The sequence below is a fragment of the Aethalodelphis obliquidens genome, unplaced genomic scaffold (assembly GCF_003676395.1).
Source record: "Aethalodelphis obliquidens isolate GAN/ISIS:26980383/991018 unplaced genomic scaffold, ASM367639v1 scaffold6, whole genome shotgun sequence".
Taxonomy (NCBI): Eukaryota; Metazoa; Chordata; class Mammalia; order Artiodactyla; family Delphinidae; genus Aethalodelphis; species Aethalodelphis obliquidens.
The window spans coordinates 61,739,560-61,863,241 of record NW_020837950.1 but is presented as its reverse complement, the minus strand read 5'-3'; the positions used below and the strand labels follow the sequence as shown (position 1 = coordinate 61,863,241).

Here is a 123,682-nt window from a genome sequence, read left to right as displayed (position 1 = left end):
ACAAATACACCTATGAGGCTGTTTTTATTATTAAATAATGTGAGCATAGCCACAATGCCTGGAACCAAAAAAGCCAATACATGGTAGGTATGCCCAGCTGCTGCTACAACATAGGGATTACGTTGATTTATATATATTGATCAATGTATCCATCAATCCTGCTGTATTCTCAAAAATTCTAATATTTGTAGAGTTTCTTGGATTTTCTGTATATAGAACCATATGGCCTGGGAAATAACCAAATCTTTTCTTCATTTTTAATACTACTTCTTTTTTCTTAATTATGTTGCCTAAGCTCTTCAGTACAATGGTGAATATAAGCTATAGCGGTGAGCATCCTTGTCTTGTGCTTAACGTTAAAGAAAATACTTCTGCGTTGATATAAAAAAGCTAAAATTATCCTCTTTTCCTTGCTAAGAGTTTTTTCTCGTAAGTGGATACTGAAACTTAACAAACGCTATTCATCATCTATCGAAATGATCTTTTTTTCTCCCTAAATCAGTTAATGCAGTGAGTAATACTAATAGATTTTTTAACATCCCTGTATTCCTCAGATAAACCTGTTAGGCCACCCATGATGGTTCTGTTTTTAGATATATTGGATTTAGCTTGTGATTATTTTATTTAGAATGTTTGTATCTATAAGGTTTAATTTTCCTTTCTTTACTCTTCTTGCTAATATCAAGATTATACTAGCTTCATAGAAGAAGTTGAGGAGGTTTCCCCTTTTTCTTTTCTTTGGCAAAGTTTTGGTAAAACAAGCCTGAAAACCATCTTGGCCTGGAGCTTACAAGTAGATTTATGATCATGGGTTAAGTTTCTTTAGGGGATACAGTCTTTGTTTTCTATTATTTCTTGTATCAATATTGATTTACATTTTTATTAAAAATTGACCATTTCATGTAAGCCTTCACGTTTGTTGGCATAAAGCTGATTATTCATTTATTTAAAAAATCTTTTCTATATGTCCAATATTCTCATTCTTAATATTATTTGAATCTCTTTTCTTGGCTCCTATCACTAGTGGTTTCTTAAAGTGCTTCTGGGTTTCTTGCCTGTTTATTATGTCTTTGTTTTCTATTTCATCTGCTCTTTATTATCTCCTTCTATATTTGTTTACTTTGTCCTTTTTCTAACACCCAGCTCATTAATTTTGTCTTTCTTGTTTTCTAATACATATATTTGCAGCCATAAATTTCCTTCTACATACCATTTTAGCTGAATCTCTACCTGAATTTTCAAACAGTTGAGCTAGAAGAGTGGGCAGTGTAGAAAAAAAATCAGCTTTACTGATATCACAGAAATGTGTCTATGGGCTTATAATTATTGCACTCCAGAATTAAGCAGACTTACCTGCTTAGTTATAGTAATATACCTAGTTTTACATTGGGGCCTGCCCCTGAAAAAATGCAAGAAGAGACCAAAATGTGTGTAGGCTCCCAAGAAAACTGAGAAAGAGTCTAAATTATCCCCCAATTCACCAAGTTACTTCTCCCACCAAAAAGTCTTTTACAGCCAGTGTTTATCTTGGTTTACCAATATGTTTACCAATTTGTTTACTTCATTGCTTCTTGCATACCTCTTTCCTTCTGGGTTTTCTTTCAGTAAAGGTCTCTGAATGGTGAATTTTTTGTTTCTGTCTAAAAATCTTTACCTTTTGAATAATAATTTGGTTGACAATTCTTGATTGACAGTAACTGTCCCTTATCTTTTGGCATCCATTATTATTGATGAGTCTAAATAGTGTTCCTTTGCAAGTCATGAGTTTTATTTCTTTGATATTTTGTAGTTTCATTAGGATGTGTCTAATGTGGATTTTAAAAAATATATGTATAGCTGATTCATGTTGCTGTACAGCAGAAACTAACACAACACTGTAAAGCAACTATACTCCAATAAAAATGAAAAAAAAATGATTTCCCAAAGTTATACAGCCAATAAGAGCTGAGTAGGGATTTGATTCCAGAGCAGGTATACCCAACCTTTACCTGACCCTGTTTCCTGAAAAGAGGACTACTGCAAGAACCAGATGCTGACCTGATTCCAATGATGGAATCAACAACAACTACCTGTGCCTCTCTGGGCAAGCCACACAATCTCTGGGGTGTAGTTCCTTCTTCTGTAAAATGAAGATGGTGGATTTTGCATTCTACAAGGCCAACTGTGAGCTCTCAGGTTATATTATCCTAAAATATACTAGTTGTATAGTATTAGTAAAACAAATTTAAATTAGATATAGGGAGTCCAAGATTTGCCACTAACTTTTGTGATTCATTTAACCTCCCCAGTTATCATCTACCTTTATTATCTACCTCACTTCAAGGGTTATTTCTAATATGTATGTCAGTGCTTTAGAAATGTGTTTGTGTAATACAGCACAAATATAAAGTACTATCCCAACATCTTCAATAAAATTTATAGCATTATAAATTTTTTAAATTTACCGGGAATTTTTTATTAACCTGAGGATGGATGGATTTTTTAGGTTCTGGAGAAGTCTCAGACATTGTCCTTTGATTACTGCCTCTCACCCCTTCTTTTCAGTTTCTTCTAGATCTCCTATTAGAATGTGTAGGGTCCCTTTATTCTAACTTCTATGACTCTTAGCCTCTTTTTGTCATGTTTTTAATTTCAAGCACTCTACCATTTCTAGATGTTCTTTCAAACTTGTCTGTTCTTTCATACTGTACTATTTGTATTATTTTGCTTCCTTTAAAAAATCTATTAAATCATTTTAAACATTCTAACTTTATAGCCTTTTAGAGTATTTTATCACATTTTTAGTTCTTAGAATTAGGGTGCTAATTGCTAATTCTGATTGTATCTACCAACTCTGCTACACAGTGCTTGTTTCCTCATATGATTTATGTTTTCACCATGGATTCATCCTCAGTAAGGCTGCTTTTTCTGTGGGATTTTTGTGTGCCCTGGGTCATAGAAGTGTCCCAGAGAGGTTTTGTATTTGTTTCTTTCAGAGCCCTTAGGAAGTCTCACTGGTCCTAGAACAGTTTTACTTATTCAGTTTGGAGTTCCTGTATCACAGATAGTACTTATGTATATATTCTATACTTTGTTGTGATACAAGCCTGGGGGTTATGATTTCTCACAGATGACTTTCCTTTTTCCTACTCACTGTTTTGAGATGGTTGGCAATCCTCCTTGTCTATTATGGTTTGGTGCCTATCTTCCTAGTTTTTCCTCTTAAATAAAACTCCTTCCAACCTTTCAAAACTTTATTGGACAGTTTGTGTGGTTGGTAGGCACAGCATGTTCAGTTTCAGTCCCCTAGGTTAACATTTTATTTTCTTTTGTCCTAACTATATACATGTTGCAGGATTCAAAGAACAGGCTTTTGGTCTAGCAATTTAGTAATTAAATTGTTTGCTCTCTATGGATGCCATTTTTAAAGACTTTTTGCCTCTAAGCATGTCCCTAAACAAATTAAAAACTTTTATCTTTTCTTAGTTTATCTTTTTACGGGACACTATTCCTAATTTTTATTACTTTAACTGATTTTCTTTGGGCCATCTTAAATCTTCCTTTTGTTGTGGTAAACAGAACTAATGATAGTATAGAAGCGTCATCTATCTTGTTATATAACTTTCTGCGTTATGTTGACCACTGCAAGAAATCATGTTAAGAGTTTTCAAAAGAGTTAACTTTTTTCCTTAAGTGATAACACCAAGTATATTAAAAAGTATAGTTTGTATTATTTTCCATGAAATATACTTTGCCCTGTGCACCAGTAAGTTCACTCACCCTATTTTGGTTTTGCCCACTCACAGCCTCACAAAATCCTTCTATAGTTTATCCCCACTAGCTTAACATTCCTTTACCCACTAAAACTTTTAAGTCTTGGGGATTTCAAATGTACTATCTTCTACAACATTTCTGAAAAACAAGACAGACTCCTGTACAAAACCTTGAAAACCCTGCTTTCTGTCTTTAAGCCAGTTCCCAATTCTAACAAAAATTTGGTTACTCTCTGCTTATTAATAAGTTAGAATCAAGGAAAATAAAGCTCAGGAATAAGTTTTAAACTTCCTTTATTATCATCAATACAAAGTACACAAAGTAATTTTCAAGGGGATATTTTTTGTTCAAAGATATATTCACATTAGCAAGAGTTTATTTATTTTATAGATAAAAGTTAGCAGATATGCCATTTTTATATCTTTTACTTTCCAACGACAGTTTGCAGTGTCATTAAAGTCATTATCAATTTTTTTATGATCAGATCTAGAATCTGTGCTTATCAAAAGCTATATGATACCATAAACACAATACATGGTAATAACCTGAACTGCTTTAGTAGAGATGTTGTAGAATAAAGCTTACTTATGCCCACAGATATCATGATGACATCTCCTAATGAGCTCTGAAGAAATATTTGTCATATCATATGATTTTAAAAGATGGGGAGACAGTTACATTAAAAGAATATCATTTTAAAAGAAGATACTTTCATTTCTTAGATTTTAGCATTATAAAATTTATTTTAATCACAAAAGAAAAAGATTTTAAACTAATAAAAATAACATGTACCACTTAAGTAAAATTCTTCATTAAAGTGAGTTTGAGTCTAAGTAGGAAAGAAACCACATTTATTTGATCTTTTAGTATTTAAATCCTTGAAAAAAGCCTATGCTTTGGGCTTCCCTGGTGGCGCAGTGGTTGAGAGTCCGCCTGCCGATGCAGGGGACACAGGTTCGTGCCTCGGTCTGGGAAGATCCCAGATGCTGCAGAGCGGCTGGGCCCGTGAGCCATGGCCGCTAAGCCTGCATGTCTGGAGCCTGTGCTCCACAATGGGAGAGGCCACAACAGTGAGAGGCCCGTGTACCGCAAAAAAAAAAAAAAAAAAAAAAGCCTATGCTTCACTGCAGAATTAGCACTTTAAGAAAATACTGACAGTAATAACACACTATTCAAAATGTATACAAATGGCAGCTACGTAATTTGTATGTTTAATAAGTTAACTATATCCATTTTTCAATTTAATCTCCCGATGAACTACCTCCAATATCAATATTAAGGAGGTCTTTAATTTTATCATATAATACCAACACCAAAGCACCCCCTGTACCACGAAGGATATTGGAGAAGGCACCACGAAAAAATGCGCCAATTCCCTCATGTTGGTATATCTTCACAAAGCAGTCTAAAGTTCCTTTATATTGCCGTTCAGCCTCACCACTCTATACAAAGAAAGACAAAGAGTTTGCCATTATCTTAACATCTTTTATCATAAGACAGATTTAATTTAGCAACAGGGATAGATTAAAATTAACACTGTGTTGAGTAAGTATGTTGAGTTAATGGTCATATATTGAGTATTATTCCCACTGACTGCAAAATACTCATGCTTTTCAGGCACACTTGAAAAATGGCCACATATTACACTTAACAAATTTTAAAAGATTGGCATCACATACCATGATTTATCCTCTCACCACATTGCAATTAAGAGAGAAATCAAGAACAAAAAAGATAACCAGAAAAATATCACGTTTGGGTATTAAGAAAAACACATCTTAGAAAATATTTAAAACCTAACTAACAACCACAAAACTCCTCAACTAAATTTGTAAGATGCAGCTTGAGTGGTAACTTTAACCACCAGAAATAAAGGAAATAATAAATGCAAGAGAAAGCATAAAAAGTCAAAAGTTAGTTATCTGAAATACTTTGACAAATTCCTAGAAACACTGTTTCAGGAAAAACAAGAAAAGGCGCCCAAATTATTAAAAGTGGCAAAGGTAACATCATTGCAGATGACCCAGAGATTAAGAAAGAGCAAGATGATATTATGAACAACTTTATGACAATTATTTTGAAAACACAGAGGAAATAAATTCCTAAAAAGTATAATTTACCAACAGAATATCAAAAAACTTTAGAATATACTAAATTTGTTAAAGAAATTCAATCAGTTGTTATAAATCTTCTCATAAATTAGAAAACCACGTGTCCAGATGGCTTTATATGTGAGTTCTACTAAAAATTCAATGGAAATTTAATTCCAATCTCACAGAAATTATTCCAAAGAAGAGAAAAAGTGGGGAGACTCCCTAACATATTTTATGAGGCTTGCATAGATAGGCCTGATACCAAAATTAGACTAGGATAACGCAAGAAGGAAAAACATGACAAGCTTATGTCACAGAAACCATGGATACAAAAATCCTGAACAAAACCCAGCAAATCAAACTCAGCAAGGGGTATAAAATACAATACATCATGACCAAGCTGGATTGACCCCAGGCATATAAGAAAAATATGATCATCTCGATATAGAAAAAAACATGACCACCATTCATGATTAAGAATTACTGGAATCCATGGGCTTCCCTGGTGGGGCGCAGTGGTTGAGAGTATGCCTGCTGATGCAGGGGACACGGGTTTGTGCCCCGATCTGGGAAGATCCCACATGCCGTGGAGCGGCTGGGCCCGTGAGCCATGGCCGCTGAGCCTGCGCGTCCGGAGCCTGTGCTCCACAGCAGGAGAGGCCACAGCAGTGAGAGGCCTGCGTACCACACACACACACACAAAAATTACTGGAATCCAAAACAGAAAGGACCAGTCATAATATAATAAAGGATAACTACGAAAACCCCACAGCGAACATTAAACTTTGTAATCTGTAACATTGAAGGCATTCCTGGTAAGACTAGGACCAAAACAAGGTTGCCAGTTATTACTTCTTTAATGTAACACTGAATCAGAGGTCTCAACCAGTGCAGAAAGGCAAGAAAAGGAATAAAAGGCATAAGAACTGATAAGGAAGGGAAAAAAGCCTGCTATTATTTGCAGATTATATCACTCTGTGTGTAAAAACAAAAAAAAAACTTCAAAGGGTGTACATATAGATTAGTGTTTGTAATATGGCTTAATAAAGTTGTGGGATATAAAATCAAAATGCAAAAATTAAAGAATACTGTTATGAATTGTGTCCCCACAAAATTCATATATTGAAGAGCTAACCCCAGAACCTCAGACTGTGACTAAATTTGGAGACCGGGTCTTTATAAAAATAATTATGGTTAAATGAGCTCATTAGAGCGGGCCCTAATCCATTATGATAAGCCTTATAAGAAAAGAAACAGAAAAAGGACCATGAGAAGACGTAGAGAGAAGAAGGCCATCTACAAGCCAAGGAGAGAGGCCCTCAGAAGACACCAACCCTGCTGGACACCTTGACTGACTTTTAACCTCCCAAAGTGTTAGAAAATAAATTTCTGTTGTTTAAGCCACCCAGTCTTTGGTACTATGTTATGGCAGTGGTACGGTTTTATACATATAGCAATGCACACATATATATAAAAATCCACACCCACAATTTTTTTTCTGAATTATTTTGACAGTAAGTTACAGGTATCATTGCCCCTTATTTTTAAACATTTCAGTGTGCATTTTCTAAGAATATTTTCTTACATACCCGAAGTACAGTTATCAAAATCAGACAATTTAACATTGATACAGTACCATTTACTTAATCCACAGTCTATTCGCAAATTAATTTTCAAAAGTGTTTCAGTTTAGTAAACTAGAGCTAGACATAGATCAAGAGGAAACACAGATATAAAAGGAACAACTTTAAGGATAGTCCATAGATGAAGCAATAGGTTAGATATGCTTTACCCTTTCAGGTGGCCCACTGGGTTCTTCCAGGACCATTTTGTAGAGGATAATGAGGATAACTACACCTCACAGCATTGTTCTGAGAATTAAATGAGTTAAAATGCTTAGGACAGTTCTGACACATAATAAACACAGCTTTCTGGCCTCATTATTTTCACTTGCCCTCATGAAACCTATCATATGGGTATACTGAAATTCTTCTCAAGCCATACCTCTAGGTATGTTTTTTACCCCTATGCTGAGAATGTATTCTTCACTGTCTGGAGAAAAAGCCTATTTACTGAGATTTAGCTTTCTAAGAGGCCATATCTGATCACTTTAAGCACTTGGGTACCCCTCCCCTTTTGCATTCCTGGAACCTATGCACATTTCTACTTAAACCATTAACAGTATGCCTTCAATACTATGCTATGAATTTGGGTGCAGGTTCTGCCTTATTTTATTTGTGTCACCAGAGCTTGGTGAATAGGCACTCAATTATTTGTTGAATGAATGAATGTAACAAGTAACAGCAATGGAGATTGACTTTATCAAAATTTTGGTTTGGGTATTTACATTTAGAACATACATCATTATAAACAAGTCTTCATCCTTGGAGTTAAAATTTATTTACTTTTATTAAAATATACTACAACAAATGATTACATATGTCAGTGGCCTATGACTGGGCTTATTCTACTTAATCTAATAATATTCAGTTAAGATAGACACATGCTCATCTAATCCTTGCCATGCCCCTCCACTCTCCAAACAACAATACATGCTACAGGAGTAAAAGACATTTCTGTTCTGATAGGAGACATGGAAGAAACTCTGCTGGATGATGGCTGCTTTGGGATAGGAAAGAATACAAGACAGAACACATTATGTATTTATTTTAGTAAGTAAAACAAATGGCCTATGCCTTTCAGCCAAAATGTCTCTAAAATTTTAATAAATTACATCTGAATATCAAATACTGGAAAACTCAATTAGGCTTACAAATAATATAAAATACCTGCATCATCATACGTCTTCTAACTGTGTCAAAGGGATAGGAGAGTATTCCAGAGCATGTAGTCACAACTTGAGCAATGAAAAAGGAGACAAGAAAAGGAGTTTCCTTTGGTTTTGGTAATAAGTCCTAGAAAAGAAAAATTATCAAGTAACCATCGAAATTTCCAAAATATCTTAAATCATTAAGTCAAAGGATAATTCTTATAAATATATGAAAGAGGGCTCAGTTATACTTAAAATGCAGTAAAAAAAAACAGTTGGATTTAATGTGGTAAGATTAAAATAATAGCGGGAGATCAATAAGAAATGAGAATCCCACACATGGCTATATTTTAAAAGCGTATTTGAAAAAGAATAGCATATCTGCTATTACAGGAGATTTGTTATTAATAACACTGAAAACTAGAGATGGCAGCCAGTGACCAAAAAAGTTCCTTCCTGGTTCTTCCTCATAGAGTTGGAAAAGATGAAAGAATGCCTGTTATTATTAACAGATGATGTTTGATAAGCAGCTTTAAAGCTCTAAGCTAGTGAAGAAACATTCCTAAATTTTACAACTACTACAGGTGATAACACAGGAAAGCAGAGGGCGATTAAACATAAATTTTTCTGTGATTAAACAAACATATATAAGATCCTGTAATTTCAATTAATCTATTTATCTGTCTAAAAAAATACACTACAAACTAAAAGTATTATGTCCAGACCACAATAAAAATAACATTCAACTATTGATACATTTATACTAATGAGGGAGGGCAGAGATAATGTATAAAACTATTATAAAATTTCCCTCAAGTTTTAAGCTTATTTAGTAAATAATACTGGGATTAATTTCATTGCTTCTTTTTAGAAGCATTATGATGTAGTGATTAAGAGCACGGGACCTGTGCTTGCCACATAAATAAATGACTTAGCCATTCCTAGGTTATTTATCTTTAAAATGGGATATATTAAAAGCTATCCTAGAACACTGTGAGGATATAAAGTCCTTAATAAGGTTCTCAAAACTATGTAATAGCTCAAAAAATGGTAGCCATTATTACAATCTTTCTCTTTCCTACCTTATGAAGTGCTATTTACATCTGAACTGAAAAGGCAAATTGCAGAACAACCTGGAAAATACAATACAAAATCTAACAGTATCCAATAGATCACTGAGCTATAGTAGCATTTATCATATTTAACTAATTAATTATGCCTTGCCTGCTTTCCATTGATGATAGTAAACTGATAATATGCATGTAAAAAAGTGATAATAAGGGCTTCCCAGGTGGCGCAGTTGTTGAGAGTCCGCCTGCCAATGAGAGGGATGCGGATTCATGCCGCGGAGCGGCTGGGCCCATGAGCCATGGCTGCTGAGCCTGCACGTCCGGAGCCTGTGCTCCGCAACGGGAGAGGCCACAACAGTGAGAGGCCCGCGTACTGCAAAAAAAAAACAAACAAAAAACGGATAATAAAGTGAATGTAAAATCAGAAAAACTCTGTTAGAAGATGCCTTCCTATATACCAAAGATCTAATTATGATATAATCTAATCAGCATGTTTTCTATTTGAGTCTTTCGGTGCAAACAGCACAAAAACCTAACGTTTATATTTATGCTTTATATCCAAAGTCAGATCCATAATACAGTTGTAATTTAATTAGGTTATGGCAAAGTCATGATTAAACAGAATGCTATAATATCTCTTATGTCATCATTTATTTTGATTTCTATAATTAAAAGTAAACATACCTGCTGAACATATTACTAATTAGAATAAAAAGAAACAAACAATTTATTTAATATATACTAGTTAAAGTACCAAATTACCTTAACTGTGTCGTAAGCTCCAAAATAAGAGGCTCGGTACACAATGATGCCCTGAACTGAAACACCAAACCCTCGGTATAAACCAACAATTCCATCTGATTTTGCTATTTTCATAATACAGTCACCTAAACCCTTGAATTGTCTCTCTTCAGGACCTAAAATAAAGCCATTTAAAATTTATTAGCAACATTATATCAGATATTGGGCTAACTGAGTGACCTCCACAATTACTGAAAATGACTCACACAAAGATACATCATTGTGAATGTCAGATCATCAGAGATATAAGGTAATTAAGAAGAAAAAAGGCCACATAAAAAGGATCAACAGTAAGAGAATGATTTCTTAAGAGCAGTATTAGAAACTAGAATCCAGATTAATGCTTTCAAAATTGTGAAAGAAAATAATTTTAAATCCAGAATTTTACATATGGCAAAATATTAAAAGGATGAAACATAGACATTTTCAGATATGCAAGATCTCAATTTATCTCCTATCCACCCTTCTCAGAAAGCTATCAAAGAACATATCTACCAAAACAAGGGTGTAACAAAAACACAGAAAGATGTGATAAATAAGTAAGGACAGAGGAAAAGAGAATCTCTAGGATGAGAGTTATACACCTAATGTAGAGAGAAGCCACAGTCAAGACAGGAAAGTAAGTGCATGAAGGGATCTAGGGATCTCTCTAAACAAACAAACAAACAAACTGGAAATAAGTTATAAGCAGTCTCTGTGCTTACTCTTTTTGTTACTACAGTATTGGCCTTCCCCTTCCCTCTTTTAAGAGAAAAGAAAAAAGTAGTACTCTTTAGGCTCTATAACTTTATCATTTGGTTGAGAATAAAATTTTTAGATGGAATACAACACTGTTGTTATAAGCATAACTAAAATAGATAATACAGTGTTCAAAAACACAAAGAAGAAAGAGTATTTCTAAAAATCCCATACCTTTTCCAATATCAACACCTAATCGGGTTCGGGCAAAATCTAGCGGATATACTACACATAAGGATGTTGCCCCAGCGGCTCCACCAGAAGCCAGGTTTGCCAAAAACCACCTCCAGAACTGAAACATATTAATTAAAACATGGTTATTAAACTATAGAATCTGATTTTTAAATACCCTTGTTTTTATAAGGTTAAAAAGCCAGATTTACAAACTGCTTTTATAAAGTGAACACCTATAATAACGCATATGTTATCATGCAAAATACTTCCCTTCATGTCCATGCAGCCTTTATTTCTTACCAGGCGGTCTGGGAGATACAGCTTAGATGCTGACATACTAAAATTCCAAGATATTTTAATGTCCTCCAGCAAAAGTAGCCCAAGTTAGCAAAAGAGGCCACATAAGATATTCTGCTCTTTAGACTGTATAAAGTTATTCGTTAATAATATATTTTAGTTATGACTAAAATGTTAGGCATCTGTGGAGGCTTTAGTGGTTCCCCTTCTTGGCGGCAGTGGAGAGGGACAGTAATACATCATAAGGCCACAATTTCACTTTGTATTTTAGTAGAAATAAATGTAAGTAGCTCAAAAATATAATTATGTTCAAATGCCAACATGTAAATTGGCAGAAATCAATTATAATGTGGTTGAGTGGCATGTAAGACCTTATTGATCTACTAGTTCACGTGGGCTGTTGAAGTTCTTTTTGATAAACCTTTGAAATGTGCCCTGCTTAAGTCCATAAACCGCTTTTCAACATCTAGAGCTCACTGGAGAAGAAAGGAATATTTGAATTGGAACTGTCATAGAAAATCTAGGGTACAAGGCCACAGTAACCATTCTAGCTAGTCAAGCTCAGTTTCTTGCTTCTCTAGCTCTTATTTCTAACAATTTTAAGTCTCAGATGCTTTGGAACTCTCAATTTTCTCTTGGCCTGGAATGCCCTTCTTATTTTAATATTTTCTTCCTATCTTCTTAAAACAAAAAGTTATCAAGTTATGCTCTAACTCAAATTCTATTTCTTCCACAAATTCTCTGATCCCCAACCCACCCAAAACTGTATGTAATCATACCCTCTTCCCATAAGTACTTCATCTCTCAGAGAATTAAAGGTGAATCATGTGATCAATATGTAAAATGTGTCAACATGTTCCAGATTCTCATTTTTTTAAAATAGTATTTACAATAACTTTCTACTTTCAATTTATAATTATTTGTGTACCTGTCTTGTCTTCTACGGACTATAAATTTCTTCAGGCCAGAATTATTATTTTTATTTTTACTTGTTGAGATATATTTACACACCATACAGCTCATCCACGTCAAGAATTCAGTTCAATGGACTGTTGGCATATTCACAGAGCCGTGCAACCATTACCAGCTGCAGAACATTTTCTTCACCCCGAAAGGAACCCTGTACCCACCAGCAGTCACTTCTCATCTTCCCAATTCCCCTGAGCCCTACATAACCATTAGGCTACTTTCTGTCTCTACAGATTTGCCTATTCCGGACATTTCCTATACATGAAATAACACAATATGCGGTCTTTTGTGACTGCCTTCTTTCATATAACATGTTTACAAGGTTCATCCGTGTTGTAGCATGTGTTAGCACTTCATTCCGTTTCACTGGCAAATAATATTTCACAACCACATTTTATTTATCCATTCATCAGTTCATGGACATTTAGGTTGTCTACATTCTTATGAGGCCTAGATTCTTAATTCATTTGCTTATTTCAGAAAGCAAGTCATGGGGCCTTGCCCACAGTAAGAGTAATGCATTCAATAAATATTTGTTTAATGAAGGGTACTCAGACTCCCATCATGCCTTTTAAGTGAAACTCATAAGTTCTACTTTAGGTAGCCACGGTTCCTAATCACAAAGAGATTAGACCAAAAGGTTGAATCTCACCCCAGGGTAGCTAATCCATAGTCTAGAATAACCTGGTAGAAAAAGTAGAACTGGGCCATAGCTTAAGTCTTAGGAATTTGACTCCAGAAGTTCTATGCCGGTTATCAGTAAGACAGAAATGGAAAAGATATTAAATAATTTTTTTTCAGGTTTCAGTCTACTTTGAGACTGTTGAAACCTATAGATACTCTTCCAATAAAAATCACATATATATAAACATATACTTTTAGTGTAAGTTATTCCTCAAGCATGCATGGATCTCTGGTAAAGAACGTCTCACCATCTGAAAGGTTAGAAGGAATCACTATGATAATAACACTGAACTTAAAAGAAACAAAGAAAATATAGGTAAGTAAAAAAAGGGCAATAATGAGAAAACACAGAGCAAACACACACAAAAAGCAGATCATTAGAGACAGAGATAGACTAAGTGACCTGGGAGACAAAGATAAAGAATACAGTTTGATCCCTAGAGCTGTCTTTGGTTCAAATTCCAATGCCAGTGTATCATTGCAAGAAATACCCATTTTTCTTGAAGTAATTTAAGTCTCTGTTTCTTACAAGCAAATAAGCCAAACCAAATATGATATGCAGCACAAAGATTTATAAAGTACATCTTAAATTCTATTTAACCTTTTTCTTTCCTTCCTAGATAAAAGAAAACAGATCCATGACTTTCTGGGTGAATGATCATATAATTTATTATTCAAATGAGGACCCCTCTGATAGTGAAAGTGGGGCCTATGAAAAAGCAGGCAGGCACAACATGTATAAACAGTATGGCCAAACTACTAATGGAAGGAAGGAAGGAAGGGAGGAAGGGGGAGGGTGGAAGGGAGGAAGGAGAGGGAGATAAGAAATAAGAATCTATGCTGAATGATAATCCTGCAAGTGTTTGTGTAACAAGTCTGTCCCTCCACAATTAAGCCTGAAAATAAAACAGACCCAGGAGAGGTTGTATATCAGCATAAATGAGTTTTTAATTATAAGTTAGTAATTTCAGATATTACTATACTATAAAAGGAGAGGGCATGAAAAAGAATCAGGCAAGGAGAGGAGAACAAAAGAGTCTAGGGGGTTTGGAGGTAAATAATCCTGTTTATTTGCAACTGCTGACAAATAGATGATAAACAGACTTGATGCCTCCAAGAACAAACACCCTGAGACCAAAGTTCTTTCTAACAGTTTGTCTGGGCATGGAAGAGTGTTGGAAGTTCTAGTCTTCTCTGCTGAGGGTTGTGCTGGTAGCTGCTAAGGAGTGGCAGAGGCATATTTTATGCCCAGTTCAGCTAAGACTCATCTAGTCTAGTCACCTCAGCTGAGAGAGGAATAGAGTGCAGTAGAAAGAACTAAATTTGGGAGTTAGAAAGACATGAACACATGACTAGGGTAAGTGCTTTAAGCTCTGTCTTGCTTTCCTTATCTGTACATTTGGGATAAAAATAAGGATGAGGTAAAAATTCAGTGAAACAGTATATAGTAGGCACACACCTCCCTACCATGGTTATTTTTTTTAAACTTTTTACTTTGAGATAATTGCAGATTCACATGCATCCTAATACATATGGAGTTTATGAACTTTTCAACCAACTTCCCCCAATGGTAATATCTAGCATAACTATAGCAGAGGAAATTAACACTGATAAAAATCTACCTTATTCATATTTCACCAGTTACACACACTTATTTGTGTGTATATTTAGTTCTATGCCATTTTATCACGTGTGCAGATTCATGTAACCACCAATCACCATGGTGAACAGTTCCATGATAAAGACCCCTCACTGCTACCCTTTTATGGCCACCTCCCTCTCTCCTAGCAACCACTATTATAATTTCCATCTCTATAATCTCCTCACCTTAATAATGCTATATACATGAAATCAGAAAGCAAATATAATTTTTGAGATTGGCTTCTTTTCACTTAGCATTCAAAGTTGCTGTAGGTATCAAAAGTCTGTTCTTTTTTAAAACTGTGGTAAAATATACGTAAAATTTACTGTTTTAGCCATGTTTAAGTATATAATTCAGCAGCACTAAGTACAATACTGTATAAGCATCATTACTATCTATTTCCAGAACTTTTCATCATGCTAAATATAAACTATGTACCTATTAAATAATCTCCCTCCCCCCCAGCTCCTGGTAACCTCTATTCTACTTTCTGTCTCTATGAATTTGCCTTTTCTAGGTCCCTAAGGGGATTATACAGTATTTGTTTTATCAAAGAGTTGTTCCTCTTTATTGCTGAGTAATCTTCCATGGTGTGATGTACCATAGTTTGTTTAAGCATTCACCTGTTGAAGGAAATCTGGGTTATTCCCAAATTTTTGTCTATAATGAAACAATCTTCTATGAACATTGTATACATTGCTTTTTTTGTGAACAGAAGTTTTTATTCTCTGGGATAAATGCCCTAGAGTTGGACTGTATGATAAGCATATGTTCAGTTTGTAAGAAGCTGTCATACTCTTTTCTAGAGTGGCAATATCATTTTACATTCCCACCAGCAATGTAAGAATGATTCAGCTCCTCTGTGTCCGTGCCAACATCTGGTATTGTCACCATTTTAGCCATTCTGGTAAGTGTGCAGAGATCTCACTGTGGTAGATCAACCACTTTTAAATCACATACACTGTACTTGTTTTTTCTACCTTCTCTGCTTCTTTTAAGACCAGGTAAGAAACCAAAAATATTGACTTTTCTTTTTCAGTTCTTTTTTTTTTTCCCCCACTTTTCTTGGTAGGGGGATGGGAGCAGAGATAGGATACAATTTTGATGTCTAAGGGGAGAAATAAAATGGTCATTAGTATCCAGATTTAGTAAATAATATATATTTAAACATTACACTATTACTTGTGACTGAATACCTTTACATTCTAAATAAGATAGCATGCTCTTTATAGGTATACTAAAAATGTTTTTACCTCAGGCTCTACTAATTTGAAATTTATTACAGAATTTTAGCACGGATCAAAGCTAACTTCAAAAATTTTAGAGCCATGTTATTTACACTGTTAGGGATAGATGTTAGTAACATAAATTTTCTGGTTAATTCTGGAGTTAATTGCTCCATTTGGCTTAGTCTTATAGGAATTATCTTTTGGGGGAGATGGGGTGGAAAATGTTCAATAAAGAGTTAACTCAGCTGGCCTGTGTTGCCCAAACCCTACACACACTGAAAAGATCTTCAGGACCACCCTTGCTCAAACTCAAAGGTTCCTTTGAGATAACCGTCTGAGCCCTTGGAATATCCTACCTAATTAGAGTGTCTTTATATACCTGAAGCTTTGGGTAACACCAGATAGTTTATACTAACCTTGATTTATGGTGAACACCCCTTTGTATGCTTTGGGCTAAACTATATCAGTTTGACCTCTTGAGTGGGTGGGGGCAGCGGCTGGAGACTGAGTAGGCAAGGTCAGTCACATTACACATGCCTATGAAACTGACTCCCCAAAAAGCCTGGCCACCATGGCTCAAATGAGCAACCCTATTTGGCAGCACATTATATGTGTTGTCATACATTATTGCTGGGAGAATTAAGTGCTGTCCAGGTGACTCTACAGGAGAGGACAGCTAGAAGCTTGCACCTAGTTTCTCCTGGATTTTGTCCTATGTGCCTTTTCCCTTTGTTGATTTTAATCTATATCCTTTTGTTGTAATAAACCATTAGTATAACAGCTTTTCTGAGTTCTCTGAGGCCTAGTGAATCGCTGAACATGAAAATGGTCTTGAGGACCCTCTGACATAGGTCCTTAGTCAAGAGAAGTTCCAACTATTAGAGTTGTTACCTAAAGATGACAAACATTTTTCTGAGTGCCTACCATAAAAGCACAGCACTGGGACTTCCCTGGTGGTGCAGTGGTTAAGAATCCGCCTGCCAATGCAGGGGACACAGATTCGAGCCCTGGTCCGGGAAGATCCCACATGCCATGGAGCAACTAAGCCTGTGCACCACAACTACTAAGCCTGCGCTCTAGAGCCCGTGTGCCACAACTACTGAAGCCCACGCACCTAGAGCCCATGCTCCGCAACGAGAAGCCACCGCAATGAGAAGCCTACGCACCGCAATGAAGAGTAGCCCCCACTCACCGCAACTAGAGAAAGCCCACATGCAGCAACAAAGACCCAACACATCCAAAAATAAATAAATAATATTTTTAAAAAAATACCAATTACTTAAAAAAAAAAAAGCACAGCGCTACAGTAAGCACTTTATGTGTCTTTACATGTTTAGTCTCATCTAAACCTTACTCATCTAAACCTCGTGAGGTAGGTATTCTTATGTCCAATTTTCAGATGAGGAAACTAAAGATCAGAGAGGCGATATTCAAAAATTCACACAGCTAAATAAGCTGAGTGCCAGGACCTAAATCCAGATCTTCTGAATCTAAGCGTAAAGAATTTTCTTTGTTACCTTTATACCTCCAACTACATAATAGCACAAAGCACTCAATAAAGGAAATAAAGGGTCTAAAAGGAAATTAATGGAAATAGCAACAAAGAAATGTTCCATAAATAGTTGCTTTTAAAGAATCTGCTAGGACAGCTTGGTTGGTTGGCTGGGGGAAGAGAAAAAGACAAAGGATGAAGGGGTAGAGAGACTTTATAAGGGCGGGTGAGGGGAAGATCTTGACAGTAATGTAGGTGGTCTAGTGTATACGGAGGTAACAAAACAAATGGAGACCAGGACAAATGACACATAGTTCATACAAATAGGAAATTTTGAAAATGAGATTTTATAACCAAGGGAGTGATTACCCTGAAAAGTAAAAGCACCTTTGTAATAAAAAAAAAGAGAATTCTCTAACTTTTTTGAAATTAATTTTTATTGGACTATAGTTGCTTTACAAGAGAATTCTCTAAGTTAAATTTATCATTTTCCTGTATTTGACTTGATCTTCCTACACACTTTAATCTCAGCCAAATAGAGCCTCAGTCATAAAGAAGAAACAATTTGCTTCTTTAGGAAATAAATTACTTCAGAATTAGGAAATACACATTTGTTGACTGCTTTTTTTGCTTATCAAAACCAGATTAAATGCTGAATTTTTCTAGCGCAGAATAGGGATTATAAAATGTAAATTGTATTAAAATTAATATTTATTCAGAGAAATATTGTGTTGAGACAAAACATCTCTTAGTTATTAAAACTGTGTTAAGAGGTTTAGAGAAACTGGTAAAAGTTAATACAATTCTATGTTTTCCATATGTCATTTCTATAACTTAATACATATTATAGTACGCTAACAGTTACTATGTTTTTTCTCAGGTATTATTAATCTTTTTTTTTAAGGTATTTATTTATTTATTATTTTTATTTATTTATTTTGGTGTGCTGGGTCTTCGTTGCGGTGCATGGGCTCTCTGTTGCAGCATGCGGGCTTCTCTAGTTGTGGTGCATGGGCTCTAGAGCACATGAGCTCAGTAGATGCAGCCCGTGGGCTTCTCTAGTTTTGGTGCACGGGCTCCAGAGTGCGCGGGCTCAGCAGCTGCAGTGCGTGGTCTCTTTAGTTGTGGTGCGTGGGCTCCAGAGCAGGTAGGCTCAGTAGTTGTGGTGTACAGGCTTCTCTCTAGTTGTGTTGCACGGGCTCAGTTGCCCTGCGGCATGTGGGATCTTAGTTCTCCAACCAGGGATTGAACCCATGTCTCCCACATTGGAAGGCAGATTCTTAACCACTGCCACCATCAGGGAAGTCCCTAACAGTTACTATGTTTTAACTATTATTTTTTTCCACCATTTGAGCACCTCCTCTCCAAATAAAACCCCACAGGTAATGAATGGATAAAGAAGATGTGGTACATATATACAGTGGAATACTATTCAGTCATAAAAAAGAATGAAATAATGCCATTTGCAGAAAGATGGACTAGAGATCATCATTCTAAGTGAAGTAACTCAGAAAGAGAAAGACAAATACCATATGATATCACTTATATGTGGAATCCAAAATATGACAGAAATGGACCTATCTATGAAACGGAAACAGACTCACAAACAGAGAGAACAGACTTGTGGTTGCCAAGGGGGATGGGGGTGGGGGAGGAAGGAGGGAGAGGCTGGGGTTAGCAGATGTAAGTTGTTTTATAGAAAACAAACAACAAGGTCCTACTGTATAGCACAGGGAACCACATTCAATATCCTGGAATAACCATAATGGAAAAGTATATAAAAAAAGAATATATATATATACATATATGTATAACTGAATTGCTTTGTCGTACAGCAGAAATTAACCAACACTGTATTGATAAATCAACTATACTTCAACTGAAAAAAACCCTCAAGTAAGACAAATCCAACTACTTCTTAAAAAATTTTAGAGATATTAAAATATAATTACCTGTTTTTCCTAAAAATAAAACTACCATATGACCCAGCAATTCTACTCCTGGGTGTATATCCAAAAAAATACAAAAACACTAACTCGAAAAGATACATGTGCCCCAATGTTCAAAGCAGCATTATTTACAATTGCCAAGGTATGGAAGCAATCTAAGTGTCCATCAACAGATGAATGGATAAACAAGATGTGGTATACATAAACAATGGAATACTATTGTGCTATAAAAAAGAATGAAATTTTGCCATTTGCAGTAACATGGATGGACTTTGAGGGCATTATGCTAAGTGAAATAAGTCAGAGAAAGACAAATACTGTATGATATCACTTATATGTGGAATCTATAAAATATAACAAACTAATGAATAAAACAAAAGAGAAGCAACTCACAGATATAGAGAACAAACTAGTGGTTACCAGTGGGGAGAGGGAAGGGGGAGGGGCAGACAGGGATGGCAGAAAAAAGGGGTTACTATGAGACAATATGAAATCATGTGTGTAAAACTTTTGAAAATTGCAAAGTATTATATAATTTAAAGACTCTTTCATTCAATTAAAAAATAACAAAATAAAATAAACAATAATTACCTGTTTTTCTTTATTAACTCCAGACATGAACAGTTGTTTGTATTTGTCTTTGAAAGCAAAGTTTAGAGCTTGTGTTGGAAAATACCGGATAACATTTGCCAAATTGCCACGCCAATAACTGAAGAAACCTACAAAAGAAAATATACTAAATATAAACTTATATTGTATTATTATTAAATAATTTGCATAGTTTTAACAAACTTAGCTGTTCAAACTATCTAAAACATCTTTTCTCATGAGAAAAAAAATAAAGTTTACATGTGTCTCCAACTGAAGAAAAAAGGCAGTGTTAACTCCACGTACCCCATTTCAATTTTGTTAATTTCCAATAGGAAGCCTTGAATGCCTAAAAACCTATGGAAAGCATTACCAGTTGAATATAGGGCTCTTTAGTAGTAGAAAAACAGAGCTTACTAGTATTTGTCAGAGAAGCTAGTAATCCTTAGCCTCATTTCCAAATCATAAAATACAATTCCTATGGTGACAAGGCTGTTGGAACAAAACTGTTTTGTATCTACACTCCTGAGAATGAGAAAGGGATAAAAGAGTCTTATCTTTATATTTTAAAACCTAGCCAAAAAAGAATCAATTTACAATTCAAGGCAGTCTCCAGAGGCTAGATGGAGAGATAGTAGGAAACTTTCAAGGTCAATAATCTTCCCACTTCAAATCTCCATGGAATGACCAAACTTTATAATTCAGTCACTGTGTTACCCTGATAATTCAAAATTCAACACTGCCTTTATAATCCATAGCTGCCCTGGAATACAACAGCCTAGCCCTTCAGGACCCATAGTTGTTTTTACAGATGGTTTGACTCTGCTACTCTGAATAGGATACCTCTAGTCCCAGCTGGGAGAATAGGATACCCAGAATCAGTCTTCTAAAGATAAAAATACAAATGAAGATAATCTCAGTTGACTGGGCCTGGTGCTCAGAAACTGAAAGTTAGATTAGATAAACACACAAAGGAAAAGATATTTATTTGTTAAATAACTATACTTTGTGGGAAAAAACACTGAATATTGGTGATCCCAAGCTAAATATAAAGCAGTTGCACAGAGGCAATTAAGAAGTATATTAATAGCAAGAAATCTTCTCAGTCCTCACAGCTGATTCAGTTACAAGGCATTCAGTTGTAGGCATAAATTACTAGGGCATTTAACACATAATGGTAATAGCTACAACTTCTTGAGCAATTAATATGTGCCAGGCACTGGCAAACGCTTTATATATTTCATTTCATCACCACACTATGCTTATGACATACGTTCTCCTATAATACCCATTTTATACATGCATAAATTGAAACTTTTATAAGTTTAGAAACTATAACCAGGATTTTGAATCAAGGCTTCTGTCTGTCTCCAAAGCTCTACTTCAGCTTTGGGTTTCTGGAGAAACAAACCTTAGAGAACTCCTAAAATTATTAAAGTATGGTAAATAAAGCTCTATTTTTTAAAAAATGGAAAATGATTACTGTAAAAATTTTTGAGGCAATATTAACAAAACAATAATACTAATTTCTAGGAACTGCTTTTTATTCATTTAATTCTCATGATCACCCATGATGTAGGTACTATTAGTCTCTCCATTTTAAATATGAAGAACTGAGTTAAAAAAACTTCTACGGCAGAGAGAAGTTAGTTAAGTAACTTGCCCAGTGTCACTTAGTCAGAAAACTGTAGACTTGGATTCAAACTCAAGCAATCTGGCTCAATAATTCAGTCCCTTAACTATAATACTTTTCCATAAATAATTTAATCATACAAATATTTTCTGTACTAAGAAAGGTTAACAATTTTTCTTTAATGGAAGCAAAATAAAAATCTTAAAACATGAGAAATATGAGCAAATTATAAAGGAATATTTCTTGCTAGTTATGGCCACATTGAATTACTGAGGGAAGTTGGTGAATCTAACTTTTGGAGGTATTTTTAGAGATTTTTAAGTTCTTCATAGTTAATAAAAAACATTTGGGCTTCCCTGGTGGCGCAGTGGTTGAGAGTCTGCCTGCCAATGCAGGGGACACGGGTTCGAGCCCTGGTCTGGGAAGATCCCACATGCCATGGAGCAACTGGCCCCGTGAGCCATAATTACTGAGCCTTTGCGTCTGGAGCCTGTGCTCCGCAACAAGAGAGGCCGCGATAGTGAGAGGCCCGCGCACCGCGATGAGGAGTGGCCCCCACTTGCCGCAACTGGAGAAAGCCTCGCACAGAAACGAAGACCAACACAGCCATAAATAAATAAATTAAATTTAAAAAAAAAAACATTTAATAACATAGTTAAGCATTTTTATTTTCTGAGGTCAGACCTGTGGAAGAGAAATGTTGAAAGTAAAATGTGACAGTGTAAATGATACTGAATAAGGTTTGATTTTCTAGACCATGTTTTATAGTAACACAACAACAGACTACTTGCAGAGGATCTTAAAAGGATAAAGAAGAACATACTGCCTGAAGAACTACGATCTGATCAAATGGGATTTAAGTTGAAATCATCATTTGTTTAAAAAAAAACAAAGTAATAAACTGAGTTTAAAAAAGTGTCATGGGGCTTCCCTGGTGGAGCAGTGGTTGAGAGTCCGCCTGCCGATGCAGGGGACACGGGTTTCTGCCCCGGTCCGGGAGGATCCCACATGCCACGGAGCAGCTAGGCCCATGAGCCATGGCCGCTTGGCCTGTGAGTCCGGAGCCTGTGCTCCACAATGGGAGAGGCCACAAAGTGAGAGGCCCGCGTACCGCCAAAAAAAAAAAAAAAAAAAAAGTCATGTATCAAAAATGTATTAGAATTCCCATTTTATACATGGCTCTTATTTATTAATAGTCATTCTGGAAATGGTTGATTCAGCTAGATGGTATTGAGATATTATAGGTTTCAGATTATGAGTTATTAGTTATAATTAATTATGATTACAGTACTGAATTAATATTTATTTCACAAAAAGTATCATATAAATATAAGAATAGTATAAAGGTTTGTAACTTTGGCTAATGTACTGAATATAAATGGAAGATTCTGATGACAAAGACATCTGCAAATTAACGACACCATGACAGAGTGACAGATTTATGACTAAAGGGGTTTGCTAGCATTGACAGAAGAACGTATTCCTTTTAGCAAAATTGTATTTGCATGAAAAAACCTAGAGGATTCATCAAAACAACTGTCAATGTCTCAATGAAAAATCTAGAAATAAAAAAATCCCTAGAAGTATAACAGTGGCAGCTCTTAATGAGCTATATATGAAAAAGTATCTCACACACATAAAATACTTTTGCATGTATTTCTCAGGATTCATGGATTCCCTGGAGCTACAGATATCAGGTTAAAAACCCCTGCTTTAGACTCTTTTTCCACAGATCATACTTAAAAAACTTATTCCCTTCTTTGCATCTCTGCTGTACCATGCTTTTAGGAGCTCCAATGTCCTTAGTAGGAGTGCAAAGAGGAGGAACCTCAAAGTGGAACTCTGAATGCATCTTCTATAGAAATATTATTTCTGGGGACCAGGTTTCAAGGTTTTATCCACATGTACACTAAGTACACTGTGTACTATGTAGGTTCTTTAGATAGATTACAAAAATCTACTCTACATGTAATGCAAATTTATCCCAAATACATTCATTTACAAATGAACATGAGGAATACATGTTTCTAAATTTAGGAATGTATTCAAAATGATTAAAGAGTTAAAATTTATTGAGCACTAACTATGCAACAGATACGTGGCTGAGTATTTTACAGGCATTATCTTGTTTAACCGTCGCAACTACCATATGAGGTAGGTAATATTTTTACACCCTGTATAGAACTGAGAAAATTGAGGTTGAGAGAGGTTAAATAAAAATTGTTCAAGGGGCTTCCCTGGTGGCGCAGTGGTTGAGACTCCGCCTGCCGATGCAGGGGACACGGGTTCGTGCCCGGGTCGGGGAAGATCCCACATGCCGCGGAGCGGCTGGGCCCGTGAGCTATGGCCGCTGAGCCTGCGCGTCCGGAGCCTGTGCTCCGCAAAGGGAGAGGCCACAACAGTGAGAGGCCCACGTAACGGGGGAAAAAAAAAAAAAATTGTTCAAGGTTACAAGGTAAGGGAAAGGTTGGGACTTAACTCCAGAATTTTCTAGATCTATCTGACTCCAGACCTAGAGCTATTAAATCTCTATTGCCTCTAGGTAAAAATCCATTTTGGATAAAAACAGTAGTACTTTGTGGTCAGAATAAAACAAGGGAAAAGCAAGTGTGATGCAAATGTATCAGTATTTGACTCTCTAGTTACACAGAACAAAAGGACAGTTTCCTAATATATAATCACAAAACTCACAGAGACAAACATAGGGGTTGTGGTATATTTCTCTGCTAATAGCAGAACATCTAAGTTTTTTTTTTTACTTAATTGCTAAGTAAAAATAATCTCTTCAAAATTTAAGGGTGAGAAAAACCTACTCTGAACTTAATTCTGAGAAAATAATTAAGAATACAGAACTGATGGGAAAATGGGAAAAAGTTACTGGGCCATTTACTTGTCCACTTACTAGCCAAGAATGGAAATGCTAGGCATGTTTGGGTATACAGTTGACCCTTGAACAACGTAAGGGTTAGGGTGCTGATTATCCTTGCAGTCAAAAATCCAAGTAATAACTTGTAGTCAGCCCTCCCTATATGTGGTTCTTCCATAACCACGGTTCTGCAACCATGGATTCAACCAACCAGGGATCAAGTACTGTAGTATTTGCTACTGGAGAAAAAAAAAATCCATGTGTAAGTGGACCCACACAGTTCAAACCCGTGTTGTTCAAGGGTCAACTGTATATTCTAGACTAGCAGGCTCCAACATGCTTTGACAGTCTGCCTATCAGTTAAAAAAATGTAATCATGACTCTCAAATATGTACATACTTAAAAAAGTAAATAATATACCTTTGCTACTATACTACCCTGTTATGTGCATTTGTAAAACTATTCCAAAAGAGAAATGAAAGAATGAGTTAAAGATTCTTCATATACACAGCACTGTAAATCAACTATACTCCAATAAAAATTTTAAAAAAAAGATTCTTCATTTAAACATCTTTTATTTGGTACCAAGTGCATAGGAACAAAGTTCTTGGTCTTATGGAGCTTACATTTTGAGAAAGACAGACAATGAACAAATAAATATGTTCAAGAAAAAAATAGTATATGTAGTTGGAGAATGAGGAAGGGCTATTTAGATAGGATGGTCGGGAAAAACTTTTAGATATTAGGGCACAACTGAGCATTTGTTTTAATAGTTAAAAAATAGTATTTTCAGATATCTTGCTAATCATGATGTTTTCATACTATCATCTGCTATTATCTCAAGGCACCCTTAGGATGAGGTCCATTCTTAAAAATAGTGTATGTGAATCTATATTTCAAATAGTATTCTTGACAATTTCAAATATTCAAATAGTCTTCTTATCTCTATAAATCCATTTATCTGAGCCAACATAAACTATAATATGTTCATTATACAATAATTGAGTAAGGGTACCTGTTATCCCCTTTACCGTGTGTAACTCCTACTCTTTTTTTCAGGATACCTTAGCATCCTGTGATATATAACTGACATTTGGCCAACCATAGGTGCCAGTGCCAATTCATTTACTAAATATCAGTAAAGTTTATGTTCCCATTTTATTTAGATAACACATATACCTAACATTTTCTTTCCATACCCCAAAATATCATCTTCAAGATATAAAAACCTCCCTGCTTTAGCCTTCAGGAAAATATGTTTGGAAAAGTTCAGATTAAAGACAGCTGATGAATTCATGGCCAGGAATACCTAAAAGAGAAAAGAGTTCTGGTAGGCTCTTAAACATGAGATTTAGAGATAACATCTTTAAAAGCCTATGTTACAATATATTAAATAAAACAATTATAATAATTAAAATATATTTACCGATGCATAGCTTGCTCAGTGAAAAAAATCACAGCACAGACACCAAAATGTTAACTGTGGTGATGTTAGCAGTGCTTTTTAAAAACTTTTTGTTTCTCTATATTTTTCAATTTTCTATAGTAAACATGCATTATTTGTGTAATACAGGTTTAAAAAGTACTAAATAAAAGTACACATACAAAGTTGGAAGGTCATAATACCAACTAAAGAATAGAATAAATTTTTAAAAAAGCATTAGTCAGGATAAATCCAGAAGCTTTCATAAGCCAAGGAAAGCTTATAAGAAGTATCAAAGACACCCAAGGAGGTGTTTAAAGCTATGTTCAGAGGAAGAATGAAGAGCTCTCTCCTTGAGGTGTAAAGAAAGAGATAAGGTAAGAAGATAGTGAGAGAGCATCTAGTTGTGCCTTCTGAATTCATTGTCTCTTATGCTTATTCCATATTGCCTAAAGAAAGGAAAAGTTATCAGTAAAACTTGAGCAAACAGGAAAAACAAGAGAAACTTCAGAACACTGAGAATGTAATGTATCTTGACTTTCACAAAAGAGACAGAAGGTAAATTCCAGAAAATAACAAGCCTCAGAATATGATTGCCTAGTAAAGTTCCATAATGATTTAGCACAGTGATTCTCAGCGCTACCAGGTTCAAGTCTTCTATACATAATAAATATTTTACAATGTTTCCTTTACTATCTAGAAGTAGAATTCAAAGACAATGACCTCTTCACTAGTTCAAAAAAAATCAATATAATGCCCTTTCTGCTATATACAAAGAGAAAATAAGAGTTTATAATAAAATATATATATTACTTAGTAAATTGGTGAGGCGTGATCACATCATAGACATAACAGTCCAATGCTTGCCTCTATTTATAATGAATCAGTTGTGCTTAAGACACACGTTGACATTTGGAAAAAAGGGCTTAATAAATATATCTATACAATCATCATGAATTCAATAGTTAAAAATGCAGATGATATAAGTAGTGACTAAATATCACACACAGAATTGCTAACATGAGTTTTCACAATGATGAACAACTCTCAGTAAAATTCTGAATAAAACAAAATATAATCTTTCCTCTACTTACAAGATAGCTGCATTACTAGATCACTGTGTGATTCTGCCCCAGACAGTTTGTGTTTATAGGTAAATAGGAGTTCGTTTCTAGGCTTAGATAATCATAAACAGGTTTTACTGCTACGTGAATGTCCAGTGGGAGATCTGAGTCATGAGGTTGCAGGGCAAGTCTTTGTTGTGTAGGACTGGCCATGTACAGCAGCAGCAGGATGTTTAGCAGCCCTGGATTTTGCCTTTCATATCATTGCAATTAAGGATTACTCCCCTCTATCTTTGTGTTAAACAAAAAATTCCTCACAAGTTTCCCAGAATGCCCCTAGATGGCAATATTATCCCTGTTTTGAATTACTAATCTTTTAGCATAGCATATACCATGGTGTACTCATAACAAGGCCTTGTATACACTAGAAAACATTTTCTTAAAATTCTGCTTAAAGGAAGCTGGAACCAGAATACTATTCATAATAGTCTCAATTTACAAGAGCCATACGGAATAAATTTAGGTTTAAATACTACAAAAAACATTTAAAATATCAAACGATTTAGCACTGGTCAGCACAATCTATCCAGAATATTTAACTTTACCTGACTGTATATTTAAAGCAGATTAGCAAATAATAAAGAGGCTCCTACTTCTCCGAAGAGGAATGGGAAGCTTGCTCTGATAAAATGGGAGTGAGAAGATGTGAACCACTCACTTACCATTAAAGATCTAAACTCAGCTCCCAGATGGGCACTTTAAATCCACAGTTGAGATGATGCCTTAACAGTCTACCCTCAACCTGAAATACTCTGCTTGTGCGATCCTAGCTCCCTGACCAGGGACTGAACCCGTGCCCCCTGCAGTGGAAGTGAGGAGTCTTAACCAATGGACCACCAGGGAGTTCCCAGGAATCCTTTTTTATGGGAAGAAGAGTAATCTGCCCTAGACTTAGGAGTGAAAGAAAGGACTGCACTGGAGTTGAAGCCACTACACTTCTTGTTCAGAATACACAATAAATAGACCTCTTTCCTTTTTAGAGTTCATATAGAGGTTTCAATTGAATCCAACTATATCAGAAAATTTCTGATCAATTTATCCTCTTATCCACTTAGCTAACTTAAGGAGCCATTCAGTAAGAAGAGGGCATTGAATGATTAATAAAGCATTTTCATTATCTAGTCCTTGAAATCATTTCAATATTAATGGAAAAAAACTCCACAAAGAACCAAAATATCAAAACTTTAAGTAAAAACAGAGCCTGACGCAAAAAAAATACTGATCCCGCCTTTACTTAAGATTTTTATATCTTGCTCATCATGGGTTTTTCGCATTAATTTCGATTTTTAAAAATACTGCATTAAAATATTATTTGTTTCTACTACTGAGTTTTTTTTTTTGGCGTCCCCCTAAAATTTGGGCATACGTGAGTGCCTCCTTGGTCTCAACCCTGGTCTTTAGTAGTTCTTGAGAATAAACAGAACCTCTTTTCACTGAATACGTACTAGATACTGAGAGGCCCCAATGCTTCCATATTTGGAATACTTCTCTTAATATTTCAACAAATATTTAAGCAACTTAAAGCACCTATTAACATACAGCCAAGGGCCTGATGGCATCTACCCCAATACGGGGACGTCAACCATTTTCCTCCTGAGCCAGACACAGGTGCATGGAGGTGCAGAGCCTCCTGCGAAGGAGAAATTTAGAGAAAGAGAAGGTGGTGGTCTCCCCTGTCCCAGGACTGGTCACGTGTAGGCCTTCTTGGCCCTGGGAAACCAGAGCCTCTTAGACTGGTTAAGAAATTGAATTATCGAAGTCAAAGAAAACAAACTCATCACCGACACACACGGCCGTGGCGACCGCAAGCGTTGTCCCCGCCCGGGCCACCCACCCGCTTTTCTGGAAAGCTGAACCGGCGCGGGGAGAGGCTAGCGCGGCGGCCTCGCGTACACACCCTGTTCACGGGGAATCCGCACCAGGCAGTCCACGAGGCCTTTGTACTGGGCCTCGGGGCTGATCTGCTTGGACGACGCCTGCACCTGCAGCAGCAGCTTTACCCGCTCGACGGGCGCCACCGTCGTCTTGGACACGGCCGCCGCCACCCCGCCCGCCAGCAGGTCCTTCCCAAAGGACGCGGCGTCAAAGAGCTGCTTCTCCGCTTTCTTCTCCAGCTTCTTCTTCGGAGGTACACTCTGCATGGTGGGACAATGGACGTAAAATCGGGCAGCAGAAGCTCAAAACGAGAGCGGGGGAGACGGACGAAGGGAAGCCAAAAACCGCTTCAGCGTCGTCCCGGCTGGAAAACGGCGCTCAGCACGCCGGGAAACCAGCGCGCCGGGGGTGCGGAGCTGCGCAGGCGCCTCCAACCGCCTTCCGCCACCCGGCGCCGGCCACGTGACTCCCGACACGTGGCTACTCCGCGTGGTGCAAGTCTCTTAAAGTGTCTTGGCAAGTGTTGGTGCGGGGCTGTCCTTGCGGCAGGCAGGGCTAGGAGGCCAGTGGGTTCTGACCCAGGAAGGTGCGGGAACGGTCGCGGGAAAACCAGTTCTGTATAAGGAAATTTAGTAGCCCACACCAGGACAGAGCAATAAACCAACTGTGTGGGATTAACCGAGTTTAGTTTTAGTTCCCAGGGTAACCCTTAGGCCAGGTACTGGGACGCCGCCTGTTAAGAACCCTGCGGCAGAGCAGGGGGTGAGCAGCGGGCTATCCAGCGAAGCTTCATCTGCCGCTCCCCATCGCTGGAAGTACCGCCTGAACCATCGCTGACCTTACTGCCTGAACCATCCCCAGCTTCCCTGTCCTCGGAAAAATTGTCTTGCATGAAACTGGGCCTTGGTGCCAAAAAGGTTGAGGACCACTGCCTTACACCTTCTGTTAGAAATTGCTTTAATTTCTGCTCGTCTAATTTAGCAGGGGTCATTTGTCTAGTCACTGTCTGGTTTTACTGACTGCACCCCATAACACAAGATGTTCCTCTTTCTCCTGTATTTTATTTAAATTGGTAATTCTGTATAGAGCAGTGGTGCTCAAGCCAGACTGCACACTCAAAGGTGGGGAGTGGGGGAGTGTTTAGTCTAACTGATGATTGGCTTAGGTCCTGTTAAATCAGGATATCTAGAAGTGAACCCTGGTGTCTGTATTTGAATTTGAATTCCCCAGGTAATTCTTTTTTTTTTTTAGATTTTTTTTTTTTAAGCCTTGTATTTTCTTTTCTTCCTTTTTTAGGAATAATTAAATTTTGGCTGCATTGGGTCTTCGTTGCTGCCCATGGGCTTCCTATTGTTGCGGAGCATGGGCTCTAGGCACCTGGGCTTCAGTAGTTGTGGCACTCGGGCTCAGTAGTTATGGCTCATGGGCTCTCGAGCACAGGCTCAGTAGTTGTGGTACACAGGCTTAGTTGCTCCACGGCACGTGGGATCTTCCCAGACCAAGGCTCGAACCTGTGTCGCCTGCATTGGCAGGCGGATTCTTAACCATTGCGCCACCAGGGAAGTCCTCCCCAGGTAATTCTAATGTGCAGGGCTGAGAATCAATGACCTGTTCGAGAACAGTGGTCCACAAACTTTGATTTTAGGATAGCTTTTCACTCTTAACATTGAAGACCACAAAGAAGCTTCTGTTTTGGTGATACGTGTTGACATTAACCATTTCAGAAATTGAAATAGAAAAGTTTAAAAATCAACTCATTTAAAGTAACAATAGTAAACCCCTACATAAGAAACATTTTAAAATAAAAAATAACTATTTTCAAACAAAAAAACGTAGTGGGAACAGCCTTGTTTTATATTTTTGAAAGTCTTTTTAAATGTCTGGCTTAATAAAAGACAGCTGGATTTACATAGCTGCTTTTGCATTCCATTTGCTGCAATATCACACAACATGTAGCTGGTGGAGAACTCCACTGTACGCTAATGAGTGAAACAGGCAAATAATGTCTTAGTATTATTAATAAAAGAATATATTCCTGATTCATCTTTACAGCTTGTTTGATGGTTTCTAATAAAGGAAGATTCCATCTTATCATCTCTTACTCTGTAGGACTTGCAGTCTTGAAACACATCTATAAAATGTGAGATGAGTTACTGGCTTTTTTGAACTTGAGGTTACATTTCTTTATTATCTTAAGTGTGTCCGAACTCTTTTAATAGTACCTGTCACTAATTAAAAAACAAATATTTAGGCCAGAAGGATTCCAGAGCAGGAATTCTGTTAATATTTTGATTACCTCACGTAAAGCTAGTTGGCAAGTCCTACTGGTACCATGTTTGGTGCTACCTTCCTTTCCATAGTGGCTTATTTGACTCAGCTGGTTTTTCAGCCTGAGTCTCTACATTTTACATGCTGCTGCCAGATTAATCTTTCTGAAGCAATTGCATTAATTATTCCTAGCTTGAAAAATTTAAAGTTTTCTCATTGTGTTGACTTCAAAATCCTTTGTGAAACCCATTGCAAATTCAAGAAATGATGGGCATTTTATCTGCAAAAATCTGAAAAATGAAATGTTTCATTCTCTTTTAAGGTAATTCGGAGGACTTAGGGAGAAATTTAAAGGGTGAATTGCCTGAACCACACTCCAAGCCAGACCGTCTTTTTAAGGTGCTAAGAGAGGTCAACAGAACCATCTCTGGTCACAGGGAACGTAGTATCTCGGAGGCCGCAAAAGCAAGTCTTCTGCCAGGGCAATTTTCTGTCCCTTCCTTTCTTGCCTCCCTTGCCCCTCTCCCCTGACATTTGACCCCGTAGTTGACATGTTCATAGCATATTCCTTTATGATATCCTCTAGCTTACTTTTGACATGTATTCTTTGTTAGGAGACAGCAAAAGTGAAAGTACTTAGAAGTGTAGCTTTTTTTTTTAACCCTATTAAGAGCTCTGAATCAGCTCTTTTCAATAGATATAACTGAAAATGTTTATTTTAATTTGCTGCATTGTATTTTATTTACTGATTTAGGGAATGAAAAAAGTTCTGGTGATTTATATGTTGATATTAAAAGTATAGAGTCTCAGGGCCTTTGCACTGTTCACTCTTCTTTCCTTGGCAATCAGCTTGGTTAGTTTCCTCACTTACTTGAGATGTGGGATCACCTCAGCACCACTTTCCCTGGCCACCCTGTCTCCCACACCTCATATCTTATTTTTCTTGCTTCACTTTTTTTTTTCTCTTAGCTTTTGTCAACATAGTTACTTATTTGTGTTACTTGTGGTCTACCTCCCCCATGGGAACATAAGCTCTATGGGGGTAGGGATTTTTAGCTGTTTTGTTCACTGCTGTATCTCTGGCATCCAGAACAGTGCTTGGTACAGAGCAGAAATGTAATAAATGTTTGTAGGGTAGGATGAATGGACAAAAAGGCAACACAACTGCAAACAAACCTCTAAACCATCTTTATTAAAAACTATCAATATAGTATAAAAATATCTTCAATTATATAGAATACAGAAGTATAACTCTACAAAATTAAATTATTTCCACACAGTTTAGTATACAGATTAAAGTTTTAGTAACATTCAATAATATATTTTAAAATATCCAAAGTATAAGTCATCGTTTTAAAAGTGTTTAGTGCAGAATACTTTTTCTTAGCTTTCCAAAATTTTGTACAGTAGAAGGTATGATTTAGCTGACTCCATGGTTTTCAACCAATGGATATTTAATAATAATAATAATAAATGGTGGTGGTAGTAGTAGTAGTAGTAGCAGCTAACACTTTTATAGCACATAGCATATGCCAGGCACTATTTAGAGGGAAATCACACAGACAACACATGATTATTCACAATATTATTTTCAAGAATGTTCAAAGTGGACAAACCTAGTAAATTGATTTCATAGCCTTTCCCATTTGTATTAGAAATATAAAAAAGCAGGCACTGCAAATTTACTATCTTGCCAGCATGCATCACCATCAAGGGTCCCTTGGCACAAATAAGAAACATTCTCTTCTCTAACCTGACCAAAAGAAACAAAGAGTGATAAAGAAAGAGAAAGGGGTTAGAAGCTAAAATGTAATTTTGTGGGGCTAAAAAATATGTGATGGTGGTAAGACAGCACTTGACTTTTTTTTTTTTTTTAAATGCTGGTTATATAGGCTTTTGCATTACAGTCTTTGGTAAAAAAGAACTTTTGCAGGATGCTAATAAACTCCAACTTAAGAATGCTTCTATATCTGCTAAAATATTCTTTGTCCCTCTTTATTTAATAAAATGGCAGATAGGCACTTCTTGTCTAATAATCAGACTGATCTGATTATGTGTGTTCAGATGTGAGTCTGAATACATATGGAAAAATGGGCAGCTAAGTTAACTTATAATGCTTATTTTGATATCCATTTAGAGATAAAAGCCAAGATAATGTTTAGTTTTATTTCTTAAAAATGTAATGTCTCTGCAACATGGTCATTACAGAGCATATCTACAATGTTGCAAATGACTTTGCCCTTATTACCATCAGTAGTCTGCTTTGTCTTTTTATTTCAGTTATTAAATGGTGGTCTCATGATTCTTTGACACCAGGAAAGCAGTTCAACAAACCAAAATTTCATTAAATGAAACAAAAAGTTCCTGATGGTAAAATCCCAAGTCTTAGTTCAGTCTGTTTGAAAATCTGAGGTGATCAATAGCTGCATTTATAAATAATTCCCAGTATTAAAAATAGCTCATGCTGTTTTGGAGGACATATCAAGAAATTTAAGACATTTACTAAATACTTTTAAATAATACCTCAGTACCTATATATGTACACAAGCAGTCCTAAGACAGTAGTAAAGAGTCTATCTACCATTTGACCAATATTATAATCTTAAGGGGGAGGATATTGCAAGCCATTTTCTACATTTCAAGAACCAAAGTTTCTTTCCCTGTTTTGAATGCCAAAATTAAGGCCCACAAGTCACTAATGGGACAAGTATAGTGGTTTGCATCTTAAATGACTGGGTGAAAATCTCTTAAACTCATGACAGAGGAATAATAGTGTTTCTTCTAAGACCAAATGTTTCAAATGGTGCATTCACTACATTTTGCAGTTAATTCAGAGTAAGCTGGAGGTCTCACGTTTGAGGTAGGGGAAAGGCAAGGGACTGGCTTTAGATGTGCCGACATAATTTGCCTTCCAAAGTTAAGTTCTGAAGGATAAAGAACCCAGTATTTTAAAGTCTTGGGGGCATCTGAGACTTCAATAGAATCCATTGGGTAAATGTCAATTAAGAATTGTCATGTTCTTCCTTTCTTTCAATCCACCAAATTCTGACAGCCAATGAAAATTCTCATCTTAGTACTTTTCTTTCTCTACTCAAAGTCGAGTAAACTATTGTTCATTAAAATGTCCCCCTTTGGGAAAACCCAATACATAATGATCCATACTTGTAAGGCAAAAATTTGTATTGAACAAAAAAAGTCGCCATAGAATTTCTTTAGTCAGCTTTTTCAGTGTTTTCAACATGATTAGGTTTTTAAAAAAGGTTTACATACAACTTTCCCAAAATTCATGAACTTGCATAAAATGTGTGTGTATACCTGAATATATTTCAACAAAGAGAAAAACAATGAAAGTTTATGGACAAATAGTTTAAAAAAATATATCCTAGTCAAAATAGAATTGACCTGGAAGAGTAAAGAAAATCAAATAAATAAAGTTTAATTTTCAATCCTCTCTTCCCCCACTGTGAGGTATCTACTAAAACACCTAAACTAAAGAAAAGTATCTGATCTAAGAAGGAATCAGTACTTGGACATTACAAATTTAGGTACCAAACAATAGGCAAGAGGGAAAAAATTGCACATTTTATACTTAAGAGGGTCTTTAGACACCTCAAAGCAATCATTTCATTTGTACATGAAAACTCTGAGCTCACAGAGGTACAACAACTTGCTCATGGTCACAGCACTAATCAGTTACAGAACCTGGTCACCTCCTCCCAATTTCATGATTGTTTCGCCAGATATCAATATTAGTCTTAAGAAAAATATACAACGAATTGGGTATTTTTCCCAGATAAACATTCCTATGTTAATTTTACATAAAACACATCACAGTATTTCAAACTAGTAAATAAATTAATGGTATATACCAAAATGGAAATAAGTTAACAATCCCTTCTTCATATTTTGATCAAGTATCTTCTTCAAAAGTCTCACAAAAAGATTTAGTGCATCAAATCCAGCAGCATATCATCTCAGTCTTTAACAATCTTATGTTCAGTATTGAACAGAGGAAAGAAGTTAAACCTTATCTCTTTGTGAATGGATTTCAGCAGTTCTAACACTACTTTATGGTCTGTGCAGTGCTGCTGTACAACAAGAAAACACAGCTACAAGGTTAATCCAAAGAACAATTTAAAAGCCATTTCAATGGCAATTTCTGTGACTGAGTCATGAAAACAGACGTAAAGTTCTTGAAGTCTGGGATGAAGAAAGAGCCTCCTGTAGAGGAAAAGAACACACTCATTTCAGAAATTCCAAAAACAAAAAACAAAGGAAAAAGACTCCAACTCTTCAATTTATTTTACTTAATTTTTTTGTTTCTGAAAGAATAAGTAGTAAATTCAAAACCACTAATCTAAATCTACAGTAGGGGGAAATGCAGCTAGATTTATTATAAAATAAATAATATATGCCTTAGGTCAATTATGTTTATTTTTCCAGAGTGTAAAAAGCCTATTTTATCAATATGTATAATCATGTCCCTCAGTTTTAAAGTATTAAATGTAGTCATTATTATTACAATACAGCCAATGGTGTACCATCATTCTAAGTACAATAGTTATTAGACATTGAATTGGGATTAACATTGAAACTTTGATTGTCTTAAAGAGTTAAAATTTTAGTCTATTTAATCAATACTAATGTATACAAATCAAGCCATTTAAATCAGGTGTAGTTCTGCGTGACTGCCTTAAATTTCTCTATTCTACATAGATCAGCAACGTCATAATTCAACACCTATTGATTTTTTTCAATTCCAATTGTGAATGTAGTTAAGGCTCCACTGTACACCTGCATGTGTGCCTAACTGGTCTTCTTATCTCTGTTCTCTCCTGTGTCCACACTGTTTTCATACGCTGTTTCCAGCTTGATCTTCCAATAGCACAGCTCTGATCACACTACACTGAGTTTTGATCATGCTGATGCTCCCAAGCTTGGTTGGTTACACATCAGAATCTCAAGTGAGCTTACTAAACATACAGAGTCCCACTCCCATAGATTATGGTTCAGTAGGTCTGGGGTGGGGTGCAGGCATCTCTGATTTTAATAAGTGACTCAGGTGATTATAAATCCCGTGGACCAGCACATGGGAATTACTGCTTTGGATAACCTTTGTAAAGCGTTTGTCATACAGCTTAGTACTATATGATAGGTGTCCAGTAACATTAGTCCCACCTTACTCTGTGCTCATTCCTCCACCAATTCTCTACCGCAACTCAAAGAACTGTCAGTGGCTCAATATTTCCCTCAAAATTCAATTCCTTAGTCAGGAATTGAAAGCTCTCTGCAGTGGTCCTAACTTAGCTTTCCAGCTTGATCTTTCACTTCATCTTTGCATATGCTATTCCCCTACCATTCTAGCAAACCAGTCTACTCACTGCCATGCCTTATGATTTCCCTTGTTTGGATCTTTATTCATCCCATCCTTTTCCTAGGATGCTCTATCCAAATCCAATTCATTTTCTAAAGCAGATCAATGGAACCTCTAAGCCTTTCTTTATAATCTCAGCTTAGATTTGCCCCCTTCCTCGGAATTCCCAGAGTGTTTGGTTGTATTACCTCATTTATTATACATAGCCAGTATCTTTCTCTCTATCTCCATAGAATATGCATCCATATATACATAGGTATTTAAGCATGTTTCATATTTCTTCTGCTAGATGTAAGACCATCAGATGCAATGACTGTGTTTAGCTTTGCGTTTGCCAGTCCACCTACCCACCACCACATTTTGCCAAGCACAGCTCCATTTACTAAATCCTTACATATTTATCAAGTGACTGTGTGCCAGGTGCTGTTGCAGGTGCCAGTGGTGGACAAGACAGATCAATTCCTGACCTCATAAAGCTGACATTCTAGTGAGGGGGAGAAAGATCATAAACAAACAAGAAAATTAAGAATAAAGCGGCGATAGAGAATAACCAAGTAGCCACTTTAATGTGGGCAAGAGATCATGGCTTGTCTCTTTAACAGGGGATGGCATGCTAGCACTGGTCTGAATACCCAGGAGCCAGATATGCAAAGGTGAAGAAGTAGACCATCCCCCATCCAATGTAACTGTGCACAGTGGACGGAGGAAGAGAGTGACAGGAGGTGGAAACAGACAGGTGGGCAGGGGCCAGGGAGGGCAGGGTCTTGTAGTTAGTTGGGGGTAGGAGAAGGAGAGGGGAAGAGAAGAGGGAAAGAAAGGAGGAGAGAGGGAAGAAAGGAAGTAGGGACAGGGGCTTCTCTGGTGGCGCAGTGGTTGGGAGTCCACCTGCCGATGCAGGGGACATGGGTTCATGCCCCGATCCGGGAAGATCCCACATGCCGTGGAGCGGCTGGGCCCATGAGCCATGGCTGCTGAGCCTGTGAGTCCAGAGCCTGTGCTCCGCAACGGGAGAGGCCACAACAGTGAGAGGCCCGCGTATCGCAAAAAAAAAAAAAAAAAAAAGAAGTAGGGACAGAGAGAAGGAAATAGCAGTGAAAGTGTGAACTCATTACCTTTTAGTGTATGACTAATACAATTTTGTAAGATAACTGAATACGTTTTCTTCTTTTTTTTGGTAACAGAAAAAGAGTTGGGAGCAATTTAAAGGAGATACTTAGGAAATAAAGTAAAATTCTAAAATACATTAAAATATTATAGTTAGATTAATAATTCCATGCCTATATCTGAACATGTTTATCTCCATTACCACTTTCCTGTCACTTTTTAATATTTTTTTCCACTTACCCTACTACCCAGTAAGCCATAACTGGTGGTGTTTTTCTCTGATCAGTCCAGTTTTCAGGTGAGCATTCAAACAATACACCATGTTCTTTCACAGGGTTGAGAGAAGACACTGAATTTGTAGAACCTGAATGATCTCCACCATTTAGTGCTTTCTTCTTCTGTAAATTAATAGGTATTATTAATATTAACTGGTTACTTTAAAACGTTTTATATATAGATTTGAATTGGTTGATCGTAATACTTTAAGTGCCTGCAATGACATTCTTCTCTTTACCTGCAGGAAAATTTCTATTCTTCCTCATACTTACTTTATTATTATTTTTTATACATTTATTTATTTGTTTATTTATTTATTTTTGGCTGCGTTGGGTCTTCATTGCTGCACGCGGCGAGCGGGGGCTACTCTTTGTTGCGGTGCGTGGGTTTCTCATTGCTGTGGCTTCTCTTGTTGCAGAGCACGGGCTCCAGGCGCACGGGCTTCAGTAGTTGTGGTGCACAGGCTCAGCAGTTATGGCTCGCAGGCTCCAGAGCACAGGCTCAGTAGTTGTGGCGCACGGGCTTAGCTGCTCCGCGGCATATGGGATCTTCTGGGACCAGGGCTCGAACCTGTGTTCCCTGCACTGGCAGGCTGATTCTTAACCACTGTGCCACCAGGGAAGTCCCCTCATACTTACTTGAAACACCATCTCCTAAAAGAGACTTCACGGATAAAGTCTCTCTTGACTCTCCAAGGGAACATTTTGTTCATAGTCCTACCTTATTAGTAGTTACACTATATTATATCAGCAGTTTATAGGTTTGTTTTTCCCAGTACATTAAAATCTCTTTTCCAGGGCAGACAAAATATGCTATTCATCTTTGTATTCTTTGAAAGCAGCTGTGCTTGGTACACAGTAGGTGCTTAATGAACAGATTACTAATGAGTTACTAAATGAATAGATGATTTTGTAATATACTTAAAACACATATACTTAAAGCAGTATTGTCTCTTCCTCTAAAGCATACTCTAAATTTCCCACTGATCAAATCATTAGCAAACCAGTGACTCATTTGGAATATAAAGACTTTTTGTAAAGCTCAGGCCAAAACAGTGGAGTGATCCTTGATTCTGCTCTTTCTCTCAAAATACTTATTTAAGACATCAGCAAATCCTTTTGGCTCATCCTCCAAAATATATTCAAGATCCAGAGGCCACTGACTTCTTGCTTTGAGAGTTTCCACAGCTCCTAACTGGTCCCTGCCTCCACCTTCTCTACCCTACAAGCTCGTTCACAGTAGCATGAGTGATCCTTTCAAAACTAAGGATCATGTCATGTCCCTGCTCTGCTCAGAACTGCCCAAGAACCTCCCATCTTCTTCTAAACAAAGCCCAGACTCCCTAATCTATTGGGCCATGCATGACCTGGCCCTGCTACCTTTGCCATCTCAACTCCTACCAGTCTTCTCCCTACTCAGCCCATTACAGGGCTGTCTCAGCCACCCTACCTCTGTGGCTTTGTACTTGCTGTTCCTTCTGCCTGGAAGCTGTGCCTCCACATCTGCCACATGGCTTGGTCCCTCACTTTATTCAGGTCTCTGTTCAAATATTACTTGACATGATCAGAGGCATCTTCCAAAATAGTTACCCCCACCTCTCAACCTTACTCTGTTTTATTACTCCTCTTGAAACTTACCCTACCTGATATATTACACTGCTTGCTAATTCATTAGCCTCCCCTGTTAGAATACAGGCTTCATGAGGAAAGAGACTTTGTTTTGTTCACTGCTGTATCCCCAGCATCTTGAGTAGTATCTGGTGTGTAGTAGGTACCTCAATATTTAAATAATATGGGGAAGCCTAATTTATATTACCAAATATTACTAAATAAGTTAATGAAATAAACCTTATAGAATCTATCAATATGTTAAACAGGAAAGGAGGAGCCTAAGAATGCAAAGCACATAGAGATATATAGTCAAATATAACATTTTGTTGAATACCAATTTCTGATAGCTCGAAGAAGAAATCCTGTAAGACAAAGAATTTTACTGCTGAATGAGTCCTAAGAGATGATATAATTCAGCTCACTCACTTTATAGCTGAGAAAATAGGAAGAGTTAATAAGGCTCAGTCCAGGATTCCTTACTCCCAGCCCAATGTTCTTCTACCTTTAAGCCTAAATTCTTCACAAATTTAGCATCCTTAGTACACGTATTGCTATGTGCATTACAATCATTCTTCAGGGAGGTTTTTTTTTTTTTTTTTTTTGGCAGTATGATGTTTGACCAGTCACAAATAAACTTCTGCATGTTTATCCTTTTCAAGAAATCAATACTTATCTTTCCCTGCTATTAAAACTATCTAATTGATATTTTAATTGTATACAACATTACTACTTATCCAGAGGTACAATATTAAATGAAACTTCATCCTGGATTGAAAAGCAAGCAAGCAAGCAAGCAAGCAACCAAGTGGCTGAAACATAACAGTATTGCACCTACTGCTACACTTTATTCCATTTTGTTCCAAAATACCTTATCCTGCTGGTTGAATACTTAAAGAATTATCAGTTACCAAGTGGTAGAGATAACTGTCTGAGAAATGGTTGGGTCAAATATGGGAGGCAAGTTTACATTACAAACTATGTTCTACTTTGCTACAGAAAACACACAGGTCCACCGTTTCCTGAAATAGTAATCTGGGACGTCAAACTCAGAATTATGAAACAAAGTTTTAAAGTTAAGTACAGTGAATATAATCCTTTGGCATTCAAGGTAGATGGAATGACTGTTAAAAAAAAATAAATGAAAATAGTCATTGCTGGACATATTGATTAAAGAGTTTTAGAGAGAATATTTAGAGGTCTGGAAATAAACTGGCAGAAAATTATATTTATAGCAGTGCCCTACCTCTTCAACCAGTGTCTGTTGGAAAACTGCACGAATGGAGAGACAACACTGATGGAAATTTTTTATCAGCTGAGGATGGATAGAGCCACTTAGCTGTGCCACCTCTTCATGGGTAGGAGTAATAAAGATCCCTTGCACTGTTTCTAAAGCGACATAGTGGAAAAGTGTGTTCTCAGGACCAGATGTCAATCTTGAAAAGAAAAAAAAAAGATATTAGAAGTAAACTTAAAAATGTTGCTTCATTTTGAATGCTGTAGACATCTAATAAACTTTTAACTACAATAGAATATTAGGAGTGTAATTAGGGAAGGGAAACTAGGCCAAACATTGAATTCCTTCTTCCTCCTTATCTGGAATACAGGCTAGGGTTATTATCAATTCCCTTAATGGAGGCAAACACTACATGTTATGCAAGGATAAATAAACACCAATTCGTTTGCAGGTAACTTAATCATCCCTTTGCTAAACAACCCAAACTGGCTAAACTCCTCTTTTTCCATGGTTGGTAATGAATAACTCAGCCCATGTCTGGGCCAGATATCTACAAGCCATAAACAAGGTATGTCTAGCGTGGACCACAAATAAAAATACCTTCCAATAAACTAAGCTTTTCAGTTAGTAGCATTAAAGTCTCTTACCACGATAGTCAAACTGATGGTCCTGAAGAAAAATAAAATTATTATTACCAACTGCAAAGCTGAGTTAATATTCTAGAATACCATGGCAATTGCTAGAAGTATTCTACTACTTCTTATCATTACAGTCTTCCTTCTCTTCTATGTTCTCTTACTATTTTCACTTCTCCATTCTTCTTCTCCATCCTTTCTTCCCCTACTGAGATCTCAGACAGGCCAGCAGAACCTATAAATACTGCTTATTTCTACCAGCGGTAAGAAGAGCTAAAGAGCAACAATAACGGCAACAGTGAAATAATGGCAATAGTTATCATATACTGAATGTCTTCTATGTTCCAGGGTAGATGCTTTAAAATACCTTAGACTTAATTCTCATAATGACCCTGTAAGATATTAAACATTACTATCTTCATTGCAACCGTGAGGAAATCAATGTTCAGAGGACTTGGATTAACTTGTTTGAGGTCACATAGCTAAGTGTCAGAGCTTAACTGACTCTGCTCCACTATACCTTGCTTTTTCCTGATTGGCAATCTTTAAATATATGGACAGCAATTCCCCAGCTGCATCTCGCTCAGGCTGAACAATGTATTCTCATTCTAATGTCTATTAAAAAAATTCATTTAGTTGATTTTTCTTCCAGCCATAGCACAGAGGCAAAGCAAAGGCATATTTCAGCTCTTAGCCTAAATACTGCCTCAATCATCCATGATAACCAAATTCCTGTTAAACTGTTAATTAGGCAGCAAGATCAGAATAACTTTTGATCACTAACTAATGCTCTTGGTTCTCTTTAGAGACCAGGGATAGGCAGGGAAGGAGGTCATCTACAAATTTTTCTCATACTTTTCCATAGGGTGTTTGGCTCATTAATACTGGTGGCGGATATTTTTTCAATCAAGTAAAAAATAATCAAAATGAAAAAAATTATAATTATTCAAAAGGGAAAATGATTTAAAACATACATTTTAATCCTGAGGTCACCAAATTCAAGAAAAGGTATAGAACAGAAATGATTCTTAATAAGAATCATTAATTCTTAATAGGAATCATTAATTAATAAGATTCCTATTTAGGGAAGTTTAGAATTAACATTTGTGTTAACTTCTTTAATTTTCTCTGAAAACAACCCCATGACAAAATGAGTAGGTCTAGTGCTTGAAAACCATAAATCAACTCAGTGTATATTATCTCACTCAGTGTATAAACCAAAAGTTTAAAAATCATCAAACAAGCAATTACTCACTGGGAAGACAAATATTTGTTCAAAAAAATGTAGATTAAATCAGAGTAGTTCTTCAGAAAGGTCACTCGTACACAGAGAATGGATTCAGGGTAGGCTGGGAGTTGGGAGCCCATTGCAATAAACCAGGTGAGAGAATAGGAGCTTGATCTAGGGTAGGATCATTAGGGGTTGAATCCATGCAGAATGGATAGGATTTGGTTACTGAATGAAATGTTTTCTGTATATTATTGTTTTTAGTATGTTATATATTTTTATTTTACAAAAACAAGTACAAATTAGGATAATATATTACACACTGGTTTATATCACACTTTTAAAATTAACTACATAGTTTGAAGATCTTTCCATGTTAATAGAGAGAATATGCATCTGTAGCATCCTTTTAAATAGGAGAGCCTATGATTTACATCACATATTACTTTATGCTTAATTTAACATAATTACACATTTATGTTAAGTTATAATATAAACTTAAGTTATAAAGTTGGAAAAAGAGTTTCTTTTTACTAGAGATAAAGCCCAAATAACACACATATATATTTAAAAAATAAGATATGGAGGTAATAAAAATTCAGAGCAGTAGTTTTTGTTAAATGGAAGACTAGGGTTTGTGGAAGGTATTTCAGGCTTCCAACAAAGGTTTGATTTAGATTTCCTTGATTAAAAAACATTTTTAACTATTAAAAAATTAAACATCATATTGGAAGGCATTAAATTCCAAATTTTAACACATTATATCAATATTTCCAGTGTATTATTTTATGTAGACAAATTACCTTGATTTTGCCCTGACTTCAGGAAAAAGGCTTTTCCTGACAACTCTGTGAGATATGTATTTGAACTTATTATAAAATGTTTCAACGATCAAGAAGGCGGTAGCTCTGAACTTCTTTTTTTTAATGGGAATTCTATTTGTATATGTCTACTTGTTCAAATAAAAGTGTGCAATTGAGGGAATGCCCTGGTGGTCCAGTGGTTAGGACTCTGCGCTTCACTGCTGAGGGTGCGGGTTCAATCCCTGGTTAAGGAACTAAGATCCCACAAGCTGCGTGGTACGGCCAAAAAAAAAAAAAAAAGTGTGCAATTGACTTTTCTACACAAGTTGATACCATGCATGACATCGTAATTAAATAGCAGATGAAGCTCAGGAAGACCAGCTTGTCACCACATAACAGTGCTCTTGTTCTTGCCCAACAAGAAGTAAATATGTAACATTTCATATTTTAATAGTTAAGCTGTTAAACATGCTCCTCTCACTTAGTTCCTTTTACACCAGAATTCCCTACTTACTGTAAATTTGAGGTTTTACCTATTTTCTAAAGAGGGTGTCACAGGCTCAGTTCTCTGGCCCCAGACTCTGATCAGGAGATATGCAGGGAGGAAGTTTATCAGGGAGGATGCTTGGAAACAACACCTGTGGGGGTAAGACTGAAGGACTGAGCAATGGGAGAAGTTGAACCACGCCGCAGTTGAGACAGACGTCTCAACAGATACCACTGGGAACGCTGAAGCTTGGATGGCCTTTTAGAGTTGTCCTGAATTTAAGTAGGGGCCGAGCCTTTGTACTTACTTATCTATTAGTCATTAGATGTAGGCTACTCCTAGAGAGAGGTTGTAACCTTGGCGGAGTCAGTAAACTTCCAAATAGGACAAGGCCAGGGGAGGGACTCAGCCATGCATGAGCCATTAGCAGCCATCACTCTCAAGCACTGGGAATGAGTATCCGGGGCTAAGGACTATCTGCAAAAACACAGCATCCACCAGAGTCTAAAAATAGTAAACTCTAATGTAAAAACTAGACACACAAAAGGGAGGTTACCTGTGGAAGAGACATAAGTGGGAACTTTCATATTTTGAAGTATTACTTTGTATGCTTTTTATTTCTTATGAGTATGTTTCCTATATGTATAATGAAAGATATTAAAGAAATAGCAAAGCTATTACCTTTCATATGTAAGAGATATCATAATTGCATTTGTTGAATAAAATCTCTATATATTATGGAATAGCACTTTTTCATTGCAACATTTCCTCGAAGACATAGAGTTAAGTGAAAAAGAATAAAACAAGGAAGTTTCTTACTTCATTGTGTTATATATATCCAATTCTTTTTCTGAAAGGTCCTTTTTCAGGTTCCCCGAATGAAATGGATTTGGAAGAGTAGACTTCTTTTTAGTGACCTAAAAAGTATTATTAAGTAGATCTGTTTATATCTAAGAATGGAATCAAACAGGAGAAATGACGTAAAACTAAAAATCCTTCTAAGAGAACTACTTACTATTTCGCAATGTTTCTTTTAAATATTTTTGATGCCAACTTGTACTTCTTGGGTTATCCTATGCTAACAGTGACCCGAGAGCCATGTCATGGGAAGACATGACAGTTCTCCCTGTAAACCTTCTACTGGAGCCATAATGGAGCTATCACCAAATTTTGTTACAATTTATATGTATGCACACTTGTCCCCCTCTCTAGACTCTGCACTCCTCAAAGGCAAGAGCTGCGTCTTACTCATCTTTTTATCTCCTTTGTGTAGCATAGCCCTTGGCACATAGTAGATGCTCCATCAATATTTGTTAAATGGCTGAACCTTAGAGATTAATTCAGTTTCTTTTAGGAGTTGTTCAGGGCTCTTTAAGTCTATCCAAATCCTATCTTATCCTCCTCCTGTATTTCCTACCAATTTCACAGACTTGGATAATGAGTACCACCAATGTGAGTACTTCCTAAATATACCCGCTTAGGGCTCCAAGAGTGCTCTATTGTTTGGAATTAGGAGATCGAATCTATCTATCTACCTATCTATCTATCTAATTTTTTAAAGTTTCTGATTCTTTTGTTTCTACTGAACACTTTCTAGCTATTTAATTAGATCAGCCACCAAATGCCCCACAAGTAGGATGTTTTCTATTACCACTGTGAATAGAAAAGAAAGAGTTGAACATGGAAAGCGGGATTAAAGAGTTTCCCTACTTGTAATTACTGTCAAGTAGATGTCCTAGCTGTCAAGGGGCTAATGTTTTATTACTTGACATTTTCTTCTTTCTTTGGTCCTAAATCGTTGGTTTGCCAACAGTGACTAAAACCACTAGTACAAACGAAGAAGTATCTGCCATTAAAAATTCTCTTGCCATTATAAGTAAGGACTGGAGAGACAGCTTAGCTCCCAGAACGTACACACTTGAATGAACACACACCTTAAGCAAGGCCCCACTTTCTTCTGAACCATCAGAACCCTGAGATGCTGTAGTGTGGGGACTCAGGCCAACACCTTCTCCACCTTCACAACCACTGTCAGATCCTCCACTTCTGGATGGACTGGGCTTACGTGTCTTTAGGGAATAGTCACCAAAAAGAGCTCTTCTGCAGGTTGGAGAGGTTGCTACTTTGGAAGTACCTTGTAGCCTACTGAGGATAGGTGAGGTTGTTAAATTATCTAATTTTTCATGCGATCCAGCAAGAAACCAGTCAGCACAAGACAAACAGGGGGTTGCAGAAGAGGCTAGCCGTTCATTTATGCGGGAATCTACCCCTTCCAGCTGGTGAAGAGTTGTTTTGACCTGATCCACATATATACAGTCCGGTCCAGGATTTCCAACAGCTTTGGATGCACAGCCTCCAGCTTCTAATAGTACACACAACATATAATGTCTCTATAAGAAAACAAATTAATATAGGTTTAGCTACATGAAAATATTTGTATGTAACATGCGTGTATATATTTATGAATACTAAACAGATATGGGCATGTGGCATAATCGTGTGATGATTATTGAAAAATCCTCCCTCCCCTTCTTAGTTATCCTCAATGCTTCTTGATCACCCGTGAAAACAAATCTCACATTGCCTTATCCTGATATACCATCAACTGCCACTTTTGGCACATGGAATTCCCTAAGGTAGCTTTCAAAGAGGCTCAATTATTGGTAGTCCTTTCATTTACAATCACGTATTTATTCTGTTTCTGGTTCTATATTCTTTTCATGTCTCTCTCTATTTCCCAAAACAAACTAGAAGATAAAACCTCTGTTTTTATAGAAATGGGAACAAAAGATCTTAAGAACCTGCTAAAATCTTATCTTGAGTTTCATTAATATTTCTCTATGAATATTAAATGGATACAAAAGAGAAGAAATAAGGGCACATAACATTTTGTTTGAATACTACTATTTGACATGCTTATAATTTTAAACTATCATTTTTGTTTGTGTATTTATTTAGTCTGTAAATGGCAAAAAAAAAAAAAAAAAAAAAAACCCGAAGAAAAACTAAGGTAAACTCACCAAGCCAACAATTAGCAAAAAATACCTCCCTTCAGGTTCCTGAAAGACTTCAGTGTTTGAGTCTGCAGAAGGTTGGAGGTGATGTCGAGGAAATACTTCTCTCCATATTACCAACTGACCAATTCTTTGTTTTGCTGCTAAAGGCAGTAGGCAATAGTGGCGACAGTATACAGCAATATCAATAAGATCATCCTTAGGCAAATGACTGCATATCAAATAACCCTTGAATTTAACCACAGAGAATAAAAGTCAACTAGTGACATAAAGCAATAATCCTATAATACAGTTCTAAGAGTTTTATAGGTATTTCTTCAGTTGGCTTAAAATATTCCAGTTTCAAATGGAATAAATGAAGACATAGTAAAAATAGATGTTTTTTTCAACTAGACATCAAGTATTTGGGATAACTTAAGTCTATAATAGGTACACTTTAGCATAAAGCAAGATCACCTCTAAGTAGCACTAGCCTGAGAATTTGGCAAAATTACCAAAGCACTGAATTCTGAAGATGAAAAGTGGAGAAGCAGAAGTCAAGGTGGGGAGAGACTTACTTTTCACTGCTTACAGTTCTGTATTGTTTGATTCTTCTTTAGATATGTTTTATATTGTGCTTAAAAATCTTTTTTAAAAATTAAAATACTTAAATTCATTTGATGTTTAACTTGCTTTACATGCAAGTCAACTACTTAATGTTAGAAAATTTACCAGAAAGATGCATAGTTACTTTCTGAAGATAAGGAAGAAAAACACGATTGCAAAAGGAAATCAACAAAGCAGTATTGCTCTTCTCTCATATACACTTGGTTCTTTGAGTACTGTTTCTCTCTTACACGTTTGTAAATGCTTTAAAATATAATGAAACCAGAAATATTTATTGTATTTGTAAATATGTAGGTACAAGTCTTATTTTAAGATCGAATTTTATGGTACCTACATTCACAGAAAAAGAGATAACTGTATTTTTCATGTTTGTAACAATTTGAGAAAATTTACTTTCGGTCTGTTCATATAGCAGTATGACATATATAAAAATTTCAAGCTTCAACTTACCTTGTAAAATAGAGAAGAGCCCAAAATTGTATATAGCCGTCTCATGTCATAGTAATCCTCAGACTGGGGGAAAAACCACAGTGGATTTATATATATATAAAATTTTATATATATGTAAATATATGTATTTATATATTTTTTATGATTTTTAAAAATCCTAGTTAAGCTACAACAGTTAAAATGGAAATTACATTCTTAAGTAACTTATCTCTTCTTCTTTTGGTATTTATTTATTTATTATGGAAGTATATTTGATTTACAGTGTTTCAGTTGTACAGCAAGGTGATTCAGTTATACAAACACAAACACAGACACACACACACACCTTCTTTTTCAGATTCTTTTCCTTTATAGGTTATTACAAGATATTGAATATAGTTCCCTGAACAGCAGGTCCTTGTAGTAACTGAAGTTTTCATAGTGCCTTCTTTAGAAATCAATATATTAGGCTATTGGGGTGAGACATAAGGTGCCTATATATTTATTTTTGACTGAGAACAATCTTATTTTTGATTCTTGTAAGATAATGTTGATTAGAGACATCTAAGAGTAGAACATAAGATTTGTTACCCCAAGAGGGATTGAAAGAAATCTACCAAGACAAAATACTTCTACTGGACATCACCTAAAATATCCAATACTACCATACACTATTTTTGAAAGTACAAATTGGTACAACCTATTTGGGAGCAACTGAGTAGTACGTAAAGAAAAAAAATTAAATACACATACTCTTTGAGTAATTCCTCTTTTAGAAATCTACAGAAATACTTGAATAAGAGATTCAAGATGTTTATATAAAAAGAGTAGAATTTTTAATATGCAAAAACTGGAGAGAAAGTTCAACAATGGAAAATGGTTAAGGAAATAAGGTTATGTTCACATCACAGAATATCATACATCTGTTTAAAAAAATAAGGTTGATCTACATGAGCAAGCACAAAAGGTTTTAGAATACATTGTTCAGCAAAGAATGCAAGCTGTGGAACAAAGTATTCATTATGATCTAAGTCTTGTTAAAAACAGCACCCTCAATCATATACATGTATGTATATACATATGTGTTGGTTTGTATGGCGGTATGTATGTGTATAGAGAAGGGTCTGGAAGAATATATTCCAGACTGTAAGAACAGTTGTAACTGGGGATGGAACTGGGGGAGAGGGATGACGAGGGAGGACATATGTTTTTAATAGTCATGCTTGCATTTATTTTTAACCAACATGCATGCATTACTTTTGTAAGTTGAAAAAAAAAACCCCAAACACAACGAAACCTAAGGAAAACTGAAAACTGGAAAAAAATCTAAATATCCCTCAGTTGGGGAATGGATAAACACTGTGATATCATCATACAATGGAATACTATCAGCAATAAAAAGCACTGAACTACTGACATAGACAACATGAATGAATCTCAAATGCATTATGCTAAGTGAAAGAAATCAGGCCCACCGTTTTTCATTTGTTTTGACTGCCTTTTTGTCCTCATATTTAAGAACAAGGTATTAAGTTCACTGGAAGCTTTTTGAGGGTCTGGAAGCTCTGACTGGCTTCACCATAGGTAAGCTTTTAAAAACTTTTATTTTATGCATGCAGTCCAAGAGGATTTCAGGTGAGATACATTCCCTTAAGCAATCAACTGGATGTTCTTGGGTCATGGTAGTAAATGTGATTGGAGAAACAGCTGTGAATACCATTCTTTCTGTGCCCCAGAAATGTCACCCTTCTCTGGAATGCGATTAACTGGGTGTTCAGTAATATTAAAAAGGCATGAAATAGAAATTAATTAATTAAAAATTGTTTTATTTTAATTAAAATTTTGATCATGGTAAAATACACATAATATAAAATTTACCATTTTTTTTTTTTTTTTTTGCGGTACGCGGCCCTCTCACTGTTGTGGCCTCTCCCGTTGCAGAGCACAGGCTCTGGACGCGCAGGCTCAGCGGCCATGGCTCAGCCGCTCCGCAGCATGTGGGATCTTCCCAGACCGGGACACGAACCCGTGTCCCCTGCATCGGCAGGCGTTCTCTCAACCACCGCACCACCAGGGAAGCCCATCTTAATCATTTTTAAGTGTACAGCCCAGTAGTGTTATGTACATTCACACTGTTGGGCAGCCAAATCTCCAGAACTCTTCCTCTTGCAAAACTGAAACACCGTATCCATTAAACAACTCTCCATCCACCCCCTCCGACCCCCCCACCCCGCCCCGCCGCCTTCCTGCAGCCCTTGGCATCCACTCTTTTACTTTCTGTCTTTATGAGTTTGACTACTTTAGGCATCTCCTGTGGGTGGAATTGTGCACTACTTTGTCTTTTTTTTTTTTAAGATTTATTTATTATTTATTTTTGGCTGCATCGGGTCTTACTTGTGGCACACGGAATCTCTTGAGGTATGCGGGATCTTTCATTGCAGCGCGCGGGCTCTTCATTGTGGTGTGCGGGCTTCTCTCTAGCTGTGGCTCTTCTCTAGCTGTGGTGCACAGGCTCCAGGACACGTGGGCTCTATAGTCTGAGGCACACAGGCTCTCTAGTTGAGGCGCGTGAGCTCAGTAGTTGTGGCACGTGGGCTTAGTTGCCCCGTGGCATGTGGGATCTTAGTTCCCTGCCCAGGGATCGAACCTGTGTCTCCTGAATTGCAAGGCAGATTCTTTACCACTGGACCACCAAGGAAGTCCCTACTTTGTCTTTTCATGATGGGCTTGGTTCACCTAGTGTGGTATCTGTCCTCTGGGTTCATCCACGTTGAGGCCTATGTCAGAATTTACTTCCTTTTTGGGGCCGAGTCATGTTCCATTGTATGTATTTTCCATGGATTTGTCTATTTGTTTGTTCATTCATCTGTTGGTGGACACAGGTTGCTTTCTCCTTTTGGCTGTTGCGAATGATGCTGCTGTAAATGTGGGTGTGCAACTATCTCTTCAAGATTGTGCTTTTAATTCTTTTGAGTATACGAAATTGCTGGGTCATGTGGCAGTTCTGGTTTTGATTTTTTGGGGGGCCACCATGCTGTTTTCTATAGCATTTGCACTGTTTTGCGTTCCCACCAACAGTGCATGGGGGTTCCAATTTTTCTACATCCTCGCCAATACTTCGTGTTTCTGGGGTGTTTGTTTGCTTGTTTTTAATGGTAGCCATCCCAATGGGTGTGGGCAAGCTGTTTTATGTGTATAGTTTTGGACCCTGCTTTTTCCTTAGAAAATGATCTTGAACATTTTTTCATGTCAACAGACAGTTTTCTAAACATGATTTTAATGGATGTATTATTTAACAGATTCCATAATGTGGTATTTTAATTTGTTTCCAGTAATTTTTCAGGGTATAAATAGTGTTGTGCAGATAATTCCTATGAAGAAATTTTTTGTATATCCCTGATATCTTCCTTAGATAAGGTCCTGGAGGTTGAATTCCGAGATCAGAGGATATATATATATTTTATTTTGTTTATTTATTTATTTTTTTACTGGTACGTGGGCCTCTCACTGTTGTGGCCTCTCCCGTTGCAGAGCACAGGCTCCGGATGCGCAGGCTCAGCGGCCATGGCTCACGGGCCCAGCCGCTCCGCGGCATGTGGGATCTTCCCGGACCGGGGCACGAACCCGCGTCCCCTGCATCGGCAGGTGGACTCTCAACCACTGCGCCACCAGGGAAGCCCGAGGATATATATTTTTAACGTATTTTGCCAGATTGCTTTCCTGAAAGGTTGCATCAGTTTATATGCCTACTAGCAGTGTGAAAGCATCATCTATACTGAACATTATCAGACAAAATTACTTCAGTGTATGATCATAAATACAAGGTTACCAAGAATATATATCAACTGATAACAATGGTTAACTCTAAGAATCAGTCTGCTTTTGATGTATGAGCGGTCAAGCAAAATGCTAGATTTATGTTTGTTGTTTGTACTTTTCCCTAAAAATGTACTCATGTAATATTTGTATAAAAATACATATTTTAACTTCCTACTTAAAAAAAAGTCAGACCCAAAACATTATCTACCATATGATTCAACTTATATGACATTCCAGAAAAGGTGAAACCATGTGGACAGAAAACAGATCAGTGGTTGCCAGAGGCTGGGGCTAGGGAGAGGGACTGACTATAAAAGGGCACAGAAGAATGTATTGAATATAAATTATACCTTAATAATAATTTAAAACAACTAAAAAGAAAAGAACACAGAATTAAAATATAAGATTAAATCTTAAATCTAATTTCACAAAAAGTTTAGAATAATCCTTCTTTTTCTTTAAATTAAGGTAAAACTCACTGTGAATTATTCTGCAAATTCTGACAAATGTGTACAGCTGTGAGCCACCAAAATCAAGATATAGAACAGTTCCATCAATACCCCCTGCCAATTTTCTTGCTGAATATTATTCCATTGCATGAATATACCACAATTTGTTTTGTCTATTCACCTGTTGATGGACACCTGAGTTATTTGAATAGTCTCTGGCTATTAAAAATGAAGCTGTTATGAACATTTGTTTACAGGTCTTTGTACTGACATAGCTTTCATTTCTCTTGGGTAATTAGATAGGAATAGAAAGGCAGAATTATATGGTAGGTGTATGTTTAGGTTATTAAGAAACTGCCAAACTGTTTTCCAAAGTAAATGTATCATTTTACATTCTCAATTTATCAACTTTTTTCTTTTATGTACTGTGTCTTGACGTTGTATGCAAGGAATCCCAATAGATCGTTTTCTAGCCATAGTTAGTTCCACTGCTCATTAAAACGATGTTCCATAAAGGCAGGAATTAGAGTTTTAATTAAATCTATTGGATATAGGTTCCTAAAAACCCAGATATTTGCATATTTTAGATCTAAACTGCTCCTAATGATTAGTATTTAGCTAATTCTTTTTCCATTAGTGAAAAAATTTATGACCTATGAAGAGTTCACCTTGCTTAAATTTCCACTATTTTTACAAACAAAATACCCTTCCATTTGCTCAGGATCTTAGCTAAGACTAAGCCACCCCTTAAGCTAATATTCTCTCCCTACATTTACCAGCAATCTGCTGAAGAATGATCCAGCCTCACTGTTTCTACTTCCTAACTTCCCGTTTACTTTTTAAAGACTTTTATTACTGAAAATTTTAGCATATACAAAAAAAGAATAGTAGAATTAGTTCCTGTGTGCCCATCATCACCCAGCTTAAACAGTGACCAGTACATAGCTAATTTTGTTTCATCTCTATCTCTCTCTCCTTCCCTCTCCCTGGTGAATTATTTCAAAATCAATCCCAGATGTTATATCGTTTCATCTGTGAATACTTTAGAATGCATCTCTAAAACAGAAGGACTTGAAAAAAATACATAACCATAATATCATTACCACATCTAGAGAATTATTCCCACCTAATATCCAGTTAACACTGTTTTCATTTCCTTGACTGTCTCATAGATGTTTTAAAAATTTTTGCTTGCTTGAATCAGGATCCAAGTAAGGTCCATATACTGAAATCGGTTGATATGTTTCTTGAGTCTCTTATGACTGATAGGTCTCTCTCAGCTTCTCCTAACCCCACACCCACCCCCCCACCTTCTTCAACAAAGTTATTTGTTGAAGAAACCGTCCTGTTGTGTCTAGTCTGAATTTTGCTAACTGCAATCCCCCTCCCCCAAATGGGGTCATTTAACATGTCCCTCTTCCCCTGTATTTCCTGTAAACTGGTAGTTAGACCTGGAGGCGTGATCAGGTATATTTCATAGGTGGTTTGTGTGCTTCCGTCAGGAACCACATACTATCTGGCTGACTTTCTTTTTGTGATAACAGCTACTGATGATCATTGCTTAGATCCTTTAACTTACTGAGGGGAATTGAAAAATGATGGTATTCCAATTCTGTCATTCTTTCTTGATATGTTAGGTAGACCACTTCCATAAAGAGAAACTCCCCCCCCATCTCTATTTGGTAACCCTGAGGTATGGTTCAGATAGGAAAGACAGATAAATGTTTGATTCTTTCTCCTTAATTACCAGTTTTCACAATAATGAATTAGTTCCTTAGCATCTTCAAAGTTGACCAAGAACTTTCTTTTTTTCTTTAGTACCATTATGAACTCATGGATTTAGACATATCTGATGTGCTTCAATCCAATGCAGTTATTGTCCTTATAGATGCTCAAGAGGGAGCCTCTTCAAGGTCTCTCCTGATTACTTGAACCCTAAATTAACCCTAGTACTTTTTGAAAGCTTCCTGGATGTCTGATATAACAAGATGTTGCCAGGTTTATCTTGTACACTGTCAGCCCTAAATCTGGAATCAGTCATTTCTCATAGGAGTCTTGGTTCCCTTTAGCGAGAAATATTATTTATACACCATGGCCTGGGTGATAGTGGTGCTCTAGTGGACAGAGCTAGGAAATATATCAATAGTTTTTTAAAAAGATTAAAAACCATACTGCCAGCCAATGTTACATGTGTATCCTTTCTCTCAAAGCCCGGTTCCAAACGGTAGTAATGTAATTAATCATTATGTATACATGACGTAACAAATATTTTTAACTGAACAGAAAATCTTAAGGCAAGCAAAATAGATTTTGTCCATTTCAATATAGAAACCTAATGTTATGTATTCCAAGATTATTACATGCCCCCTTGGAAAATACTTAGAATAATGATTGATTCACAAAACAAGAAATCAACAATGAACCTTTCCTAAAATCCACTGCTTCTCTTACCAGTTCTGCAAAATCTGCAGCCTCCAAGTCACTCAATGCTGTGTCTAATTCCACCTATGTGAGAAAAGAAAAAGAGTAACACAAACATTTAACTCATATTACTTACTTTTTAGTAATGACCATATAAAATTGCTTAATAATTACTTGAAAAATTGAATAAATATATCTCTCTCCTTTGTGTTATTTAAGAAATGTCCCCAAATGGAACATCTTGCTTTTAAGCTTTGCGATTACAAAAAAGAAAAATTAATGTATTTTAACCTATCGGCATTTTTCAGTTAAATCTCAATTATTGCAAAATGGGCTTCACTCTGTACTCAATGCAAACTAATTTATGATGTTAAAAAGCTGCTTTACAGTTCTGTTAGAAAAATTTTTAACATTTTAAAAATCTTAAGAGGAAAAACAATCAATCTGAATGTAGCCAGTCTATTATGAATTGTTTAAATTTTTCTATTTCCTATGTATTTTTCAACAGTTGGATTCTTGGAAAATCCAAGAATCTGACATTCTTCCCTGTCTCCCTCCTATGTTCTGTATAAAAAGGCTGTTCATCTTTATTCACGGATTAAATCATGAAGGCAAGCGTTCCCCTGGAATCTGGCACAGTTTAACCACCCTACAGAGTTATTAGAAAAATCTCTTACTTAGGATTTAGCTTTCGTTTCTATGGAATTTGCCTGAACTCTTTCATGTATTTGTCCCTCCCTGAAGCATTCAAAATTTAAAAACAGAATAAATTTAATCTGCAGTTTAATCTGTAATGCATATACATAAATTGGAAACTACTGACAATCGAAGCTTGTAGCATATACGGTATTTGTGAAAAATAATCCTTGTTTTGTTTTTTAAGGCCAAGGCACTTTCTGCAGGACTGTTTCACAAATGTGTCTTACTGAGACAACAAAAGCTGTGGAAACATTAGTCATGCCTTTCAATGCTTTTCATATGGTATGACTTACTACTCATTTGTGACCTACTTTTTTCTGCATCTAGCAAATACTTCATGTTCTCCTTCTGTGGCTACAGTTTCCCTTGTGAAAGACTACAGGACAAAAAGAAAATTACCTACTTGTGATTTTCGATCTCAGAGACATTAATGTTTAACAGGTTGCTATTCCTGCTACTGAACTCTACAGGCTAATATACAAGGTTACTATAATTGCTTCTTCATATTCCTTAAGAGAAAAAGTAAAATATCTTTTCTCTTTATTATTCCAGTGTATCTTAGGAAAAATTATTTTTTTTTAAAACCTGACAAACAAACAAACAAAATAAGGAAGTTCTCTGGGAAAGAAAACAGAAGTGTGACTTCATCATATACTAAACTCAGAACAAGTACATTTTTTTCCAAGTTAAAAACAACTATTTCCACCTAAAATTTACCAGGCACAAATTACCTTACACACACATATGTTTTTAACTAGATTTCTCAAGGCATAAAATTCCTTAATATTTTCCATTAGAATATATATAGTCAATAAACCCTACTATTTTTCACACAGTAAGAAATCTCAAAGGCAAAAGGAAAGTGTATGAGTTCTTTGAGTTTGCTGGTAAAGCAAAAACAAAAACTTTAAGGGTTATTATGTATTTTAAACTTTACATTCATCAGAGACTTTTAGATCACTTTATCAGAAGATATCTATCTCTTGGCAAAAATATTGTTCTTAATTCTCTTAACCAGAATACAAAATATAGAAAATGTCTAAGCTATATCCTCATTGTTTCCCGTGTATTAATTCCACCTACCCAACTAAACTGTGAGCATCCAGAGGACTTTTCTGGATTCCCAAAGCACAGCACAAATCTGAGTACCTGGCACAATGAAGGCTGATCTGCATACAGTAGTGTCCAACTCAACAAGGACAAAGACAACCAGAGCTTTGGTGAGATAAGCAACAGGTATGGTTTAAGTCAAAAGATTAAAAAATATATACAGTAGAATTCACACAGTGATTTCTCAGATTGATATTCTTTTATGTTGAAATAAAAGCATACAGTCCTTTTAATCAAATATATGTCAAATTAAGGGGAAAAAACGCCAATAAAAAAGAAATCTGAATACAGAAGGTAGCCTTCATATGGAATTTATAAGACCAAAATAAGCTATATTTTAAATGTCTTAAACAAGAACTCTTAGAAGGAAAATAATATTTAATCTTAATATATCCAAAGTCTAAAGACTTTGCCCCTAAAAACATTAAGTACCTCTAATCTCACAGAAGAGACTATATATTTTGAGGGAAGAGATTTCTTTACTGAAGAGATTCTGAGACAGGAGAAAGAACTTGGGCAAGACCAGACCGACAGGCCTCATGAGATGGCAACTCTGACTCGCGAAAAGCGGCCTTGTGTCTTTCAGAAGAAAAAGACCCCAGAATGGGCATGAGACAGACTGTGGAAACAGTGTCTTTCTATCTTAAACGTAAGGTTAACTAGTTAAATTCTGTCTATTTTGAACACTATTTTGTTTTCTGATGAAAACACTGATGGGAGTAGAATTATATATCTCATACTTTTAGTTTTATCTCATACTTTTTAGGTTTTATATGATTTAGGAAAATGATAATCATTGGCCTGAGATACAAAATGCAACAGGGGGCAGTTGACAAAGGCAAGGACAAAAAAAGAATACAAGGTAAAGTTTCCTTTAAATATGCTTTAACCCCTCAACTCCCTCCAAATAATCATTATATAATAGTACTCTCACAGCTATAATTACAACTACAAAGTGCCAGGCATGGTTCTAAGCATTTTATGTGTGATAACTCATAACTTCTTTATGAAGTAGGTAGTATTGTTGTTCCCATTTTACAGATGAGGAAACTGAGCAAAGGGACTGCTATATCTGTTTAAATTATTATTAAACTTCAAAAGGCATTTGTTTGATCATATATTGTAGAATTCCATGAAGAGCAGAATCTTGAATTGGGATATTACAACAACATAACCTGGGTTTCTTCATGGGCAGGGAACTGCTATGGCATAGTGCCTCATTAATACTATTACAAATGCTGTGGCTAAATACATTATTGTTGATGAAAATGTCTGAAATGAGCTTTTCAATCATTCAACAGTAAAGTTATTTTGGATGTACAGAAATGACTGAAGTCACATTGATAATGCTTAACCACCATGAATCTTACCTTTAGTGATCTATCTCTGGCACAGGGCAAAAGCTAATTACAAATGTTCATGTAAACAAAGATTTTGCTATTATTAATTTGTTAGCCAGTCATTTCATCTACCTAACTCGATGACCCTGCATTATAAAATCTAAATCACAAAATTCAAAAGTAAGACACACCATATAATTACGATTTCTGAAAAGTATTCCAAGTTTGAACAAAGCTTAAATGTTAAAGTAAGATGAGATAGCTAATTTCTATTTAGAAAGAAAAACTTCACTGCACTGAACCTCCTACTTATCAACCAATTGCCCCTTTAACTCTTACCCATAACCCTGAGAATAACAAAAAGCCTAAGAGAAAAAAAAGAGAGAGAAGATAAAGAATATAAGGCGGGCTTCCCTGGTGGCGCAGTGGTTGAGAGTCCGCCTGCCGATGCAGGGGACACGGGTTTGTGCCCTGGTCCAGGAGGATCCCACATGCCACGGAGCGGCTGGGCCTGTGAGCCATGGCCGCTGGGCCTGTGTGTCCGGAGCCTGTGCTCCACAATGGGAGAGGCCACAGCAGTGAGAGGCCCACGTACCACAAAAAAAAAAAAAAAAATATATATATATATATATATATATATAAGGCAACTGGCTCTGATTCTTATTTATGACACCTAAGATTACCTTAATATCCTGTGGAAGTGTGAGCCACCGAACTCCAGGGAGATTGTCTAAAAGTACTGCACTGGAAGCATCATATTGTTGTGTACTGGGACTGGCACTGGAATGTAGTTTAGCAGGCTGAAGTGCTCTTTGAAAGAACAAGCTGAAAAAATGATCCAAACGAGGAACATTCTCAACCTGGCAAAAGGCACTGAAAAAACAAGAGCTGTAAAGTTAGAACAACACACAGAAATGGTAGTCATTGCTTGTACGCTCCTAAGGGGACTGGATCTTTCCTAACTACATAGGTTCTCTTCCTTACTTCTCCTCCCTTAATAAGAATTACTGCTATGTTACTGATGGAGTGTGTTAAGAAATTCACCCTGTCAATATTTTTTACCCTAAAGCCTATTCTCAAATACATAGGGCAGATGGTACTACGGGAAAACCAAAGGGCTAACACAGTGGTATATCTATAACAGAATGGGCTGAAGTTCCCTTTTTGCAAAAAGTGTAACTCGCTTTTACCTCTATCTCTCAACCATTTATATCTTTAATTTGATCACAACACTAAACTTTATTAATGTATAATCAGTTTTCTGTGGCTCACAGGGAACTAACCAGCTCACAACTTGAAAAAGATAATTTAAGTTTTTGGACATTTTAGTCTTTTCATAATTTTTCACAATGGCCTTTAATATCTTTCATAATCTGAAAAAAACCTTGTGGTTAAAAAAAATGTTGTACAATATCTTGGATTCATACTGCTTCCTGGTGTTAAGAACTCAGTGGATCTTCACATTTACTATCTTAGTTTGCCTTTCAAATTCCCACCTAGGCAAGAAGAAACTACTTAAATTTGCTGTCAACTTGGAGCTATTTCAAATTTCAAAATGAAATTCAGAGAAATTAAGAGTCCCTCTGCCCCCAACCTACTCCATTGGAATTTGCAGAACAACTCCAATTGCTTTATCTTCATATACAGAATTCATTATAGGAATTTAATCTTTGATTATCTCTCGTTTTATGAAAATAGAAAGCTTCAATTAGGGCAAAACATAGTAAGGTTTGCTCATCTATTATAAATTTAAGGAGGTAGTTTATAACCACCTTAAGAGTTTATATTCTTCATTGGTTAAAATTTTTCTTATTAGTAAAAGGTAAAAGCACTGTATATGGCTGCCCAGTCTTTTGTAGTTCACACATTTGGAAAATGCTAATAAGTAATTGGGTTTGAGAGGGAGGTGTCTATATTTTCCTGGAGGAAAATACTGCAAATTAGACACTTTTCCCAGATGGCATCATCATAAAAAAGTCCTTCAGGCGGCTTTGAGAACAGTGACAATAAAGATCCACTCTAGATAAACAGAGATCTGATACTACTATGGTTTGGAAAAAATGTATAAACTGTCTTTGAATCTTTATATTGATATACTCTTAAAGCTTTGAAAGCAAAGGCATCATTTTAGCCCTCTGAAGTACTGGGACTTACAAACATCGATTTTCCATCCATAATTTTACATGTTCAAATATTAAACGGTTACCCCAAATTTCCTCTTTCAGATCAAGAAAGATACATCACATACTGCAAGGTTATAAAAGCAGGAAGCAGGGCTTCCCTGGTGGTGCAGTGGTTAAGAATCTGCCTGCCAATGCAGGGGACACGGGTTCAAACCCTGGTCCGGGAAGACCACATGCTGTGGAGCAACTAAGCCCGTGAGCCACAACTACTGAGCCTGCGCTCTAGAGCCCGCAAGCCACAACTACTGAGCCCGCGAGCCACAGCTACTGAAGCCGGTGCGCCTAGAGCCCATGCTCTGCAACAAACAGAAGCCACCACAGTGAGAAGCTCGCGCACTGCAATGAAGAGGAGCCCCTGCTCGCCGCAACTAGAGAAAGCCCACGTGCAGCAACGTAGACCCAAGGCAGCCAAAAATAAAAATAAAATAAATAATTTATATTAAAAAAATTTATAAAAACAAAGCAAGCAGAAAAATATGCATAATATGAGCCCACATGTGTAAAAAAAGAGAGTATGTATATTCATATTATATAGAAAATATATGGAAGAATATACATGAAACTAAATAGACAATTACCTTCTCTACCATGTCTTTATTTTAATAGCACATTCATTTTTTTTGCTAAAAATTTTTTTAAGGAAAAAGTATCACATTTTAGGATAGTGAATTTGACAATGCTATAATCAGAGGAAAACACAGAAAACTTCTTACTCTTTTCTGTATCTGTTCTGAAGAAATGCTTTTACATTTGCCCCTACAAAAATACATCAAATCAGAATATAATTGTGGTTACATCACTATTTCACAAAAGTAACATATGAGACCAAAAAAGAAAAAGCAATGGAGCCAATGAAAAACTGCCTGGAGCTGTAAAATAAAAGCCAGTCATGAAGGATGAGAAAATAATAAGAAAAAACCCAAACAACTAACTTGACAACCAAGGAACACTATTAAGTGCCAAAAAGTGATTTCGAATCATATACTTAAAACTTGAGGTTCAATTCAAGGAAGTACTTACCTATCTAAAGAACCATACATAAATTTTAAGGTTTGGGCAACATCTTCAATCATATTCCTTAGCTGAGGAAGAGGAACTCTAAAAAGAAGCAAAAATTCATCTGTTCATTTATAACATAATCAATTGATTCATAATATAAAAGAAGCAGATCATCTTTACATTTTATATGTAAAGAATATGAAAAGCATGCGTGTTAACTTTGAGTATAGCTGTGTATAATGGTTGTTTCCTGCATTAGCAATTAAAGCATTTGATGTCTAGATCTGGGGTTCTAACATGGGTCAAGGAGGCCAGATCTCAACTTAACCTCTAATTCTTGTGACAAAAAGACACCCCTAAATGAAAGAGAAAGGAAAGAAAGTAGGAGAAAGGAAAGAAATGAACTTAACATTTTCTCACTGAAGACTTGTAAGAATTTTTCAAAGCAGGTCTTTTATTCCCATTATACCAGTGAGGTTTAAGAAGTTAAGCAACTTCTACAGGCACACCCAGGGAATAGAACCTGCTGGTGGGCATTCATTTCCTTAGCTCCAAGGTTACTCTCTCCACTACCTCACACTGTCTTCCTGGTTAGGTTCCCGCTATTGACTGCAGCTGTCACAGGAAGATGACCTCCCCCCGTGAAAACACATGCTCCTGGAGTATCTGCTCCACCGTATCCTGGGTGGGGCAACACTTTTCTCATCCTGCTTGTAAAAGGCACAGTGGTGAAGAAAGAAAGGACAGACTGTGGCATTAAGACAGACAAGGGAAAAACAATCCCAGGGCTGCCAGAATTCAATTACAAACCATCTGTACGATGCTGGAGATACAGAGACATATAAATTGACACAGAGGAGGTGCCTGTGCATGACCTCTCAATACTCTGTTTCCCAGTCTAAACAAAGGAGAATAATAATAACTACCTTTCACAGTCATGTGAAACAAGATGCAATAAGGAAAAGAGTTTGGTACGGGGTGGTGGCTATGAGCAGTAAGAGAACTGGGTAAAGAGGTGGCTAGGGCTACTTCTGACCTGAAGCTCAGGATAGGGAAGGAGGAGGACCTTCGAATTCATTCCAACTTAACAAGCCAAGTTCTCTAGGATAGGGATGACATAAGTATTTAGGGAAGATCCCGCCTCCCCACTCCCACCCCGGCAAGCAAAGGTTGAGAAATCGGCTAGAGCATCCCCTAAACAGCACAACCTGGATCCAGAGCTCAGCAGTGACAGTCCTTTTTTGGCTTCAGGGTAAAACCTCTCCTGGAAACTGCCTCTGTCTGCCTAACTAATCTGGCTGGTGGCATCAGAAAGTGGGGAAGCAGCCTCTGCTCAGTTCCTTAGCTGGGCCTTCCTCTCTGCTGTCTAACTGCCCACGCTACCTTATCTCACCATTGTATTATCTGTGTCTTGTCTTTTGTGTTTTGGGCTACTATGAAAGTCCAAAGGCAGATGATTCACCCTGCCACCACACCCTAAGGTATCTTATTCTGGATGTTCTCCGATTCTTGTTCTTTCAAAACAACTCAGTTTTTCACGATCCAACCCATTGGCATAGGGCAGTCTCCGAGCAGCGTTTTTAGACAGAAAAGTGCACATTAGCTGGTAAAAGAGAGCCATCATTTAACATATATAATGGCACCACTGTCCCCTCATGTTAAAAGTTTTGAATCCCACATTTATGATAGATCATATCTCTTTCTGTCCAAAATTAAAGACTACTTTAAAACATAATAATTTTGATATTTTTCACTGCAGCCTCCTTTGGAATTCCTCTTTGTGGTGTTAAAACAAGTCCACAATTGTTTGATACTCTTCCCCTTGAGTGTGGGCTGGATTTAGTAACTCACTTCTACCAAATGTATAAATGGTCAGCCCTGCTCTTACCTCCAACTATTAAAATAAGACATTTTTCAAAATACTTGCAAAAAAGTTAAGAAGGAGACCATGATAATATAAGACATACCATTAGAGAAGTCACTTCAAAGATAAATATTCATTATTTGGTCAAAGGTGCTCAATGTCGAGGCAAAACACCTTTCTGCTGACCCTTAATTCTCTAAAATCACCAACAGTAAAAAACTGTAAACATGCAAAATCCAAACCACGATACTGTCAAAAGTTTGAGCAGAGGACAAGCTCATCTCTCAGCCACCTCTGTACTGGCCATATCTCAGAGGAAAGTGTATTGACAGCCTCCACCCTTACTAATTGGTCTAGCTGGGCCTTCCCGGTACCTTTCTGTACTATTCATACCAAATGAACACAGGTAGTCATTATACTAGTGCAGCAAACCTTTAAATTGTAAAACTTCTTGAATTTACCTTTGACAAAAATGTCATCATTTTAATGAAACAGACTTTGTTAGCAGTATTTTAGAAATGATTTTAAGGTAAACAAAAATCTCAACTTACTCCTCAGCAGGCAGGCCAATTAACAACAGCTTGTCAGATTCTTTCCAATAAGCTACATGAATTTGTTTCCCATTTAAAAGAAGGGATGAGCTAAGAAGAAATAGAGTCAAAATGAAATTAGAACATCTTTAAATGTCATAAAATTATAAACAGTCATTCATAAAAGATTACATATGGTATGATTTAAGAAATGCACGCTTAATCAGCAAATTTCTTGGCATATACCTGCCACACAGAAAACGCAAGGAATTGTACAACAAAAACATATTCTGAAATATAAAAACCCACAAAAAACTCTAGGTCAAACAAAAGTAGACCCATTACAGCAAAAATATGTTGAAATTCTTTTCCTAACATTAACTGACTATATGCAATTTTGTTTTTCAAAAGAAAGCTTCCATCCCAGTGTTTTAATTTAACAAATCTTTTCTGATTGTCTATTTATGAACATGATTTACTAAAAGAGATTACAAAGAAACAAAGATGTGGTCCCAGCTCAAAAGATGATCATTCAGTATGGTACACAGATACGTAAACAAGTAACCAAAATATAAGTCAGATTTAAACATATTCTCAAGGAAATGTTTGGAGTGATGGCTATATTCATGATGGTGATAGTTTCAGGGTCTATACCATGTCAAAAACGATCAAATTATACATTTTACATATGTGCAATTTACTGTACTTCAATGAAGTTGGAAAACAAATTAAATGTTTTCTAAAAGAGAGATACAACAATAAACTGTGGAAATACAGAGAACATGATTCCTTCTTATAGTGTGGGTAGGTGGTGGGAAGAAGATAAAATAAAAATATAATGTAAAATAACATTTATTGATTTGGGAAAATGTTAAATGATATACTGCCACACAAAAAAAGTTACAATACAGTAGGTAGAATATGATTCCATTTGTATAAAATAGATGGAAAAAATTAAGTGAAAGGTTATCATTTAATTTAGCAATATTTACTGAGCACTTACTACATGCCTGGGCCCTGGAGTTACAGAAATGAACAAGATCAGCCAAGTCCTTTGCCTCGTGGAATCTGTGGTGGTTATCTTTGAGTGGTAGACTTTGGGGTAATTTTAATTTTTTCCACTTGTTTTTATATTTTCCATGTTTTCTTAACTGATCAGATACTTCTTTTTAAAACTACTTTAAAATTAAACATAATTTTTAAAAATTAAAAAAATATATATATATTTAGTGTTTTCTTTGAAATTAAAATACACCCATCAGTCTTTATCTGTTGAGTCCTAGGATATAGTGTACTTCTATACTACAGTAGATAAGTGTGTGGGATTTTAAATATGAATTGCTAAATAGATTTTTTTTAAAGGGATATTACTTCTGCCTTAATAAAGTTTTAAAAATGCATATACTTTTAGACAAATATTAGACTCCTTTATAGTCATAATTCATTTCACTATAGTTTCAAAACAGTGTATGCAATAAAAGATATGTTGCTATGGAATCCCTGAAATAATAATTATTTTCATATTCTTTCACAAAAAAGTTTTTCTCTCTATATTTACTGGTTTCCACATGTCTAACGCATATTTTAGCTAACAAGGTCTAAATATGAAGTAAAATATCTATACTTTGGAGAAAAATAAAATAAAATCCACATGGGGAAACTTAAACACATTTTCTTACGAATAAGATTAAAAATGAGTCCTGCACCTTAGAAACATTATGCTAAGTGAAAGAAGCTAGTCACAAATAACGACATATTTCAATTCCATTCTTAGGAAATGTCCAGAATAGCGAAATCTATAGAGACAGAAAGTAGATTAGGGGTTGCTTAGGGCTTGGGGTGGGGTAGGTGCATTGATAGCTAAAAGGTACAGGGTTCCTCTTTGAGATAAAAAAATGTTCTAAAACTGACTCTGGTGATGGTTTCACATATCTTTGAATATACAAAAACCATTGAATTGTACACTTTAAGTGGGTGAATTGTATGATATATGAACTATATCTCAATAAAGCAATTTAAAAAAAATGTAAAAGGCCTATCACATGCTTTTATAAATATGAATTTATAGACTAAATGGAGCCTCGGTTACAAGTATTCTGAAATGAACTAATCTTTTCTATATACATTATACTAAAAATCCCAGAGTTAAACATCACTTTCATTTAGAAAAACAAGGAAATTCTTCCCGTTATCTTGCAGATCCCATCTATTAAAATCCTAGACAAGGACCTACTATATAGCACAAGGAACTACACTCAATATTTTGTAATTACCTATTATAGAGGGAAAAGAATCTGAAAAAGAATATATATATGTGTGTGTGTATAACTGAATCACTGTGCTGTATACCTGAAAATGACACGACATTGTAAGCCAACTATATACTTCCAAAAAAAAAAATCCTAGAGGTGTCATTTTAATCAGAAGATGGGAAAAGAAAATTTAAAGCCTAGAAAATCCAATTTGATATTCTATCAATATTAAGGAGCTTTTAAACTTTGAGATAAACTTTTTTGGTAAAGTCTAAAATTGTTGAAATATTAAGGAAGAAAAATGGTTTATAATCTATAGATCTGTTTTATGAAATAAAGCAAAAACGAAACTCAGAAAACTTTGAGCCCCCTTTTTCCATAAGTTAACTATAATATTTCAAAGTCAAGACTTGATAAATCAACATGGAATGGGATGTGTGGCTCTATAATCGACTTTCAAAAGGTTATTTAACACCAGTTTGCTTATCCATCACTGAGTGAACTTGCACAGATACTGCCTTCTGAATACTCTTCCTAAAGTGTATGTGTATTGTGTGTTTTCTATCATTGTTCTAAGAACAGAACAAAATATTTTGAACTATATGAAAAATTCAGTATTCAGTCATCCTTACCAACCAGAAAGCTATTGTCAAGCAAGTTAATAATCAAGATAAAGTCATAAAAAAGCCCAAACTCATCATAATGCTGTGCCTAAGAGAGACTGCCTTCATGAAGAAAGTCTAAAGTAGAGTCATTAATCTAAGTTTGTTAAAGTCCAAAACATCCAGATCTACAGCTGTTCTCAGAACTTACATTTTAAATAGATGATTAGTAGAAATAACCTAGGTGAGAAACAAAATATCTGCAGACATCATTATCTGCCATATAAATATTTACATTATAGATACAAATATATTTGTATAATAGATACCTGTATTAGTATTTTGTTTGTCAGAATTAAGGTAAAGAACTTGGGAGAAAGAGAATTAAAGCTAAATAAAAATCAATTATTACCTAGTAACTTGTGTCCCAGTTACATTTTCCAACATGTCACAGAGTGTGAGAAATATCCCTCTCACACTTTTAAGTTTCTGAGATGCATCAGATACTGGATAATGATATAGGATTTCCTGCTGTTAAATAAAAAGAAATAGAAATGTCAATTCCCCCCAAATTTTCCAACCGTTATATTTTTCATGGCAAGTTCAGACTTCAAATTAAGGAAAAAATAAAAAGATTCCTTTCAGCTTCAGTGGGAGGTTTATTCAAACATAAGGAGAGGAGTATGCCTGGAATTTTTTTTTTTTATATGCCTGGAATTTTAACACATTACCTAGTATTTAAAATACCACATTTGAAAATAAGTTAGAGACTGTCAAAATTAGTCATGATACATATGCTGAGTAGGATAGCGATTAGTTGGAATAATTACAACTAATTGCAAACAATGTTTCAAACATTAATCTCCCTTTACAATAAATTAAAATATTTATATTTCGTTATATAGATATTCTTATCTCCTGTGATTGCATATGCACACAGACACCAAATGTAAATTTTAGGAGTCTTTAAGATAAGCTTCATCTTTGGTGACACCATTAAATCTTTATTTAAACACAAGACAAGACTGCAATTAAACTTACAGAGTGAGAATACAAAATTAAATTAAAGTCATGCAGATAGGAAGAAAGAAGTATTATGATATTATAAAATCTTCTGTTTAAATTTGAAATCGTTTGCCCACCACAAATTAATCTGTATTCAAACTTTAAAAGAGAGACATTTTAAATTACGGAAAATACTAAATCCATAAGATTTTTCACAAAATGCTTAATAGTTTTCTATTTTCAAGAAGAGCATATTCCCAGGAAACACACAGTTTTTAAAAAATTTCATTTTTATAAATTGCAAAATCAAGATGTGCATTGCTAGTACTTTTACATGACGGACTGAATCATTCTCTGCCTCACTTTTTTGCTATTACTTAAAGCAACATGCTATTTTTCTCACAAGACAAATTAAAAGCAGGCAAAATTAAAATTTCTAGATAGAAACCATAGAGAATTCAGAGTAATTTCCAGTTATGCTACTTAATAACAATATTCATAAATATTAACACAGCCATTATTGAAAGCCCAAACTCTTAAAATACTGTATCTTTTCTTTGGTTCTCTCTCTAAAGAGCATTCTACACTTTGCTTTGGTCTCTCTTTATACGAAATAATTATGTGACTTGGAGTCCATGCCTTCGCAACTTTTACATTAGGATAAAATATAAATAATGACAAACTGGACACATCTGTTTTTTATACTTATTAAGCACATTCAGTATATGAAAATTGCTATGGAATTATGTGGCCAAATACAGTCTGCCTAACAACTCAAAATTTCTGTAATAATGTAAAAATATTATAAAACATTTTATCTCTAGAAATTAACTCAAACACCAGTGAAGATCTTCTGTTATGTCTACTTAATATATTTAAACCTTAACTGGTAAATAAACTTACTGTATTTTGCCGAATACCAAACACCACTTTAAACAAATAACTATATAGTCTTTGATTCATTTTTTTTAAAATGTCCAAATCTTGTAACTTGAAGAAAACAAGCTGTTATTAAATATGTAACTCACATGAAAACAAAATGACCCTATGACATTTAATTGTAAAATAAGTAATACCAGAATACAAAGGTCATTTGAGAAAGTCTCTATTCCAACCTCTGCTGTGACCAGACCAGAAAGCTTCACAATTCAAGACCTGGCAAGCTCTACAGTTCCTAACCAATTTAATTAGCTGTATTTTAAAGCACTCGTTAGTAGCATGCATTTGCAGCAGTTTCCACTCTGTTCAGTAAGAATAAAAAGCCTCTCCTAATTACAGTGTTGATACAGGGCTGTCACAGACAGAAACCTGTTCATTAAAGAAATATCTACACATTTTCCCATGGAAAGAAAGGCAAGGATGACAAAAGGCCTCAGCACTATCCTACTCCAAGATGACCTTGAAAGATTCAGGATGCTACCATCCCAGAAATATGTTGTGTGTTCTATTTAATACATGGTTAAATTTCTTTTTGTTCTAAAGATACAAAGGACTAGTAAAACGTGCAAGAAATTAGAATTATCAACTCTAGGTCTCCATGTATTTTTCAGAACACAGAAAATTATAAAAATATTTAGAAGTAAATCCCTTCCTTTCCAGTTCAATTATTGGCTAAATTTTGACATATGAAGAAACAACACAAGGAAATACACCCTTTGGATAAAATGGGTTTGGCATTGAGAGTATAGGCTGCAAGGATTTCAAAAGGAAAGAAATGTAAACTAGGTAAAAACTTTTTAGATCTCGCTTCTGCTCAAAGCATTATGGTAAACTAGATGCTCTGAGACCCTTGTGCTGTAAAGCAACTGGATTCATGGCCAAAACATACTTGTTAAACTGCTGGATATATAACAAGTAGAGAGGTTTCCAATGATATCTTCTCCATACCTTCCAATGACATCTTCTCCATACCTTTCCAACCCCCTTCCCCAGCACAGCAAAGCAAGCTGGGGCCTCAGCTGGGAGTGGTGAGTAGTGGGCAGAAGGACAGAGGCAGGTTGTCTTGAGGGCTGATACCTACAGTGTCTTCAGTCAGGACACTGAGCATTGGGCCAGTGGCTAGGTAGGTGAGCTGGGCCTAGGACCACTGCATTAAACCTAGACCCTTTAGTGAGGCTTAAGTGCTCCATGTCAGTGGTAGAAGCAGAAGAAGCAAATTCTCTTTGAAGGAAGGCATTTCCCATTTAGAACCACAGGACTCCCAAAGATAAAATCAAGCAGTAAGTTTAGTCAATGATACCCAAGGAAATAATAAGGTAAGCCACAACAAGTCAGAGTCCCCATTAGGACTTAGAGATATTGGAATGGGAATACATAGAATGAAGAAGAGCTACGTATGAGATGCTTAGAGAAATAATATATAGAATCACTAAGACAAGGAAACAACAAAAGACTACTAGGAATAGCATGGCAGATTTGCATGTAGATTAGTTAAAAACTTTTCAGGAACTTCTAAAAATAAAAACAGGAATGTTTAAGCAAACAAACAAAAAAAACACTATGGAGAGGTTAAAAAATAGTTTGAACATACGAGAAGCAAGAAGCTGAACAAAGAAAATAAAAGACAGATTCCTTAAAAGAAATGACCAACTGTAGACTTATTAACAGCAATCATAAGTCAGCAGACAAAGAAATACTATCTTCAAACAGATTAGAGAAAATAACTTTCTACCTAGTTGGCATAAGTAATGCTATGTGTTGACTTCATCTTCTTCCTGGCCACACAGGAAGACTATATTTCTCACCTTCTTGCACTGGGAGAGACCATATAACTAGTTCTAGGCATTGGAACATGAGCAGAAGTGATGTTCCTACTTTTAAGCTAGGCCTCTGAAATGTCCCATGTGATATTGCATGCTTTCTCTCTTCTCTTATTGGCCAACTAGATGGAAAAGATCCAAGAGAGGACTCTGAAGTCCTTGGGAATAATGGAACCACTGGATGAAGGGCTCAAATCATTGAGCCATTTGACCAGGAACATGTACATTGAAATGAGAAATAAATTTTTACTATGTTAATCCACTGAGACATTAGGATTGTTTGTTATAGCGACTGGCCTATTCTCACAATGTATAATTATAAAGCTACCTTTCAAGAAGGGGTGAAAAAGACATCATCAAATAAATAACAACAAAAAGAAATTATCACCAACAGATTTTCATTAAAAAGAGATGCCTAAAGTATATGTTTTAGGAAGAAGAAAAATGATCAAATAAGGTCAGCCTGAGATTTAAGAATAGTGAATAAAGGAAATGGCAAGCGTATATGTAAATTTAAAGATGACTCATCTGTACAAAATATGACGTACAAAATATGCATTTTATCATATATAGTTTATACATTTTATAATGTATAAAATATGATAATAATACGTAGTAGTACTAATAGTATAATTATGCCCAACTTGTGGAATTTAAGAAAATGATAGCACTGAAAGATTGATGACAATAGCATGTAGGTGAAGAGGGGAAAATTGGAGTTAAGGTGTACTAAGGGTCTTGAATTATTTTGAAAAGGGGTTAAGATATTATTTAACTTTAGAATCTGTTAAGATAAATATAAAATTTTTAGAGTAATCACAAGAAAATAGAAATAAGAATATACAGCAAGAATAATAATGATACAAGCAACCAAGTTTAGTTTAAAAAATATCATGGAAAAAGCAATTCAAATAGAAATTTTTAAAGAAGGTAGAAGAAACAAATTCAAATATTTCAGTAATCTCTATAAATGGACCCATTGAGCTTGTCAATTTGAAGACTGCTGTGTGTAAGAGACATACCAAAAACCTAAGACACAGAATGACTGAGAATCATTTGGAAGACTATAAAAAGGTCCTTACTTTTTTCCTTTGCACTTTTGAGAAGACACTCACCTCTTCCTTTGATGTTTCCGAGTCGAGCTGTAGTGTGAGATACATAACGATGTGAGGAGTGTTTAGAATATTCTGCTGGGTATCTTTGTCCTCGTGCCCCCATGGAAGTTTGATTAAATCACTTGTGTTTGACTGTGCCTTTTTCTGTCTTGGTTGAGTTGTTTGCTTTTTCACAGCATATGCATTTTCGAATGTCAGTTTCACCTTTAAAAAATTAAAACGTGTTGATTTTTCAACAAGGGAAAATCAGCTGTGGTTTTCACAAAGGATCTGTACATGCACATTCACTCAGGTACGCACAGTATGCATAAAAATCATTCTAGAGTATGGGCTCCTTGATGGCAGGGACTGTGTATTCTATTTATATTTGTATCTCCAGGTCCTAGGACAGTATCTGGCACATATTATTACAAATATTTATTAAGAATATATAATTCTCTGTATATAAGTTCATTAGTTTAAACTTAATCATTTTATTCCAAGTACTGACAACAAATACAAGAAATGCCATGGAAAAACAAAAATTAGTATATCTGATAGCGTAATAGAGAGTAACATTACATTAAGAATGGTAATAGCACTGACTCATCTGGGGAAGGTAAAAGGAAGAGATTCAGGATTAAAAGCAACCTCTTATAACCAGAATTAGCTCTCCTTTCAAGTGAGGTGATATTCAAATATTCTTCTCTTAGACACTCTTTGTGGTCCTTTAAAATAAAGGCTAAGGACAGTAAAAACCATCAACATGCCAGATCTTGAACCATGACCCTAAGAAGACTATCTATCAGTTTTGTCAAGATAGTTTTAATTTCATGGCCTGATGTCAAACAAGATTGGTAAGAGTCCAGAATGTGGCCATTTTCCAGTTGTTGAAAGGTAGCTTCCACTTCTCAATTAACTTTCCTTGAAAAAGGAGATATGTGTCTAGATGCCAGCTGGCCAAAGATAACTTGCTTACTTCAAAGCAGCACCAGTGTGTATCTTGACTAAAAGAACTTTTCACTAAATATAGTTAATTTTGTGTAGCAAGGACATCATCACAAGCTATATAGGCACAAAATGTTCCTAATGTTTAAAGTCTTATCAGAATACAGATAAGTAAGACAGGACATTCTAACTGTAACAACCTATAAAATTTTAAATTTAGACATTAAAGTGCAATGACTCCTTTAATTAGATTAAATTTTAAAAGTCAAAAAATAAATTCATGCTTGATCAAGAATAAAGAAGTCTGGTCAATATAGGATATTAAATCATCACACTGTACAACCTAAACATATATGATTTTTATTTGTCAATCATACCTCAAAAAACTGGGGGAAAAAGGAAATGTCAATATTTAAAAGAAGATAAAATTGTTTGTATGCAGTAAGTTGCATTTTGAGAGGAAACATTTAAAAATTATTATCAAGACAATAATAAACAATACCTATTTTTAATAATTTATTAAAAGAGGTACTATTTTCAAGGCCAACTTTAACTATATGATAAATATGAATATATTAATACTATCACTCCTTTAAAGAATGAGCCTTACATATTTATACATTTTTATCAAAAATGTTAAGCATATTATTTTTAAAAATTCATTCATAATCCCATCAGCCCATCTAACTATTGTTAGTATTATACTGTAAAATAAATCTATCCTGATGAGTAAAAGCTTTCAAATGAAGAAATATCTAGATTACTTTTTTTGATTGGCAAAGCGTGACTATTTATGGTCGTATTCAATTTTGCTTATATGTAGCTGTCTGGCACTTCAGAGGCACTAAGTTATCTTTGTCTACCTAAAGTGAATTTAGTTAAATAAACATATTTTCTAAAATAAGTTTCTCGGACCTCCCTGGTGGTCCAGCGGTTAAGAATTCATGCTCCCAACGCAGGAGGCCCAGGTTCAATCCCTGGTCAGGGAACTAGATCCCACATGCAGCAACTAAGAGCCTGCATGCTGAAACTAGAAGATCCCGCATATCAACGAAAGATTCGGCATATCAAGTAAAGATTCCACATGCCGCAACTAAAGATCCTGCGTGCTGCAACTGAGACCTGGCGTGGCCAGATAAATAATTTTAAAAAATAAGTTTCAGATTTTATTTTATTAACAAGTAGAAAAGAGACATGAGGTCTAAATTCATCAATATATATATATTCAGAGTTAAGATGAACCAGGTCATGACTAGAGAGTAGGAAGGGAGAAGTTCCTCATGAAATTTTTCTGAGGCCAAATGATCATGTTTCTTTACAAAACATTTAATATTCCAAATGGAAAAGATCAACCTTTACTAATTTTTAATGTTTTCTGTAAACTTGATGTTGAAAAATGGGCCCTTGGTATTATTAGAACACTGTATCTAAAAAGGCTAATAGAACACTAGTATATTTGGGGGGAAAATATTAAGTAAGCTAAACAAAAACATAAAAAGTTAGAGATCCTATATGAGAACAATCAAGAGTTATCTGAGGAAAATTAATATAAGAATAAGGTGAGGAGAGATGAAGAGACACTGTTTCCAACATAATCTTAGAAATATGTGAAAAAGAATATCTGGTGTGAGGTTTTGACCCAAACAAGCAACATGGAAGCATTATATGGCCTGAAAGACTATGTTCTGAGGATGGCATCTGTTCTAGTGGGTAATGCTCAATATATGTATACATAAGTAAAAATATAAGCATAAGCATAAATATATTAAATCCTTGAACAAGGATCCAATGAAGTAAAAATGGCTTGGAGCTCAGGGGGTTCTTTCATTTGAGAAGCAGGATTTAGGAGTGTCCAAAAGAAAATATATGGGAGTCTTTGACGGTGTTCCTTGGGAATGTGAGAAATCTTTCAAATTGGGGGAAATCCCGAGTGCAGACTTTGTACCAATATAGAGGGGAGCTTTGAAGATTGTCCCCAGCACTGGGCTTTAGGGAGGAACTAGGTATATGAATGGAGTGGAGGGTGAGAAATCTGACTGTAGGAAGCAGGAGATGAGCGACATCCTAGGGGAGCAGGTGTCACAGAGGCGGGCTGCGTCGGCTGGAACGTCTGTGAGAGCTGTGCGCCCCAGTGGTCCTCAGAGAAAGAAATATGTGTCCGAAGAGACAGAAGGGAGGGCATCTTCTCCAGTTGAGATTCTTGTGGGTGGAGAGGACAAAAGATAGGGTATGACTCACCAAGAATGACAAAAGGAAATGAGTTGGTAGACTTAAAATAAAAATTTACCAATTTTACTTTAGGCAGCAACGGCAACCTAAAATTTTTTTTTTTTTTTAATTTTTTTTTTTTTTTTTGCGGTACGCGGGCCTCTCACTGTTGTGGCCTCTCCCGCTGCGGAGCACAGGCTCCGGACGCACAGGCTCAGCGGCCATGGCTCACGGGCCCAGCCGCTTCGCGGCATGTGGGATCTTCCCGGACCGGGGCACGAACCCGTGTCCCCTGCATCGGCAGGCGGACTCTCAACCACTGCGCCACCAGGGAAGCCAGGCAACCTAAAATTTAAGAGTGGTTTGCTATGCTTGGTGAAGAACGACACACTTGAAAACTAACTTTAATGCTACACTTGGCAAACATCAGAACTTCTTTTCTGTGGGGCAAGAACCTTTTCCCCTCAGCATGACAAAAACTCAAACAAATACACAAACTACAGAACCATCCATTAACATTCTTTAAGGAACTATCTTACCCACCATTCTTCTGATTTAAGTAAAGTTGGCTCCATAATGCAAAGATAACTACACTTTAACAAGACATTCTGAAAGGCTTACATGTTAAGTAGCTATAAATGTCAGGAAATCTGGTTGTCTTGATAAAATGATAAATGGGTAAGACAGACAACCAAATTAAGAGTTAAGTGCCATTTTTAAAAAGGGGTTGATATATGTAAATATTAAGGATACTATGCGTTTTACAGGAAAAAACTTTTATTAAGAAGCATCTGATATAAGATAGTTTATAGCTTCTTATAAAAAAAGGTTTTTATAAGAGTTCATATGAAGGTTCTTATAAAGAGGGTTTTTCTGTTGGGTTTATATGAGGCTTCTTATAAAAAGTGTTTTCTGTTGTTCCTCCATGGACATTAACTGGTGACAAGTTTCATCATCTCCTGTCTCCCTCAGAAGGTTTTCTTATTTGTGCAATTTTCCCATCCTTTCTTTCCTCGGTCCCCCCACCCCCACCCCAGCCCCTCAGTTCAGGAGCTGATATGTCTTACCTCAGGTCCAAGGATATGCTCTCTATAACTCACCACTTCCAAAATCTTGTTGCTTTAATTATATCCTCTCTCTACTCCCACCTCCAACCCACCCCACATGACAAGCAATGTCTCTTCAGCCTCTGCCAAACCAACCAACCGACCCTTTTTCCCCATTAGCTACCATGCCATCCTCTTCACACATGGGACCTGGGGAGGCTGTCAGAATCTGAAGCAGCTCCAGAGCCAGACCACACTCTCACTTCGGCCCCATGGTCTGCACTCTCTCTCACAACTTCTTCGTTGCTCTCCATGTGTCTGATCTTTTCTCCTTTCTGGCAGATGCTCTGAATATTCCTTAGTCAAAACTCTGAAGGAATTGAGTCTACGTGGCTCAGCAAATTCTCTCTCTTCCATCCTCCTCTTTCGGGTGATCTCACAAGATTACTCAAGACAAAACTTGGAAGGCATCTTGGACTCCGCTCTCTCCTGCAGGAAGTACTGTCCTCTTTACTTCCCACATACTTGAAATCTAATCTACTCCTTTTCCTCCACATCCACAGCCAAGGCCTTTGGTCAGGCCTTCACCCCTTCTCTTCTGAACTACTGGAAAGCTGACCACCTGGTTTCCCAACCTCCAGTCCCACCCAGAGGGATACATTCCTAAATGCAAATCTGATCACATCAGTCTTCTTCTTTAAAACACTGACATAGCTGGTGACTTCTGGGTTCTGAGAATAAAAAAAACACTTACAAATACTTTTTTTTTAAAATTTGCCTATTTCCTAATCTTTCCACAATATATATGAGCACCACTTTTTGTGGAACAAAGAAATAATAAAAGTTAAAATATCCTACTCAAGTGTCATCTCCTTTAAGAAGGCTTTTCTCCTCTCTCTTAGGCCTAAGAAGTACTTGAAAGATGAGAGTCTAAGATGAATGTTCTGCAGGCTGATCTCCCAGAAAAGGAGTTCGTTTCCTCCAAAGTTCCAGGAAACACGGTGATGGCCCAGGGCTTAATGCAATCAATCCCGGTCAATTGCAGTGTTTGGACCCAAGTTTCCTGATCAAGCCAGGGGAGGGGATGGCATAACTGCATCATTATGTGCTTGTTGAATAGATGAGTGAACAGAGCTGTGACAACAGGTCAAGGTCACAAAAGTCAGTAATTAGAAAAGTACTTGCACCTTTGTTCTTGTCATTTTGAATTTTTAAAACATTTTTTTTAAACCTACAACTTTTTATTCAAAAAATGTTAAACCTACGGAAAGTTGCAAGAAGTGTACGATTATGTATATATTTCTCACGCAGTTTCAGCAATTTTTAACATTTTGCCACATTTGCTTCCTCCCACTCTTCTCGCTTGTGTGACTCCCCTCTCCTTCCATCCTCACCCTCTCTCTCTATTTAAAAAAAATTTTTGCCTGAACTACCTGAGAATTATTTGCAGCTATTTTAATCCTTCATTGCTAAGTACTTTAGTCCATGTCTCCTAAGGATACAAAACCAAATACAATTATGATACTTAAGAATTTTAATATTAAACACAATACTATTCTCTAGTAAAGGCTGTATTCAAATTTCCCCAAATATCCCAATACAGCTGTTCCTAAGTGCACTACAGGATCAATAAAGGATTAGTCACTGCATTTGGTTGTATGTTAGTTCAGTCTGTCTTAGTCTAAAGCAGTTGTCCAGCCTTTTTTTCTTTCATGACATTAACATTTTTGAAGAATCTAAGATAATTGTTTTGCAGAATCTTAAAACCTGGCTTCAAAAGAAATGATTTGGGCTCTTTGTGCCTCATGTAGTATATAGGCTTTGCCTCTGGATTTCATCCTGGTGTTCTGAAACTATTTATAACAGAACTTATTTAAAATTCAAACACAGAACTGTAGAGTTGGAATGGGGCTCAGAGATTTATTCTCTCAAATCCCCTCTGATTATAAATGAGGAAACTGAAACCCAGAAGAGTTTGGAAACTTGCTCAGAGCGAGGTTTAAAATAGAGATCTGCCCTCCTTCTCCTCAGTGACCTTTCTACCACATTATACTCTCCTCCAGGGCATCTTCTGTTGGATGACAAGAAGGCTTTCAGGCTATTTTTATACTCTAAGTTTAAAATGTTACTGTTGGCTATTTCCAAATTTAAATGTTAAGTCTGCTAAGGTATTCTTTATAAACCAGCATTCCTCTCCCCTTATTGCTTGCATGAGGGTTTCAAATGCCATAGATACAAACCGGGTAGAACAGCTTTTTCTGAGACAAGTCCACTGCAGTTAGTTCTGGCCCAACAAGAACAAGGGGATGCAGACACAAAGATCCACCCAGGTTGTGTGTGAAATGGGAGTATCACGCTCGAGTCAGTTTCAGTTCTAGCTCTGAGTTATTAATTCTGCACCCTTGGACAAATCATTAACTCTCTCTCAGATTTTTTTTTCTCATGTATAAAATAGGAATACAAATGATCAGATTCTTACAGATTGTTATGGGGAACAAATGAAATTATCAAAGGGAATGCTATTAGCAAAGCACTGACACACTTGATGGCACATACAAACACTAGTTCCCTTCCCAATTCTCAGGTTGTGTATAGTCAAAATCCCCTTGAAATTGCAGTAGGAAGGCAAGGCCGTGCTGGAGTACAACATACTCTCTCAATAGGCTAATTCCAACTCACAACAGTTTTTCTTCCGTCTTTAAAACAAATTGCTGTTTCCTCATTTCTGCACAAGATGTAAGAATTGGCACTTAAGAGCCATGTTGTTAAAAAATATATATAAAATAAAACATAAATATATATACAAATACATATATTTGTGTGTGTGTGTGTGTGTGTGTGTATGTTTAAGCACAGAACCACATTTAATGCAGTTGTAAGGCAAACCAGGCAGACAGCAGATACACTGCTATTTCACGCTTAATGAGGACATGGAAATGGTGGATGAAATTGGTCCAAAAATATTTAAATCATTATTTCTTTTCCTTCTTTTTCTGCCAAGGGTGCATAGCTGAATTTACAAATGTTAATTAAATATAAGTATAATGTGACTCCACTGGAAAAATAATTCTTTTTTTGAGGACAGAACAGATGTGGTTGAACTTTGGTAGTACTGACAGGACACCTGCCACTGACATAGGCAGGAAAGGAGGAGCCCTCACTTGGGGCTGATACGCAGCCAGTTTACTTGGGTGACACTGTTTCAGTCATTAAAATACTGTGATTCTTCATTACTGACTGGCAAACAGCTGCTGTCTGGACCCCTTAAGGTGCCCTAGTACCTTGGCCCATCCCTGTTCCTCCCCTCATCTAGCAACTAAAGGGGATACCAGCACACCCTACTGAAGCACTATGTCCGCCTGATTGCTATTATTTCACACAGCACCCCACCTCCATCCCCATCTCTCTATCCACTCCTAGACATTGCTAGTCACTGGCTACCACAGTTATTCTAGCACTTTCATTTTGCATTTCTGAAGATAGCTAAATTTACAGAGCATCTGTGTGTGTGTGTGTGTGTGTGTGTGTGTGTGTGTGTGTGTGTGTGTGTGTGTGTGTGTTTTAAGAGAAGGAAGTAAACATAACAGGAGTCTTTTTTCTTAGAAAACAAGAAATTTCATAATGGGTCCTATTATTTCAGAATCTCAAATTAGATGCAGATATGATTCTGATTTATCAGGCATTCTGTTCTTCATCCTGATCAATCTGAAACTTGCTTCATCCTCTCACTGCCTGATGGAGTCTCTAACCTGTCTAAAACATATCACCGTCCCTACCCCTCGAAAGAGAGAAAGCCAATTCCTGATGATAACAAGAGCAGAACATTCTTAAACAGGAGGTATAGCATTTTAAAAATACATCTAATCGAGGATGGATCTAGAGACTGTCATACAGAGTGAAGTAAGTCAGAAAGAGAAAAACAAATATCGTATACTAACGCATGTATGTGAAACCTAGAAAAATGGTACAGATGAACCAGTTTGCAGGGCAGAAGTTGAGACACAGATGTAGAGAACAAACGTATGGAAACTGAGGGGGGAAAGCGGCAGGGGGTGGTGGTGGTGGTGTGATGAATTGGGAGATTGGGATTGACATGTATACACTGATGTGTATAAAACTGATGACTAATAAGAACCTGCTGTGTAAAAAAATAAATAAAATTAAATTTAAAAAAACAAAACTAAAAAAGAAAAAATACATCTAATGACATAAAAATGTCATCTGTAATACAAAATGTCAATGCTTAGAGAATCAAAATAACTTATTATGAAAGAGATTTATTTTTACCTACAAGGAATGAAAAATAATTCATTAAGCTAAAAGCTCAGGAGTAAGGCTAAACTAGATAACAAAAAAGAAAAAAAAATCAAGAAAATAGTATAGCTTTTAAAATAAACAAAACCACAATAAAAAACTTTATAGCAATTATGATTTTACTAAGTCAGAACATAGAAAATTCCATGACTATTTTAAATGGCTTTTCTAGGAATTGGATTTTCATCAGCAGGTACGGTACTTATAATGGCAAGTTGGTCATTATGTATGTTATTATTGTTCTTGTTGATATTTCTCTCTTTTTGAAACAATCTCTAAGAGCTAAAATTTTAGAAATATCCTAGCACGTTAAGTATAACTCGCCCATTATACATGACTATTTTCAGAATTTCATAAAAAGTAGCACAAACACTTATTTCATGTAATTCATCATAAAACACAGAAAAAGAATGTCCACACCTGCATAGGTCCAGGAATGCAAGATAGAACTCTCTCTATGTTCTCAGAGGTCACATCTACATCGTTCACGGCAACAAGGACATCACCTGAAAACAGAATCACAATAAAAGACAGTTGTGTGAGTATCCAAAATGGAAAAAGATCTAGAATTGGAACATTATAAAGCATCTATTCTGATCTTCAAAGTACAATGGAAAATGTGGTACAGACATTCAGGGACTTGTTCAAGGTTATAAAGCTCATTAGTGGCAGAACTAATCTCCCACCCCACTCTTTCTTAAACTATAACACAGCCCAACATTGCACCATAACTTAATACAACCTATGAATATTTAAAGAGATGAATATTCTCATTTTTGATACAATTGGGAGAATTACATAAACCCAAGGGACAAATGGAAAATTTGTAGCCAAATATTGCAATTAACAAAATTGAATCTAACCACTTAGACTCACAGTAAAAAAAATGCAGCTGACATTTTAATTAAATCCATGTGGTATATCATAACTCAATATGCTGTGCATTCACTGTTATTACTGATATGTGCCTACACACGTCTTTGTTTCAAAAGCCCCCAACCGCAATAAAACCTAAAGCATGTTTCGGTAAAAAATCTCCTTTTCCATGGCTTTTCTTTAAATGTGTATATTATCAAATCAGGTGGCTTTAATAAAGATCAGTGTTAAAATGGAAATTTACTTTCACAACATAAAGGTAATATCTAAACACCAGTCAGTATATTAATAGAAATACACATACCAAGGTTATTTTTTTTCTCCTCATTCCCATCATTAGGAAATTGATTAAATAATTCATACTCATCCATTCATTAGTTTATCCAACAAATACTTATTGAGCATCTGCTGTATGCCAGGCACTGTTCTAGGCACTGCAGATAGAGAATTGAACAAAACAGACAAAAAACTCTACTCACATGGAGCTTAATACTCTTTGGGGAAGACAGCATAATAAATATATATTGATATATATAGACAAAATAGTGTTGGTAGACAATTCTCCATTGGTCTCTCATATTTTCGTATATCTTAAAAGCCAAGGCACTGAAAGTCTGTGTTCTGGATTATCTTTTCAAGATTGTCTGTATAGCGAACAGCTTTGGATGAGATAGTGTCTCCCTCCAGAGCAAACGTACAGTATAATAACAGCAAAAAAAAAAAAAAAAGTACTGTATAAGATATATTAACAATATCTTATTGTTAATAATTGTTCTTTATAAAAGATTTATGTTCCCTAAGCTCCAAGTTCCTGTCCTTTAATGCAACCAACTATGTGTGTAGGGGTCACCTGGCCCTTTTCATGATGCCCTGTGGGAATGAGGATTGGGGAACAGGTGAAACTGCCATTACTTTAGCTACTGCTATTCCTCACCACCCCCCGTCCCTTCATTCCTTGCTCTCCCTGATGTGTATCATATGGGAAAGGGGCTAAGTGCAGAGTGAGCATGAGTTTCTTAGGCCAGCCCTCTGAAAGCTTGCAATGACCTACACTAGGTTCAAATGCTCAAGAGATGCTATTCAGTTGAGAGTTCCTCAGGTTTGGGCATCAAGCCTTATATGATGGCCCGCTGTTGCAGCACTTTGAGCAACCTGGTAACTTTTCTTAAAAGAATTTTGAAATGTATAGAAATATCGAATCACTATGTTGTGTAACAGGAACTAACATAGGGTGGTAGGTCAATTATATTTCCAAAATAAACAAACAAACTCACAGAAAAGAAATTGGATTTGTGGTTACCAGAGGCGGGGGAGGAGAGAAGAGGGGAATTGGATGAAGGTGGTCAGAAGGTACAAACTTCCAGTTATAAGATAAGTAAGTACTAGGAATGTAATGTACAACATGATCAATATAATTAACACTGTTGTCTGTTATATAACAAAGGTGTTAAGAGAGTAAATCTTGAATTCTCATCACAAGGAAAAAAATGTTTTTTCTATTTCTCTAATTTTGTATCTATATGAGATGATGGAGGTTCACTAAACTTACTGTGGTCACCATTTCATGATGTATGTAAGTCAAATCATTACGCTGTATGCCTTAAATTTAGTGCTGTATGTCAATTATATCTCAATCAAACTGGAAGAAAAGAGTAAGAACTTGCAAACTAAAATAAGCTTCCAACTTCAATTCAACTTGGAAAAATGAAAAAGCAACATACTCCCCTAATTATTTTTAAGTAAGATATTAAACAAGTGTACTATATCAAATTATTTATAGCTATCGTGAGTTTAAAAAGGAAGGAAGGGGACTTCCCTGGTGGCACAGTGGTTAAGACTCCGCGCTCCCAATGCAGGGGGCCGGGGTTCAATCCCTGGTCAGGAAACTAGATCCCACATGCATGCTGCAACTAAGAGCTCATATGCTACAACTAAGGAGCCCACCTGCTGCAACTAAGACCCGGTGCAACCAAATAAATAGATAAATAAATAAATAAACATTTGTTTAAAAAAGGGAGGGAGGGAAAGAGAGAGAGAGAGAGAGAGAGATTGGGAGGGAGGGAGGTGAACACAATATAGAAGTACTGATGTATTGATAAAACAAAATCCCTTCTGGACCGTACCAACCATGAGTTCTACTGTCTATAGATTATTCTATCCTCAGGACACCTAAATGGTGAAAAGATTTAAACCTTGCTCCTTTAAACTAAAACTCCATTGGATAATGTCCCAAATGACTCTTTGTTTTTTTTCCCCTCCAAACCCTAATGAATACAGTTCTGTAGTTGAGTGTTGTAGGAAGTATCATCTAAAAGCATCATGTCCAACAAACCTCTAAAAATAGGAGACATGTATCATCACAAAAGATATGAAAATAAATTTTAGAACAAGGGTAGTATATACACAATATTTCTAAATGTTTAGTAGAAAATTGTCTCTTTCTATAAAAGAAATGGTACATCCACTTCTCATTTTCCAGATACTTGCTTCCCTCACATTTTTCTGAGCCCCTCTGTGAGGTGACTCAGAGATGGCAGGCTTCCTGGACATCACATCACTGCAGTGGGCAGCCTGCACTCCAGGAAAGTTCTTTCTCAACAAGTGCATGGGAGTCATTAGTATGCAGGGTCCCATTTCAAAGGATGAAGGGAAATGAACTGCATGAATTGATTTGAATTGTTAAATAAGAAATAGTCTGAGAATTATTGATGGGTAGAAGAGGGAAAATTTATCAAGTTTATCAAGAGATTTCATTCAAGAATCAAATAAAACATAAAGGGGGAGATCAGTTTATCAAAATGCTTAAGTAAATCCCTTTGGGTGATTGGGCTTTTTCTTTGTTTTGTTTAATTACATTTTCTAAATGGTCTACCATAAGCATATATTATTACTACTGCAAAGAGAAAAAAATTAAAACTCACACACACCGTGGTAGGCAGAATAACTGTCCTCCGGAAATGTCCACACCCTAATCTCTGAAATCTGTGAATATGTTACTTTACATAGCTAAAGAGACTTTTCAGATGTAATTAAGTTAAGGATCTTGAGATTGGGAGATTATCCAAAAGAGCCCAATGTAATTACAGGGCCTTTATAGGAAGGAGGCAGGAAAACCACAGAGTCAGAGAAAGAGAGACATGGAGATACCACGCTGTTGGCTTTGAAGATGAAGGGACCACAAGGCACGGAATGCAGGTGGCCTCCAGCAGCTGGCCAAGGAAAGGGGTTCTCCCCTGCAGCCTCCAGAAGGAATGCAGCCTTGTGGATACATTGATTTCAGTGCAGGAAGACGCATTTTAGACTTCTGACCTCCAGAACTGCAAGATGATAAATTTGTGCTGCTTTAAATCACTAAGTCTGTGGTACATTGTCACAGCAGCAATAGAAAATTAATATACCCGCTTAACAGAACAAAGCAACTTTGGCTAAGCACCAAGTGAGAGTCAGGGACCATGAACGCTAAAGAATAGAAGGATATACAAGGTACACTTGGCAGTCATTGGAAAAAGAATAAATCAGTCTTGTTAGAACCTGGTATTTACATACAAGAGGACTGGGAAATAGTATGAGACAGTGGGGTGGGATCAGATTGTGCATTTAAACTGATCATTTAGGGACTTCCCTGGTGGCGCAGTGGTTAAGAATCTGCCTGCCAATGCAGTGGACACAGGTTTGAGCTCTGGTCTGGGAAGATCCCACATGCCACGGAGCAACTAAGTCCGTGTGCCACAACTACTGAGCCTGCGGTCTAGAGCCCACGAGGCACAACTACTGAAGCCTGCATGCCACAACTACTGAAGCCCGTGCGCCTAGAGCCTGTGCTCCGCAACAAGAGAAGCCACTGCAATGAGAAGCCCGCGCACAGCAACGAAGAACCAACACAGCCAAAAATAAATAAATAAATTTACATAAATAAATAAATAGATCATTTAAATTAAGCTGAATTTGACTTCAGAGGGGAAAGCATATGGTTTTTGAAACATAGTTACATACTGCCATTTTATACATTCAAGTTAATGCATTTACTGACAAATTCTTAAGTTTTGAGAGAATAAAAATTATTGTATTTTTTTAACTTCAATATCAATCCCTCAACTATAACATGTAAGCACTAAACCAGAGAAAATTAAGGTCCCTCCCAACCTACCATTTTAGAATTCCTTGAATAAGGATAGCTCATCTACTGTAACTACCATTCAGAATATTAAGTAAAACATCACATTCTCTGAAGATGATGGATAAGAAACTATTTCTCATTAAAATAGAAAATAATATTGCAGAAATGTTGTAAAAATTATTGATAGCTATAAATTATTGATGGCATTATAGCCATGATTGTTTCTGCAAATTATTTTTAGTCTTTACATTTGTTCACACAAATGAGGCATCAAGGATTTTTTTCCTTTTAAACTTCTCAAGTAATAAGAATTTTTATGCTGGTATACAGTTTTTAGAATTACAATTTTAATAGTCAAATAGCATACAAATTTATTAAATTATAATTTAAATAATCAGACCCTTGGCTTGACATTTTCATGCTTTTTATTATTATTAAAGAATGCTCAAATAAATGTTTTCGTGCACATAGCTTTTCCTGTTTTTACATCTAGGGTCAGCAAACTTTTTCTGTAAAGGGTCAGATCAGTAAATATTTTAGGCTCTGCAGGCCATATGGTCTTTGTCGCAACTCCTCAACTCTGATATTGTAGCTTGAAAGCAGCAATAAACAAATGAATGTGGCTATGTTCCGATAACATTTTACTTATGAACACTGATATCTGAATTTCATATAATTTTCATGTCATAAAATATCACTCTTTTGATTTTTTTTTAAAAACCATTGAAAAAGGTTAAAACCATTCTTGGTTTGCTGACTGTACAAAAGTGGGTGCTGGGCCTGATTTGATCTGCTGGCTGCGGTTTGCAGATGTGTTTTAGATTACTTCTTTAGGAAAATGTCTCAGAATGAATTAACTGGGTTAAACAGTACATTGTGGTAGTTTAACACTTATTTCCCAATTACATTTTGAAAGGATTAAATCATTTCTTTTCATTTTTGTTTCAAAGAGAAATCTTTTGGCACTTTCCCCACCCATTCAAGTGAGCAACCTGGCTCACCCATTCAAGTGAGCTCTGTGAATGGAATTCACAACCCATGGGTCTCAGCTGTATCACTGACTGGCTGTCTGCTCTCGGGTAAGTCATGCGATTCCTTTGGTGCTCATCCGCAGGGGGAAGTAACAACCAGATGCTCTCAACAAAGGCCTAAAAACTCTAAAATTCTGTCTTTCCAGTGAACACACTGCTTCAGTGTCTTTCCTTTACTAGTGGTTCAAGTACCATGGGGAGAAGTATGGGGAAAAAATGACGTGCGAGAGGAGAGACAAACAAGTAGAGTTATTTTCATTAAGAATATCAAAATGTTACACCTATTAGAGGAGAAAATAAAAATGTACACCAAGTAATAGTCTGCAAAACATTAGAGAATAAAATCATGCTTTATGTGTTCATAAAAACCAAATCTGTCTTTTCAAAAGAGCACTTTAGATATTTTAATTGGAAATAACCAAAATGTCCATCAACAGTGGAATGGAAAAATAAATAGTATGTATTCATACAACGGAATACTACATAGTGAGAACATGGTTATTTCTCATAGATTATAAGCTAAAGAAAATATAATAGAAACAAGAGAATACACACCATACACTTTCATATACATGAAGTTCAAGAAGAGGCAAAATCAACTCTGTTGATAGAAAAGTTCTGACTTTTAAAAGATTACCTTTGGGAGGGGGTACTGACTAGGAGGATGTACCATGGAGCCTTCTGGGTACCAAAAACATTCTATATCTTGACCTGGGTGGTAGTTACACAAGGACAAACATATGTCAAAATTTACTGAGTATACATTTAAGATTTGTGCATATTATGGGTCATACCTCAATTAAAATGATTTTTTTAAAGTAAATCCAAAAATACTTCCAAAATTTTTTAAAATTTAAAAGAGAAACTTAGCACAAGTATTATACAAATCTCTTTAGTGATCACAGGTGAGAACATTAGAAGTTGACACAAAAAGAGCTTGAAATAAAAACTTTGTTTATTCTTCATCAGAAAAAGTTTCCAGGGGTATGAGTGTCTAGAATATTAATGTGGGGACTTCCCTGGTGGTCCAGTGGGTACAACTCCATGTCCCCAATGCAGGGGGTGTCTGAAATCGATCCCTGATTGGGGAACTAGATGTCACATGCATGCTGCAACTAAGAGTTCACATGGCGCAACAAAGATCCCGCATGCCGCAACTAAGACCCAGCGCAGCCAAAATAAATAATTAATTAATTTTAAAAAAAGAATATCAATGTGTAATTTCTCTAATCCTATCCTTCCCAATCCTCAAAAAAAATCTAGTTTAAAATGACCAAAAAAAGGGTAATCTTGAAGACAAAAATAAATCACTGAGATGATATGCAGTTTCTAGGATGTAGATAAAAGGGGAACTTCTATTTGTTCTGGACTGAGTCAGAGGCTGGCTACAGGTAGTCCAGGAGCTATCAACTGTCAAACTTTAACAGAAACGCAAAAATAGAAATATAAAAAATAAACATGCAAGCCCTTGGCAGCAGGAACAGCAAAAATGGCACCAAAAAAGGTAGCAAGACCCCCAAGAATCCAGCAAAGAAGAATGAGAATAGAACAGAGTTCTGCTGTCATAAAAGGAAAGAAGAGTCACCTGTCTCACTGTGCTGGTCAAGGGACTTTAGTCAACAGTGGGTCACCCTCCAGCCAGACAACAGGGGAAGTCACCCTGAGCAAACTGCATTGACCCGGACAAAGCATTCATGATCTTCCTACCTGTGGGGTGACTGCAGTGTGAAATGTCGCTATGAAAGAAGCAAGTGAGAAATTACCACCACAGAAGCACCTTGTGCGATTAGTAAACCCACCATGACATTAAAATCATCCATTCTTGCAAATGGGTATGAACACATACCCAACTTGGAATAGGATTTCTGATCTTGATAAACAAGAGCATCTGCTCGATGAAGTATTCAAGGACGAAGTCTCTTTCCTAACAGCGATTTATATCTCTGCTCTAAGGGGCATGAGATAATATTCATTATTTATAAGCTTAACACCTGTGACTGCTCAGAGAATTTTTAAAAAATTAATGCTGAAAAAAAATCATCCATTCTTTAGTCCCCAAATTATATAATTAAAAAATATGGAACATAATCATAAAATTAAAAACTTAGAAAAGTAGAGATAACAATTACCCATAATGCTCCCACCCTAATCCAACACTATTAGCATTTTGCTGTATTGATATTAACTTCTAATTTTTTTCCCTGCATGTATTCTTTTTTTACATGGTTTATTCATTCATTCAGTAAATGTTTTTGAGGGCTTATTATGAGCCAACCATTTTGCTATGCATCAAAGATGAAATAATCATTTTATTCCGACAAATTTCCTTTCTACTTATTAGTAAATCATAATCTTTTCTATTACAAAATTGAACTCATGAGCCTCATTTTTCTAACTTTTTATTGCTATTTAATACACATGCAGGAAAGTGCATAAATTGTAGTACAGTACAATGAATTATCACAAAGTGAATGCATCCATGTTACCTCACTCAGGTTAAAAGGTAGACTACTAGCATCTTGTGTATCTTTAAATTATTTTAATGATAAACAGTAGGACCACCCTGGTAGTCTTCCTCTCTCTGGTTCATTCTCTTTCCTCCCATACAGATGGTGCAAAGATCACAGCCAGAGGTAACTGTCATTCCTAGAAGGTTCAGCAGACTGGAGTATCAGGGGAAAGGAAATATGGAATAGGAGGCTCACTGGTCATAACCACCACTCTGTTAGGTTTCAAGAGAGAAGGGTAAAAAGAATTTTAGAGATCTGTCTATAACTCGGTCCAAATAGGCATTCCAAGCAGAAGCCCCAGGTGAGTATAAGGAGAATGTGTAGCCGAGGTTTCCCAGCATGTGGGATCATACAGTTATGGTGGTGGGCAACAACCAGGCAGGATTTCATAAGCAGGAATTACGGTCTCCTTTGACAGAACTAACAGAACAAACCTTAGAGATATTTTGGTCCAATTCTGTAACTTGACAAAAAAGGAAGGTGAGGACCTGAGAGAATGTAAGTATGCATTAGCTCCTGTTCCGGTTACCTATTACTGCATAAGCAATTACCCAAAGAACTCAGTAGCTTCAAACAACAACCATCCTTTGCAACTATGTGTGGAGATGGATGTTAACTAGACTTACTGCAGTGATCATTTCAGAGGATAAACAAATATAAAATCATTATGTTGTATGCCTGAAACTAATGTAATGTAATATGTCAATTATATCTCAATTAAAAAAAAAAAAAACGAAAGAAACAACCACCACCATTTATTGTCTCTCCCGGTTCTGGGGTTGATGGGGCTCAGCTGAGGTTATCACTCAGGGTTCCTTGTGTAGCTGCAGCCAGATGGTTGGGGCAGGGGTTACCCGGACGGCTTCTTCACTCACGTCTGATGGCTGTTCCTGAGCATGGCTGGGGCCTCAGCTGGGGCTATCAGCCAGAATGCTACGACTCAGGGCCTCTTCAAGCGGCCTGGCCTTCCTCACAGAATGGGGACAGGCAGAAGGTGCATCCCCTTTTATAAGCCCACTCCTTAAGTCTGTGTGTACAGTACCAATTAAGCTGTGGTCACAGACCCACCCAGATTCAAGGCCAGGGCAGTGGGGCACAGAGACACACACACATACCACAACTCTCCATGGGAGGAGTATCAACATCACGCTGTAAGAAGAGAATGTGGAGATCTTGTTGCAACCATGTGGAATACACGCTTTGCACAGATGCCCTTCCTACAGGGTTCCTCCCTGCAAACCCTTATCGTGGCACTTATCACACTGTGGGAAACTGTCTGCTTATTTCTGACACTACGTGAGCTCCACTACAGCATGAGCTCCTCAGGAGGAGTAACTGGATCATCAGAGTAATCTTCGTGCTCCTGGCATTTAGCAGGTGCTCAAAAAATTATCTAATGAATCAATGAACAAACAAAAAATTTGGACTTAAAGAAATATTTTGAAATGTTTCTAAAGAATCTATAAAAGTTCCTTTATCAAAATCTCTCAGGCTGGGTCAACTTAAGACCATCAGCTTGGAGAACTGTTACTACCTGTAAGTTTTGTTAACAACATATACTCATCTTTAACTAATCTATCTTTAGGTAAATAATCTATCTCTAGGTAAATAATCTATCTCTAGGTAACTAGTCTATCTCTAGGTAACTTACCTATCTCTGGGTAACTAATCTATCTGTGGGTAACTAGTCTATCTCTAGGTAGCTAGTCTATCTCTGGGTAGGGTAATCTATCTCTGGGTAACGAATCTATCTCTGGGTAATGAATCTATCTCTGGGTAACTAATCTATCTCTAGGTAACTAATCTATCTTTGCTACTAACTCAAACATATCCAACAGCTTAAAATGTATCAGCAACACAAAATGCTCATCTTAACATATATTCAGAATAACTTGTGGATTTCTTATTTTCCCCTCAAAATTGGTGGGATATTTTATGACAAGCACCCTTAAAAGGAAATTTACGTATAACACCAATGTTGCTACATATGCCATAGGAAACAGTTTAAAACTACTCCAAGAACTCAGGGCACTTAAGTGCAAATATACAATTTTAAAGTATTTTTATTCATAAATTATATATTTTTGTATCATGTTATTGGATATAGGTCATTCAAACCTAAATTATCACTGTACAGTTAACTTTTCTTTTTCTTGCCAGCAAAGAAAACCAAGATGAAATAAAATTATATAAAAATTTGAAAATTAGTTAAGCTGTTCCCTGGCCTAACAAGGCACACATGTGTATTCAAGATGCTAAAGTGCTTGTCTTAAGAATGCTGTGCATTGCAGTACACAATCCTTCCAATTTCACTACTGTCCCAAATATCGTCAGGCAGTCCTTTATTGGTTGAGACACTGGGTATAATTCTGTTTTGATCACTTTCCTCACAAAGCATCATCAACCATTAACCCTGCAAACAAGGACTGATGCTCACGAGCAGGACTTACCAATTAATATCTGACCACTCTTCATAGCAGATCCTCCTGGCAGCAGGCCATGGACCACAAGCTTCTCTCCACTGCCCTGTTTTCCACTTCTTCTCCAGCTCCACTTGGTCTGATGGATAATCCCAATCAGTACTTCCAGAAGCTTGAGCTGCTCTTTGGCTTTGGTGACGGTTAGCTTTTTGGGGTTCACGTAAACGTTCACGTCTTTGTACCGCTGTTGGACAACAACTCCTGTTTTCTGATTGGACTGATGCTTTAGAATGGATACTGGCCCACTGGCATTGCTATTTTTTTTATTATAGCGTTTGGGTAAAAGTTTTTTACTTTTTAAAATCTTGGTAAACCGCTTGAGTTTGGGTTCATACTTTTTTCCTTCTTTGTAATCATCCTCTTCAATAATAATCTCGTTTTCGCTGAACCTGACATGGTTCACAGTAGGTGTCTCAGGAAGAAGGCTTTCTTCTTCATCCTCACTCAACTCCAGATAAAATAGCTCTCCATTCTTCTGCACACTGTCCAGCCATTCAGGCTCCAGGTCACTGTGAAAAAGAGAAAAGATAATCTAAATCACAGCCAAACATGGGAAAAACAGTTATGCCTTTCCGGCAGGCGGGTGAGGGTAGGGGTTGGGGTGCGGGGAGACGGGAAGGGTGAAAGTTCTTTGATTATTTCAGAGTCTCCTCACTGATTCTAATTTATTGTGAGCATCAACATTATTTCCTGTAGAATGGTTTTTGTAGAGCCTTGAAGAACTGGGGTTGGAGGAGATGGAATCAAAATGGCATAGTGATAGAAAAGAAAGCAAATTAAAAAACAGATGGCCCCCTTCTAGAATCTAAGGTTCTATTTTGTTTTTTAAATTTAATTCAGTCCCTGTGTGGTTACTGTTCACTTTAGACAATTTCACTGGACAATGATTTACATTAGTAGATGATTATACAATTATATCCACAGATGTGAGACATTCAGAAATTGCACATAAAAACATCCTATTTGCAAAGAAATTATTCAGCATGGCTGACACGTTAAAACAAAAGTGAAAGCCTACCAGTATTAAAAGACTTTGTTTATATAATAAGTTTTCAAAAAAGGAACATTCACCCACCATGAACTAAAATCTTTGCTGAAAACAACTAGTTTGTAATCACAGTTAATCATAATCACTTCTGTAGCCTATAATTTCATAAAATTCCTTTTAATGAATAATTGTAGTAAGAAGAGTAAACCACACATGACATGATTCATCATGTGATTTTTAACTGGGAAATAGGCCATTGAAAAAAACAAAATTATTATTATTAAAATGATTCAAAGAGCATTAAAAAACAAAAATACCCATCTTAGGGTAACAGACCTAACCACAAACTCTACCCTGTTCAATGTTACGAACAGTTTACCTTTCAAACTGCTATTCTTTAAAGCAAAACTGGTTACAGTGGAAGAACTAACACGTGGAGAGACTTTTCAGAAACATGAGCTGTAATATCCTGGCACGTTATAATTTGTGTTCTAATCATTCAATCAGTTAGAACACATCTGTTTTCTGCAGTGTTTATTAGCAATCCTGGTTCTTTTAACTTAAAAGTCAAGTGTGTCTTTCTAAATACTGTGAAAATTCATCCAAAAAATGCACTATTCTATTAATCAGAAACTAACCACTATGCTGGTCTGTAGTTGGTAATTAACATAGAATTTTTCAACTATATATGAATGGTTAAAAAAAAAGGCATAACTATCCCCAGATATCAAAACTAACATTTCTTTGGCACTTGCTGGTTCCCAGTGTGTGGCATCATTTTAGGCACTTAGCACCACTTACTGTGGATTATTCACCATTATCAGTTGTTTTGACTATATCTGTCTGTACCTGCAGAAATCAGTATTTAATATCTCTGTAGTTTTACTCTGATGAGTCAAAATAACTGTGTCCCCACCATAAAAAATTTAGATAACAATGTACCGTAATTTAAAATGGCACAGGGACTTCCCTGGTGGTCCAGTGGTTAAGAGTCCGTCTTGTAATGCAGGGGACGCTGGTTCGATCCCTGGTCAGGGAACTAAGATCCCACATGCCACAGGGCAACTAAGCCCGCACGCCACAACTAGAGAGACCATGTACCACAACTACAGAGCCCACATGCTCTGGAGCCCGCATGCTACAACTAGAGAGAAGCCCACATAGTGCAAGGAAGAGCCTGCGCATTGCAACAAAAAATCCCGCCTGTCACAACTAAGACCCGACGCAGCCAAAAGATAAATTAATTATTAAAAAATAAAATAAAATGGCACAATGAAAATATCATAATTAAACACAATTACTTATGAAGATATATATTAATTAGAAAAATGAATGAAATTTACTTGCTTTATGATCTCACCCTTTTAATCTGGTCTGTTGTTCGTATGAGAGATATGTGACGCCAAAGAAACATTTTTCCCTCTCTGCTAAACATGAAGATGGTTCACCTAATTCTCTAAAATTTGGAATTTATACTTTTTTTTTTTTTGGGTAGTGTGGTGTGGCACGCAGGATCTTAGCTCCCCACCAGGGATCAAACCCGGGCCCCCTGCAGTGGAAGTGCAGAGTCTTAACCACTGGACCACCAGGGAAGTCACTTATTCTCTAAAATATGAATGCGAAACCACTTTTTGGTTATGATTTAAAGATCCCTGCAGGTGGAGGTGCCACAGGGCGTGGCATTCAGTTGTAGAACAAATAAACAGTGCCAGGCATGGTGGACAGTACTGGAATTACAAAGATGAAAACCTCAGTTCCTTCCCTTGTCTAGTGGGGAAGAGAAACTGAGAAGGAATTCATGACAATACACATGATAGGTGCAAAAGAGAGGTCATCCAGCTTAGCCTGGGGTTGAGGATGAGGTCAAGGGAGACTTTCTGGTAGAGGAGACCCCAGAGGTGAGTTTTAAAGCCACAAGTGTCTGGGGAGGAGGGCTTGGGGAGCTGAGGGGGAAGACAAGAAGAGAATCCCAAGCAGAAGTACCAGCACAAGCAAAGGCCTTGAGGGGTAGTCCCCATGGCCTATGTGGATAACTAAAGCTAGTCTGCGGTTGCCAGAGTGGAGGTGGTGAGGTGGGGAATGACAGGAGAAGTCTAATTTTGCAAGTTGTAATTTTGCAAGCCCTTCTGGACCCTGGCAAAGGGTTTGGGTTTTGTTGTGTAGGTAAGAGAGTATCAATGAAGAGTTTTAGGTAGAGGGGTTTACATGTTAGAAATCCCTGAATAGATCTACTTTGACAGGACAATAGAAGAAGGAATTGAGGTGGACAAGATTCAAGATAAGAGGCCAGGGGCTGCCCTGGTGGCGCAGTGGTTGAGAATCCACCTGCCAATTCCGGGGACACGGGTTTGTGCCCTGGTCAGGGAAGGTCCCACACGTCGTGGAGCAACTAAGCCCGTGGGCCACAACTACTGAAGCCCGCGCACCTAGAGCCCATGCTTCACAACAAGAGAAGCCACCACAATGAGAAGCCTGCGCACAACTAAGAGTAGCTCCCGCTGGCCGCAACTAGAGAAAGCCCATGCAGCAACGAAGACCCAACTCAGCCAAACATAAATTAATTAATTAATTTAAAAAAAAAAGATAAGAGGCCATTTAGGGGGCTGTTTCCATAGTCCAAGCAAAGATGATAACTAAGGCAATTGTAGAGGAAATGGAAAGTAGGAAAAACATTTGAGAAATGCTTGAAAATCACCAGGACGTTGAGACTGATTAGATGCGATGACGAGGGAGACGAAAGAACTGGTGTTGACCAGATTTCTAGTTGGTGACTGTACTTTCATGTACACATAAGCACAGGCTCATTTTATATAAATGGGCACGTAATTATCATACATGTCATTCTCCCTTCCTATCTTTCACTGACATGTTAAAAATCTGTGTTCTAAACAACAAGGTCCTACTGTATAGCACAGGGAACTACTGATATATTCAATATCCTGTGATAAAGCATAATGGAAAAGAATATGAAAAACAATATAGATATATATGTATAACTGAATCACTTTACTGTATACCAAAAATAAACATCGTAAATCAACTATACTTCAATAAAAAAAATTTTTTAATCTGTGTTCTTATAATCATATAAAACATATATAGGGTTATTTGTTACTGTTTGTTTTGAAAAAGTGAGTGGAATCTATACATACACACACACACCCCTTTATCATTTATCACTAAAAAAACAATTTAAAAACCTCTAATGGCTACATTAAGGGATGTAGCACATTTGGTCACCTAATGATAAGCTTTGTGTTCACTTTTTTTTGCCCCTATGGACAACAATACAGTAACCATTCTTTTTTTTTTTTTTTTGCGGTACGCGGGCCTCTCACTGCTGTGGCCTCTCCCGTTGTGGAGCACAGGCTCCAGACGCGCAGGCTCAGTGGCCATGGCTCACGGGCCTAGCCGCTCCGCGGCATGTGGGATCTTCGCGGACCGGGGCACGAACCCGTGTCCCCTGCATCAGCAGGCGGACTCTCAACCACTGCGCCACCAGGGAAGCCCAGTAACCATTCTTTTATGTAGGGGGATAGAGAGAGAGATAGATAGATAGGTAGGTGTCTTTACCCTAAGACTATACCAATTCACATTTCCACCAGCAATGAATGAGATCCACTTTCTTAAGCTCTATATTTAAAAAATATTTCACTTTAAGCAGAAGAAATTTTTTTAAAAAGGGAGAAATTAAAAGAAGGGAGAAAAGAGACAGGAATAAAGACAAGGAAATGAACATAGGAAACTGTAAAAGAAGACAAAACATATAGTAAAAAGAAAATGACCTGAGAGGTCACAGACCTTGGTTCAAACACTGTTCTATTGAGATTTTCACTTTTCTAAGCTTTAGGTTTCCTTTTCCAGAAAACAGATTATAGCTACCTCACAGGGCTGTTATCAACAGCAAATAAAATAATGTGCCTGGCATGGTAAAGGCCAAATAAATGACAGTTCCCATCCTCTTGCACCACAGTCAGAACTGGAGAGAAACTTACACCTTTATTAGATATAGCTCCTGTACTTCTGCACATTTCCAACCCCTAGCAATAAATGAAGATGCCTCCAATGATCTCTACTAGATTCCAGGCTAAGTGCTGGTAACATATGAACCAAAACTAGATACTGCCTTTAAGGCCACAGTTCAGGATTCCCAAAAGGTTCCTTATTCCTACTACAGGTGATTACTTCCTCTTTAGAAAAACATCAAGAGCATAACTGATTAACGTATCAGAAAGTTTAACAGAGGTGGAAAGACTGTACTCTCAAACTAGTTCTATTAGAATGGAGGGGGTGTATTAAAAACAACAATAAAACAAAACCGCCAACTTTTCATTGTAACTATTTATTAATAATGAAATTAATATTATATATAGACACTTTCACTCCAGGAGATGGAGCTTAATCTTTCCTCCTCTTTAGTGTAGACTGGACTCAGTGACATGCTTTCAAAGAACAGAGTATGGAAAATGAAAAACAGCGACTTCACAGTGAAGAAACCTGGCAGACATCACCTTAACCAAGTGATCAAGGTTATGAAAAACAAGGAAGGACTGAGAAACTACTGCAGACCAGAGGAGACTTAAGGAGATGTGATGACTAAATGCCATATGATACCCTGGATTGGATCCGGGAACAGAAAAAGTTCATAAGTAGGGGAATGGTGAAATCTGAATAAAGTCTAGAGTTTAGTTAACAGTACTATACTAATGTTAATTTCTTAGTTTTAAAAAATGTACCCTATTTGTGTAAAAGGTTAACATCAGAGAAAAACTGGGTGAAGAATTTACAGGAATTCTCTGTACTATCTTTTCAACTTTTCTGTAAATCTAAATTTATTCCAAAATAAAATATTTTTTAAAGTTTTTTTTTTTAATTAATTAATTTATTTATTTTTGGCTGCGTTGGGTCTTCATTGCTTCTCGTGGGCTTTCTCTAGTTGTGGCGAGCAGGGGTTACTCTTCGTTGCAGTGTGCAGGCTTCTCCTTGTGGTGGCTTCTCCTGTTGTGGAGCATGGGCTCTAGGCACGTGAGCTTCAGTAGTTGTGGCACGTGGGCTCAGTAGTTGTGGTGCACAGGCTTAGTTGCTCTGCTGCATGTGGGATCTTCCCGGACCAGGGCTCAAACCCTTGTCCCCTGCATTGGCAGGCAGATTCTTAACCACTGCACCACCAGGGAAGTCTAAAATATTTATCTTTAAAAAGGAATTAAATCTAGCAGTTTTAATTAAGATTTTTATAATACATGGGTTACATTAATCAATATTAATATAAATATTCTTTCATTTTTTTCTGAGAGCCTATGGTGCAAGCTGCAAAGCTGTCATTGTGCAAATGTCTTTCAATGAGACTTTTATTTTGTTCATTCTACTTTGCTCTAAACAGAAATAACTATATATTTATAGTCTGCCTGCAAAGTTTGACGGCACTTTAATTGGTTTCAAGGCCCTAAATAATGTGGTAAATGTGACTACAGTCCTTCTTACCAAAGAAAAACTTGCTAATTTGCAAATAAACAAGTTCACTTACATAAGCTCTAACAGTATATTAGAGAAAATGAACTTCAGATAATGCTTTTAATTTTCTCAATTACTCAGGTGTTTCAAAATTCTATGTTGATACTAAATCTTTTTTTCTTCTTCTAAGTTATTGAATCTCTCAGGTCCTTAGTTGCGTTAATGTTAGCATTTTTCACCAAATGAAGTAGTATCACAATTTCCTTGGCCACCACAAGAAAGAACATTAACAAAATAGCCAGCCCTCATGGCACATTTCCTTAGGGAAAACAGACTTTTGCTACTACTTCAAACCTGTTACAATACTTTTTTGTTTCTTTTTTTTTCGTTTTAGTGGGGAAAGCACAATGTGCTTTACCAAAGTGGCCAACACATGTAGTTACATAGTTATATAATGCTAATAGGTACAGCAAGACAATCCTAGGTATAGAGACAAACCACACAAAATAAAAACACCACGACAAATTATCATGGATTCTATCTGGGGCTTGTTCAGTAAGTACGGGTCTGCCTAATGCTTTTCTATGTTTTCATTTCTGTGTTCTGTCTACCAGCAATATCTAATTTTCATCCCCAAAGTCTTTTGATTGTTTTCTAAAAGGAAACCATGATTTTAAGGGTTAAAATCTATGCTAGCTATTATAGCAGCTTGAGGAGGTGGGGAACCTGGTGGGAGCTGATGATGCTGCTTCTAGCCCAGCCAGTTACCACTGGAACAAATGTGGAGCATGTCAGAGAAGAAGGGATCAGCCAGTGAACTACTAACTGTGTAGTTAATGCATGAAATAAATTTTTACATCAGGAACACATCTCCACTAGAACTATGCTAATAATGGCCCCATTCCCTACCCCAGCCCTTCTGCTAAACAGGGCATGTCTACACATCACTAAGTTAAGGATACGATCTAACTCTGGTAGAACTGAAATCAAAGACCAGCAAATCATTTTTTGATAGGGCTTTATTGTGCTTTTAAAAAGATGTCAGGTGGACAGAGAGCTCATCACCTAGCTGAAATGCAAGTGACAAAAGTGAGGAATGAAAACTGCTATAGGAGAAAAACTGTTATTGGAGAAATTAAGTCTAAGAGGGATCAAATAAGGTCCTACGAGAAGGTGGCACTTAAATGAAAACTTGAATGATTGTGACAAGCAGAGATAGGAAGAAAAGGTGTTTCAAACAGAGAACAAAGTATCAATAGGTATGAAAGAAAATGTTAGGAATGAGAATGGGTGAATATTTCAGTGTAGTAATATTATGAACTGAATGTTTATGTTCCCCCAGAATTTATATGTTGAAACATTTCCATCCAATGGGATGGTGTTAGGAGGTGGGGCGCTTGGGAAGTAATTAGAATTGGATGCCGTCATAAGGGTGCAGCCCTCATGAACGGGATTAGTGCCCTTATGAGACACAGGGAACTTGCTTCTCCTCTCTGCTATGTGAGAATACAATGAGAACTTGCAGTCTGCAACCTGGAAGAGGGCCCTTACCAGAACCTGACCATGCTGATATCCTGACCTTGGACTTACAGCCTCCAGAACTGTGAGAAATACATTTCTATGGTTTATAAGCCACTCAGTCTAGGATTTTTTTTTTTTTGGCCACACCACATGTCTCGTGGGATCTTAGTTCCCTAACCACGGATCGAACCCATGCCCCCTGCAATGGAAGTGCAGAGTCCTAACCACGGGACGGCCAGGGAATTAATTCCCTAGGATGTTTTTTAAATAGTGGCCAGAGCTAAGACAAACAGGAATACAGGTGACTTAAAGGAAGATCATCAAAGATGAGATCAGATAGGCTAGGGACAGATCTAAAAGAGCTTTAAAAAGCATCCTAAGGAATCTGGAGTTTATTTGGGAGGCCATCAAGCTTTTGAGTAGAAAAATGATTTAAAAGACTTTTCTTTTTTTAGAGCAGTTTCAGGTTCACAGCAAAACTGAGCAGAAGGTAGAGTGACTTCCCATATACTCCTTGTCCCCGCACTTGTATGGCCTCCTCCATTATCAACATCCCTTACAAGAGTGGTACATTTGTTACAATTGATGAACCTACATTGACACAACATAATCACCTCAAATCCACAACTTACATTATGGTTTACTCTCATGGTGTACAATCTATGGGTTTGGACAAATGTATAATGACATGTATCATCCGCCATTAGAGTATAATTATAGTATCATACAGATACATAGAGTATCTGTATAGTATTATACAGATACTATATGATATTATAGTATCATATAGTAACATACAGTTCCACTGCCCTAACACAATTGTCCTAATATTTTAAATTTTGAAATAAAAGTCAAAATAGATGAAGGCCCATCAAGTTTCCCAGTACCAGGAAGATAGTTTTCGTGTTAAAGAAAAGCATGTCTTTTCTAGGTCATCTACACAAAGCCTTCATTTCCAAAGAAGTAGAAATGCTTACATATTCAGCCTTTATTTTCTCTTTAAGTACTTGCCCCTTAGTATATAGGAGTCTTGAGACATCTTGTAAAACAGTAAATTATAACCAAGAATTCTCCTAATTCTGAATCCCTCAAGACCAGAGAAAACCTGATGAAATGAAAATGTTAACACTTTCAGGTTGTCTGACTCCTACTCTTAATCTAGTACTTATTACTCTGTACTAGGATGCCTCTCATAATAATCTGTTGAAAAAATTATTCCGACGCTGTAAATGTGCTATGAATACTAACAGAATTAGTCTCATTTTCAAAAGTCTCAGTTATTTCAGGCTACATTATAAAGACATTCCATTGTAATTGAAGTGGTTGAATTCTCTGAATAACACAGTCATCAGCAAACAAACCTGAAGCATTACCATTAGTTTTTAAATCTCGGCCTTCTCCTCCTGATCACAGGGATGACCTGGTTAAGCACATGGATATTTACTTCATTTTAGTTAGCTTCACTGGTAATATTCATGCATGTGTTTAATTCTATTTTTGATCCAAACTGCCACATTATATCTTTTTGTAGTAGGTTCTCTAAGAGAAAAATTATTTTAGAAAGCAAACTCTGGCAGCTGTATGGGTGAAAGACTGAAAACAGGAGAAATTAGAGGCACCCAAACCAGTTAGACAACTGGTGTATGGGAGACGCAAGCCCTTTAAGTAAGGCAGTGCCTGTGAGAAGCAGGAGGAGGTGGTGGGGTGGATATCAGAAAAGCAAGTCAACAGGACTGGAGACTTACTAGATCTGAGGACCTGAAGAAGAAGAGAGTGAGGTCAGCAAATGAGATGGGCAACACTAGAGGAGAAACAAGGCAGACAATGAATTCTCTTCAAACATGCTGAGCTGGAAGCATACAGAGATGCTGGCAGAGAATTACCATGTCTCATCATAAACCTAGTTACATACTATTTGACTTTTTAATCTATATAATTTGATAAAAGAAAAATTAAATTAAAAGGAAAAAGTCAAGGTTCAGAGCAGGAGAGAAAAAGGAAAATATTATACTAAATTGATATTAATATATTGCATCACAACTTTGAATGAAATATTTTTATTCTTCGAGTAGAACATTCCCAAGTTAAAACCCAAGAAAAAGATAAATTTTGATATATCCATGGAATCCAGTTCAGAAATAAAAAGGTAAGAACTACATCTAGGCAACAACATGAATGAGTCTCAAAATAATTATGCTGAATAATCACAAAGAAAAAAAAATAATTACACTGAATCCTATTTAGAAATAAAAAGGAAATCCTATTCAGAAATAAATGGAATCCTATTCAGAAATAAATCCTACTCAGAAATAAAAAGGAACGAACAACATATAGGCAACAAAATGAATGGTCTCAAAATAATTATGCTGATTAAAAGAAGCCAGACAAAAAAGGGAGTCCATACTACATACCTCTATTTTTATAAGACTCTAGAAAACACAAACTCAGCTGTCATTACAGAAAGCAGATTAGTGGTTATAAACAGTGAGGCAGGCATGAGTAGTATGAGGGAGGCACATGGGGAAACTTTTGGACGAGATGGATATGTTCATTATCTTGACAGATATATACATGTCAAAACTTACCAAAGCTTAACCGTACACTTCAAATATGTACAGTTTATTGTATGTCAATTATACTTCAGTAAAGTTGTTAAAAAAACCCAGAAAAAAAAACCTTAAAGGACGTATTTTCCTTCTTCTCCAGTCATTCTTCTTATTGTCAGTGGAAGCTCCTTAGCATTTTATAGCTAAATTCTCTTTTCAAAGTATCCTTTTTTTCTCTCCATCAGTCAAGGCTTTAAAACTCACAACAATAAACAATTCACTCTGAAAAATCAAAAATTTAAGTCATAAAATGGATGACTTCGGCCAACATGAACCAATATGGCTTCAATGAGTTGGGTAATTGTAAACCAAAGCAAAGAAAGCATGGCATTATTGCAAGTAAATGTATGATTTCTGTTATTTCAACATTGAAACTAGTCAGGACTTCCCTAGTGGTGCCGTGGATAAGACTCCATGCTCCCAATGCAGGGGGCCCAGGTTCAATCCCTGGTTAAGGAACTAGATCCCTCACGCATGCCACAACAAGAGTTTGCACGCCACAACTAAAGAGCCCACACACCGCAACTAAGGAGCCCACCTGCCTCAACTACGACCCGGTGCAACCAAATAAGTAAATAAATAATTTTTTTTTTTTTAATACTGAAACTAGTTAACGGTTTCCTCAACCCAACACACCCTCCAGTATTACCTCTGAAGCTTCCACAGGAACTTGCCAATATGCCAGGTTAAGATGTACTGCACCAACCTAAAAATGTTCTCTTATAAGTCTTAAACAACCCTATTAAAAGTACTATACCAGAATTACCCTAAAGACATTTTATCTAAAAAATGATAAACTTATTAATTCTATATTGACAATCACTTGCAGCTCAAACTGGTTTTCAGTTTCAAAGCATGCAAGAAACAATGATAATTTCCAGAAAGAATATGCAAAAATTAACTAGAACCCTGAAAGTTCAGGATACTTTATGTGAATCAATAAGTAGCATAACTTCTTTAATAACCTCCATGTAGGCAATGAAAGACAATAGGCAATTCATATCTCTTAGCTTTGATGAGAAAGCTTAGGTTCGCCTCCCTATACCTTGGATCCACATGTTCCAGTGTCCAGTCCATGCTGGGAAGCCCACCTTTGGCATTGGTGACGCTGCAGCTTAGGGAAGTAAATACCATAAGGAAGAAACAGAACAGAAGGCTACCTGGTCAGTGTATATCAACTCTCATGTCCTAAACACCAAGAAGCGACAGGCATAAAATCTGAATCTTGGTAGGACTTGAAATATAGACCAGCCAAACAGTTTACAATCGAGATTTCCTGTACTTTTATTATTAGGATGATAAAGACACTGGAATATGTGGAGTGATCAGTGAATGACTGATATAGAAAGTTTAATGCCCATTTAAAAACTAAAATATTATATATATGTGTATATATATATATATATATATATATATATATATATATGCACACATGTATTCCAAATCACAAAATGCTTTGAAATAAGTTTTCTAACTCGAGTTCTCAGCTTGCTTATTTCCTAGAAAAAAGGACTAGCTCATTTATTCACTCATCAAAATCAATGCACCCCATTTGAAATCAGGTCTCTTAAATTTCTCCACTGACAACATTTGGCTGTGTGACCATGGGAATATTATAGATTCTCTCTGGGTTAAAAATGTGTGATTCTAAGATGTAGAGAAAGCAAGAATTTGAATCTCACACTGTCTATGGCTCCCATAGCAAGACCAAATAAGGTTCTACATAATCCATACTTCCTTCCAGCAGCCTTGCTTGATAGCCATGAATTTTGTAATTATTTTTTAAACGACCACAGTAGAAGATTGTACAAAGTATTTGATCCTTAAATTTGTTCAAGTCTTCCAGAATATAATCTGTCCTCATTAAGCCTCTAGAATATAATTAAGCAGCCATTAGTGATGGTTTTCTCCCTTGTGCTTTTAAAGATAATGATAAAAATGTTTTACGTACCTATGGGTGAAAATAATTGCCAAGTAACTGATACTCCTAAATACACATTAAATACCTGTAACTGTTATTTCTAAATACACATAAAATGTCATCCTAAAAATGACTATATATGGCAGTCACTGATTGATGTTTTGGCACCAGAACCTTTTCAATGCTAGTCATTTCAAGCTACAGCTAATTACTTTGACTTTTCTAGTGCATAGCAGTAAGGGATAAATTCCTTCAAAACTGAAGTAGCATTGGGTACTGTGAATAAAAATAACTTTTTCATTATTTTTAGGGATAAGAAAGTAGAAAATAACACTTAGATATTCTGTATTTAAAAATTACATTATAACATAAAATAGAAAACAAGAAAACCATGGGAATGTATAGGAAAATACAGCAGAAATACCCCCAAAAATGCTGAGAGGTTGTTCTCGATGGTGAGGCTAGGGTGGATTTTCTTTCTTTTATATATATATTCATTTTTATAACCAGAAAAATCTACATAATTTAAATAGTTGACATAAAACGTGGAGGGTGTCACTTCACTCTAAACACTGAGGTTAAAGTCACAAAGATCATGACACCAAAGCAAGAAGACACTGCGACAGAACAGAATTTTATGAACATTCTAACAGATAGATACACTCTCATATATTACAGAATCCACCACAAAGAAGAGAACCTCCTCCTCTGAAAATCACAGAAGCCTAAAGTAACAAAGAATGGACAGTCATTTCGTCTCACATTATCACACAATTGAAACGTGGTGCAAATAAACCCCACTTATTATAGAACCTCAAACACTCGGTCTCTACCACGCCAACACTCTCGAATTCCCCCCAGCCCACGTGTACACTCTCGAGGCAGAAGGAATGGATTTAATTGTCCCTCTTCGAGAACCTTACTCATGATCGGTACTTGTAGAGGAGTATGAACCCGAGTCGCTGACCGGATCTTCAGGATCACAATCCTCATCTTCTTCTTGTGAGGAAGGGTCTCCAGGGAGTCCCTCTGGGCTCTGACGTGAACCGCACAACGCCGGAGACGCCATCAGCAGGGACGCAGCAGCTACAAGTAGGGTAATTCAAATCTCGCAGCTACTGCTTACCGGGGCCGCCATGTTGCCTCCGCTCGGGAAGGGGTAGGGGACACGTGACCACCAATCCTCAGCTTCAATTGGTGGCAGCTCAGGTTGCCAGGGAGACGAGGAAGCTTCCCTGAGAGAACCGAGACGACTGAAAGGAGCCAAGGAACTCGAATTTCCAGGAGGGTATCCTGGAGGAATGGAAGAAGCTGAAACTTAACCATTTCCGCTCTCCTAAACACTCCTTTGGAGCAGCGTAACTTATTAAAACTGGCGGAGGCCCACTGTTTTGTTTTCTTGCAGTTTGCACTTTGTTTCTACGCTGAACAGCTGTCCAAAACCTTAGAGGCGCTCCGCCTGAGTTTCCCTTGAGGTAAAGAAAGCTACCCTTTACTTCTCCATACGCGCAAGGAATGGACGCCTTTAAGCAATGCCTTGTTGATGTAAATACGCGCCATTGTTTCTTTGGTTTTCTTATTGTTTCGCAGTGGCAAACATTTTAACAGTTCTCCCAAGCAGATGTTGTAGAGGTGCTTCAAACTGGTGCCCATATTGTGAAATCTACTGCGTGTTCATTTTCTAACTGAAATTTTATAATTTGATAAAGTGTTATCACAGAAGTTGGAAGTGTAAACAGATAAAATTTACCTGTCATTTGCGAATACCTACATCAAATATTTTTTGTAAGTACAAAATAATAGCTAGCATTTATTGAGATTCAGCCATTGTTCTAATTACTTGTTCTGTTCATATGTATATAAATATATAAACTAAATATCCCTATACTAAAATAAGGAAACTGAAACTTAGAGAGTTTATTCATCTTGTTAATGGTCACATGGCTAGCGGGCATCAAAGCCAACAGAGAACTGAACTTAAGTCATTAACCACTAGATTATATTTACTCTTCAGGACCCAGTAATTCAACTATTAGAGATATATTTTTAAGAAAATAAGGGATATGTGGGGCTTCCCTGGTGGTGCAGTGGTTGGGAGTCCGCCTGCCGATGCAGGGGACGCGGGTTCGTGCCCCGTGCCGCGGAGAGGCTGGGCTAGTGAGCCATGGCCACTGGGCCTGCGCGTCTAAAGGATATAAATAAAATTTATAAAATTTGTAAAAGTGATAAGCTGAAAGCAATCTAAATATTCAACAATAGGGGAAAAGTTAAATACACTTTTATGTATAAAGTATGATGAATATTATGATATGAATAGAAATGTTTTCAAAGAGTAATGCATGGGGAAATGTTCCTATTGTAGCAGGTAAGAGAAGGATATAATGTTCTTTTATGATCTCAAAGGATGGGTGCTGGGGATTCAACTTAAACTACATGGGTAGATGGTAGAGACTGAAAGGTGAATGGGCAGCTTATAACATATAGTGTCCTATGATAAATACAGAGTTCTACTGGAATACCCAAAGGGAAACAAACTAGGGCATGTGGGGCCACAGCAGATTTCTTAGAGGAAGGCTTAACTTACGGGATATTATGTTCCAAACAGAGAAGAGTAGTGAAGATGAGGAAGATGAGTCACCCCATGGCCCAGAGAGATATATGCATGAAGAACTCAAAAGAACCTGGGCAGTAGCCATCAAATATTTAAACTTTCAAGCTGCAATTTAGTATCATTTGTCACATTAAACTACGTATTTGAATATCCTAAGTTTTACGGTTTTATTTGTATTAATTTCTAAATTTGCTTTTTTATAACTGTAAACTAGCTATTGAATTTTATTTTGTAGTTTATTTGTATTAATTTATAAAATTGTTTTTATCTTATATAAGAGCTATAAAGCACAGAGCTTATGCCTGTTTATTTAAAATTATAATAAAGTTTGTCATCCCTAGAAATCTGCAAGAGGGAAAAGAGAGGTCCATATACCACTCAAATTAGAGAACAGGGGACTAGTTCATAAATGGTAAAGGAGGTTCTTGAGGTGGCAGGAGGATATGGCTCCCTAGGAACAGATGGAGGGCTATGACCTTGCTTAACACCTCTTCCCTGAAGCTGATACCCAAAGGAGGGTGCCGGTGTGGATGCTGACTTGCCAGTTTCACTCAGGAAGCTGAGGCAGTCTCCATGTGATGGTGTTTATTTTCTCTGGTAAGTAGAAGGCAACCTTGCCAGCTAAAAGTGACGGAGAAAGTAATGGGGTCAGAAGCCTGAAGACAGTGGAACCAGGAAGGAATAGAAACAAATATTTCCATCAGTATTGAGGTCCCCCCCAAAAATACGTATTACTTTTAAAATCAGAGATACTATTATTTTAAAAGGTGGAATCACTAATAGTTATGTTTCACGTTAAAACATACATACTTATTCTCACCACAATCCCTAAGATTCCATTCTAAAATTAAAATGCTTTAGGCACCTCTTTAATACTTAGCCTTTCATCATTTTAAAAGCAACTTATTGGAAGTAAAAAAAGAAAAAAGACATTTTAAATTTCAACAAAACTCCACATTTTCTTACTATAAATAACACTTCATTTTTTTCTATAAGTATCTAATAATTTCATACCCTGCTCATAAGTCTCAATGCCACCCCATTAAACAGAGAATAAAATCCAAACTGTGTAGTCTCTTAAAAAACCTTTCCAATTCTACAAATAATTGAGCACCAACTAGGAATCAGAGGCCTTATTTCCTGCTATGCATTAATTAAGTTAATCAAGTGTGTCCAACTTGCTAATCAAAATATCTTACCTGAGGTGCTTGTTAAACATACAGACTTTAGGGTCCTGCCCCACTTCAACAGGATCAGAACCTCCAGGGGAGGGGCCTGGAAATCCCTATTTTAAAAAGTAACCCCAGTGATCCTCAAAGGCAAACTTGGGAAACACTGCCCTTAGCCTTACCTCAGTTCTATGCTTCATACCTATAAGTCCCACTGACCATTTCGCAAACAGGCTGGAACCCACTCCCACCTGCTGGTTTTAAGCCTGGCAGGCAGACCTCTCCCTGCCTCAGCACCCATCTCTGCAAGCTTCACTTTTCCTACCTGCAACTTAGGATATTGGTACCTCTTTCACGGGACTGTTTGGAATCCAGTGAGTTAATGCACGTAAAATACCTAGCATACAAAGTGTCAAAAAACATTAGCTATTCTCTGGATCATTTACTCACACAGTTCCCTGTCTGTGGAGCACTGCTTAGCCGAAACACTACATTTTCCTTCAAGTCCCAATTTAAGCTGTACTTTTTCCAAGAAGTCTTCCCAGACTCTTTTCCTACCTTATAGTAAGAATTCCTCTTTCCATCTTCCCCTCATAACATATCCCATAACGTTCTGGTATAATTAACTGCCAGTCTGCCTAGTATCTAAACTATTTAGGAATGTGTCTATCTTTGCTACCAAATGACAACTCCTAGAAGACATGACTTGTTTTTTTTTTTTTTTTTTCAGTCTTTTATCTTACACAAAGTTGAACCAGAGCAAGAAGTGCCACATAAAAGTATATCTTTTAAGAAATGTCCTTGGGACTTCCCTGGTGCTCCAGGGGTTAAGAATCTGCTCTTCTACTGCAGGGGGCTCCAGTTTGATCCCTGGTCGGAGAACTAAGATCCCGCATGCCGCGCAGTGCGGCCAAAAAAAAAAAAAAAAAAATGTCCTTTCACACTAGATAAACCTCTGAGTTATGTCGACTTTATTTCCGTATGTTTAATGAACAAAATTCCTCCCCTGCCCCCAGAAAAAGTTACACCTTTGCTTGATCTTTCACAAAAGAAGAAATAATAGCAATCATTTAAAATTCATAATTAAATTTTCAGGGTATGGTAATCTGATTTCCAGATTTCTAACTTTATATATCATATTTATACTAACTAAATTAATATTTGATACCCTTAGATATACTGGAGAGGATGAAGAAAGGAAAAGAATAAAAATGCCATTTCAGGAGCTTTATAAGAATACTGACTTTGTCTGTCTGTTTCATAATTATCAACTGCAGGAAAATTTAAAAGATTGAGACCGGAGTATATTCTTTTTTCGGGGGGGGCTGCACAGCATGGCTTGTAGGATCTCAGTTCCCCGACCAGGGATTGAACTCTGGGCCATAGCAGTGAAAGCCCAGAATCCTAACCATTAGGCCACCAGGGTACTTCCAGGCCAGGGTATATTCTTATTTTCTATTTTCTACTACACAAATGGCCAGCCATCTTCTGAGGCCCACATACATTTAGTTTAATATATATGAGACATAAGGTCCTTATTTCCATTGATTACCATCTCAATTAGGCAAACAATACAATTCTGACATTAAATACACCAGATAAGAGCATAATTAAATATTTAGTATCTTTAGCAGGTTCAAGAGCTCTTTCCTAAATAGTAATATAAGCTAGCAATGAGAACCAAATGAAAACAGGGCCACAGGAGGTCATGTCCATTAAGAAAAATTTAATTGCAAGGTAAGAAATTCATGTCACAGAGTTTTGTTAGGAACTAATTCATAGGGCCTTAATTGTGCACATGGAAATAATAATTCATGAACTATGTAGTAATACTGACAACTGCAGTTATTTTAAAATCATGAATAATTAATTTGGTAGACTCAGCAAAATAGCATTTTAAAAACAGACTTCATAATGTGGAATTTTTCAAATTTGGGATAGAGTCATAATATATAAGAATAACATTTTGGCAATCTTACGTTTATAGAACTGCATTATGATTGAAAATTCTCATTTTCCTATATAAAAATTGAATTACCCGTAAAAATGTATGGAACTTGTTCTAAGATCATGCATGCTGCGTTTGAACAATAACGGAATATAGATGAGAATCCAGAGGCAAACGTAAAAGTAACTAAAGTAAAGGGCACAGAGCTTAAGCCCCAAACCCAATTCATTTACTCTTACTTATCCTCATTTTATATTTTCATTTACAAGTTCTAACAAATTTGGTAAACTGTTCTACTGCCATAGATCAGTAGCTGCCAACCAAAAGGAAGGAAGGGCTCCTTAAAACAGGAATACACAGCAGCAAAAATCCTTGATGCCTGACAATCTGCTGATGAAGAAAAAAGTAGGACACACATGAGATTTACAAAAACCATAGTTTATAAATTAGTGTCAAGTGGCCTCAGGAGCACCTAAAAAAACCCCACTATGTTTTGTCAAACTCTACAGTAATTTGATAACCACTATGAAAATGCTTGATAATCCGTAAGTGCCAGGCATTCCCCAGTCAGAGGAGCCAGGTTCTCATCCTGATTCTGTCACTAATAACCAAGTGACTGGGAACAAGATCAGTGTCTTCATCTGAAGACAGCAATAATAGTCCCTGCCTACTATACAGGCTTGCTAAGAACCAAGATAACCATTGTTTTTTGTTTTTATTTTTGTTTTTGTGGCACGCGGGCCTCTCACTGTTGTGGCCTCTCCCTATTGCGAAGCACAGGCTCTGGACGCGCAGGCTCCGGACGTGCAGGCTCACCGGCCATGGCTCACGGGCCCAGCCGCTCCGCGGCATGTGGGATCTTCCCGGACTGGGGCACAAACCCGTGTCCCCTGCATCGGCAGGTGGACTCTCAACCACTGCGCCACCAGGGAAGCCCTGAGATAACCTTTGAAATCTGATGTCTTACACGTTAGGAAACAGAGCAGTGTGTGATATATACCATATTTTCAAAGAGCTTTGATTTTATTATTTATTTTAGATCTTACTTTTTGAGTTTAAAAGGATATTTTATTCATCAGGAATTTTATCTAATGGGGCACACCTTTACCCCTGAGAGTTTTGGATATTTGAGGTATTTAAAATATGCTTATTTTGCTGTTGCCAAAAGCATGAAGTTTAGGTCATCAAACATTTTAAGAGACTCGCCTTTAGCTCACTTTCTCTGCTGGCTTAGGTGTCAAAATGTCGGCACTCTAGCCTGGACCAGAAGCATACATTAGCCTTTAGGCTCTGGGCAAAAGTCACTTAGCTGAATCTTCTCAGAGCCTTTAGGAATAGCTGTCTTTTTGGGTTTTGTTTTAATTCTTTTAGGACAGTTGTAAATATAATCCCTTCTGTTTCAGAGAACTTTACTTTGATAGAGCACTTAAATAACACCTGAAATTCACATCGCCATCCTGTGAGGTGGGTATTATCCCTTTTTATTATAGAATGAACAGGAAAATATAGACAAGTTAAACCTTGCCAAATCCCACAACTATGCAGTATGCAACAGAATAGGACTCCAAGGGAATGATTAAATTGCAGTAACCTAGTGCATAAATTTTTGAAAACTCTTTGCAAAATTCTAATGAGTGCTAATATGATTATTTGAGTACTTCCTATAATCAAGAGTGACACAAATATTTGTTGATTTACTTAAGTAAAAATAACTGAGAAATGCAATACTGAAGTTTTCCCTGACTCAGACAACCTATATGTAACTTTTTAATCAAAAAGTAGGATAGGGCTTCCCTGGTGGCGCAGTGGTTGAGAATCTGCCTGCCAATGTAGGGGACACGGATTCGAGGCCTGGTCTGGGAAGATCCCACATGCCGGGGAGCGGCTGGGCCCATGAGCCATGGCCGCTGAGCCTGCGCGTCTGGAGCCTGTGCCCCGCAACAAGAGAGGCCACAACAGTGAGAGGCCTGCGCACCGTGATGAAGAGTGGCCCCTGCTCGCCGCAACTAGAGAAAGCCCTCGCACAGAAGTGAAGACCCAACACAGCCACAAATAAATAAATAAATAATTTAAAAATAAACGAAGTAGGATAGCTGAATATTTTTAGCTGAGCTATTGTTATTTTAATGTTGACATATTTTGAAGCTAACACCTCATGCAGAGAAAAATTTGCAACTTTGCTTCAGTTTTGGTTTGGCTGGCTGGAGTATCTTTTTCAAGAGCACAGCAGTTTAATGCTTTACATTTTGAAAACCATATTTACAATGGAAAATATACAAGTAATTAAAAAATAAACACTCATAAGGGTTATCCTTTAAAGTAAGATGTAAAAATAGAATAGTCTGCTATTCTTTCTTGTCTATAAATGTTCTGTGGCTCAAGGCTACTGGTCTCTTTAATGTAATTGCCAAAATTTTGTGGATATCTTACAAGGGATGTTTTAAAGGAAAAACATGAAAATGTTGTAAGACTGGTGTAAAAAAAATAGGCCATGCACTGGTCTAGAGCCTAAGAACTATGATGAGTAGGTGAGTGTAGTTTAAAGGTTATCTGTTTTCTCTAATTTCTATTACATTATGTCTCAACAAACTTTTACATATATGAGCAAAAGGCATTTGATTAAATATGAACTTGTGTGAAAATCTATCTTAATGAAATGAAACAGAAACCTCTATAGATGTTTCCAATTTTTTAATATGTGTGTTTGAAAACATTAAACAGTAAATAACCACTGATAAAAATAATGCATTGCAAAAGCAAAAAGATTTTCACATATTGTTAAAAATAGAGAATTGTAGCCATCATACTGACAAAGACACTGAAGTTTCAGATTCCATTGGTTCCCATAGCATGTGGGTGCAGTTATTTGTAATTCAGATAAAGTAGCTTTTCATATACTGAGCAGGTTTATTCCAGAAACACTCCACTACTTACTTCTGAAATAATCATCTCAGTTTTGATGGCTGTAGTTTAAACATATTCTTTTGTCCTGGTTCATTCAGACAGGTTTGTGCTTTGGATGTGAAACCCTGCAGGGTTAATCAGTTTGGAATTTTTTGGCACCTGACATTTAAAACATGAAGAAATTCTGTTGCATCAGGGTTTTAAGCATTTAAAACAAACACCCCTCCCAGCTTTATCAAAGTCATGCGTGAATGAGTTTCTAGTTAATAAATTGGGGGATTATTCATGGACTGTAATTTTTTCAAATGCAGGGAGAACTGTCTTTGGGAATTTAGCAGAATCCCCTTTTAGCTGCTCATTTGATAATATTTTATCGTATATGGCAGGGGCTCTCTTGGGGAGAGAGGGGAAGGAAGCCAACTGTGGAAAATTGCAGGTTTCAGAAGACAGTTTTTAAACTGAAGAGACGGGATTTCTTCCTTGCACACTTCCAACAGAACAGGATTGTATAAACCTTTAAATGTCATTCTTTACTAAGTTCATTTTTTCTATTTACGTACTAAGCCATTTTTTCCATTTATGCCTTTATTTCCTCAGAATCGAATACCATTGTCTAATACTTTTAAATCCATAAGCATTATCCAATTTTCTCATTTCCAACCTTATCTTTGGCTAACAGAATAAGTAAAACAGGATACTATTTATTTATAGGCTAAAAATGTTGAATATTGTTTTTTTTCCTTCAAAATATTGCTTTTTCTTCAAATACAGAAATGTCTTTCTTCTCTATTCACACTTCCAACACAACAGGATTTCTACAGCTCATATGGTTTTGTACAAAGACTTAAAAGAGTCCCTTGAAACGTTTACAGATGAGAGAACTCACATAAGCCTCCCCCTGACAGATATTTACCAAGCGCCACTTACTCTTTCAAGAGATACTTTTGACATATTTCTAAGCGAGTTTTTCCCAGATCACGTATTATGAAGGCCAGGCTCTCTTAGAGTCAAAGCAGCATTAAGCTGCCTGGCGTTTCAACCATCCTCTCTTAATCTTAAAATAGAAATAGAATGTGCTCTCCATGTGGATTCTTAGTTCTTTTTCTTCCATAAACCTCTAACCGTTACCATGGGGTTTAATATTTGTTAGTCTATTTTCCATAAAGTATAAGGTTCGACAGAGTAAATTAATACAGTAGCAGTTTACGGCAAGTTGGGATTCTCATCCTTCTGAGAGGCACTCCTAAATCTCTTTTGTGTAGTTACGTGTGTGGATGCACACGCATGACTGTACGTGAGTGTGTGCTTGGGGAGGGGGATAGAATTTAGATTTGTTAAAAAGTGCCTCCTTCTAATTCCAATCACAGCCCCAATCCAAACAAACCTCTCAGTTCGTTTTCCTGGAGAAAGTCTATAGGTGTTTAAAACACAGCTTTGCTTAATTGTTCTATCTCTTCTAGAGAAGGTGGTGTTTTCTGCAGTGGGATGGGTAACCCCGTCCCGCGCAGGGCCAGCCTCGGAGCAACCAGAGCGGGTGAATCCCGAGCGTCCGATTCTGGAAAGGGCGGAGGGCAGGTCCCGACTACCCTCCCGCGGCGGGCACCGCCCCAAGGAGAATCCCAAACGAGACTTTCGCCGCAAGATGCCCGAAAGAAAGGTCGCCCCTCCCCTCGCCCTCATCCCCGGGAACTGAGGGCTGTCTTTTCCCGGATCCCCCGGCCCAGCACTGACCTGTGGAAGAGGACGCGCTGCACAGAGTCCAGGTCCTCCAGGTTCCGGGCGGCAGGTTTGGGGATGCTGGACCTGCCCACCTGAAACATGCCCACTTGAGACTCGGCGGCAAGGGCGCGCAACAGGTAACAGGCGCAGAGGACGGCGAGGTCTCACCCCCGGCGCCCGTGGCGCCGCCTGCTTCCGGCACGGCTCCCGCCGCCGCCGGGAAACCGAGAGCTGAAGGAAAAGTCGGCCAGCTTCGGTCGCGCAGAGACCTGGGACTGAAGGACGGCGGTGTCCGCAACCGCCCTCCCTCTCCTTCGCCCTCGGGCCGAGCCGCGCGGATCTCGGAAACCCCGCGGCCGGCGGCCCGGCTACCTTGGCGCCGCAGGACCGGGACAGGTGGGCGCTCTGTTGGCCGCCACCCCGCCGGGGCTGGCCCAGTTCAGAGTGCCCCTCTTCCACGGCTGGGCGCCCCCCCGCCTCTCCAACTTGGTCGAGCGCTCAGCAGGGTCCCGGGGGCCCGCGGCGAGCCGTCGAGCGCCTCCAGCCCGGCCGCCCGAAGCCGCGCTCTTTCGCCGCCTAGTGCTCTTCACTCTTCCTTCTGGGCTGCAAGGCTGTTCCAGGCGAGGGACACCGGTGTCCAGGCACCGCCCCCAGCAAAGGAAGCTACCACCAGCAGCCTGGAGGGCCACGAACAAGAGTGGAGGGGGTACTGAGGGGCTCCGAGGCCCCGCCGCTCCGCGGAAGGCCAGGAAAGGAGCAAGAGAGGCGAGCTGGGCGTCCGTTATTGGTGGGAATTTAAATGCTGACCAAAAAGGCCATTTACATTCATTCATCCAGGTAAACATATACGTATTGATTACTTGCTATGTGCCAAGCTGAGTTTTAGTCTTTGGAGATAACAACGATAAATAAGAAGTGGTGGCTGACCTGCCTAGTGTGGACGCTTTATTTTCGTTTGGGGCTCTATTCGCTTTAAAAACATACTTGACGCTAGAATATAACACAGGAGGAAATCTAGATGACCTTGGGTATGGTGATGACTTTTAAAATATGACACCAAAAAGCTCAGTCTACGAGAGAAATAATTGATAAACTGGATTTCATTAAAATTAAAAACTCCGCTGCGAAGATGCTTGATTATCTTGATGATAATGAGAAAACAAGCCACAGGCTGGGAGAAAATACACGCCAAAGACATTTGAAAAAAGACTGTTATCCAAAGTATACACAGAACTCTTCAAATTCAATAAGAAAAGGAACAACCTGATTTTTTAAAATGGGCAAAAAACCTGAACAGACACCTCACCAAAGAAAATATTCAGATGGCCAACAAGATATGAAAGGATGCTCCACATCATATGTCATTAGGGAATTGCAAATTAACACAAGGAGATACCACTACACATCCGTTAGAATGGCTGAAATCCAAACACTGGCAACACCATGCTGGTGAGGATATGGAACTCTCATTTACTGCTGTTGGGAATGCAAAATGGTACAGCCACTTTGGAAGACAGCTTGGCAGTTTCGTACAGAATTAAACATACTTTTACCATACAATCCAGCAGTCACATTCCTTGGTATTTATCAAATGAGTTGAAAATTTATGTTCACACAAAAGCCTGCACAAAGATGTTCATAGATGCTTTATTCATAATTGCCAAAACTGGGAAGCAACCAAGGTGTTCTTCTTCGGTAGGTGAATAGATAAATGAACTGTGTACATGCAGACAATGGAATATTATCTACTGCTAAAAATAAACGAGCTGTCAAGCCATGAAAAGACATAGAGGCACATTAAGTGAAAGAAGCCAATATGAAAAGGTAACAATTTATAATTCCAACTATACGGCATTCTGGAAAAGGCAAAACTATGCAGACAGTAAAAAGATTGGTGTTTGCCTGCGGAGGGAATGCATAGGCAGAGCACAGAGGATTTTTAGGGCAGTGAAAAGTATTCTGTAGGATACTATAATGGTGGACAAATGGAGAGCAGACTGGAAAATGTAGTTTGAGTTGTAAGGTACTACTGGTTGTAGATGACAGATATAAAGAGTAATAGATTAATTTTAAAATGTAGGATTATTAAATGGGATTTAGCTATTCATTGTAGGATTTCCAAATGTCATTGTTGTAGGACATTTCTCTTGGGTCAGTTTCTTGAATCCTGGCTGCCAGTGTTCTGGGAGCCAAGTGAGTGAAGAGGGTGATTAATGAGGGTCTCATCTCTTAATATACATAGACTTTGACCTATTACTTCTTTTCTTTTTTTAAAAAAGTAAATCTATTTATTTATTTATTTTTGGCTGCGTTGGGTCTTCGTTGCTGTGTGCGGGCTTTTCTCCAGTTGCGGCGAGCGGGGACTACTCTTTGCTGCAGTGCGTGGGCTTCTCATTGAGGCGGCTTCTCTTGTTGCGGAGCACGGGCTCTAGGCACGCGGGCTTCAGTAGTTGTGGTGCGCGGGCTTAGTTGCTCCGTGACATGTGCGATCTTCCTGGACCAGGGCTCAAACCCGTGTCCTGTGCATTGGCAGGCGGATTCTCAACCACTGTGCCACCAGGGAAGCCCGGGAAGCCCCTTGCCTAACACTTCTGTTTTCAGTAAGGTACCTCACCACTGCTCTACACTCTGCCTGGTGTCCTTGAGTCCAAGAGTTTCAAGAAACTGAAAATGTTTATATCTTTTGATTCAGAAATTAATCCCAGGGAAATGGTAAAAAATGTAGATCATGATGTTTATCCCAGTATGTTATCATAGCAAATATATTAAAAGTATAAATATCCAAAATTAGTGTAATACTTAAGTAGGTTAAAGTCCACTCATACAGTGAACTAATACGTATTTATTAAACTGAAGTTTAAATAGAAAGCTTAATGGCGTTCAGTTAGGAAACTGGATGCGTATTCACCAAATCTTAAAAACGACTGCATCTGGAAGTAGAAATGAGTGATTTTTATCTTCTCCATTATTCTTTTATGTTTTTTTTTTCAAAATTTAAAACAATATATATTACTTTTAGAATCAGGATGTATTCAAATATAAATATGTAAAAAGAATAATTTGAAGTTGGCATTCTGCACATGAAAACTTTCAATTATTATGTATTATAATTTCCATTCTCAGATGTACATAAGTGGTTTTGCAACATATTGTATCATTTAAGGATACATGGGTAGCCTGCTTTTAAAGAAAGCCCATTACAAATATTTTATATACAGAAGTTATTTTGTAACTATTTCAGGTAATTACTATTTCGCCTTAAGTGTTCATTAATTTATCTTTTGTTTGTAATGATTAGATAACTTTTCCTTCTGACTTTAAATTTTGTGAAAACCCATGATATTATAGATCACTATTCAGTTGTGTTTTCATAATAAATCTGGATTTTACATGTGTCATATTTTCATAAAGTGAGATATATCTGTAGCTACTTGTTTGCCCTTAAAAGCAAAAAGCCTACTCTGGCTGATGGAAGAAGAGGAAGTTAGAGAGATCTGCATGAGAAAAACGTACAGGACATCACTGATTTGGAGATGGAGAGGGCTATGTGAGAAGGGCCTCTAAAAGCAGAAAGTGGTCCGTGACTGCCTTTCTGCAAAGAAATGGAGAGCTCAGTTCTACAACTGCGAAAAGCTAAATTCTGCCAACATCCTGAACAAGCTTGGGAGAGTGTTTTTCCTCAGACCCTTCAGTTAAGATCTTAGCCCCACTGAAACATTGATTTTGCCTTTATGAGACCCTAAGCAGAGAATCTAGTGGAGCCCTCCTGGACTTGTGACCTATGGTATGGTAAGCTAATAAGTGGGTGTTGTTTAAGGCCGCTACATTTGTGGTATTTTTAATGCAGGAACTGTTTGCATAATAGAAAACGAATACAGACTGTCTTCAAGTTTGGTTATGGGAAACTGTTTATGGAACCAGCTGGTCCTGTGGGTGGGAATATCTCTAACTGTGCTTGGCAGCTCTGATGCAGGCATGGTTTCCAAGACACCACACTCTTCTGGCCCTAAAGTCATATTGCATGGTCTGGTGCCTCTTCCTTCTCACAAACTCCCCCAGGCACATAATAACTGCCTTCAAACATCCGAAAGGCCATCACGTAGAACAGAAACTGCTTTACCCAGTACAGCTTCTGAGGTCAAAATTAGGACAAGTGGACTTTTTTATACGAAGGCTGATTTATACTTTATACCACAACTTGGGTTCTTTGGGAAACTGACTTTAAGGAAGTTTATCAGGAAATGCTGTTGGAGTCAACAACTGTGGGGAGAGTGAAGGGACCAGGATTGAGCAGAGTGAAAAGCTGAATGGTAGTGCAGTCTCAACAAAGGCCTCAGCCAATCCCATGGGCTTGATATGGGATGACCCTGCAGAGCTGTCCTGAGTTGAGGCAAGAGGGACAGGCCTTTGTATCTTCTTATCAATTCAACTTAGAAAAGAGGTGTAATGTTGGGCAAAGTGACTCTCTTCAGCTGAGGACAGTTCCTGAAGAGAGACTCAGCTGAAAGCCTCACCTGTCAACATTCCCAGCAGGATGGGGAAGGGATGCCTCCCTCATAAAAGGGGCAGGGAGGGTGCGGTGAAGAGGGATTGGAGTGGTACATCATGGCATTTAATGCAATACAAAAGAAGACTCACTAGCCTGCTGGGGCTCTCCGTCATTGAAGGAGTTTATCCACAGAGGTTTCAGGACCTGGCAAGGATGCTGCACAGTGGAGTCCAGTATTGAACAGAAAAATGAAGTGGAGTGTGAGTGTCTGGAGAATTTCCAAAACGCTTTTCCTTCTCTAACATTTCTGGTTGCTTCAGCACTGCTCTACCCTTGCAGCTTTGAGGTGGTGACCGTTCGTGGACTCTCTGCTTTAGGAAAAAGGTAACAATGTGAAAGCATGGAGTGGAGTCTTAATAATTTACTGCCCTTCACACATCAGACCTGATTTTGTCCTTCTACCTCCCAGGACAATACATATATAGGATGTCTACTTTTTTTGTGTGTGTGTGTGCGGTACGCGGGCCTCTCACTGCTGTGGCCTCTCCCGTTGCGGAGCACAGGCTCCGGACGCGCAAGCTCAGCGGCCATGGCTCACGGGCCGAGCCGCTCCGCGGCATGTGGGATCTTCCTGGACCGGGGCACGAATCCGTGTCCCCTGCATCAGCAGGCGGACTCTCAACCACTGCGCCACCAGGGAAGCCCTACATTTTTTTAAATTATAGAAGTATCTTGATCTAGTCTTTACTCTACACCTAGAGAGGTAATCCTTCAGTTTTCTTTCAGTTTCTTATCTTTTAGGGGGGTTCTTTTAGCCTAAAGATAGATTGAAGTTATTATCAATAATCTGGAGGATTTCATTTGTTAAGGTGCTCCTTTGCGAAGAATTTGAGGATCCACCATTGCACCAGCAAATGGAACCAAAAACAGACCTTGAACAGCCTTGACCACAAAAGACACCAGAGCGATGGGTTCCCCAGCAGGGGCAAGTTGTAATAAGTGGGAGGAGTGAGGGAGGCTGAGAGGATTGAGGAAGAGACATAGGACTTCTGAGTACACACCAGCCTATGTAATATAGGTAGTAAATAAATATTTTGGACCCTGTGGACTCTAAATATGTTTAAGATTGAATTCTGGTAAGATTGTGTTCTTTCTGCTAATGATCTATGCCTGTTTGTATGCTCTTCCAGACACTGAAGGGGCACAATGACAAGGTTATAACAATTTAGCATTTCTGACTTTTTCTCATGTATATTTATTTAACAATGATTTAATGAGTACTCTTAAATGCATTCCTGTGTTATCGTTAAAAGAGCTTTTAAAACCCTCTATCACTTGGTTCCTGTTCCATCTTCCTAACCAGTGGGGGCATCTTGTTTGATTTTAAGCCTCGCATAAGGCCAGGGACGCTGGTCACTTCCTCAGGAATTGGCTCTCAGCTCTGACCCTCCAGGTTCTGCCCTGTCTCAGGATCTTCCCACTGCTGTCCCACTGACACTTAACATGAGCGTCTAATACCCCCATGATCTGATATCTTATTGATACACCCTTGCCATTACCCAGGCCACTGAACCTACATTCAGGCTTTTTCATCCTAATATTTAATAAATGTGTAGAGTGATGGATACATAGGTAAATAGATGATCGATAGATAGAATGATAGGCAGAGAGGTGGATAAAATTTTATTTGTCTGGATCTAAATTCTTTCTGTGTGTAAATCCTTAGAACAAAATAGGGGGAAAGGGCTCCTCCACCAACTCCTCTCCCTGGCATGTACCAGCTTCTTCAGGAGCCGGGATCAGTTGAGTGGCATAGAGACCACTGGTAACACCCCTCAATTTTTGAGTTGGAAGATACAACTCAATCATAGAATACAGGAACGTGTTTTGAACACTCTCTTGGATTCTGTGTGATTATGTGAGCTGCTGATAATAATGCAGTTTAATAATGGACTGTATCACCTTCACTGAACCTTTGAGGGCATCACAGAGATAAAAGTGAGGCAAGCCATAAGCATGCGTAAGAACCTGTGTGAGAGGTGGGAATAGACAGAAGAGCTACAAAGCCCCTGTGCCTTTGTTAAGTACCTTTCAGTCTGACGTGGTCCAAATATAAACAATGACATAATGCAGTGGTAAAAATAAGGATGATGCGTCCACATAAATGAGCATTAAGGACATGAGATGAAACCTGAAAGGACATAAGGCAATGGCTGCACAGAACATCCGTGTTCTGACCTCAGTGGACTAAATGGAATTTAGAACACTTAAACAGATGTTTCCTATAAGGGAAAGACAGCACAATTTATTTAAGGTTATTACATCTGGCTCATATTTATTTGGGGGACATATATGAATGAGGACATACAGAAATGATACATAATCTGTTTTATCATTCAAAAAGTCTTTCATGAGATTTCCAGTGTTACAATGGGGTAAAGTGATGAGGAGGGTAGACTACTTAAAAGGTGTAAAGAATAATATTAGAAACATAAAACAAAAAGTCTCTGGGAAGAGAATTGTGAACAGTAGGGGCCTCCAAAACCAAAGCTAGGACTGGATAGGTTTAACAACTTACAAATAATGGAAAGCAGGCATGGGCAATGTCATTTTTATACTTGAAGATATCACTTGTCACTAAACTATCTTGGGAATTCTAATTACTGTGGGATAAACTATAAGAAGAACTTGATAACTATCTGAATGGACAAAAAAAATTGGATTAGGGTTTACAGTTTGGGTTTAGGATTAGGATTACAGTTTGGAAAGAATGGCCAGGGAATGTGATTTATTAATTGGTTTTTGATTTTTTTTATTTTGAAAAATGCCAAACCTACAGAAAAGTTGGAAGACCAGTACAATGAACACTCATATGCTTTTCACTTAGAATTAATCAATTAGCATTTTTCCACATTCATACTCTGTTTTCCCAAACCATTTGAAAATAAGTTGCAGACAGATGTTGCTTTATTCCTAATACTTCAGGACATTTTCTTACATAACTTCAATACCATTATTGATATACCAACAAGCATTATCTATTAAAAAAAGTTGTATTTTCAAATTTCCAAATTGTTCAATAATATTTCAATAGCTTTGTAAAAAAAAAGGAGCTAATCAATTACTATTTGTTGCATTTAGTAATCATGTCTCTGTAATATTTGATCTTGAACACACTATCAGTCGTTTTTGGTGGGGGTCTTGATTTTACATTTATGAAGAGTCCAAGTCAGTTGTTTTGTAGAATGGTCCACAATTTGGATTTATCTTAGTTTTCTTATGACTGATTTCAGATTAAGCATTTTATATGAACACTTATTGCTTTCAGTGCATGGCATTGGGGAGGCTGATACTGTCAATTTGCCTCATCATTGCTGATGTAAAGTTTAAACATTTTGTTAAGGTGAAGCTTGTCAGATTTCTCCTCTATAAAAGTAACTCTTTCCATTTGCAATCAATAAACAATCTCTGGAGTGATGTCAAGGTTGTATTCCCCAACAACTTTTTAACCAAGAGTTTTGGCATTCATTGATGATCCGTATTTATTTTCTCATTCTTTCATTGCTTCTTCATGTATTAGCTGGCATTCTTCTGTAAAGACGAACTCCCTCCATCACCCTTTTAAAGGATTACTGTGGTATTGTGGATTCTTTTTATATTTAATGTGTTATAATCCATTCCATAACTATTCTTTTTGATGCTCAAATTTTTCTAGCTCCTGTGTGCCTTTGAATGTCTTCATCTGTTTTTAAGGATTCCCTTGTTTTCTGACATCATAAGTTATGCCAGATTCACCTGTACTTTCCCTGCTCCAAATTCATAATCAGCCATTTATCAAAGGAGTCTTTTTTTTTTTTTTTTTTTAACTAGGGGAATAGTATTTAGACACCTAGATCTAGGTGCTGGTTCTCTCATGTTTCTGTACATCTTATGAGTGATGCAGTAACTGCCCTTTGTTCTGAACTGTCTTTTCAAAGATGTTTGCGTAGTTAGTGAACAGCCTTAGAAGATAGAGAAAATGTCTCCCTCCAGAGCCAAGGACAGGTTTGTTTACTGTCCAGTATAATAAAGACAATGTCTCCCTCTGGGGCAAATGTCAGACAGCCTTCCCATTCTACAAGATTCCGGTTCCCTAAGTTCAGGGTCCTTCTGTTACAGAACCCACTGCATGTCCAGACATCACCTGGCCCTTTTCACACTGCCCTGGGGAACTGGGGTTTAGGAGCTGGCACAAATAATACTAATCTGGTGACTGCTATTTCCATGAATAATAAAGTCCTTTGTTGCTGACCCAGAAGATCCTTGTGTTCTGCTAGCATTCATGAAACTCTGGCTTGTTGGGTTGCAAGTGGAATAAAATCTCAGACCCCGAACAGTTTTTGACACTGAGAAATAGGTGTGTTCACTTATTCTATGCCCTCACAGTGGAGAGAACTAGAAAACGTATTTTTTAAAAAACATGTTTTGATATACCAATATCTCCTATTCCAGAACAATGCCCCAAGGTTCTTTTTTTTTTACATCTTTATTGGAGTATAATTGCTTTACAATGGTGTGTTAGTTTCTGCTTTATAACAAAGTGAATCAGTTATACATATACATATGTTCCCATATCTCTTCCCTCTTGCGTCTCCCTCCCAACAAGTTTCTTCCTCTCCATTATTTACATCTCTTTTCTCCCACAGAGAACCTCAGTTCCCAAAATATCAACATATTTATTCCTTTGCTCTTTCTTATAATTCACATAAATTTTAATTAGAATTATTATGCCAAGGCCACTACCAAAGCCAAATCTTCTAAGTAAAGTTCAATATTTGTTTGCAGTTCTTTTTGTCCTTTGAGTATGTCACACTAAGGATACAGTCAGATTACTGTACTTTAAAGATACTTTAATTCTTTTTCTGTAATTATGTTATCAATTCGATACATAGTTAGGTCCTTTTGTTTTTATTAAAATCCAACTTTAGAGCTACAGAATACTCAGTTGTGTGGATGTTCGATAACTTATTCAACCAGCTTCTATGGATGGCCAATTAGATCATTCCTTATTTTTGCTATTATCAGTAATGCCACATTGTATAAACTTTTGTTTGTAGGTTTATCTTCAGGGTAAATTCCAAGAAGTGAGAATGCTGGAACAAAGAATAAGTGCATGTACAGTTCTGGTAGATATTGCCAGTCTCCACTGAATGGATTATACCATTTTGCACTACCAACTACCTGGAAAGTTTGAGAATGCCTGTTTCTCCATAGTTCCAAGTGTGTAGTGAAAAGCTCCTGAATTTTAGCCAGTATGAGAGGTAAAAACAATGGCAACTATCTTGTATTTCTCTTATTATAAGTGAAATTTTTCATCTTTTTGTATATGTAAGGGTATTTATCTTTTTTTAAACTGTCTGCTCCTGTCTTCCCGTTTCTCTATTGGGATTTTGGTTTCTTTTCTCTCCCTCTTAATTTTTCA

At 37.0% G+C, this 123,682-nt stretch overlaps 2 protein-coding genes across 4 annotated transcripts; both read right to left on the bottom strand.

The window, feature by feature from the left end:
• Positions 1-4,792: 4,792 nt before the first annotated feature.
• On the bottom strand, positions 4,793-29,590 carry SLC25A31 (solute carrier family 25 member 31). The gene is made up of 6 exons (XM_027103671.1): positions 29,193-29,590; positions 20,253-20,380; positions 11,400-11,517; positions 10,449-10,603; positions 8,636-8,761; positions 4,793-5,195 (listed from the first exon to the last, which is right to left on the bottom strand). The coding sequence occupies exons 1-6, from the start codon at positions 29,434-29,436 to the stop codon at positions 4,995-4,997; spliced, it is 972 nt and encodes a 323-aa protein (XP_026959472.1). The 5' UTR covers positions 29,437-29,590; the 3' UTR covers positions 4,793-4,994.
• A 3,021-nt stretch (positions 29,591-32,611) lies between these two features.
• Positions 32,612-104,912, bottom strand: INTU (inturned planar cell polarity protein). Of its 3 annotated transcripts, none has more exons than XM_027103668.1 (16): positions 104,305-104,912; positions 90,865-91,403; positions 80,301-80,386; positions 71,386-71,589; positions 66,919-67,037; positions 63,674-63,763; positions 61,280-61,357; positions 58,760-58,949; positions 54,958-55,011; positions 48,260-48,322; positions 47,210-47,431; positions 46,124-46,579; positions 45,009-45,106; positions 41,046-41,235; positions 38,157-38,314; positions 32,612-35,659 (listed from the first exon to the last, which is right to left on the bottom strand). In XM_027103668.1, exons 1-16 carry the CDS (start codon positions 104,448-104,450, stop codon positions 35,548-35,550), a joined length of 2,805 nt encoding a protein of 934 aa, XP_026959469.1. In that variant the 5' UTR covers positions 104,451-104,912; the 3' UTR covers positions 32,612-35,547. The 3 variants fall into 3 exon arrangements, with proteins under 3 accessions (XP_026959469.1, XP_026959470.1, XP_026959471.1); XM_027103669.1 differs by having other exon boundaries at positions 104,349-104,483; XM_027103670.1 differs by lacking the exons at positions 32,612-35,659; positions 38,157-38,314; positions 45,009-45,106 and having other exon boundaries at positions 41,105-41,235.
• Between the last annotated feature and the right edge of the window lie 18,770 nt (positions 104,913-123,682).

What these genes read in the sequence shown, in the direction of transcription:
- SLC25A31 (XM_027103671.1), bottom strand. Translation starts at nt 29,436, where the DNA reads ATGCAGAGTGTACCTCCGAAGAAGAAGCTGGAGAAGAAAGCGGAGAAG. An exon ending in GAGCTTACGACACAGTTAAG is followed by an intron (nt 8,762 to 10,448) that starts GTAATTTGGTAC and finishes TTTCTTTTCTAG; the next exon opens with GACTTATTACCAAAACCAAA. An exon ending in GAAGACGTATGATGATGCAG is followed by an intron (nt 5,196 to 8,635) that starts GTATTTTATATT and finishes TTCTTTGTATAG; the next exon opens with AGTGGTGAGGCTGAACGGCA.
- INTU (XM_027103668.1), bottom strand. Translation starts at nt 104,450, where the DNA reads ATGGCGTCTCCGGCGTTGTGCGGTTCACGTCAGAGCCCAGAGGGACTC. An exon ending in GCATTCCTGGACCTATGCAG is followed by an intron (nt 71,590 to 80,300) that starts GTGTGGACATTC and finishes AATTTTTTAAAG; the next exon opens with GTGAAACTGACATTCGAAAA. An exon ending in CTGCAGATTTTGCAGAACTG is followed by an intron (nt 48,323 to 54,957) that starts GTAAGAGAAGCA and finishes TTTTTCCCCCAG; the next exon opens with TCTGAGGATTACTATGACAT.